The sequence below is a fragment of the Vanacampus margaritifer genome, chromosome 1 (assembly GCF_051991255.1).
Source record: "Vanacampus margaritifer isolate UIUO_Vmar chromosome 1, RoL_Vmar_1.0, whole genome shotgun sequence".
In the NCBI taxonomy this organism is placed as follows: domain Eukaryota; kingdom Metazoa; phylum Chordata; class Actinopteri; order Syngnathiformes; family Syngnathidae; genus Vanacampus; species Vanacampus margaritifer.
The window spans coordinates 14,399,413-14,525,139 of record NC_135432.1 but is presented as its reverse complement, the minus strand read 5'-3'; the positions used below and the strand labels follow the sequence as shown (position 1 = coordinate 14,525,139).

At 39.9% G+C, this 125,727-nt stretch overlaps 4 protein-coding genes and 1 long non-coding RNA gene across 9 annotated transcripts in view; 1 reads left to right on the top strand and 4 right to left on the bottom strand.

Annotated features, from left to right (window-relative positions):
* Positions 1-10,027: 10,027 nt before the first annotated feature.
* Positions 10,028-17,709, top strand: LOC144034272 (uncharacterized). The gene is made up of 2 exons (XR_013288192.1): positions 10,028-10,132; positions 16,482-17,709. It is a non-coding gene; the product is annotated as an uncharacterized LOC144034272 (long non-coding RNA).
* On the bottom strand, positions 11,499-40,605 carry nfatc2a (nuclear factor of activated T cells 2a). 3 transcript variants are annotated; one of them, XM_077542947.1, is made up of 10 exons: positions 40,461-40,605; positions 36,766-37,684; positions 36,524-36,692; positions 32,104-32,306; positions 31,721-31,893; positions 29,463-29,603; positions 28,029-28,084; positions 27,335-27,467; positions 25,396-26,070; positions 11,499-13,893 (listed from the first exon to the last, which is right to left on the bottom strand). In XM_077542947.1, exons 1-10 carry the CDS (start codon positions 40,516-40,518, stop codon positions 13,838-13,840), a joined length of 2,583 nt encoding a protein of 860 aa, XP_077399073.1. In that variant the 5' UTR covers positions 40,519-40,605; the 3' UTR covers positions 11,499-13,837. The 3 variants fall into 3 exon arrangements, with proteins under 3 accessions (XP_077399073.1, XP_077399056.1, XP_077399066.1); XM_077542930.1 differs by lacking the exon at positions 40,461-40,605 and adding an exon at positions 38,884-39,163; XM_077542940.1 differs by lacking the exon at positions 40,461-40,605 and adding an exon at positions 38,884-39,163 and having other exon boundaries at positions 25,402-26,070.
* A 5,472-nt stretch (positions 40,606-46,077) lies between these two features.
* On the bottom strand, positions 46,078-75,692 carry atp9a (ATPase phospholipid transporting 9A). The gene is made up of 28 exons (XM_077583862.1): positions 75,513-75,692; positions 73,513-73,657; positions 72,437-72,550; positions 72,212-72,320; positions 69,086-69,144; positions 68,417-68,468; positions 67,120-67,214; positions 66,781-66,861; positions 65,959-66,034; positions 65,741-65,817; positions 65,379-65,539; positions 65,108-65,250; positions 64,779-64,891; positions 63,698-63,907; positions 61,764-61,925; positions 61,328-61,420; positions 60,987-61,070; positions 58,499-58,669; positions 56,276-56,374; positions 55,038-55,127; positions 54,107-54,251; positions 52,337-52,401; positions 51,735-51,890; positions 50,427-50,491; positions 50,219-50,327; positions 50,073-50,130; positions 48,779-48,982; positions 46,078-47,102 (listed from the first exon to the last, which is right to left on the bottom strand). Exons 1-28 carry the CDS (start codon positions 75,578-75,580, stop codon positions 46,966-46,968), a joined length of 3,141 nt encoding a protein of 1,046 aa, XP_077439988.1. The 5' UTR covers positions 75,581-75,692; the 3' UTR covers positions 46,078-46,965.
* Positions 75,693-76,108: 416 nt separating this feature from the next.
* sall4 (spalt-like transcription factor 4) lies at positions 76,109-88,284 on the bottom strand. Of its 3 annotated transcripts, none has more exons than XM_077578180.1 (5): positions 86,991-88,284; positions 82,707-82,789; positions 78,583-81,003; positions 78,209-78,504; positions 76,109-77,897 (listed from the first exon to the last, which is right to left on the bottom strand). In XM_077578180.1, the coding sequence occupies exons 2-5, from the start codon at positions 82,771-82,773 to the stop codon at positions 77,460-77,462; spliced, it is 3,222 nt and encodes a 1,073-aa protein (XP_077434306.1). In that variant the 5' UTR covers positions 82,774-82,789; positions 86,991-88,284; the 3' UTR covers positions 76,109-77,459. The 3 variants fall into 3 exon arrangements, with proteins under 3 accessions (XP_077434306.1, XP_077434299.1, XP_077434313.1); XM_077578173.1 differs by lacking the exon at positions 86,991-88,284 and adding an exon at positions 82,861-82,888; XM_077578187.1 differs by lacking the exon at positions 82,707-82,789.
* A 33,793-nt stretch (positions 88,285-122,077) lies between these two features.
* The window catches only part of zfp64 (zinc finger protein 64 homolog (mouse)), a 7,784-nt gene continuing 4,134 nt past the window's right edge, over positions 122,078-125,727 (bottom strand). Inside the window, exon 6 of the mRNA XM_077578197.1 lies at positions 122,078-125,555. Within this exon, the coding sequence (XP_077434323.1) occupies positions 124,396-125,555 (1,160 nt within the window). The 3' untranslated portion in view covers positions 122,078-124,395. The remainder of the gene's footprint in view (positions 125,556-125,727) is intronic.

Genomic DNA, 125,727 nt, shown 5'->3' with positions numbered 1-125,727 from the left:
GTAGAAGAGTACATTTGACGCTCTGAATCCCACCTGTTTAAGTGATGAATTAGAGGCAGTTATTTGTCCAGAGATCTCTGACCTTTTTCTTAGATTAAATCATTTTTGCAAAGGTGTATTTTTCTTGCATTAAATCTATCTTCATTTTTGGAACACTCAAAGAGGACAAATTAATTTCATTCCTCTTCACTACTGACTGGTAGAACATCCCCAACATTTTGCTGCACACTTTGAAGGTTCTGAGCTTCCCCAGGAAATGCAGCCTGCTCGTTCCTTTCTTTAAACAGCATCCATGTTGGTGCTCCGTACCAGTTCAAGGGTGACAGCCCTAAAATGCTAGCTAAACTGCTAGCTAGCTAAAAGGCTAAATTGCCTGTACTGTTAGTAAAGGTTCCGCAATGGAACAGATTGTTTTCAATTTCGGACAAGAAATAAATAATTTCTTATCTAACATGTTACAGTTGTGTGTGTGTGTGTGTGACTGGCTGAACTAAATATATTTAGGTCAAAATTTGTGAAACTTTAACTCATGTTCCTGTTCATGTGACTGACGTGATGTCAAACCTAAAAAAAAAATGTTACACATTAATTGTTTGCGCAGTTAAAAAAAAAAAAGACAATTACTTGAAAATGTCATGCCCCAAATGATGTCTTAGTTGTATTAAAATGTTGTGGCCGGATCTGTGACACTCAACAATGTCCATCAGTTTTAATACTGCTTCCTGGAATGAGTGTGTTAACAGGCTAATTGCGCGCACTGTTTCCAGGAAATACTCCCACTCACAACTCACAAGCAATCTTCACCCAACTGCCTTCTTATTTATCATAATGAGCCTGTTTGCAAGCACTCTAAAAAAAAAAAAATACGGGCAAACGGTTAAATTGTGTAAATGTATTCATTTGCGTCATTAATAGCATGCTATTGTTCTTTGACATTTATGTACTGTACATTTAGTAGACCAAGCATGATAACAAAACACTTTGCCTCTATCACCGTGTTAGTGAGCATAAAGAGCCACAATGAGAACGACACGTAGGAGGCATTTCTTGAAAATAAACTTTCCACAGAGATGATAAAAAAAAAACACACACAACACATTATGATTCCATGAGTGAACATATGTTGTCGGCTTCTATTGTCCTCGCAGCGAGTAGAACTGAAGCCTTTGTAGAGTACGTTCAGCATTCGCAGCACACGTTAGACAAAGGATTTGAACTCTGCTGGCATTGCAAGTGTGGGAGGACGATGAGATCACCTCATGTTCTCATTTACAATCCTGTTGTGCAAGGAAAAAATACCTTGCTCTGTTGAAGGTAGTAGAGATTCCGATTAGTTATTCATCCATTTTCTCCCAAATACCTTGTTCAGGGTGACAGGTAAGCTGGAGGCAATGCCGTCTGACTAGGGAACAAAAATATGGAAGCACAATCAATAGGAATGAAAGTGAACTGTTGTTTTAGTAATATGTTGTGCATGTGATGTTATTGCAGTTTGATAGAGTGACAATCAATCACAATTTTGCATATTAAGTTTATTATAATTAGCCTATAACCTGATGCATTAACAATGATGTTTAAGGGTAATCCACTTACTCTAGGTTAAATACAAATTTGAATTGAAAGTCTCGTTTCATGATTCTGCCAGCTCACACTCAAATTGCGTATCCACTCAGAAGCATTGGAAGGTTGAAGGTTGGGTGCAAATTATACACCCTCCAATTCATTTCATTTAGTTGACGAAGCAGCATGTTTTGAATCAAAAAGATCGCTTTTGTTAAAGCCGGAGAAACAACTAAAAAAAACACTGCTCAAGCATCTCATCAGACTTCATCTCATATATTCGACGCTCCCATAAAGCTGCTGAGAATGATAAGTCTTTTTTTTTCTCAGGGACATAATGTGAATACACACAGCCTGACTCAAAACAAAGCAGGAGGGAGGAAATGCAGTTGGCATGGTAATCTCACTTCTGGTAGAGCCACAGCTTTGGCATCACACGTTCACATGTCGCAAGTTCACATGGCTCGAAAACAAAAATAGCTTAAGGTCTGAGCCCTGCTAGCGCTTTGTCAAAATAAAGCATCACGGTGGCTGTGTATTTACAACGCTGACTGTCATGTCCCTGGGAACTAAAGTCACTTTGGAAACACTTAGCACCTTGTTCTTGTCAAGCTCTCTCTCTATCTATCCATCTATCCATCTGTCCATCTATCTATCTGTCTATCTACATTTTTATTTATCTTCGATCCATTGTCGGCTTTTATTTTATTTATTTATTTATTTCTATTATTTATTTATTTATTTATTTATTTATTTTGGGTGAAGCTAAACCGGGCTTCTATGACAGTGGGCTAGGCAAGATAGATATGCCACCCGTCGCTTTTCTCCCAGAATTGTTCTCTTCTTTTTTCTTTTTTTTACCCAGCTATCCTGGGAAAATAAAAGTCACTCCCAGGACACAATTTGTCTTGTTTTTTTAGGAAGAAAGCCAAAAGCTAATTTGATTTCCTAAATTCTGTAATTTGAAAATGTCCCCTGTGAGGAACACTTTGTTGCCAAGCGTTCTGCTGGCGGCACATTTCTGTAGGTGCACTTTGGATTACCGTAATTTACTACCGTAATGCTTGTGCTATCTGAAAAATTCCAATGGGGTCTGAAAGCTAAGCCCTTGCACCTTACAGAAAAAGTACTGTCATTACGGTAATTTCAGTCCTCCTCTCATGGGAGCCAGGTAAGTGAGTCATGACGAAAGACTGCAGAGAGAAACAGCGGAATTTTCAAACATTTCTACATCAATTTGAACAAAAAATATTAACAAGAAGGTATGTATATCGACACTCGTATCACATGGTGGCTTTTTATAGAACCTACCAAGTCTCCAGAAAAAAAAATAAAAATAACCTACCAAGTTTGACTGTGACTAGTACGTAAGTAATTGTGGGTGACGTTTTTCTAGAATAGTTACACGTTGTCACGTCGTGTTTGTATCAATAGTTTTTTTAGAGTGTATGTCTTGTTTGTAGTGTACAGTGTGTGTGACTTGCCGAATAAGGAATATTCCACTCTCCCTCTCTCAGGAAAAAAATATTTCTTAGCTTTTATATACTTTTGAAAAAAAAGTGGCACATCCCAAATTATACATATCTTCCTCCTCAAAAATCAATAGAAAATAATTTATTGCTTATTACTCTGTCAAGAAGGCAAAGTTTGGTGGAGGACCCAGTCGCAGGGAAGCAGGGCAAGGAGGCAAAGTTGCTGTACAAAAAAGGACTTTAATTACTACAAAACAAAAGCGAACTCCAAATGGCAAGAGAAAACAAACCGTGGGGCGGACAACAACACAAAAACTGGTAGCATGACGGGAGGGGAAATGACAATGAACCGACACAGACAGAGGGGAGACAGGAGACTAAATACACACACGCTAATGACACAACAAGACACACCTGGGGCAAGACACAAGTGGCTGAGGGCACTGATTGGTTGACACAAGGAAGGGCAGGATAACACTTAACAAGACCAAGGGAGACACACAAGGAAAAACAGAACACAAACATGACATACTCCAAATAAAACGCACCCTGTAGTTGCTGATCAGCTTTTTGCATGACTCAGCTAAAATTTTTGCCCATTCATCTTTAACCATGAGCTCTTCTTCTCATCAACCTGATCTTTAGCCCCCTCAGATTTTCAACTGAATTCAAGATTTGACTGTCTGGGCCACTACAAAACGTTAATATTTTCCTGCGCAAACCATTTCTTAACCACTTCTGCTGTGTGTTTTGGGATTTTTGTCATGCTAAAATGTCCACTGTAACAATGTGTAACAAGTGTGGTACCGCGCCACATAGTGGCACCTCTTTGTTTTTGGTGTGCATGTGCAGCGCTTTTTCGTTTTGGCCATCAATGTTTTTGACGTCATGGATGCGTACGATTATTGTGACGTTTTTTTTTTTTTTTTTTTTTTTAATAAAGAGAACCTTTGAGTCCACTCAGCCACCTCGCGTTACACCACATATTCAAAATTTGCCGGGGGTATGAATAATTTTGCCCTTGACTGTTAGGTGCAAGTTTCAAAAAGTACCTAGGCTAACACATTATATGCTAGCACATATTAGCATTAGTTCACACTGTTACTAGCAATAGATTGATAATAATGTCATAATGTTCGACTAAGCTTTTGAGGTGATGGGGTGTAATTGTGTCATGGGTTATAATGACTCTTTATTTGCTGAATGCATTCATGGCCGGCCTAATTTGTCAGTGGACTAAACTTGGATCAGTTCTCTGACCTTCACAGCAGCTAGCCAATCAGTGTTTTATATTTAGCAAGCAAGAGAAGTAGTGCAATTGTGAACCGAGCATGGTCTGAATCCCTGAGATCTCAGCGGGACTCTGGCAGGAATGTTGAAGGCTGCTGGAATGAAGAGGAAGTCTTTCATGCACAGGATGTGTAACCCCATAATGCGGCATTATAGATTTGCAACGTACACATTTGCAATAGTATGACAGCTTATTTTTTACAGGAATCACACCTTATCTTTTTGATACGTGTCTCTCCGCTTTCACACAATTACACAATGCCTTCACACAACAATTAATAAAAGTTAGAAGCCCTTGTTAAGTGACAGACTGCAGTCTCGTTACAAAAAGAAGATATAAATATCCTTGGTCTTTAGTTTGATTCCGTCTCTATGATTACTGTGTGGTTGCTATGTCAAGATGATAGAGGACGAGTTCAGTCAGTTTATGTGCAGGTACAGTATGTGTGATGCATATAGGACAATATATTGGAATGAGTGTTTCCATGCGTAGTTGTGACTTTCAAGTCAATGGAGGGATTGAAGACTCGGCTTGAGGTGACCAGTGTTTGCCAGAGGGCTTAGATTGATTCAAAACCCAATTAGTGCTGGTTCATGCATTCACTCACGGGGCGCCAAGGTGCCGCTGAAACACTGTAATTAAACAGGAATAATAAAAATGGGATTACAGTTTTTTTCTGTCTTGCTTTTTGTTCTCTTTGTGACTTCCAATAAACGAAGATGTCAGCAGGACGACTGATTACAAAACGGCGGCTCGCTTCTCTGCAGTGTGTCTTTTAATGAGGTCCGCCTCCCTGTGACATGTGCGCGACGATTGTTATTATTAGAAATGCATCACTTGAACAATGTTCCCGGCTGCTATTATTAATGAAAATAGCTATTTCAAATTCCGGCATTCGCACCTCTGACTGCACGGGAAGCCTTCTCTGCTTGGTTTATTCAGTGTGGAAACGAGCAACCAGAAGCAGATTATTTGAATATATTATCATTCTCATCACCGTTTGTATCATTGGCAAGCACGAACATACACTTGGGAATGAAAATGCTTAAAAGATGTAAAAAAAAAAAAAGAAAAAGAAAAGAAAAAGAAAAAAGAAAGAGCTATTTGCTCACGTACAAGCTTACCGACACCAGTTGGCTGTTTGTTAATGTGCGGCCCCCCATTGGCACTGAAACAGAAAGCTTTGGTGACAGATGGTTCACACTTTCACACTTCTTTCTCAAAGACAATATGGAGATTTAACAAATGCTTTAATGAGGGCAGTTTGACAGGACCTTATTTTGTATTCATTTTTTACCATTGAAAACTACAATACGATATTCAGTCAAAGCTCTGAAGTAGGACGAAATCTACTCCGAAATTCTGGTATAATGGAAATAAGAATTTCAAATTGGCACATTATAAAATCATTATTAAACGTACATATTATATTCACTTATTAAATACACAGACTTAGTACTCTCTTTTCGCACCTACTTTAGAGCAAGTCTGGCACAAAGTATAGTGTACATCTGCACAGGGGCGGGCTAGACTCAATTTAGGTATTTTTGACAGACCGGTGCAAGCCGGCACAGCAAGGCACATTTCAAAAAGGACCCTTTTTACCGTTGTGGGCACGAACACTGACTTGCTTCATCTCCTTCTCTTTAAAGGAAATTAAATTTAAACAGTACCACTAATAGTCCTTGATATGGCGTAAGAAGACACTAATGGAACTGCAACCAGACCTTCACGGGCAGCCAATAAACAACTCCACACAGGAATGCCTGAGTCGAGATTTGAACCCAAAACCTCTAAACTGCAAAGCAGATGTACTGCCTCATGTGGTCGAATGCACAAATATAGTGAATGTAAAACTGTAGTTAGTTACTCCACCTACTGTAGTGGTGAAGTTGGGAAATTAGCCCGTTGACAAAAATGTGACAAGAGTGTAAGCATTGAAAAGGGGGATAATGTAAACACAAGATATGAACATATTCTACTAATGTATCAATTCAAGTGTTATCGTATGATTATTTTTACACCGTTTTTGTCTCAAGCTAATAGCTATGGACCAAATCTGGCTAACAAGCCTCTAGAAGAAATATAATGATGACAAAGAAAAAGGGCCGATCAGATAAGAAGTGCTCTTGGTGTGCCGAATGGATGAGAGTAGTGTGGAAATCTAATTTCGGACATGAAACCTCTGATGCCACTCGATTCGCTCCTCTGCAGTCGTCTCTGCAGCTGTCAAATGCAGCCAAGTAATTTGGTTTGCGTGAGCAGTGAAGGAAAACAGCCCACCTTTGACCTCAGTCACATCTAGCCTCTTTAAATTCAACTAAATTAACAACCTCAGTTTCTGCACGCTATCCTGAATGGAATATGAACTTATCAATTTATATATATATGTGTGTGTGTATATATATATATGTGTGTGTGTGTGTATATATATATATATGTGTGTGTGTATATATATATATATGTGTGTGTGTATATATATATATATATGTGTGTGTGTATATATATATATGTGTGTGTGTATATATATATATATATATATATATATATATATATAGGGAGTCCAACCCAAGACACGCTTAGGACCGCCCCCTCATTTGAATAACATTTCATCTTGGCAGTATGGACCAAAACTGCTAAAATTTTAAATGAATAAATGACTAAATACATAATGAAATAAATGACTAAAAGTGAAAATAAAAACGGATATAAAAATAATTAATTAAATACATATATATATATATATGTTTATTTTGGGGATAATTTTAATTTTTTAAATTTTTGAATTATATTTTTTTATGTTCATTTTTATTTTCACCTTTAGTCTTTTAGTTTATTTAGTCATTTTTTTATTTTGCATTTTGGCAGTTTTGGTTCTCCATAGGTGTGCGTGCGAGTACGTGCACTCGAATAAACTCTTTGTTTTTTCAGTTTTCTTGGAGTCTGAGCTTGAGTTTGGGCTGTTCTAAAAATTGCTAGCCAATGACGGGACATTGTGATTTCCTAGAATTCCCTAAAATGGGTGCAAAAAAAAAATCTGAGATTTCATTTGAGGGCTCTATCACCCAGCCCTAGTTTGAACAGCTGTGTATGCTCATGCAGCAGCTCCACATTGAACAAACAAAACTGCCCTCTAAATAAATCTGCACATTCACTCTCCTGTCAGTAGTAAACATATGCGAGTAGGAACAATTACGTAAATCCCAGAACTTTGACACCAGCGTTGGTGGGGGACCAGAGAAGTGTTACTTGTGGTGGGAGGCAGTTGTTTTTACTGCTAAATATTCATGTTTCTTCTCTTTATGAGATGCCACCACCAGCTGATGAACTGCCTTCATCAGTGATCTTGACACCAAGTGTGGGTTTTCACTTGGGATGGGTGAGTACCGATACCACATATGGGTTTTAAGGTCAATACCAGCCTTCTTTTAAGGTATGGGGTATTCGTGGAGGCTGCTGGTACCAGCCACCAAAACTATGGGCAAAAATAAATAAATAAAAATATATATATGTTATAACTGTTTTCAGCAGTTTACGATTAAAAGAAATCTTCACTTCAGTTTTTCCATTGTCAAATGTTAAGGTGACCAATATTTTTTGCTTTCTTTCTTTTCTTTCAACCATTACCAAAAGTGCACTTCAATTCAAGCGGTAGTCAATGACAGTGGGGTTGTTTGGCTAGTGCAACATTTACTGTAATTGATTTTAATGGGGTAAATAGCCTACTAAAATGGGACTCACAGAGTAAGATGTAGTACAGACGGTATGATCATATACTGTTTATTAAATTAAAGATGCGCTCCATACTAGACAGCGTCATAATTCTCCAATCAATGCTTCAGAAAAACAAAATGAATGGAGTGGGGAGTTCCATTGCTCACAAAAGTACACAATAACGTGATAAACAACAATATTGTAGGCGGGGGTTACTATGGCAAGAGGGGAGATTCAATTCTCAATATAATTGCAATTGCAAAACAGTGTAACACTAACAAACTCAGGTTGTTTGTTTAAATTATTACCCGAATAATAGTTAGTCTGTCACTCACTGTCCTGCAAACTGTACTGTGAGCATCTTTTATTTTGTGCTTACATAAAGGATCAGCGGCTTGTAACTCCCACATCCAATCGAAATCTTGTTTTGTTTTCGCTGACCATTAAGTTCTTAAACTCAACAGACCAAACCATTAACTTTATTTTAATTGATTTTTGTTTGAGCAAGGTTGGAAATTGCAAATCATACATTTTGCAAATACTACCTCAGATTTGACCTATTAAAGGGCTGTTATCAAATGACCCCCCCCCCCCCCCCCCAATGTGCTTCACTGACTTGAGTTGTGCACTTGCATCACACTTGTGAAACGTTTTTAGCAACCCTGATTCTTTCTGCTCAATTACCGTGTCCTGTGATTCCTCTCAAGGTCCATTACCTCCCCCTACAGTCAGAATTTACAACCAACACTGCTCTTTTATAGCTAGGCATCCATTTTCTACACCTCATAAACAGTAACTGGCTAAGCATTAGGCGGGAGGCAATGTGCACCCTGCGCTGCACTGGTTGCATATAGAACACTTACGTTCCCTTCCCACCTGTGAGTAATTTAGTCTTCAATTAACCTAACATGGGCTTTCATGTAGAATTATTATTATTTTTACTGATTTGTTTATTGAACATATAAACAAGTACAAGACAAAATAAAGATTTAAAAGAAGAGAGAGAGAGAGAGAGAGAGAGAGAGAGAGAGAGAGAGAGAAACCTTATAAAGCATCATTAGTCATTAGCACAGCACAGCTTACATGTTCAAAAATTTCCCAATACACTTCATTTGACCTTGTCTAAACTTTCATCTGTTCACTGTTTCAGGATTTTTTGTAGAGATGGGACGTTTGACACTGAGACTCCGGAGCATGTGTCAGCCGAGTGAGACAGACTGCTCGAAACAATGTATCAAAAGCCCCGATGAAACCTCCGTGATCACGTGCTGATTACTTATGCGGCTTTATGCGCGCTAATGAGATACCGGAAATTACGTAACTGATTCAAACCTTTTGGCGCGGTGTCAGCTGTGCGTTTATAAAAATCGAATGAGTAACAGGACATCACATTGAACCATAGTACTGGTACAGTGTCAAAATATTGCAACACTTCCATGTGTACCTGATGATCATTAGACAGACACAAATGTAAGACTGAATGTACTGGTGTTATGTTGGAATATAAATCAATCAGGCGAATCACTTTGACGATTATAGCTGCTATGACTCCAGCTGACCACCAGATGTCACCGGTACATCTATCTTATGGGGCTTTGAAACTTCGACTCTTTTTCCAAATCAATCAGCCGAAAGCCTCAAAAGCTTCACAAGGCTTCATTTTCCCATCTCAAATTTTTTGCTCAACAGCTATTTGAATTTTGAATACTTTACCAAAAAGCAACATTCCTCTTCAAGTGGCCACTGAGCTTAGCGTGTCATAGCATGTGTCCAAAGTCACAAGGCTGGATGCTCCGAATGCCGAATTTGTCGGCTATATGACGTCACTTCCGGCGCGACTCGACAGCACGCACGGATTTAGGACTGATTTACACATGAATGGATTGTCGGTCAATACGCTACCGACAAGCAGTATTGACAATCCATTTATGTATGAGTCTGTGCGTGCTGTCGTGTCGCGTCGGTAGTGACGTCATATAGCCGACAAATTTGGCCTTCGGAGGACCCAGCAGCATTGTGAATTTGGACACGACGATGAAGGCGCCCTTAGAAAAATATTGGCCAATTCATAGATTCAAGGACACTTTTTCAAAGAGTAAGATTTAATTTCATATTTGCTTACTAGGCATGGGCAACATTCTCTTATACTGTTATTATTCGTTTTATTAAATGGCTTTTTAGTAGCACACAATGACTTGTGTTTCTAACAGAATTGAAGTTCATAGCTATATTACAGGAAATGCAAAAATAAGTTAACCACCATGCATATTGACATTTAGCTTGAGTTGGGATTTTGTTTTTGACAACTACCAAAAGCTGGATGAATGAAACGACAGGCTTATTATGCATTTCATTCATGTGTGTTTTCTGCATGTGCCCCAGAGCCATTGAGGCATTGTGACTTTGTGAGCTGAAAGGCCACATGAGTCATGGTGGTACGCGTGCATGCGTGTGCATGTGTGCGTGCGAGTTGGTTGGAGACGAGACCCACGTGCCGTCTTTTCACTGGCGCTGACATCACAGACCAAAGACTTCCTGAACATAAAGTTCATTCACAAAGAAAGCGCCAAACAGGCTGTCTCCATGGCAACCGTTGCCCTCTGCCACACCCTCCCTTGCTGTCATTTCAGGCAGTGATAAAATGTGTAAAATGGCGGGTGAGCTGGAGCCTATCCCAGCTGACTTTGAGTGAGACGGGTTACACCCAGGACTGGTCTGACAATCACAGGACATATTTGGACAAACAACCATTCACACTAAACCTACGGATAATTTTGTCTGAAATGAACCCAACGTGCATACTGTATTTATGGAATGTGGGAAGAATCCCATGTAAGCAAACGAAGAACACACTCTCCACATTGGAAGGTTTAGATTTGAACCCGGAAATGCGAGACAGGCATGCGAACCACTACTTTAAATGTAATCGTTTTTTCATGCTTTTAGGAGCCTGCGCTCGTCTGCGGAATTAGAACTAACCTGCCACGTGCCACACGCCATGAGATTGATAAAAAGAGCCCTTGACGTTTTATAATTGCTGATTTTAAATTTAAATTGCCAGAAACATGAGTAAATGTCACAGTAATGGCATACATACATTTTAAAATATTATTTAAACAGTGAACGTAAAGTAGAATAAATGTAAACAGTGTGCGATATATTTTAAAGATAAAACATTTTCTATTACTGTATGTGTGTTTTTTTTAAGTTCATGATGGCTGTTTTATTGCAACTGCTCTGTATTATTTAATGACACGTACTCTATGTAATCCACTTTGATTGATTAATTATTCAGGTAACTTTACTGAAACTTAAAAACAAATCTGATTACCATTAGCAGTCTGTTTCCCGGTGAATCAGTCTGCGGTGTCCAATTACATTCAATTCAACTTCCAAATGCAGTGAAATGCAGTGAAAGAAAATGCAATTGCTATTTGTGTGTACAGATGAGACATTGCAGATTTTGTAAGGATATAGTTTATTACTACTTTTAAGAATACAAAAAATAGCAAGACTTTAACCCATTCACTGCCATCGACGGCTATAGACGTCAAAAATGAATTTGAATTATTTATATTAGTTTAACGTCCCCCACCCCACACACACACTTTTGTTAACAAGAGTATGAAAACCTAGAAAAAAAATATTGTACATTTAGAACAGATATAACATTTGTGATTAATCGTAACTTAACTATTGAAGTCATGCGATTAATTACATTTAAAAATTGTAATCGCCTGACGACCTAATTTTTAATAATCTTTTCTTTTTTTTTAAAGATTATTTAAAACAATTCTAGGTTTTCATACTCTTAACAAAAGTGGAAAAAAATGTTAAACTAATAATATAGTTAAAATGAATTTTTGACGCTTATAGGCATCAATGGCAGTGAATGAAATAAGTTCAACAGTAAATAAGACATCATTAAAAAGTCAGTGAAATTAAACAAGTGAAGAAAAGCACACGATTCCAGATACAAATGAGGCCTCATTCTCTTCAGTTTTCCATGTAAAAAACAAAATGAACAATATGGAGCGTGATATAAACATAAAAGACATTAGACAATATAACCGGCTACATATACTTCAGCATTAAATCACACTTTGAGGTTTTTTATTTACATACAAAAGAGGGAGAGATTACATTCAAAATAAGGCAACTTGCAATTGTGCTGTACTGGCTCAATCATCATCATTCATATCAATGCAATATCACAAAATAGAATAATCTGTTTTATAAAATAGGTCTGCCTCTGATTCTATCTTGCTATGTATTTATGCTTTGCAGCTTTTCATACAAAGTGTTTAATTTATTAACACAAGGAAAATAACAATCCGATTAAGTTGGAATTCATATTTAAAAAAAATCTTCATTTCCAGACACATTTTAGGATAGCTGTATATCCTTAGGTGTGTGCACATTAAAAAAGCAAGCAGAGTTCTGTTTACAAATGCCTGCAAGAATCTTGTGCATAGGCAATACTTTGGCAAACTCAATATACTGTATAAAAAAAAAAATCTGCTATATACACACAGGAAAATGTTTAGAGAAGTGCAAATAAAACACATGCACTTGTAATTGCAAAAGGCCACTTAAATTGTCTCAAAGTGCAGATTGCCACTGACTGAATTTAGAATCAGAACACAAACTACAATCATGAATGCAGCATCACAGGCACACGCACGCACGCACGCAAGCACGCACGCACACACACACACACATTTATAGTTTATTTGGTGAAGGCGTCCTTTATTCTTAACTCATTCACTGCCATAAATTCATTTAAAAAAAAAAATAATACAAATTTGGGGTGACAGGCAATTTTTTTTTTCATTGTAACTAATTAATCTCATGACTTAACTAGTTAACTAATGATTAATCACAAATTTTTATATCTGTTCTAAATGTACAATTAAAAAAATCTAGGTTTTCATACTCTCATACTCTAAAATTTTAATCGCCTGGCGCCTCAAATTTTTTATAATCTTTTCTTTCTTTTTTTTTTTAAATTGCGTCAGGCGATTGAATTTTTTAATTGTAATTAACTCTTTGACTGCCAGACATTTTCAGAAAAGGGATGCCGTGGGTGCCAGCCGATTTTAAACATTTTGACTGATCTTTCAAGGTCCATAGAAAATTATGTGTTTGGACTATGGAAACACACATACTGCCAAAACAAGATTGGACTCTCATCTTCCATCAGAAAAAAAAAGTTTGTTTCTACCTTATTCCGTTTTTGAGTAATCAACAATAGAAAATGGTTAGTTTCACCTGTTTTGAAAAAAAAAACGTATTTTAACGTCTTTGGCACTCCTCCATAGGATTTTACGAAACGTTATTTAACGTTTTTGGCAGTCAAAGAGTTAATCACATGACTTCAATAATTAACTCACGATTAATCACACATTTTATATCTCTTATAAATGTTTAATATATATATATATTTTTTAGGTTTTCATACTCTCATTAACAAAAATGGAAAAAAATGTTAAACTAATAGAAATAGTTCAAATGATTTTTTGACGTTTATAGCCGTCAATGGCAGTGAATGAGTTAATTACAAACTTTTGAGATGATCGACCGGTTAAGATAGGATATTCTTCATTTCTTCATTCACTAGTAAACAATCTCAGGCTACTCACCAAAATAAGGCACAGGTTGTTGTTTTTTGTGTGCAGCCTGCATAGGGGCATCTATGTGCGGGGGAATGGGGGGTGGCATTGGTGCACAAATCCCCGAATGTCCGACAGAGGGCCTGGTGCAGCACGTGTGACATCATTTTCTGCTTTGGAGCTTTCTTCTAGGATTGCCCTCCACTTTGAACACCAGTCAAGTCCTTGCAGATGATCTCATTCACTGCGAAGCAAAGAAAGAAATATAAATAAATAAATACAAACAACAGCAAGGGAGAACACACTCTGACAAGTCAGACTGATTTTCTAAATGATGATGATTATTACACTTGCCTTGGCTTGAATGCTTATGAATGATCAAATCCAAAACCTAGCTTTGATATACATTCATTAGCGTGCACTCATTTTTGCAACAATTTTTTGTGTGTGTACGCATTGCCAAATCTCATTTGCAATCAATTGTCCACATTTGTTTATTTTGTAGCGCACAGTATGATGCTATTAAAACTATTGATTGTAAAAGGGAACTTGTAGATGGCATATTTGCTTTACATAATCTGTGGATTTCTTTGACATATGTGATGTAGTATTAACCATCACACTCTCATCTCAATAATTTCTGATTGTTAAGAATTAAGTTAGGCAGCACGGTGGGCGAGTCATTAACACATCTGAATTAGAGTCGACATGTCTTGTGGGGGTCTGAATCTCGGCATGCTGGCCATCCTGTATGGACTTTTTGTTTTTTTACCGTTTTCGCCTACATTCCAAAAACCTCTGTCCTGACCTAACCCTTGAAGACGTAATAATTCTTATTTAATGTAATTAATTATGTAAAGAAACCGGCATTTGAACAGGGGTGTGTAGACTTTTGATACCCACTGAAGAATCAGCCAATCCAATTCAGCTTTGTAGACTTCGGCTCACCCGTGACCCAAATGAGGAAACGCGCCACAGAAAATGGATGAATGGAAGAATGAAGTCAGTAATGTTGAATGTGATCAATGGCTACAAAATAGCCTGCACTACTCAGTAGTAAACAGAAGAGTGCGCTGTTGTTTCAGTCTCAATTAGGTTACAGTGATAAGCAAATGAGCTTGACGCAAACAAGACAAAGTTAGCTGTGTTACGTTTTTTTAAACATTTAATTTATAGTTTAATAGTGGATATATAAAATATGCAACACAACAACTAGTCCAAACTTCAACTTTGGTATTTCTTTAAAACCCATCTATTGTAAATTGTTGGGGGGGAATTGAGGAATCTAGAATACTCTACTTCCTAGTTATAAATGTCATCAAATCATGCAACATGGAAAAAATTCTCAATGTCTGGTTCCCCTAATTTTTTTGGATGACTTTGTCATGATTTTAATAAAAAAAAAAAAAAAAAAAGTCATTTCTTATATCACCTAAGTTCAATAACTGTACATTTGGCAGCATGGATTAAAAGACAGAAGGTGTGTTCATGTTGAGTCGCGCCATATAATCACTTCCTGCTGATGACATGACAAGCATGGGCGTTGAAATGGAAACTTTGTTCACACCTTGGTTAAAAATAAAAAATAGAACTACAACGCATGGCAGGAGTGCAAAAAACGTTTTGACGGGGTGCTTACAAAATAAAACATTTGAAATCAGGATTCAATGAGAAAGATTCCTTGCACGCTCCACAGCGAACACAAAATAGAGATCGGCACGATATTGCAGGGCATTTAGCGGTGAAGATGTTGCATGTGAGGGCGGCTAAAACCTCCGGCATTGAATACGGCATGTGGAAAATCTGTGGTGTAAAGATGGAATTATACTGCATGCTGCAAGTTACACAAGTCAAAACTGTGACCCAGTTTTGTTTTGCTGCCAAATTACACAATTGAGATATGTATCATTGCAGTGTACGGTACAGTAAATATATCTTTACATTGGAGATACGGATAAAAATCAAACACATTGGATATCTGCCAATGTGAGTGCAGTGTAAACGTTGCGCTCAATGCGAGTTTGATGTCATAGAAATACACCGATCAGCAATTTATACACATTCGTGTCTGCCCAAGAAATATAAATAAACACATGAAAGCAGCAGTGAATATGAACTATAGCAAAAGTGCGCACTCTTAAAAATGGTTGAAATGTGCTACATTAGAGGCATGTCAAGCATGAACTCATTCACTGCCATTGACGGCTATAGACGTCAAAAATTCATTTCAACTACTTCTATTAGTTTTCCACTTTTGTTAATAAGAGTATGAAAACCTAAAAAAATATATATTGTACATTTACAACAGATATAAAATTTGTGATTAATCATGAGTTAATTGTTTAAGTCGTGATTAATTCCAATGAAAAATTGCATTCACCTGACACGATTTAAAAAAAAAAGAAAGAAAGAAAAGATTATAAAAAATTTGGGACGTCAGGCGATTAAAATTTTAATTGTAATTAATCGCACGACTTCACTAGTTAACTTACGATTAATCAAAAATTTTATATCTGTTTTAAATGTACAATAAACACATTATTGTTAACAAAAGTGGAACAAAAATGTTTAACTAATAGAAATAGTTCAAATGAATTTTTGACGTCTATAGCCGTCAATGGCAGTGAATGAGTTAATAAGCAAATTAATGAGGATACTCTTTCAAGGATACAATTTCAAATCAACCTTAGACTAACTATTATGTAACATTTAATATTTGTAGTCTGTAGTTTTTACTTTTGCTTATTTTTGCTGCGCAGTACTGATTTTTATGGAGTTTGTGCCTTTTCTATATCACAATTTTTAAACTACCATTTTTTTTTTTTTTTACAGGTTTCTACAGTATACTGACTTATGTAACGCCCTCGCAATTGAGAAAGGAGAGCCACACTTGCTGCTGCACAACGTTGGGAGAACAGTACAACACAAAAGCTGCTGTCGGCCACAGCTCTCACACGCAGACTCGCCAATGTTTTGCGCTACCCCACAAGACCCCGCCTCCTCAAGGCATATGTACTTTCAATGCACTTTTTGCTATGTCTTCATCAATTACAAATATGTTTTAACAAATTCATGCGGGAGGAGTAAAATGTTTTGAAAAAGTTTTTATACGGTCTCTCCATACTTGGAGCGGTATAAAAACAAAACAACATTTGGCTCATTGTTAGCTTAATGCTAAACTACAAAGGCCAGCATGTAGTTGTGATGTTGGCTCGGAAGTACGGGAGACCACCAGCCAAATTGGCTGTCAAAACAAACAGCTAACGTAATCGCTGGTCAAGCGTGTGTGCGTGTGTACATTGGCGCTTAGCGACGTTCCGGGCCGCCACTGTGTCACTTGCGACTCATTAGGTCCGATGACTAACGCGAGCTTTTCGAAGTGGGCCAAAAAAGCTCTTTGCTTGCTATTCAGGCCATTACGTAGCATGTTGTGTCTGTGCCTCTTGTAACCATGGTGACGCACAGCTCTGCGAATGTTATCTGAAATCAGTGAAATACAGTACGCATTCCTCTGCTCCTCGGAGGTAGACCCGTTTTTTTCCCCAAGCGATATTTCCATTGGGAAAAATTCACAGCAAAGTCTCAAAAAGTGATGATCTTGTGCGAGTTTACTCAGAAATGTACTTTGAAATCGGGGGCCAGTTTAATTGAACACAAAGCTGAGCGTTGCATGAATGCCAACAGGTGGACACACGGGTTCATTTTACTTTCTGTCAGATAACTGAAGCTCATTTAAATGTTCTGCTGGGTCAAATTACGTCACTAGCATATATAGATGAACAAAGATATGCTTGTAATTAAAAATACATTTCTGAGAAAGTGAAATTATATAATTTCCTTTGACATTCTTGATTATCTTTAACGGAAATCTAGTTGGAAAGACTGTTCTGGAGTTGTTGTTTTTTTAAGGAATGTGCCTTTTTATCAATCAACAAATTTAGCTGTGCAATCGATCAATCTTTCTGTCTAAGGTCAAATGAATGAAACTGCAATAAATTGTCAGTTCCATTCAAAGAAGTTGATATTTGAAATGTCCGAAATAAAGAACAGCAAGTGTAAACTCGAGGGTAACAAAATCACATCTTTGAAAATGCCAACTGGAGACCTTTTGTGGATCTTTACTAATTCACTGCCATTGACGACTATAGACGTCAAAAGTTCATTTTAACTATTTTTATTAGTTTAACATTTTTAAAGAGTATGAGTATCAAGAGTATGAAAACCTAGAATTGTTTTATTGTACATTTAGAACAGATATAAAACGTGTAATTAATTGTGAGTTAACTAGTGAAGTCATGCGATTAATTATGATTGCAAATTTTAATCGCCTGACGCCCCAAATTTGTAATAATGTTTTCTTTCTTTTTTTTATTTATTCATTCATTGCCATTAACGGCTATAAACGTCGAAAATTCATTTAAACTATTTCTATTAGTTTAACTTTTTTTTCCCACTTTTGTTGACAATAGTATGAAAACCTAGAATTTTTTTATTGTACATTTAGAACAGATATAAAATTTTTGATTAATCGTGAGTTAACTAGTGAAGTCATGCGATTAGTTACAATTAAAAAATTTAATCGCCTGTTGCCCCTAATTTTTAATAATCTTTTTTTTTTTTTTTTTATGAATTTATGGCAGTGAATGAGTTTTAAAAAGCTGCCATGTTTCGGTAAAATAAGACATCTATTCTATAAACAGCCATCAATGCATAAGGAGTGAATCATCATTTATGCTTATGGCATCTATTTTAATGCACACTTCAAAACAAATAAATATTATATGTGGGAGGAGCATTTTACAAACATGCCAAGAACAAGGGACACACATGTTCCATATTTTGAAGAGTAGTGGAGAGGCTCCATTTGTGCTCCATTTAAAACATAGCGGTGAGTCAATGGGTGTAACTAAAAATACAAACAAACACCTCCATAACAGCTCACTATATAAATAGCAATTAATTGCAAAATAAGAAAAACCTCAAGGGGACTTATTATGGAAATGTGACTGTTAAATGACTTGTATATAAATAGCAAGGTCTCTGTCGTGCCTGCTCACCCATCAAGTGTGACATTAAACAACCAAGTAAGAATCTGCAAGATCCAGTGCCACTTTCGAGTGACAGCCCGAGACAGTCTTAGCTTCTGATGAGCGTCCCCTACGGGTACGGGTGTGTTCAATGATGTGTCCATGTTGCCACATACACACAGTGACCTGCTGCATCCGCAAGTAGAAGCAAGCAGTCGGTGAGATCCAGCCAAAGTTCAGACTCCGTCCTCCCGTTGTCATGGTAACTAAAGCCAAATGGCTCAGCATGAGACAGCACCGTAAACCGACTGATTTCAGCGAGACAAGAAATAGGTGTGTGTTATAATTCAAAGCGCATCACAGACATGCTATTAAGACAATTCTTTGAAAAAACATCTCTCCTTTTACTCCCAAAATGTATAAATATGTTCTATTGTAAATGTTTTAAATGTACCAAAGACATATTTATACGTTTTTTAAATGTTTTTTTTATGCTAGAGCAGAGGTGGGCAATCTCGGTCCCCGAGGGCCGGAGTCCTGCAGGTTTTGTAGGTTTCTCACTTCCAACAGGATCGTTATCAGGCTTATGCAGAGCTTGCTGATGAGCTGATCATATATCAGCTGTGTTGGAGAAGGGAAACACGCAAAACCTGCAGGACTGCGGCCCTCGATGCCCACCTCTGTGCTAGAGCATACAGAATGCTTTGATGTTGCCTCTAAACTGAAGGAAAGCTTGAAGCAATGGTAGTTAATACAAAAACGGCTAGCAGGTGGCAGCAGAGTATAAGAGATCAAGCAGGGCCATGTTAAAAAAAAAGCTAATTTACTCACAATTCTAAATATATTTGTAAATAATGGTAGAATTTAGCTATATTCCAATGCTAATTGCTGCTTTTTTTTCCCCCGATAAAAGAAGAGACTCTCTTTCTTTTGGTAGGTTCCATGTTTTTATAGCAATAGAACACGATATTCTGTGGGTCTTGCAAAATCAGTCAAAATCCAGTAAAACAGCCGGGAGCGAAGGGGATTGCTTCAGTGAAAATCGCTGGAAGTGAATGAGTTAATGAGCATTGAATTTAAAATTGTATTGTGTAATAATTTCAAGTGGATAAATGAACATAAAAAATTAAAGTTGTACATTAATCAAAAGTTGTTTCCTCACCTTATAAAAGGTCAACTAAGTGAAATCTAAGCACATTTTTTAGGGTGAGCTTTACAAGTAGCCAAACTGGATTCTCTGCTGTCGTCATCACATCAGCCGCCATGTTTATTTTAAGCCAGTAGTGGAATTTGCTCAGACACCTCATGCCTTGCAGGCACTTTCATCTCCCCGCCGTAGCCGCAATACTTGTTTTTTCCGCACCAGAGCGTGAAACACGTTTAAAGACGCGGCGACACAAAGTGGCGCTTTAACTCGATCTAATGAAGGCTTGGCACACCGGCCGCTCTCTTCAATAGGAGAGTGTCTGGCTCCCGAGACCGGCGCCAGTGGGCGGAGACACAAGCGGCCTGCACAGTAGCCGAGTCAGGCGGCAGCAAACGCCTGCTGAGAAGCTGGAATTGACGTGTTTGTGCATCCTCATGCATGCACGGCGGAGGTGTGAAGCACCTGGGAAGAGGTTCAAGTGACTGAAAAGTGAATGGCAGCTAACTGGGTCTGTGTCAAAACTTTACCCCAGATGACTTTGGACAACAGGCGGGGCACACTAGGGACTGGTCGCCAACTAATTGCAGGGTACATATAGACAAACCACCGTACATGTTGATGGACTATTTAAAGCAGGGATGTCAAAACTTTTTCCAAGGGGCCAAATACAGAAAAATGGACGCCGGGGTGTGTGTGTGGGCGGGGCTCTTATGTTTTCAAACATGTTAAATCAGGGGTGGGCAAACTCGTTCCTCAAGGGCCGGAGTCCTGCAGGTTTTGGATGTTTCCCTTCTCCAACACAGCTGAGATATATGATCACCTCATCAGCAAGCTCTGCATAAGCCTGATAACGATCCTGTTGATTGGAATCAGACTGTGTTGGAAGAGGGAAACCTCCAAAACCTGCAGGACTCCGGCTCTCGAGGACAGAGTTTGCCCACCCCTGTGTTAAATGGTGCTTCATTTATATAGCGCTTTTCCACCTTCCAAGGCTCTCAAAGCGCTTTACATTCAACTACTCATTGACCTACTGATGACACAGCATCAGGAGCAACTGGGGGTTCAGTATCTTGCTCAAGGATACTTCGACATGGTCACAATGGCATGGGATCAAACCCACAACCTCTGAGTTGGACTTTAGAGACAACCACTGAGCCACGCCGCCCATAATACAACACACTGTTGGTCAACATATTACCAAGTTGAACATAAAGAAAACAAGCTCAGCTAGGTGTCATCAGTGCAAAGCTAAACACGATTGTGTGAAAAAAGTCTAGCTTTTGTTACATTTTAATCTTTTTCTTATCTTGGTTAAATTTCACAACTGAAATATATAATTTTTGCTAGTTTGCTGGCACAGCAACAAAGATGAAAAGAAGTTTTCTCTTTGGTAAATTGGGGTAGAGAGCTCAGCTGACATTCAGCAACCAAAAGTCAAAACAAACAGTTGAGGAAGAGTTGGCAGGAAATACTTCAATTAACACAGTAGGCTATATACTAGACATGCATACATCTCAAGGCTCGAAATATATTCTTTCTTTGCGGAGCAATTTTGCAAATCAAGTTACTTCATTTAACTCATTCACTGCCATTGACGGCTATAGACGTCAAAAATTCATTTGAACTATTTCTATTAGTTTAACATTCTTTTCCACTTTTGTTGACAAGAGTATGAAAACCTAGAATTTTTTCATTGTACATTTAGAACAGATATAAAATTTGTGATTAATCATGAGTTAACTAGTGAAGTCATGCGATTAGTTACAATTCAAAAATTGAATCACCTGTCGCCCCAAATTTTTAATAATCACTTTTTTTTTTTTAAATGAATTTATGGCAGTGAATGAGTTAGGTAGCAACTTTCTAATTTTGTGGAACAATTTGTTTTGGCAGTTTAATCTCAGGGACCATAAAGCTTGTATGACAATATACCAAATTAACAATTGGTTGTCTTTTTATATAGCCTAATCAATATTTTTTATTTCTTAAATTCACATTGTGCAACAGAGAAGCAAACTGCATTTTGTTGCAATTTAGCAAAGCTAAATTAATATTTAAAAAACAGTATGATCTACTGTAATGCAATGTTGACAATGTTGTTGTGCAGACCTCAAAAATCCAAATTAAAACTCAGGATTTTATTCTGAAAACAAATAACATTACTGATATTGTAAATATTTCATATTATATTAATATACATTTAACCTTATAGGCCACTCCCCCTGGCTGACATACCATAATTCATGTCCGGTTAAAATTTTATTAAGCAAGTAGATTTTCTCTCCAGACTCCAGACACTTATTAATTTGCCTTCAATTTTGCTGTTTAAATGTCAATGTTCTCCACTTTAAAGTGGTTCCAGACAGATGTCTGTGACAACTGGACTTGATTACCCAAACATTTAAGACCAGTGTCAAACACGCTAGGCACTAGCCTTGTCAATCGTTGACTAGCTTAGCAATTAGCATGGCTTCTTCCAAGCTTGTTGCTAGCAAGCTGATGCAGCTTAATTAGCACCGAATTGTTCCTCTTTTTGGGACGTCTCCGTGGTTGATTCTCACTTTTGCTATTCAATGTTTTATTGAGACAAAAAAATGCAAATTTTGTCTCGCAAACTCACAAAACGACTTATTTTAAGCCTTGTTTATTAAGGCCAAACCATGACCTTTTGTTTTATGCTAGGCAAAAGTAGCAATCCTTTCAAACAGGCCCTACAGGTGTAATAAGGCCTCAGGTCTACTCCGTGTGCTAAGACTAATGTGTGTCTGAGCTGTCACGGTGTGCTTTATCTCCCTCAACAGGCCGTTTCACCTGCTCCACTGCTTCTGACCATTTTTTTCCACACCCACCCACTACGACTGTGGAAGTCGAGCCACCTTTCCTGCTTTTCCTTTCTGAACGAACACACTGACGAAGGTAGACAGCGCTTTGTCAAGTTTGAACATGAGCATGCAGCATGGGAAGGCGTGTGTGGGCTGACAACAGAAGCGCTCTGTAGGAAGAAGAAACATACCAGGTTTGTGTGCCTCGAGAGGAAAAACCTGACTTTCATTTAACGCTGCCAGTTGAGATACCGCAGACAAATGACAGTTAACGCCACGCAACGTTTACTTACAGTATACCAGGATGTGGCCTCCCACGTCAAAAATGACAACACGTGCGTGACTGCTGACGGCAATCTTGCAAATACGGGGAATGCCCCCTACTTTTTCCTCGTTTTCAAGTGTATAACAAAAAGCACATCATGGTGTATTCAACTCATCTATGTGGCGGTGTTATAATAATCTAAGCAGCAGATACTTGAACACAAAGGGTAGCAACGCATGTAGACAGACGATGAAAGTATTCCCAGGAATTTTTATCCACTGCAAAAAATGACTAATGTTACTGCAGTGTGCTGTGTCACCAACTGTAGTTTTGAAACTCTTCTTCATTTGTGTCTGCATGATTATATTATACTGCCCCCTGTGGCCAAGTCGCAAACACCAGAAAGAGGTGCAATGAATGAATTAGGCATGAGGTGGTACAAAATGACTTTTTCTTATAGGTCTGCATACAATGTTTGGTTTGCATGCCTTTGAGTAATTCAGCATAATGGCAAGCTTGCAAAAAGACAACAGCGCACTGTCACTAAGTTAGCCACTTCTTCAAAGATCATGTTAATTATACCTGAATTTCCACTCAGTCTATTTTTAACTTTCCCGTGACAATTAAATTATGCCTGCAGTTCACGTATCATCTTCTTTTGATTACCACCTGACACACTCACACGTGAGGTTTCCATCCACTTGTTTTAAATTTTGTAAGCGAATTTACTGAAAATGTGCAAAACGGACGACTTATGCCCGTTTCCATTTGTTCTTCTTTTGCGAATATTGAGAGGGGACTCCGCCGCTGTAGGTGGCGGTATACACCATAGAGATGTGATCCACCAGTAATTTAAATGAAGACGAAGAAGAAGAGGAAGCGACTGCGCCGTGCGACGTCATATGAGTTTGCTTTTCTTGATAAACCGTAGCGTTTCTTTGTGGTTTTCCATCAAAAATTGCATTAATATTTGCTTCTTTAATTAATTCCAAAAATATTTCGGTTACATCCCCCCCCCACCCCCAAAACATATTTTACTTTATCGTTTGCTATTGCTATGTGACTACAAACATACATGTGACTTAATATCCGTTCAAAAAGTGCGACGTGTATCCGGTCTTGTCAGCGTTTATTCGCAAAACCTGTTTCCATAGCCAAATTTAGCATTTTCCTTTTTTCCCAACACTGGTAATAATACAGATCATGCAAATTTTTTTCATTATAAATGTTATACAAAAACGTTTGTTTCATCTCTATTAGCAAGTCTGCCAAACTCGGCGGACTAAATGACCTAATAAGCAAAAAAGTATTCAAGTATCAAGGACACATCCCCAAAAAAATTGCAAAAGTTGATATCTGACACTCAATATTAGCATACAGTAACTCATATTAACGACTGCTCTTTCTGAAGTCTTGCTGACTCAGCTAGACTGCTTGCAAAGGTTCGACAATACAATAAACAAATCAAATGCTATCTTTTCAGCACAAATGTAGTGTCATGACAGTAACAGCAGAAAATATGTAAAAGGCAAAGCTGAACAAACACTCAGAGGCACGCTTGGCTGTCACCTGCTCCAGAGGACGGGAGTCAAACAGTATCACTGTTCTCCCCAATGTACATTTAACAAGTCACAAGCCTGTTGCTGTTTACTGCGGAGGGAAACCTGGTGAGCTCCATCCAAAAAACACAAATTCCATTGCTGGTTTAATTTTTTCCATTGAATCCACACAACCCTTTCCTTTTTCCTAAAAATGACCCTCCGCCCTGGGTTGTATTTCGCACACATCGTGCCGGATTGCTGGAGTACAGCAGCTGCAAAAAGGAATTTCGAGAGCCAGATTGGCAGAATCCTGCGGTTGGGAAAAAGTGAATCCTCTGGTGGGTTCCCCCGCAGGATCTGGAGGGGGCGTGAGGGGGATATGAGGCCAAGGAGAAGCCCCGGCCAACTACAACAAACAAAGAGGCTTTCCCCGGCTCTCCCAGGCAGACCGTTCCACTCTTTGACAATGGTTGCCATGGAAGTTGTTTTCACATCATAACAGTATCAAAAGTGTCGGTGGTCCGGGGCGATGCTTTATTCCTTTCGCTTTAAAAACGAAAAAAAAGTGTGCTAGATAAACCCATCTCACCTGACTACAAGAGGAGATTCCCAGCAAAGTTTGGAAAAACTTTTGCTTGAAAATAAGGAAGTTGCACATCCCGCCCGCTGCCGCTGCACATTAATTCTGTCGAGGGGTAATGGGGTGGACGGGCCCAAGCACAAACACATGAGTCATAATCAAGTTATTTCCACCCTGAGTGGAGTGTCACTACACCTCGTGTTTGAAAAGAATGAGCCGTTTGATCACACCGACTCCAACAAGGAGACGACCATGATATTGTAAATATCCTTCAATTGTTTGAGAGGGGGTTAAAATCGCCATCTGTGTCTTGGCTGATAAACGCTATCACACACACTCAGAGTAAGAAAAAACATGAACTTACACTCACCATCATCTAGGTAGACCTGGTCCAGATTCTCCTCCTTGACCGTCACTCTCCTCGCTCTGTCGGCTGGCGTCCCCTCGGGAGCTACTCTGGCTTTCTGCTGCCCTTTGTCAGCGTACGTCTGCTGCTGGATGACGGTTGGGTATTGCTGAGGGGGATTCCCGGACATCGGAGGGGGTGGGGACGGGTGGGACCCCTGTGGGGAGTAGCCTTCGCAGTAAACGACGGGCTGGTTGTCAGGCTGGGCTTGGTCTCCGGGCCGAAGCAGGTGGTGGTTGGTGGGGGAGAATTGGATGATGGGAGGGTGCGGGCCCGCACCCATCGGAGCGGCAGGTGGCGCCTGAGAGCCCGTGTGGACCAGGACGGAACGGTGGGGGTCGGGAATCATGGGCCCAGTCTGCTCGTAGGTGCCCGGGCTGCTGCTCAGGCCTTTCTCTGCACGAGAGAAGACAATGGCCGGGCTCTGGTTCGGGAAGCGGGATTCTTGGCCCGGGAGGTTGGAGCCAAGGCGCTGGCACGAGGCCATGCTGGAAACGAGGCCGTGCTCGGGGTGGAGGACGCCGTGTGGGTGGTGATAGTAGGAATGTGGGAGGATGCCCATGATGGGGGGAACGGCGAAACTCATGTGGTCCGAGTCGTACTCGTCTAGGGGCTCGGTCTTGATGGATGGAGCTGAACATAAACAGATAGGCGGGCTTGTGAGAGAATGCAGCAGAATTGTCAACAATGTCTTTGTATTGCATAAAAAAAAATACTTGTTCGGTTAATTGGACTTTTAGAATAAATGTAGCATATAGTGTTCCTTCACTTTTCGCGGGTGACACGTTCCATGCACACCTGTGATAGATCATTAAAAAAATCATTAAAAAAAAATACAGCGTGCGGGCAGCGTGAAGGAATGAGACACACCCATTGTGTACTACTAGTACTGGTAACTGAGAGCTGTTCTAAAAATAGCTCACCACTGATGGGACACTGACTTGCTATAAGAAGAAAAAGAAGTAAAATGTCAACAACAAAAAATAAACTATTATATTTTGTTTAAGAGTGTAATAGATTGTGTTGAACAAAAGAAAGTGCCGTTTATATTTATAAAAATATTTTTAAAAAATGACAAAAAGAGCAGCATAAATACAGTAAAGAAATATTTTATGGGGTACTCAATATTGAAAAGTGGGGGGATAAAAATCCGCAATAAGTGAACCGCGAAGTAGCGAGGGACCTCAGTACATAGTTAGACAAAAAAATGTAAAAATGCTAGAAAATTCCTCCAAGTGATCTGAAGGTAATCTGGACAGTCTCAAGTTTGACTTCTGAAGTTTCAAAATTTACACTATGCTCTCTGTTTCAGGCCACCTTGGACTAGAGCTGAACCATTTTGAAAAATAATCTAATTGCATTTTTTTTAATTCTCAGTATTGTGATTTAATTATTATTTTTTCAAGATCCTCTTATATATTCTTTTTTTTTATAAACAATTAAAAAACTCATCTGTAATACAATAAAAAATATCAACAGATTTATTATACATAAATGTTTTGTCTTATAGGTTAGTCTTAAAATAAAACAAAGGCAAATGAACTATGAATTACCTTGAAAGACAGTATTTATCTACCGGTACTTCAATTAGATTTGTTAACCCACTCAACACTAAGGGCTCGTTGTGGAATTGAATGCAGCCAACTCCCGGCCAATCGAAGCGGCTCCCCTCATTCCTTTTTAAAACCAGAGCAGTTGAAGTGCACACATGCTTGACATTGCAGGAGCAGAAATGGACTCGCTGGAGTTCTGAGCGTGATTTTGGCGCGTGCAGTGCTTATATAGGTAAAATGCAAGATGTCCTCTTGGAGGAGGCCGCCTTCCAACCCCGATCGTGCATGGTAGTGGACTCCTACATTACATGTAAAAAATACTGAGTGTCGTGTACTGATCTTACATGGCAGTGGTGTGTAGGTGAAGTACTGGGGCTGACTCCGTTTCCTCTTCCCGTTGACCACGCAGAAGGTCACTTTGACAGGATGGCAGACGGACGAGTCGCGGTAGGTTGGCACCTCCACAAACAGCATGCTCTTTAAGACAACAGCAATAATTAGAACTACTCCACTCTTAACTCACTCACTGCCATTGACGGCTATTGACATCAAAAATTCATTTAAACTATTTTTATTAGTTTAACATTTTTTTCCACTTTTGTTAACAAGAGTATGAAAACCTAGAATTTTTTAAAATTGTACATTTAGAACAGATATAAAATTTGTGATTAATTGTGAGTTAACTCATGAAGTCATGAAATGAATTGCGATTAAAAAATTTAATCGCCTGACACTCCTAATTTTTAATAATCTTTTCTTTTTTTTTAAATCGTGTCAGGCGATTTAATTTTTTTAATTGTAATTAATCGCATGACTTCAATAGTTAACTCACGATTAATCATAAATTTTAGATCTGTTCAAAATGTACAATAAAAAAATTTCTAGGTTTTCATACTCTTGTTAACAAAAGTGAAAAAAATGTTAAACTAATAAAAATAGTTCAAATAAATTTTTGACGTCAATAGCCGTCAAAGGCAGTGAATGAGTTTTAATGGACTTACTTGCTCCACCACATCATAAATGTGATGTCATACTTACTGGCTGGCTCTTATCTTTGTCCACGGTCGCTTCCATTTCCCAAATTTGCATCCCATCTGAGAGGTGAAATCAGGAGTTGGTTACAAGTCCATCCAGCCTAAATGCATTTTTAACTCCTCTGAAGTCTGAAGTGAGCAAAATTTCAATGGAGTGCCGACCTCTACCAGGGCCAAACTGCTAATAGAAGAGGACATTTAAATGGAATGCTGCATTTGTTTTTCTTTGTTTGACTTTGAAGGCTACTTCCTGATTTATAGAGGAAGGTGTAAATCGACATTATACATAATAGACAGCTCCATCCACTCTACTCTATGATGTAGAAAAACTCCAGTGGAAAGTGGTGAATATGAATTGCTTAATGGGAGTAATGTTATTTGTATGTTTTTTTGCCTCCATAAGTAAAATTCTTGATCCTTGGCTTATTTGTGTCAACATGTTATCAAGCTACCTGGCAACTGTATTAAATCCGGGAACGAAAAGCGTAGCCTAGCATAGACGCGGCTCCGGAAGACTGGGAATTACACTCGGCATCAACGATCATTTAAAGTTTCATTTGAGATCACATTTGGGCTGCCACGTAAGCGTCATCAGAGAAAAAAAGACGAACGTAAACGTGAAAGCCTGACATGTGGTGCTCCGAAAATGATTCCGAATGTTCCTGTAGCTGGGAAACCCTTTTGTCAGCATGCTAATTAAAAACGCACGGCTTAAATGAGTCAGATGGGGAGAAATGAGGAGGGAGTTGTTGGGGATTCCACGCACGTCGCCAACTTCGTTCAAACATCAACTCCACTTTCTCTCTCGCTATGACTTCTCTCTTGGCACTTGAGTTTGTTTGCACTGTGTTGTAACTCCACTAAGGGAGACCCCGACATTTGTTCGCCCCTCTGGACGTGATTATGTGAGGAAGTGGAAATCAGAAAGGCGGGTGGGGGTTGGTCCCGGCATCGCACACGCCGGCAGAGCTCCAGACAGACGCAGCTGTCTCCAATTCGGAGGGATTCCGCAGTTGTACCCGGCCACAATTTTAGGTCATACACAAAATTCTCCACAACACCGGCAATCCCTTTCCGAAAGATTTCCTTTTCCATGTCTGCATGTCGTAACACACGGTAGGGAAAGCCGTTGTGGAAAAAAGGTCATTTTAGTTGAGGGAGCTGGTGCAGTGCGAACCACAACGAGCAGGATTCGAACCCTAATGACACTTGTTGACAATTGTGTAAACTGCTTTCTTATGATTTCTGATTTCTTGCTAATGCATCTATAAAAGGCATATTGATTGTGAAGACATCATCCAAAGCCAAAGCCAGCGTCACACAGATAAAGTGAAAATGTGAGGCTAATAGCGACTTTCCGAGTCAGCAATCCCTCTCTTGTTGCAACTAGCGAGCGAATACGGGAAATGACTTGAGAATGTGAAATGATGCCACTCACCCTGCGTTTTCTCCATGAAAACCACTTTGGAATCGGCGCTGAAGTTCTGCCCGCTCAGGATCATCTGCTGGCCTCCCAGAACCGAGCAGCTGTCCGAATCCTGCTTCTCCACGATGGGAAGTTCATGCGCTGAACGTTGGGCTGCAAGGGAGGCACGTCTCTTATGAAAATCATTTACCAGCTATAATTCATGAAATTAAAAAGTGCCAAAAAGTCATTTGCGCAACAACATAAGATACTTTAGTTTTTTTTTTTAAATATATATATTAATGGATTTTGTAACTATTTGGAACGCTTCTCAAGTCCCTCCACCTTGTCTAAGGCTCCAGTTCCAGATGTAGAAAAACAGCCCCAAACATGATGGTGCTAACAACCGAGTTTGTTGTAGGTCAGCATGTGCACCGAATGACCCCCCAGTGGTGCTCCAGCACCAGCCGCTTTGCCCTGGATGAGAAAGGTGCCATTTGCCTGGAAGCCATTTTTTTTTCTTCATTCATCAATATTTAAAAATAAATAAATAAAAACCTCTCTGTCATCAATTTCCCCCAAAAAAGGTTCAGATAGGTATTTTGAGTTCTTATATATGAAGTCTAGCTTCACTTTACTTCCTTTAAAATTGTGTTGATTGTTTACAGGCATTACTACCTTACTTTAAGTTAAATACGTCTACTGTTTTTCTTTGTATGAATAATTTTGGCAGGACATGTCCCCCATAAATGTCTGTGGACGTGGTTGATGTTCTGTTGGTAACGAGTGTTTGCAGCAAACATACGTTTTGGAGTTATGGCCAAAAAGTTTAACCCTGGCTCCATTGGACCATAACAAAATCTGTGGGGGAAAGTGTTATGGTCATTTAGCATAAGTTTGAATGTGGTTAAGACTGTCACCCAGTTATAGTTGTGAATACTTGAGCAGGCAGATTGTTTTTGTTGATTAATTTCCCCAATTATAATCTTTTTGAAAAAATTTTTTTGTCACATCAATGACGGGAAAAATTTCGAAATTATTTATCATGGTTGCATTTTCATTAGGGATGTAGCGACATCCAAATATCACGATACGATATTATCACGGTATGAAGCTCACGATACGATAATTATCGCGATATTGTGGGGAGGTTGGTGATACAAAAAAAGTCACAATATTGTACAAAAATGAGCTCAAACTAAAAAAAAAAACACACACACACAATATTGTGCTTTTGTACATAACAGCAATGAAAAATATTATAAATATTATATATAGAAAATATATAAATATAATATATATATATATATCGAGGCACACATTGAGTTTCTCTTCATTGGACCATTAGCGTGGATTTTAAACATAAAAGGGCCAAAACATGCCTTGTAAAAATTAAACTGCACTAAAAACTAGCCACCAGAAGTTGCTGGAACTGCACAAATGGAAATCAATCCGACTTTTTTAACAGATGTGCTGCTTTTAATATCGTGACATGACGACGACGATATATTGTGGCAGTTTTAATATCACAAAAACCTGCCATTTGAACAGGGGTGTGTAGACTTTTTAAAATTATGACAGTAAAGTGTACAAACTTATGTACTAATTCAAGCTACGTATAAACGTAACTCTAACGCCTTAAATCAAGGATCACCGGTACACTAATAAAGGCCGCTTGATGTTACTATGGCAACAATAGATGTGCACTTTTGCTTATCACAAGATGGCGTATCATACAATAATGTCGCTTCAATGTTAAAGAAGCAAAACTACTGCTGTAATGTGCCCCTTCCTCTTCCTGCACTTCTTCAACATGCAACTAAAACAAAATTTGCAAACTGCACTTGACAACAAACAACCCCCGCAACCTTTGAACCCTCGTGCACCCAGGAGGATAACGATGACGCCCACCCCGACAGATGTCTTGCGTGCAGACAGGTAGGGACGCCATTTTCCCGGCTAGAAAACAGACAGGAAATGACGCCTCGTAAATGTGAATTTTTTGTTGCCCCAATTTGCTCTAACAGGAATGTTGTGTTCCTAGCAAAGCTGGATAAAAAAAGAAGCTCTTGTTTGAGTTTTGATTACACCCGTCGCTTTAATAAGGCTGTGTAAACATACTTGGATGTAGCCAAGCTGCACTCACACAGTCGAGCAAACACACAGTAAATCACGCCGCCGCGCCAGCATAAAGACATCTTTGATTGCTGGACGGCGCTCCAAACTCATTTGAATGTGGCAGTTGGTCGATCAAAAATATATGGCAGAGACAGAAAGTCCATTTTGCTTACAGCACTCAATGGGATGCGAGGCCACTTGTAGAGAGACGTGCTGTCCTCCGGGTTGAGGTATGTGCACGCGGAACACCAGGCGGACGCGCGTGTTCTTTCGCCCGATGTCCGTTTCGCCCTTCCTCAGCTCGATGTCGGCATTCCGCAGCTTCAGGATACCAGCACAGTCGATTCTGTGTGACGGAATGAATAAGCGCAGTGTTGGTTCAATGTCGGCGTGTTGGGATGCTAATGTTACAAGTAGATGTCAAGCTAGTAATGAATCATTACGCTTACAGTCTTTTTTTTTACAAAGAAGGTGAAAGAGAGATCTAATTCTAACCACCTTGTGCAACCTTTGGATTTAATTCAGTCTTTAATTTGAGAAATGATGATATTCTCACATTGCTCTCATGTTGTTCTTTGGTTCCAGGGGCATCTCCAGGACTTTGGTTCCATTGACAATCTTCTCAAAACTGTTTGTCGTCACCGTCTTGCCGGTGATGCGGTGCACTTGGTAGAAGGCGTGCGGCTTGAGAATGCGCTCGTCCGCCGTGCCGATGAAAATCTGCAGGCCGAGCGCCTCTTTGCCTTTGTAGCCGCGCAACTGCGGGAAGACAGCAAAGAGGGTTTTTGAGTTGCACAACCATCGACAACTAATTGCCGCATGGCAAGCGAGTGTATGCAAAACGTTAAACCGGTTGTGTGCCTGTCATTGTTTGCTTTTTATAAAAGGGAAACTGTCTTGCAAAATGACAAATCTGATGACAGGCCAAAAGAAAGTTCAAATCTGACAGTAGGTCAGTCCACAACTAAAACCGCAGTATTTTTTTGTTGTGGCACTACAGCATTTTCACTTTGGTTACTTTATGTTGTTTCCACTTGTTTATCACCTGTTTTTTTTCTACTATATTTATGTTAGTTCAGTAGATAGCTAACCCAGATGCAAAGTGTTCTTTCTTCAAGCTGCTTTGTCATAAATGTTGATTAAAAGTGCAGTGGAACCCAAGATCACAAAAGCACCGATTCAGAAATAATTTTGGTTTACAAACAAGAATATTCGGCCCAGGTCTTGGCATGGACACGGAAGGCTCAGTTGTGCCATCACTAGCTCCGTTCTTTGCCATTAGCATGACTCCAAAGACACTGAAAACTGATAGCGACAGTGTTATTAGAAAGCTATACTACAATCATTGTAATAATAATAATTAGTATTATATTCAGATAATGGATGGATGGATTGAATATATATTATTATTATTATATATGACGAACAGTAAAGTAACTAGCTAAACATGAGAATGGTGTTTGTGATCTACCATCTACCGTATACTATTTTAATAATAATAATAATAATAATACATTTGAATCACACTTTATTTCAACACTCAAACGAAGCTAGTCAGCTAGCTTAGCGCGCTTGCTAACTAGCCGTCTCAAGAAGGACGCAGCATTCTCAACCAGCGAGGGCTAACCAGTGAGCACACAGAGAAAGGTAAAATGTTTGGCAAACGACTCTTGTTGTGTGATCACAACTCTTGCCATGCAAAAAGGTAAACATAACTTCTTGGCTAGAACAGATTCATTTCAATGGGAAATATTTCTTCAGTTCATGAAGTAAGATTTCTACTTTTAAACAACATCACTGAATGGAATCTATATCTAACAGGAAGAACAAATAGGTGAGTTCAGCAAACCTCAAGGGTTCAGTTCTACAGAAACAAACTAGCCTTCCTTCTAGCTAGCTAGCTAAAAGGAAGGGGTCAGAGTGCGTGACAGTCAGCTGACGTTGCTTTGTAGCTTCTGGTTTTGCTGCCACATTAATTCAAATGTTCTACTTTTTTAAGGTATGTAAACTGATTGGGAGAATTTAATTTCAATACCTTTTTGTATATATTTTTTTTATAGCCAACTAGAATATGTGCACAAAGTATGCAAACAATAGAAAGTCAATTGCAAATCAAGAACACTTCTTAGAATGACACTCCCTATTATGAGTTATATATGTCTGCTTAAAAGACAGGAGAATGTACTTTTTGGTCCCGGGAGAATGACATTTCACATCTTTGTAACATCTTTGACGACGGCCAGTAACTATGGCAACCGCAGGGAGTGGACAGAGGAGAAACTGAGCGCAAACATGAGCAGTGGGGCGGTTGTCACGGCGACATGCAGGAGCAGTGAGTCATGACTGAGCACGGGGTAGGAAAAGTAAAGCACGGGGTTGGTCACATGGAGGGAAGGGTGCAAGGACGACAGGAGGAAGGAGTGACAACGTGGAGGAGTGCAGCCGTGTCCAGCCAGGCAGAACCCACCTGAGGCCTTTGGCCAGTGTGGAAAAGATGCAAGAACAACATAAACAGAATACGAGAATGGGACTCAGTCAAAGGCCCAACAGTCCAAATTTTAATCAAAGTTTCAAAATAAAATCATCCCCCCCGTCTATTTCCTGTCCTGGTTCTCCTGTTCAATGCGGCCAGTAGCTGGAGCCTATCCCAGACGACTTTGAGCGAAAGCGGATTACACCCTGGATTGGTCGCCGGTTATCACAGGCCATGCTGAGTTAGACAAACATTCACACCAGTACTGTGTGGGAAGTTTTGAAACTGAACTCATGCTGCCTGCACAGAAGTCGTCAGTGACGCAAATCAAATCACCTGTAAGCCATTCATTTTAAAAGGTAACAATTTCAAAATGAGTTTAAAATGATTTTTTTTATTATTTTTATTTTTTTTAACTTTTGGAATAATAGTGGTGAAGCTACGGTTTCAAGTACAGTGGAACCTCGGGGTTTGAACGTCTCGGAACTCGTACAAATCAAGACTTCAACCAGGACTTCAAATCAGGACTTCAACCCAAAAATCTGAGTAAAAAATACCTCAGGGTTTGAACTCATTTTCGGAGTTCGAACACCCAAGCAAAGCAAGCTAAGCCGAACGTACCATACTCCCGGAGGTGCTCCATACTCGCGAGGGCATTTTGATCTTTCCACGACAATTTTCTTCTCCATGGGCTCAAAGAAAGACAACAGTGCCAGTGGCAGCAAAAAAAACAAAAAAGAACATACAGTGCTACGAACCACAGTGGATTTAGGAAGGAGATTATCGCGCCGTTGTAACTACCGTGACTACTTCTGTAAATATTGGCACGAGGACCGCTTCGTCGTCTAACAATATGCCCAATGTAAAATACACAAACTCAGCACTGAACTAAAGCTAGCATTAACATAGCATTTATCATCCACTGATACTATCACACCGCAACAGGTAAGGTAAGGTAGTTTTATTGTTTAAATACTGTACTGTAAACGTAAAAAACATAAATAGAAATTAAAATAGGAATTTTCAGCTTTTGGAGCTTGGGAACGGATTAATTGCATTCACATTATTTCCTATGAGGAAAAAAAGTTTCGGAGGTTGAACCATTCGGACTTTGAACACTTCGCAGGAACAAATTATGTTCAAACTCCGAGGTCTAACATGGACAATTTTAGGACTGTTTTTACTATTTACGGCAGAGCTCGGTCTTGCACTGTAATCAATCAATACTGTAGCACACAATCCACTGAGTTTTTAACAATCAATTAATTATGAACCATGCCAAGTGGAACCAAAAAAAAATCTATTTTGACCAATTCACAGCCTAAACCTGAGCTAAAAAGTAGAGTTGAAACTGTAAGGCCCGCTATCAATATCTCTTGACATATCAAAAGAAATGTGACCCAAAAAGCAGTGGCACAGGAAGTCAGCTCATTTGTGTGGTTCAGCCACTTGAAAGCTGCGTGGCGGATATATATATTTAAAAAAAAAAAAAAAGAAGAGAATAAGTGCATTTGAAGTTGCTTGGGCAGCCGAGAAAATGCTTCTGAGAAGAGTGTGATGAACTCGTGGGGGCTAAACTAGTAGCACTGCGTAACCAGGCAAGAAATGCACGTACGTGCACGTAACCCTAAAGCAAGCCGAACACAGTGATGGATTCGGTGAAGGATTTCACCTGGTACCTAGCAAGCCAACTTTTGTTGTGCAAGATACATGTGATGCAACATGTCATAGAAATCTGTCGTCAGAGAGAAATGTTTGGATGGCTCACGTTTACGTGACAAGTGTACGTGCGTGAAAGCTACGTAGTGATACATGCATTCAGCGGACGTCCGGAAGTAGTTGTGTATAGTAACATGTGGCCAGCTAATAGTCATTAAAGACTAAATATGCAATGTAAGCATGTATTGCTGCAATCCTCGCAACAAACAAAAAGGAGTTTGCAAACTTGGACGTTGGACCGGAGGGATGAACTAGCTTAGCGCTAGCTAGGACGAGACTAGTAAAACACAACGGAGATGAAAAAACAACAACATTATGGCTTCTGCCAGTGGCCAGGGGATGGTGCAGAATCCTGGGGATTAAGATAAATTATTTTAAACTAAAAAAAGGAAAGCACTTTCCATGGGTTGTTAATGAATACGCCGGCTGGTATAGGCTACACACCGATACGTTTGATTGAGACGATAAAAATAAAGCGCAATATAAGAGCACTCCATTCACCGTTTGGATAAAATTGTACTTGATGTGTGTTTTTTTTGGAACAGCGCAACATGCTAACTGATCGAACCGTCATTCGCTGATGTTAAAATGAACGACGAACGGAGATTTGGGTGCTAGTCTGAGCTCTACTAGCGAGTATTTAAATAGGATGTTTCTACGGATTTCACTTATTGCGGGGGGTGGTCTTCATGGTAACCCCCGTGATGGAGGAGAGATTTGTGTATTTGCGATTCATATAATCCGCTTTATGTGAAAGCAGATTTCAAGGGACTTGCGGCGGTACCTGCACCACGGGGTGTCCTCCCGTGTGGGCCTTGACGGCGCCTCTACTTCCCTCCGTCTCGTAGTGAGCTCTGTGGTGCGGCTTTGGCTGCACCTCAATATGGAGCTCATAGTGGTCTGTGCGGCTGGGCATGGGCCATTCCAGAGGGGGGAGGGACGCCAACGGGATACTACGGGACACAAAGGGCACGGGTCAGAACATTGGACTTACACATACCATTCCAGGCATTTTCTCAAATTAACCTGCAGATGCTGGAGACTAGCGGCTTAGACCAGATGGGAGGGATGACAAAGAATGGTTCCGGAGCAGGTTTGCTTTTTAAGTCCTGGTCACAGGACACCAAGTAGTTCCCATCGGCGTGATGCTCCGGATACAAAGTGTAGACCTGGTTGGAAGTCTTGACTAGTTTAGAGGGCAAACTGAAACCGTTCATGGCTTCTGGCAAGGTGCCGTGTGAATAGTGGGCCCCCATGTTGTGATCCACATGGCCACCTTGCGGGGAGGGGCTGCGGGAGCGGATGCCGGGCACCAACGCGGGATTCCTGTACATGTCGTAGGTGCGTTTGCCCTGCGGAGAGGCGGAGCGGGAGCCGGGGCGCGGGGAGGGCGAGCAGGTTCCCAGGTAGCCGTCCTCAGTTAGGCCGGCGCTCGGCGATGTGCCCGGGGAGGTGCGCGGCGAGCCAGTGTGGATGTTCTGTAATCGGGGGCACAGGTCTCCAGGGTTGTGCCCGCTACTGGGGGACACGCAGGGGGACGCCCAGGGGGAGTAGCTCTCCGAGTGCCAGCTGGCGGACGAGTTGCTGCTGGCAGGGCTCAGGCACTGGGGCTCGCGGTAGGAGAGGTTGTCATGTCCGGGCACGGTCAGGGTGGGTCGGGGGCTGTTGATGCTTGTGTGGTGGTTTTGCAGGGAGTCGCGAGAATGGCTGTAGTGCTCCCGGGATGGCGTGATTTCGATGCGCGGACTCAAGGCCAAGCCGGGGGGCCGCGTACTGTCCAGGTAGTTCCGAGCTTCCTGGGAATCATATCCTGTCAGAACCTCGGTCTGGTGTTCAATGTAGGAGCGACTGCAGGACTTGATCGCATACGGGGAAACCTCCTCCAGGGGGAAGGCTTGCTCCGAATTGGGACTGAGGACTTTGTGAGACGCAAGATTTGGGTCCTCTGCACAAGAAGGGAAGACAAATATCACAATTTATATTTCCAATATTACAATCATGAATCATTTCTTACGTTCATTCTCTGCCAGACTGGCAACAATCCATTGTCTGGCTGCAGGATATGTTGACTAGCAACAAATGTATTGTTTGTCTAGATCAAGGTTCACCAATTCCAGTCCTCGAGGTCCAGAGTCCTGCAGGTTTTAGATGTTTCATTCATATAGTCCTGATCTTTAGTATCAGATGTGTTGGTAGACCGGAAACATCTCAAACCTGCAGGACTCCAGACCTCGAGGACCGCAATTGGTGAACCCCGGTCTAGATGTACCTTGTGATTGGCTAGAGACCAAATACATAGTAGCAAAATTTCGTGGGTCTGGTGACCAATCTATTGTTTGGCTCTATGTGCCCTGTAAATGACTAGTAACTCCAATAAGTAAATCCAATGCTTGACTAGATGTATCCTGTGATTTGACTAGCAACCAAAGCAATGCCTGGCTAAACAGCCATGAGGCAGACATGGCAACCAAGCCATTGGTGATGTAATTCACGGGTAACAAAACCATTGTTTATGTAAACCATTCTGCCCGTGGGCGGCATGGCTCAGTGGTAGAGCAGTCGTCTCCAAACCCGCAGGTTGTGGGTTCAATCGCTGGCACTTGTGACCTTGTTGAAGTGCCATTGAGGATGATACCGAACCACAAGTTGCTCCTGAATTTGGAGATGTTTTCTATGCGTAGCGATTCTCCAAGTGTGATTGGTGGCCTCTCTCTAATGGAGTGTCTGGTATGTGGTGAAATTCTTAGCAATGACTGCGTGAAAACATTGCATCTTACAAGCAAACATATGAAAATTCATGACACGTAACACTCAGTTTTTAACTTTTAAGAGCAACACATTTGCATTTAAGAAATGTTTGGTTTTGGAACATTTAGTTCATTCATTGTTATTTTTATTTGGTGCTGTATTTTTGGATTCACTGTCCTGTGCTATTATTTGTTTGACAAGGAAATGCACGCTTGACATGATTATTATTATTATTATTTTTTTTTTTTTGCGTCTGAGTGTCCCTTTAGCTCCAACAACCTCTTACAAACTACCGCCCCGCACATTGGGGCCCATAAACCCCCAAGTGATGGTGTGGTGGAGAAGGGGTGGGGGGTGGGGGGTTTCTTGTAATGGCGCCAAAATCTGCTCACAAACCTTGACGTCCTCCCTCAGCCTCGCTGCTGCAAGGTGCTTCATATTCAAACAAGTACTCAAAGTCCAGGTCCTCGTCGGGGCAGTTGACCCGGCTCAGTTCCTCCTCCAAGCGGTTCTGGTCGTACAAAGAACTCATCTGTCTAACGTCTACTCCGGGTTCGGGACGAAAAGGGTGGGTGGGGGTGCGAGCAAGTAGAGCGCGCGCTCTGGAGTCCAAAAATAAAAAAAAGTAAGAGTTTCACCAGGGAGGTGGCGTGCGCATGTTTCCTGTCTCGCTTGTTTGCTGGTGACCGCGGAACTATTGTCACATCATGCACAAGGCCCGCCCTCCCCCGCCCCTCTAGTGTTTTGGAACCTCCGCCAAGGTTTACATAACATACGCCATATAGTGGCGTGTAATATATTTTGGCATGTGCCATAGGGTACTGAAAAAAAACGAAGGGGCGTGATATTTACTTGAAAAAGCCTAGTAAAGGTTGATGCACTGTTGTCATTTTACAAGGAGGTTAACGAGAATTTCTGATGGACGTAAAAAAACTAAATATCAACCCCCATTTTTTTTTTTTGCCAGTACCGACACACATTTGCTTTAGTTTCTTTGTATTCATGTGGGTATTATAGCTAGATTAAGACAAAAACAAGTAGGCTATTTAACATTATATTTAATATCATAACTAATTATAATACAAATATGTATTTAAATAATAGACAGTACTCATATTTTATTACATTCATTACATTTAACAACAATCTCACCTTTCCACAATGACAGTGACGACCATTTTGGGGCATTTATTGTATGTGCTATAATAATGATAATAATAATAGTTATTATTATTATTATTAAAAAGCCATTTTTAAAAATCCCAATGTTTTGGATTCTGGCCAAAATATTGGTTGGAATATATAAAAACTATGGCTACATCAAATGCACACATAAATAAAGCCATGCTCATATAAACAATATTGGTAGAGGTTTTAAATATAATAATAATAATAATAATTTAAAATCATTTTGCAACGTGACAGCCCTGGCTTCTTTTTGATATTGGAAACATTACATTGTGTTGCTGCATTCTGGTGTCTGACATGATGCGTTGACACAAACTGGCAACATAGCAACATACAGTACTATAATTTCTACAATTTAAAATAAAAGTGCATTCGGGATTAACCCCCACGTCCCAGTCAAACAGACCCTCGGGTTTCTTGGGAATAAATGGATCAGGACTGTCCTGTCAGAGGACTGCTTTCAAACTAGATCCATCATGTGCTGTACATAAAATGGGGAAACTAAGTGACAAAAATAAATAAATACAAAATATATGTTATTAACCATATACTAACATATAGTATCAACATTTAAAATTTGTACATTTATATCACTCTAACATGACAAATTTCCTAAAGTATTTGGCTGTGGCTCAAAAAATGAACATGTATAGAAACGTTTCCGCTAATAACTTTCACTAGTGAACTGTTAGTCAAAGCATTACAGACTTGCATTGATTCAGCAACATGTGAATAAATAATCAAAATGTTTTGATTACCATAGAATCACAACACTTGAGCAGTACCTTGATCCATGGACCTCATGGTGTGGTACTGGGCCAGCCTCCAAGTTCCTCTAAACATCGGGAGACCAAAAAAAAAAAAAGAAGTAAGAAATAAAAAGAAATGTTGAAAAAAAGAAAAAAAAGTCACTCAGGTCTAACAAGCATGGCAAACTAGTTTCTCAGTTAAAAAATTCTGAAAGGGAAGGCAAACAAGGCAAAGAAAAAATCCAAGTTGTAAAAAGTCGGGTCCGTGTCGGGAGGAAGGAGCGTCGATGGCGTTTCAGCCGGCCAGTTGTTCTTTGGAGTAGCGAGAGCGACTTCCCTGCCCCGCTCTGAGTGTTTATAATGGTGCAATGCTGTAAAATAACGGGATTCCCTCAGTGTTTCCTCCTGTTTGGGCGCCCTCGCCATGGAAACCTGGAGCCGCTCCATGTTGGGAGACTCAGGGCTTTTCCTGCAAAGACCCACACTCAGGAATCCATGACGTCTCCCGTTCCCGAGCCAAAGCATTTCTGTGGCTTTCTCTCAGACAGTAGCGCACAAGAACCTCATTGTGGGACCCCAGGACTCTGCGAAGGATCACCACCAGTGAGTGACAAAAGTGGGACGCTCCGGTTATGCGCTTTGATTACTAGATACTCATCATGGAATTGTCTATCTAGTCTTTGGATGTTAGAGTTACTTTTCAACAGAAAGATACACGAGGCACTGCTTGAACTCACCAGCCTCGTCCAAATAGATTATGTTCATATTGTATTTGTCATTTTATGTTGCTCACAGTTAGTCCCATTCAGGCATTGGTAGTCAAGTCTAGTCAGTGCTAGTTCCTATGTGCTAACCACTGCACCTAATTTAGTTCCAAATCAAACTTAGTTAGTACACACTTTGCTCATTAGTTTATCCAACTATATGACGATAGTCAGACCCATTTCGTCCTAAACCAACCCTATTCAGGAAGCTAGTTAGTTGCTAGTTTCGTCTCTAGTTTGTTCTCATTTGTGACGGCCGGACCAATTTAGATCACATATAGTCCAACTCAAGTCTATCATTCTACTTCTAATTCTAGTATCTGCTAGTTGACATGTTATAGCCTGTAGGGGTGGTAATCTTTGAATGTCTCACGATTCGATTCAGATTTTTTGGGTCTGCGATTCGATTCAGAATCGATTTTCGGTTCAAAATGATTTGATTGACAATAATTTTTTGCTTTAACCTATAAATGTACAAAGAATTGTAATGATCTACTCCAGTCTGACTTGCTAATGCTAATTAGCGGCACTTTTATCACTCAAAAGAACGACCCCACGCTGAAAAAAAAAACAACTTTTATTGGAATAACTTGATCGTGACTTTTTCCTTCTACTCTCTAATGTGGCTACAACTTAACAGTGTATCAGACCGTGTGAAACCACACTGCCCCTCAGTGGCCAAACCGGGTACAACATGAACAGCGTTCCAAAGAAAGGCACACACAGACAAAGGCAAGACAATATAAAATCGATTTTGGGACATTTAAAATCGATTTTGAATCGTACTAAATGAAAATCGCGATTCTTATGAGAATCAATTTTTTGCCACACCCCTATTAGCCAGTCCGGCGAGACTTGTTTGGTGGGAGTTAGTTTCAAGTTTGCCCAAGAGTTAGATCCTCTCTACTCCTCGTCTAGTCCTAGTCTGATCTTCTCAGAGCAATTCAGGTGCAATTGCTGCTTCTGGTCAGAATGATTTCATTAGCTAGTAATTATTCATATGCGCTAATCAGACCTATCTAGTAAAGGATGCCAGTTAGGCCACATGTGCATGCTGCTTGAGTACTGGTTTGGTCGAGTCACTTTTTAGCCAGCCCTAGTTACATTCATTCAGCCTGATGCTGCAGTCTAGTTTGTTTTAGTTACTCATGGAACGTGTTGGTCAGTCATATAGTCTAAATTAGCCAGATCACTTCTAGCTACTTACATCTTCGTCAGGCTTACTCAATCTTATCCAGTGTCAGGTTAACTTGCCTCATCTTAGATGGTCCTTGTCTGTGCGAGACAGTCCCATGCATACACAGCCATTTACAATCCTTTAGTATTGCCTTCACTAAAAAGAAAAATGAGTCACAGTAACTTCCTCTAACTGTTTTAAATCCAAAAGGCCAGACTTGACCTCGAGAAATGAGCTGACTTCTTGACCAAACAAGCATCCAAATGAACTCGCCCTGCACGGTTATACAACTCACACTATGAATGACTAAATGAATATGGCACACGCTTACGAGAGGAAAACCTGCTGGTGTCCAGACGGCCCAGTTTGCACGTCCGTTTCTCCCCCCTCGGTTTTCTTAAACTCTGTCTCAAAGAACTCCGTCTGATGTGGCACTTTCCGTCACTGTAAAACTCACTCAAACTGAGGTCGACTTGTCTGGGTTACGGCATTGCCCTTTTTGACTTTTCCAAGTGTAACATGTGGACCTCCGCTCTTAAATCCAATCAGGGAGAAAAGGATATGGAAATCATGTCGAATGGAATATTTGGGAGGAAATACATGCGGAAAAAAGAAGCCATGCGCCCCCATTTGGGTTATTTGACATGCCATGCACATGATACATGGGACAGTCTATGTAGGGAAAAAGCTCATCAATATAATAGGACCCCTCAGTCTCATATTCTAATGCTTTTATTTCATATGAAAAATTGGTGGGTTATCAGATCCAGATGTAAATGCCTGGAAAATAAAAAATTTTTCACGATGAACCAAATGTTTGCAGCCCAAAGGAATCACACTTTTTGGAGCGGAGCGTTTCCATCGACAAAGAATATTGAAAATACCTTGCAGTTGTAGTGTTCTTTCTTGACACTTTTCTCTTTAGTGATATCGTCAACTACAGGCTTGGCAGGCATGTAACAGTGTTTTGGGATTTGTGAACAGGGATTGCTTTTCAAAAATGAAAGAGAAAAACTTCAGGTTTGTACTTGATTGTCATGTTAACATAACATAAATCGCTTAAGTTGCAAGCAATACCGGTAGTCTTTGTTCAGTGGTCATGTTCAAAAAATCCATCCCGAGCTTGTTGCGCTGGCATGTCCTGGTACAAGAAGGAATCTAATTTCCTTCCTGCCACAACTTGAGATCCTCTGAGAACATTTTTCTTCTTTTTTTTTTTATTTCCAAAGTGTGTGAGGTCAGATGTTCCATCAACATGGAAACTCCATGCATCCTGATGGAACTCGTTTGCTTATGTAACTGGATTCTGATCGATCCTCACACGTCGGCGAAAAGAATTCAAGTGTCCGAGCTTCCAGTGGAAAAGTGGCTGGCTCGTTTGCGGATTTTCCTTCTTTGGAGGACAATTTCCCTCCACTATTCCTCCTCCCCCTTTAAGAGGCTTGCTCCAGGTTTCCACCTCCATCCACAACTATTTCATAACTTTGACACGTTATCTTGGTAAAGGAAGCAAAAAGGTATTAATGCTTACACTCACACACACAAACGGAGGTCTTTTGTTCACTTGCACTCCTTTGGGAACTGGAAACCAAACACATCTGGAGGTCTTCCTCAATGGTCGCGGCCGTTAAAGTGCGGAGTTATAAAAAGGAAGTGGAGGGTGTGTTCTGACGTTCAATCCTAACGTTGTAAGCATAAACTGTTTATAGCAAAATAGCACAAGTAATAGACCTATATATTTTTTTCCTTTCTTTTTTTTCCCCTGGAGAGCTCAGGATTGTTAATTCATCATGTCATCATCATTGCTCTCTGTCTTTTTTTTATTTTTATTTTGTATGTGGGTGAGTATGTGTATGTGCATGTGTGTGTGGGCGTGTGCGTGTATTCATTAGTTCACCTAAAACCTATTAAAAAATCCCATACTGTTCACCTAAACAGAACACTTCAGAACCCAGCCAGAGCCGTGAGGCCGTCAGGAGACCCGAGGAAGGACCAAAGAAAGGAAAGGAAAGTGAAATCCAGCACCGACCAGACACCACCCACCAATGGACCTATATTAATAGTTAGCTATATCACAAACGATGACCCGCAAAAGTATTTGATCATTTTAAACTCATTTTACGTTACCCTTAACTCATTCACTGCCATTGACGACTATAGACGTCAAACATTCATGTGAACTATTTCTATTAGTTTGACATTTTTTTTATTTCATTACATTTTTTAGGAAAACCTAGAATTTTTTTTATTGTACATTTAGAACAGATATAAAATTATCATGCCATTAATTACGATTCAACGCCCCTTCTTTTTATTTATTTTTTTCTTGGAGAGCTCAGTATTGTTCATTCGGTAATTTTACCGATTTGACATGTCATCATCATTGCTTTTTTTTTTTTTTTTTTAATATATATATATATATATATATATATATTTTTTTTTTTTTGTATGTGGGTGATTATGTGTATGTGCTTGCAAGTGTGTGTGCATTCATTAGTTCACCTAAAACCTATTAAAAAAGCCTTATTTTTAATTAAAAAAAATTATTAGGCCCGTCAGGCGGTAATTTTTTAAAATTGTAATCAATCACATGACTTCACTAATTAACTAACGATAAATCACAAATTTTATATCTGTTCTAAATTTACAATATTTTTTTCCCGAGGTTTTCACACTCTTGTTAACAAAAGTGGGGGAAAAAAAAGTTAAACTAATAAGAGTTTAAATGAATTTTTGACATCTATAGCCGTCAATGGCAGTGAATGAGAGTCTTGCTCAAGGACACTTCAACACGGTCACCTGGGGTGAGGATTGAACCCACAACCTCACGAATGGGAGATGACCACTCTACCACCGAGCCACGCCACCCATCGAAGATCTAACTCGAAGAAGCCAATGACTTCCTAGTACTGCTTTGTTTAACGCTTCCGCAGCTAAAAGAGCCAATTGAATGCAATTTGAATGTAAACATTTGGCATCAGGTGCAAATCCAACATGGTTCCATGCCGTCATCCGTAGGAACTCCAATCACGACCACGGCGCAGTTTGCGGTGCGTCGGCTTGTTCTCTTCCACTGGGAACGCAATTCTGTTTCCGAGCCGGATGGAAAACTCGCTCGTCTTGACTTGAGGCCCCACAGATCAAACGGACCAACCTGCTTTATTTGACTGGATGTTACATAATAAGCTCCTCGTGCGAGTCCACCCTTCGTCCACATCATGGACAAAGTGTCCTCCATGTGCTGCTGGAGGAGTTTCCACTCCCCGGGGAAGACTTTCTGCATGATTTTGGAGTTTGTGTTTGGGAATTTCTAACCATTTGTGACATCAGAGGTGACTGATGATGATGACTGGGGGGGTTGCTAGCTGCTAGCTACTTGGGCTAACATGGGAAATAATAAAAATATGTAACTACAGCAATTACATTAATCTTTTGGTAATGATAAAAGTAACATTTTGATGCTCTTAATATTTTATTTAAATGTTAAAACTAAAACAAAATGACTCACCCTTTGATATCATACGTGGACTCCTAATTGCTGAAGGTCTGGGATGTGTCAGAGGAAGAAGAAGAAAAAAAAAAGTGTTAATGGGCAAGATGTTAAATTTTCAAACCGATAGACTGCACACTCACCATCAACTTTGAGGACCGCTTGTGCTTGGTGTCGGAGGTACTTTTGTAATACACAAATTAGCACGGGAGTCAAAAATGGTCCCAGGATAACAAAGCAGAAAATTTATTAACCATCAACACAATGACGACACATTTTTGTTCGGCTTGTCCCTTTCCGAGTACCGGTAAAAAAACTAAAACTAAAAAAACAAGAAAGGTTAATACATTACAATGAAAATGAAATTATTTACAAGCACCCCAATCATGCTCTCCACTTTAATGGCAACATAATAAATAAATACATATTTTTAATAATTTCATAAAACACAGTAGGTCAGAGACACAAGAAAATTCACTGCATCACTGGGAGAAAGTAGGCAAATAAAAATATTGACAATATTAACAACATATTTAATGTAGTTATCCCTTCTTGCTGAAGCCAGTAAAAGGACTCCCAGGTATTCTTTTTTTTTATGGCTTTAGGTCACTACCACATAAAAGGTGGCAAGGGGCCCAAAATAACCATCGCTCCTGGGGGTGCGGGGGCATTATAGAAAGACGCGAGGACCAATTTAGCCACAGACGCTGCGGGCCCGCTGACATCGGCCGCCTCCGCTGCCTGACGCATACACAAACGTGACTTTTATGACCGCTCAACTGGTTCCCAAGTGTATAATTCTGGAACTCCTTTTTAGAAATCACAGTTTGCGGAGTGTGATTCAAATCCCAAGGCCAGCAATAAAATTGCTACTGCTACTAGCGGTGAAGAATGCATTGAAAGGCCATTGACTTCACTGGGTTAACTTTTTTTTTTTTTTTTTTTAAACAAATGTCATGTGCATAAATTAATTAGCAAGATGTGTGGTATTTATTACATACAGGCAAAACACCCACAATTGTTTTGAACTTTTTGACATTGGTGTTAAATGTGTCCATGTCACATCTGCACTGGTCTGGATGACGGCAGGCACCCGTCAGGCGGCGCCCCCTAGGAGGTGAGCTTGGAGTAGCTGGGCGGGGAGAAGCGCCGACGCAGGTACTTGAGGATGTAGAGGGGCAGGCAGCTGACCAGCGTGATGGACGTCACCTTCCACAGGAACGACGGCGTGGCGATGAAGTACACGTCTGGACAAACAGGGAAGAATGATGAGGAGGGGGGGGAGGGGGATTGCATCAACAAAAAAAAAACATCAGGGTGTCATGCTGAGCTTCTGCAGTAGAGATGAAATGCGATGGATCGTGATAAAAGGATCAAATGCATTATCAGAATATTACAGAAAAATATGTAAATACAAAATGACAGATACATCCTTTAAAAACAGTCACCTGCAACGCAATGTGCTTATTGCTGATTTTAAAAGCGGCCGATTAAATCCTGGTTTTATCCGTCTCAGTGGAACTATTTCTGTTAGTGGAGTGTTGAAGTCAGGGATACCCGCACTTCATTTTCCTTCAGGATACAAGAGGAATGAGTGGATACACACTCTGGTCGCCATTTTCTCCATGGATTCACTTTCTTTGTTGTTTACGTGCAACATTTGATGTTACACACACACACACACACACACGGTTGCCCTAGTGCAGATTGCTCCTTCCCTCACTCACCTTTTCTCTCGCTCGACCTTAAAGGGACAGAAAAATGCACATTGCACTAAATCTGGTATTAACTCATTCACTGCCATAAATTCATTTGTGTAACAAGAGTAAGAAAACCTAGAATTTTTTTATTGTACATTTAGAACAGATATAAAATTTGTGATTAATCGTGAGTTAACTAGTGAAGTCATGTGATTAATTACAATTAAAGATTGTAATCACCTGACGCCCCTAATTTTATCTTTTATTCTTAAAAAAAAAAAGATTAAAGAAAATAAAAGATGATTAAAAATGAGGGGCCTAATTAATCGCATGACTTCACTAGTTAACTCACGATTAATCGCAAATTTTATATCTGTTCGAAATGTACAATATTTTTTTCCTAGGTTTTCATACTTTGTTAACAAAAGTAAAAAAACAAAAACAAACTAATAGAAATAGTTAAAATGATTTTTTTTTTTTTTACGTCTATAGCCGTCAATGGCAGTGAATGAGTAAACAATAATTAGAAATGGGAATACCATAATGCATTTCATCTCTTTTGTGCAATAAAGTGTTAAATAAAGCCAGACTTTCCATCGTGGAATACATGACGTACAATAGATATAAAAAGCTGTCAAAATGTTTAGCCTTTTTTTAGCCTAATCCATCCAACAATGAAGAAAACCCAAACCTCCTCGTGTCGAGTTGAAACAGCGCGTGAAGGCTAACCTTTAAAATCTATTCTTGTGCGCTTCAACGAAGAAAAGCATCCAAAAAGGGTACACTTGACCACATGCCAGTCATGACTTGCAGTGGTCGAGATTGCAGGCTGAAAATGCGACTTCCACAGCCCACATAAATCCCAAAATAAAGGCTAGTAACGTTTTGGGTGTTACTGGTCAATACGATCCAGCGTGTCAACTCATCAGGAAGCAACTATTGTGCTCGTTTGTTTGAAACTCCTTGGTAACGTTACTGCACGGACAGCACACCCTCTTCCATATATTCATATCAATAAAATAACGATCATGGACAACTAGAATGCCACTAAATTTACTCTCATGGTATCAATGTGCTTTCTAAAAAGCGTGCTTTTTCTTTATGTCCGTATAGATTTCAGTCATCCAGGCCATAGTGATTTACAAAAGTTGTATCAAGGCAAGTTGACTCTTCTTGTTAGTAGAACGTGCTTTTCAATGTGTTGCCCACTGAGGGCGTCTCACCAATGAAGTCATGCAGGAAGACGAGTGACGCCACGTAACAGGCCAAGCTGAGGAGCTCGGCGACCATCATGAGCCAGTGCCACGTCTGGATGGTCAGCGCCACCATGAGCAGCTCGGTGAGGATCAGCGACGTGAAGGAGATGGCCACGATGTGGACAAACTCCGATTCGAAAAGAAGCAGCGCCCCGTACATGATGATGCTGCCTGCGTTACAGTCGTGTTTACAAAGGTTACAAATGTCTTGCGAGTTTGCACGGTGGCGTTAATAGACATCATATACAAGAAGGCATCATCAGTTACAGCCATATTTACTGCTTTCCATTTTAAAGTTTTACACAGTATTTATTTATGGCCCGGAAGCAGCAGCTTCTTTTTTTTTTTTTTTTTTTTTAAAATGCTACTGCACTAGCTAGGGCTGGGCAATATCAAATTAATTCGAATAATCATTTTGAAAATCAAATCGTTTTCAAATTTTGTCTTCTGGATTATTAAAAGCTGTTGCTCTTATGTTCTGTTCCATCCAGATGTTATTGTGAGCTGCAATTTTCCACAAGTGGCAGAATGCTGAATGGGTGGTTTGCAAGACATGTTTACAATAGCTACCAACTGCTTAACTCATTCACTACCAGCCATTTTCACTGAAGCAACCCCCGGCTGTTTTACTAGATTTTGACCGATTTTGCAAGGCCTACAGAATATTGTGTTCAATTGCTATAAAAACACAGAACGATTAGAGTCTGTTCTTTCATCAGGAAAAAAAAAGTATGTTTCTATCAGTTTCCGTTTTGCAGCAATTAGCATTAGAAAATAGCTAAGTTTCACCATTATTCACAAATCTGTTTAAAACACAGGGGGTAAGAGCTTGTTGCAACATGGCCCTGATTGATCTCTTATACTCCGCTGCTACCTGCTGGCCGTTTTTGTAATAACTCCCATTGCTTCAACCATTCTCTTCAGTTCAGAGGTTGCATCAAAGCCTTCTGTATGTATGCTCTAGCATAAAACAACATTTAAAACGTATAAATACGTCTTTGGGAGCATGGTAACATTAAAATAGATCATATTTATACATTTTGGGGAATTAATTGTGGCAATTAAGCACAAACTATGAATATTAAGTTTATGTTAAAATTGATTTAGAATCAGTATACATTATTGTTGTCTGAACATTTTGCATCTCTCCAACAAGAACATTCACTATTTATTAAGATGTGCCTCATCATGTGGCAAAAGAGACTGAAAGTCAAACTGGTACACAAATTAATATAATGACATTGGCGTTGTGAGAACTTACCTTGATAAATACTTATTAAAACCCATATTAGAAATGTCTTGAAGGACAGAGGTCTACCCTGTAAAAGGAAATCATGGAAAAAATATTTACACGTTGGTTTTGGTATTATTATAAATATCACATTTGTGCAAACATTCGTTAAATACCTTCAACAGGTCTTTGTATAACTCCGGATACAACATGGCCACCTCAGACTTGACATCTTTGTCCAACACCAGGGAGAAGACGGGGAACATTGTGTAGATGGAGGAGTAGCTGAAACATGCACAACATGTTCATTAGGTGCGTGGGCAGGTCCATTCGGGCATGTGGCAACTCCGGCAGAAGAAACTTGGCGGCCACAAGTGCACTCACCCAATAATGAGGAATCCTTGGTAGAGCGGCACCGAAGCAAAATAGAAGACAGATGAGAAGACGGCCTGTGTAATAGAAGAGAGAAGTTCTTGTTAAGAGCAGAAATGTGTGTGTTATTCAAGTTATGACATTTAGTAACAATCACTTCCGTTCTATACATTTTCCATCGTTGCCTTTGAGGCATGTTAGGTCGATTGAAAGCTCTTAATTGTCCATAGATGTGAATGTGACTGGTTGTTAGTTTATATGTGCCCTGTGATTGGCTGGCGACCAGTCCAGGCTCTCTCCTAACATCATCTGGGATAGCTGCAGTATCCCTAATCCAAACCACAAGGTACATGACAAAACCAAAAACAGCAGCGTGCGAGGCAAGGTATGAAAGAACACAAATCTTGAAAAGTGATCGAGAAGCTAAATCTTCCACGTGAACGTTCTTGGCTGAAACGCGGCACTCTGACCGCCAAGCCCCTGCAACTAATTTCGGCGTGCGGGGTTGGCATGGCTGATGCAGCATTGAGCTGTCAAGCGCCACGCAGGGCTGCTCCCAGCTGTGGTTGTGGTCGTCCAGACATGTGGAGGAGCCCCCCCCCCCCAACTCCCCCTTGAGGCGGTGAGTCATGGGCTCGCCCTCCGCGGCGGCCCCAAGGTTGGACTAGGACACAGTAGCGGTGGTGTGGGGGTGCTCTGACTCATGACCACGCCTTCTTACCCCACATCGGATGTTTACTCTTGTGTATGCACGCGTTATTTTGTCTGACAAATAAAAGTAATTAACTCATTCACTGCCATTGACGGCTATAGACGTCAAAAATTCAAAAGTTTTCCACTTTTTTTAATAAGAGTATGAAAACCTAAAAAAAACAAACAAACATGTATTGTACATTTAGAACAGATATAAAATTTGTGATTAATCGTGAGTTAATTATTGAAGTCATGTGATTAATTACAATGAAAAATTTTATTCACCTGACGCGATTTTAAAAAAAAAGATTATAAAAAATTAGGGGTGTCAGGCGATTAAAATGTTAATTGTAATTAATCGCATGACTTCACTAGTTAACTCACGATTAATCACAATTTTTATATATTTTCTAAATATACAATAAAAAAAATTCTAGGTTTTCACACTCTTGTTAACAAAAGTGAAAAAAAAAAGTGAAACTAATAGAAATAGTTCAAATGAATTTTTGACGTCTATAGCCGTCAATGGCAGTGAATAAGTTAAGCAAACACACTTGAGCAGTGGTTGCTCCAAAATGGACGAATGGATGCATTCAAAGGTGAAATTCTTTCAGAGTGCATCGATACCTGCATGGTGCTGATGCAAAGGCTCCTATGGATGACAAACTGGCTGAGGGCTGCAGACCTCTTGTAGCTGTTCCGTCCATGAACCATCAGGAGACGACCCAAATGTTTGAACTGGGTCACAGAGAAGTCTGCGGCCAGCGAGGCCTGTTTGCCTTCCTGTCACACACAAGCAGGCCAGTGAGGATTCGGTCCACCTCAGGCGCCGCCAAGTGGATCATACACCAAAACAATCACCCTTTTTGTGTCATTGAAAAACACCCGCAAAAAACAAACATCTGACTTGCTGCAGATAAGAAACATCACATGAAAGAGTGACACCTACAAATTCTGTGGATAAAAATCACGGGCAATTCATAAGACTGCCGTTAAAAGAGATTTTTTATTTTTTTTTTAACAGAAAATAAAATCATGAGACAACAGGACTACTGTAGTGTTCCTAGCATCTCGTCTGCCACTATTTTTTCCAATGTCAAATACCTCTTACGCGCAAACAACGAAAACGGACTCATGCGTGCGCACATGACTCCATATTATGTGAACGCGCGAGGGGTTTTGACAGGAAAGGCGAGCTGTGAGAGAGGTTTGATTGGTAAGCGTCTTACTTTTCCTTCCACTCCCACGCCACAGTCGGCTTCCTGGATCATGCTGACATCGTTTCCTCCGTCTCCTAAGAGAAAACAAAAGCCATAGAGGTGTCAGGATTCACATCGACGGTGCTCCAACACGGCGGCTGCTTCTCATGACACGCCCTTAAATTTGAGATCAGAACCCCGGCCGTGGCGAGTACGATGGACTGTGTGATTACTTTAAGCCTAATCAAAGAAGACGAAGATCCGTATTATTTTATATATATATATATATATATATATATATATATATATATATATATATATATATATATATATATATATATATATATATATATATATATATATATATATATACACATATACACATGTATTTCACCAAATTAATACAAACAAAGCACTTTGCATCAAACCTTGTTGTGATATTTTAATCTGTTTATATTGACGGTATTTTGTCTTTCTGGAATTGTCCATTCTGTATCTACCAATCAACAACCTTCACTGTGTCAAATTAGGCCGGTTTATCTTAGCACTATGGTAGCCCTGATGGAAGCATGGCCATAAATTGGATGTGGATCATTTAGTCTGGTAGCCTCAATCAAAATTCACAAAGTATGAAGAGGGGGGAAAAAAAAGCATAAAATACATTTTAGCACTGTAAAATTCAGCTTTAGAGATGCCACATCTGTGTCTGGTCATTGTAAAGTAAATGGCAGCTTTCTTTTCTTGGTGGGAATAACAAACAATTTGACCACAAAGGGTGCTCAAAAGTGGGATGGCAGTAATCGGTTAAGTTTGTGTGACTTTGAATATGAAAAAGAAGAAAAAACAGCATCGCTTCACTACAGATGCTTTATGAGCAGTCCGTCACCAGACTGGCACAGAAAATTGTTACTGACCCGACTCACATTCTGCATCATGAGTTCCAGCTACTGCCTTCCGGCAGGAGATTTAGGGCCCCCAGAACCAGGCTGAACCGCTACAAGAACTCATTCCTGCCGACATCCATCAAATTACTTAATAACCGACATTAACTAAGTTGTGCAATATATATATATATATATATATATATATATATATATATATATATATATATATATATATATAGGAGTGTGTGTGTATTATTTATTTTAATTATCTCTCTCTATTCTGTTGTTTTTCTCACTGTAAACTACTGCTGCACTTCTTATTTAATTTTGATTTGATCTCTTTCTATTCTGTTGTTTTTTCCTTACTGTAAACTGCAGCTGGACGGAGTCCAGGAAAAAGTTCCCCACGGGGAAAATAAAAGTATATCGTATCGTATCGTATACTGCAGTACAACAAACAACTGAGTAAAAAATTGGTATTACCTCACCGAAGAGGTTGTTGCCATTTGTTGTTTTAATAGTGTATGACTTATTATAATACTTAAATAATTAGTGGAAGGGTGTAGCACTCTGAAATTTTGGTGCATTACAATTGGCACAGGCATCTTTCAAATATATGCTTTATTTCTTTGTGAAATGTATTAATCAAGTGGCTGGTATCTATAGTGCTCCACTTAAAAAATATATATAATAGTGAGAGACAGTTGTAGAATTGTGGGGGAAAGAAATGGGTCATTTTGGAATAACGTTGCAACATATCAAAATGTGGAACAATTCTAGCTCTGTGAATACTTTCCAGATGCTCAGTATGAAATGTCAAATTTGGTTTTGTGATTGTTAGTTTCAAAAGTTTTGTCAGAGCCCAAAGTGAGATCAATCATGTCAGCTTGTCGAGTTCTGTTTGCGACATACATACCTACAGCACAGGTGAGCTTGCCCGTCCGCTCCTGCAGCAGCCGGATAATCTGGGCCTTCTGGGTGGGGGCGCAGCGGCAGCATACCACAGCAGGACACTGACATGCCAGCTCCATGAACTCGTATTCGTAGTATTTAAGACAAACCTGCAGTGCAGCGGAGAGTCGGAAAGTGTTGCATAGGTTTGTCATACATGTTACCTTGATACCATCACAATAAGCGTTGCTTTAGATCAACAGAATACTGTAGTGGAGCTGCCCCTTTAACTTAACTTACTACTTAAGACATTTAACTGCTTTTGTTGTTCTAACATGCATGCACAGGAGAAGAATCAAATTGGCCAAGGTTTTTCAAAAAAAAAAAAAAAAAATCAGTGCCAGATAGCACTAATGCATGCCCTAACTTTAGGGGTAAAGTGCTGTTAACTCATTTGCTCCAAAAAACGTATAAATATGTTCTATTTTAAATGTTTTAAGTGGCCCAAAGACATATTTATATGTTTTTTATGTTTGTTTTTTTATGCTAGAGCATACAGAAGGCTTTGATTCAGCCTCTGAACTGAAGAGAATGGGTGAAGCAATGGTAGTAATTACAAAAACGGCCAGCAGGTGGCAGCAGAGTACAAAAGATCAATCAGGGCCATGTTGCAAACAAGCTCATTTACCGACAGTTCTAAACAGATATGTGAATAATGATGAAACTTAGCTTTATTCTAATGCTAATTGCTGCAAAACGGAAACCGATACAAAAAAAAAACCCTGATGAAAGAAGAGACTCTAATCTTTCTTTTGGTAGGTTCCAAGTTTTTATAGCAATAGAACACAATATTGGGGCCTTGCAAAATCTGTCAAAATCTAGCAAAACAGCCGGGAGCGAAGGGGGTTGCTTCAGTGAAAATGGCTGGCAGTGAATGAGTTAAGAAATTAGATTACCTCGAGCGAGTCCCCTGATATCACCAGGGCACAGTCGTGCTTCCTCCTGAAGGCATTAAGTTCCAAATGGGCCTCTCCTCGTGTGGTTACCTGTAATCATGGCAACCATATTAAAGGGAAAATTAACTCATTGAGCCAATTTCAGCAGTAAAAAGTTAATATTTTGTCCAGAATTAATTTGATACCTTCATTATTTTTCATGTACAATTAATACCTTTAAAATCAAAATGTTCCACTTACGGTCGACTGAAGATGGCATCACCTGTGCTGAGGAAGTAGGTAACGGCCAATCATGGCTCATCTGTTTTCTGGGTTTCGTCAACAAATTGAGCCATGAATGGTCATTTGCTACTTCCACAGCACAGGTGATGTCATCTTCAGTCGACAGCAAGTGGAAAAACACGCACGCGCACACACACACGTTAGAACATGCTGCCGAATTTTAACAGGTAATAGATTTTAAAATGATAAAATAAGGATTCTGATATTTGGACTTTGCAGAAAACAACACAAAAAAAGAAGTCATGTTGCATAAGCCCTGTAAACAAACACATTCTCTGGACTTCATTCCACCTTAAAATTTACGGCTTCAAAACTTGGACTTTGGCCAGTTTGACTGAGGAAACTGTGTCAGCTTCCAATTGAGACAGAAAAAGAGCAAAGATTCATCCCTGACAGCGCGTAGAGTTAATCTGTCATGAAGCTTTACGCTCAGGCCAGAACATCCGCCAGCCGCTGACTCCTCAGACGTCAGCGCGCATCAGGACTTTGGTGGCGACCAGGAAACTAATCCAGATGTGCGTGTCACAGGCCCAGTCAGCACTCCCACAGTGTCCACTGGGAGTCAGGTTTTCAAGGCGTGCCAACCATTGTTATTTTCTCTTCCAGTAAGCACGGTTGTACGCAAACGGTAACCTTAAGTGGCCAGCCTGCTGCCTGAGGTGGCCCGGCGCCAGGCATAGCGCTGCATAGGGACCATCAAAGCCCAAAAGCTGAAAAACAAATTAGGAAACGAGGCCTCAGCATGTTCCCAGCGGGCGTGCTTTGCTCGTTTTCTCCTTCAATTTGCTCTCCCTGACAGTGCCTTGGATGCGTTCAGCGGTGGGGAGTGATTGATGCTTTGTGGATGCTGGCTGGGCCTGCGCAAGCAGCCGAGCGCTCGCTAACGGGCCTTGGAGGGGGCCGTGTGTTGACGTCTGACCCAGGATGACCTGAGCTAGCGGAATCTGCACACTTACTGGTCTGAAGATGTGGATGTCTTGGTTGCGGGTGATCAGATGGGCATTCTTGGCGGTACACGTGGCCGTTTCCAGCTTGTCTCCTGTCAGCATCCAAACCTTTGCAGGAGGCAAATGATAGCATGTAGCACATATCATATCATCATAGTCATATTTCTTGCATTATGTCATTTATTGACATACAAACCAAGCCCTTGCTACCAAGTAGCTTCAAAGAAGGTAAAAGTTGAGACCCAGTTTAAAGCCAATACAATTGCGACATAAAATATTGGTCATTTCCACAATACAGTACACACTACTTGAAGGCAACTGTAAAGCTGACGTATGATAAGGGGTAGGGATGCACCGAAATGAAATTTTTTGGGCCGAAACCGAAAATGAGAAAGGCTTTGTCGAAAACCGAAAATGCCGGGAAAAAAAGAGCCAATTTTTAAAATATTATTGCATTTATTATAATTAATTAAAATTAGAATATTACTATAAAATATATAAGCCTATTTAGCACTATTTAGCAATTTAGTAAAGCACAATATAAATGGAAATGCGTCCACACCACAGACATCAGAGATATGTTGGCGAGCATTTTATGGCGGTGCAATTGCACTTTATAGTCGATGTACGTGCGAATGACGCATTTGTAGGCTATTTGGCGTGGGACACGTTGCGTTCACATATTCACCAAAGTTTAAAAATAAATACATTTCTTCGCACCAGCCGATCGGCTTTGGGAATGGACTGCAAAGTCACACACAACGTCCTGTACAGATCTGTAGTCAGTAAGTAAGTGTTTACGTGTTTAAAACTGTTGATAGTGCTAACAAAGTATTTAGCACGGCCACCAGAATGCAAGTGAACAAGTGGAAGCGCTCGAGGGGCACTCATCAAAGAAAGAGTGGCTCGCCTGTAGAGCAGTAGGACTCGGCAGCGCTCTCTTTTTTTGACATAGTTTACCAAGCGACGACCCTGTCCTTCTCCGGTGTGCACAATGAAGTTGCCGGTACTCACAAACGCCAGCGCGCAGCAAGGCGGACACTCAACTCCCGTGTTTGGAGTTTAATTCAAACAGACACTTGCTTGCAGCACAACATCCTCTTTCGGCTTGAATTTTATTTCGGCCGAATGCCGAAAATGCATATTTTTGCCATTTTCGGCCGCAAATTTTCTATGTCCGAATATTCGGTGCATCACTAATAGTTTAAAGAGAACGTACTGCTGTATGCAAAACAAATTCTGAACATTTCGAAATTAACTGAATTAGAGGCGGGGAAAAACAACAACAAAGTTATCATGTCCTTGCTGGTACTGGAGAAGGAGCATTAGCGATGAGTTTGACAATCTATTAGTTGGGCATGGTCCCATTACCTGTTTGACATTTAACTGTGGTTTTAAAAAGTTAAAGTTTAAATAACCGCTAATACTGGCTGTCACAGGTAATGAGCTCTTCTTTTTTTTCTCTCTCTTACCCTACAATTTTTTTAGTTGTCTTTTGACTTTGAAAAAGTACCGAAAAGTATCGAGAAGTATCCAACTACATGCTGGTACTGGAACCGATACCGTGACAGGAACTGATGGCGCAGGATACTGGAGCATAAAGTCAGTTATCTGAAAAACCTTTCTGTGCGCGTGTGCGGTACCGTTAGTGTGCTGCATCAGTGGCCATTGTAGGCTTCGACAACTCAATAAGTTTAAACGAGACAAGCCAATACGTCAGGCTTAGTAAACATATGATGAAGATAAAGTGCTATTTAATTGCATTCATATTTTGATCAAATTGGATTTTTCATATGTTGGACTATGAAGTGATTTTCAGGAAAAGTGCAATAAGTAAGTGATTCGAGTTTATTCAGGGCTGATGCTAATCGCGATTGTTAATCGTTTAGCATAGGCTAATTTTGTTGGTGTTTGTGTAATACTGTATGTGCATATGTGTGCAGAAGATAAGCAACAATGAGCATTTATAGCCACTAAATTCAACTCACATTCAACCTTAGTGGACTTTAAAAAATATATATATATTATAATAATAATTAATAATAATAAAAAGAAGGGATTTTTTTTGGGGGGGGGGGGGGGTTATAGTCAATCTATGGAATAATAGATAGGTGACTCGATTTATTTTTTTTAAGTCGCTAGTGACAGCACTAGTTGAGTACTCAAAGGCCTCCGGCCACTCTTTTTGTTGTGTTGGTGATGTTTTGTAGTTCATGTGAAAAGGGCGTCCACCTTGATGCCTGCATTGCGAAGGATCTCCAACGTGGGCCTGACGTCAGCCTGCAGCTGGTCTTCCACGCCAGTCAAACACAGGAGTTCCATCTCCATTTCCAGACTTTCAATCACAGTGGCAACCTTAAGGGAGCGATCGTGCACGCTGAGCTTGGCCTGGACGTAGCGTGCCTGGAGGGAGTGAAGGGACAGACAGAGTCGGGTTGAGTCTTTTTTTGGGGGTGGGGGTGCAGGAGCAGATGAGATGCAATAAAAGCACATTAAGGCACTAGGCTGAACTAAGAAAACATTCAACATATTTCAGTTATAATTATTAAATCAACGACAAGCTTGTTCTTTCAAGCAGCCTCCAAAACTACTTCAATGAGTGTGTTGTGTGCCGGCTTTTGACCACTGCGGCTCCGGGGTCGCTCGCCAATGAGATAACGCAAAAACAATCCGCCGGTGACTCATACAGGAAACACAAAGTCCGTGTGTGTGTGTGTGTGTGTTTGTGACTCACTGCTGCCCACCAGCTCAAACACACAATTATACAGTTCAGCAAGTGAAGCCTGCGGGGGAGGGACCCCGCCCTTCTCAAACAATGAGCGGGGTGTGGGGGGTCACAAGAGGGTTCAAAGGTTAATCTAATCACCCAGCAGCAATCGTGTTTATTAGGACTGAACATCCCAAGACAAAAATGTGACACTTGTATTTTGAGCTGCAGTTCACATGGCAACCATTTCAAAAGAAAACTACAGTATTCATCTTTGTTGTTGTTGTACCTCACATTTTGGGACCATAAACTTTTGAAAAGCAGGTTTCGGAGTGTAAATTTACAAAAGCACATTATGTACACACTACACAGCCCCATAGCTTTGTATGAGTAGAACAAAAAAGGCAGGTTAGTAATCTTGCGCTAATGGCAAGCACTATTGATGTTTAGCCGCGTACACTCAACACCTGTTTGCCACTTTGCTACGGCGTCATAAGCAGGCAACTGTGTCGTCACAACATTACAGCTGCAACTAGTTGCTTGATATTCACACTATAGCCTCATTGTACTTTATGGATACGGATCATATTTACGTTGCTTCAATGGGAGAAATTTACATATGCTAATGGTCAGGGTTTTTCCTGGCTCAAATTGAGGCAGAGGTGGTATCACCCTAAATATAATGGGTGACTACCAATACCAGGTATTGTATCGGTGCCAATACCAGTCCTATTTTAAGGTATAAGTACTCATGGCGGTGACCGATACCATTATGGGCCGCCCTCCTGCAGCCATTTTATGATCAGGGACTAGAAATTAGAAATTATGAGTACAATGGTGCCATTAATGTTTGCCTTTTTTTTTTAACTACAATCATTAAAAATTCATCCCCTAGTAAAATGTTAAATTGTTAATATAGTTTAACACTATTATGTTGATTGAATATACTCTGCCTCTCAACCAGGAAATGGGCGTGTACAGCGGTTGCTTCTTGATCTGTTTCTTCTTCGGTACATTAAAGTTTAAAAAGAAAAAGAAAAAAAAGAAAGCCGTTTCTTTTTCAGTTGTTGTTTCAGGTCTTTCCGGTGCACTGCTGTTGATATAGCGCCTCCATAATGGCGCAACACTGCAACTGCGGTTAAAATGCGTTCCTGCCGAGCTCAATCAACACAGCTGGAGCGCTCTGTTGAGCGATATCAGTGGCTCAGGCTGGAGGTGGCGAGCAAATTAGGTGGAGGTGGCCGCCTCTGAATTTTGTACACCGGAAAAACCCTGGTTATGGAAAGAGAACTTAAAAAAAAAAAGTCTTGTAATTAAGGACCTAAAATGGTAGAGGCAGCCACGCTCCGCCCATTACTAGGAGCTGATAGGCTTAACTGGCAATATGCTTTAATACAGGAATGGGCACACTCGGTCCTCAAGCAGGTTTTGGAGGTTTCCCTCTTCCAACACAAGCTGATTCCAATCAACAGGATCGTTATCAGGCTTATGCAGAGCTTGCTGATGAGCTGATCATATATCAGCTGTGTTGCAGAAGGGAAACTTCAAAAACCTGCAGGACTCCGGCCCTCGAGGACCGAGTGTGCCCACCCCTGCTTTAATAGTAGCTTGGGTGAAAATAAAGTTTTGTTTAAAATAAAAAAAATATGCACTGCAACTTTAAAACGAAAACAATACCCTGCATTTTAAAATGTTTGTGTTTTCAAGGTCCAAAATTCCTTTGCAAGGTCAACAAACAGTACAAATTACACTGTGTTTTCCAATGTAAAGGCGTCTGATATTTAAAAATAAAAAAAATAAAAAATGGGGACTACAGCTGTAAACTAGCATTGTGCTAAATCTGGTGCAGCCATCTTCCTAATGTTATTACTGCACACTGTCTTTATAATAAACTCAAACTCAAAAGTAGGCTTGAGTAGCAGAATAATGCAACTTTGAGGCTAGCTTTGGAACAAAAACACAAGACCAAACAGTTAACTGCAGTGAGTCCGTGTTTCACACTCACAAATCTACCTCAAAATCCTGATACTGTTCCTCAGTCAGGGACTTTTTGGAAACAACCAGAACGCGCAGACCTTCTCTCGCCATGTTCCCACACTGAAAAACATTCAGAAGGGTTCAGAGTCAGACACTATTTTCCAACATCCATTCAACTACCAACACACACACACACACATTATATAAAAAAGTAGATGCCAGCCAATACAAGAACTAAGATCAAGGGGGCTGATGTAAGATGGTAAATTCAAATCATATCTACATTTAAAGAGATGGTAGTACAGTAGGAACAACTCTGTAAACTGGCTAATTGTTGAGGAATAAATGAATGGCAAAAGAAACAAAAAAGTGACTACCTCTTCTTCCAGCCAATCATTATACTGGACGATACCGGCCATCACCACATCAGCACCCTTCATGTAGAACGTGATCTCTCCAGTTGATTCATCCTGAAATGAAATCAATATGTTTAACTTAACATGAGTACCCACTAAAAATTTGTTTTGCAGTCATGGAGAGTACAATATTGTTTGAAACTTATCATGGACTGCCAAATGCATGTGCGTCCTGTGTTTAAGCCAATTAGTCATCTGACCTATATGGAAATTATAAATTCCCCAACTGTCCCTTTGTCACCATATATGGACTCATATTAATCTGTCATTTATTTTCCTCTATAGCCAACCCAAATGGATCTCCTAGCAGCCCAAACTGACACTAAAACTTTCATCGGTTTCTGAACTTGCATTCAGGAAACATTCATGGAACAACAACAAGTATATTGGCACTCACTCGCACGATGATGCCCATCCTCTTGCTCTCATACGTGAAGGGGAAAATTTGGAGGATGCTGAAGTTCATTATTTGGCCAGTAGGGGTCCTGAGTTGCATGGAGGATTGGTCTCTCCCCACCAGCGTCAGGCCAACACTCTCAGTCCACTGCACCAGCGACACCTGCAGGTAGCGAGTGGAAGAGACCCTGAAAGAGCTTGGACTGACAGAAGACTATTGATCTAAATGCCATTGTGTCACATCAATGCTTGAATTACGAAGGGAACGGGAGCTGTAGCCTGAATAGGCTCGCTGAGATTTCAGTCACATTCAGTATTAATCAATGTCTGAAGCATTTGGAGCACTCAACATTATTGATTGATAAACTTCAGGGAAGTCTCTAAGATGAATATATTGTTCAACAGTGAATCAAGGATAGAGGTGGCCAATCACTTCCATTACTGAAGAGCATTATGGGGAGAAAAATGGGGGAGATGAATTCAACAATAACTTGCAGACCAGAGGTTACATCAAAAAACTAATCCACCAGTCATTCGATGACAGGCCTAATGGTAGAGAAGCCAAATACATACGATGGCCGAAAACAACAGATTACAATTAAAAAATTTAAGCACATTGAGACTGACAGTTTTATATAGAGGCTATAAAATTGAACATTTCCTACATTAATTAACAGTGAGGAACATCTATTGAACATTCTACCCCAAACTTTAATCCATGATAAAACAAGGTTGGACAATTAAACAAAATGTAATTGTGAATTCAATTCTAGCTTCAAAATTATAATCAAAGAAAAATGGTTTATGTGCTGAACTGCGCAAGAGTGTGACGTATGACGAAAATACGTAACCGGTAAACATTTTTAAAATGCCAGCCATTTTTGTAGGATTTTAAGCCTGATCAGCGCAGGCTTAAAATGCATTGTAATGAATGTAAAACAAAATCCTTCAGCATTATTAAGATTTTTGCGCAGAGAACAACGTATAACAGATAGTGATTAAGTTAATGTTCTCATTATCATAATACCAATTTTTTTTATTATTATTAGTATTATTGTTACTAGCTGGAATTGTGCTCATGAAAGAAAAATAAATCTTAAATTCTTGCTCACGAGGTGACCTTAATAGTGAAACCACATGGCTGGAATGTGACATCATCGACCTTTATCTATCGGGTGAGCGGGACCAAACCATGCGAGTTAAAATGTACATTCAACAGTCAATGACGTGAATCGGCACTATATTAAGACTTCCCTCTGGCAGGGGAGAAAGTGAAGGCAGTCTAACTTGTCGAGTTCTGGAATGTGCATCGTGCAACAAATTCCTCATTAGCGTCACATACAAAGAGACACGAGCAGTCATTTCCTGCAAACAACAAATGTAGGTGGCTTTTTCAATGACAAAAGCAGTGACCCGTGAAACATGTGCTCAGAGGAAACCCAAAAGGGGATAAGTGCAAGAGGCTGGGGAGCACATAAAGGAAATCCGTATTTACGCTGCAGGATGTGGATCACGTTGAATTCAGCAGACCTCTTCCTGGTGTTCAAAGAATGCGTACCATCGAGGACGTAAATGTGAGATGACTTTTGGCTTGTGACACTTCAAGGAGGAAAGCGGCCGAGTGAAAGACCCGCAGTGACAAACACAGAACGGTCCATGTCGGGATGGTCTGATGGCGTTATAAAATTAATGAGGGGAAACATGCAAGCAAATCAGTCATCACGGCTGGATGTGTGACAACATCCAACTCCAAGAGTTGGAGGTAGAAGGTTCAACTCGTGTGCTTTTCTTTCCTAAGGTACACAATGACAAAGTGGAACCTCAACTCTGGGAACGCCTTAGAAGTCATAAAATTTGGAGTGAATGACACGACATGACAGCGAGACTGATGAGACCGAGAACATATGGAATAGTTCTCTGATGGAGTGTGAGTACCTCATCGGGACTGGCGGCCTGGTACACCCTGCAGGTATCTTCGTAGTGCTGCTCTGCCTCAGCCTGGTCCGTCACGCCGTTGGACTCGTATGTCGGCGTCACATTGTGCACTAACGCGATGGCTTTCACCGCCTCGTGAACTCTACTGCTGATGGTCTTGCGAACCTTCGTGGCTGCTGGGGTCCTGGAGGCCGGAAGGTCATGAGTGGGCTGAGGAGCACACACAGGCCACAGATGAGGACAGATGGGTAAGGAAGAGATTTTCATGTGAACATTTATATTGTATAACCTGGAGATGGGCATGATTTTTTTTTTTTTGACTGATTGATTGTGAAGAGGCAATTTAGTGGCTCTGTGGTTCATAACAATGATGTCACAGTATGTTGAATCTGTGATTTGAAGCAGTGAAAGGCATAATAGATGATGCCACAATTTAACAGCAAACAGCCAGGTGACTAAATTGAACTATAGAAGTTGCAAGAAATTATTAGCACAATAAATTCACAAAATGTTGGTATATTGCAAGCATTTGATTTTATCTGGACGACTGTTTCATACGTTGATGTACTCATATTGTTGCAGATGGCTGGTACATATCACTGAATATGCAGCCTCAAACTCCACTATCTGTAGCCCATTTGAGCAAAACAATCAATCGTTTGACTCATTCTATCACTAAGGTCACCAGACATCTCCAAAACTCAAACCATAATCATTGGAGTCAGAGCGTTACACAAGAACAACCATATGTTTTCAACTAGAAATGAATAATTTTGAACTGAGGCCTTTCTAATAATAGGCATCCGCACGTTGCAGAGGTTAATGGCAAAGTCATTAAACATGTAGGGGCAGCGCCTGGCTTTTGGGTTAATCCTGTTTCCTGCTTCGCTAACCTATGGTGTCAAGGGGGACAAAGCCTATGATCAAAGGTCAGGAAGAATTGAGGGAAGCAATCACAAATTGATGTTATGGTGGTTGTTGTTTTTAAACATTGAGGCTGCTTTTTCTTCTTCGTTTTACAGCATTCAGTTTGTTCCTGAAATGTGAGTGATAATGTTCTGCCCCTTGTTATGTTTTGTACCTGTGTGTAGGCACTGAACACATGGCTCTGCACTTCATCCATAGAGTCCATCCCGTACGCCACAGTTCCAAGGTGGAGGCGCCGGAACACCATCTCATTTTGGGTAAGAGTTCCTGGCATTCAAATAGTGTTACAGCATACTTATAGTACAATTCTGCTAAATGTGTCACATTTGAATAAGTGAATAAAGCATGAAACGTGTAAGGGCACAATGAACGCAAATACATAAAAAAATATTTAAAAAATCACTAAGGTTTTTTGCTTTGCTACTTTTAGCTGATGTTGATCTGATTTGAATGTTTGTGTTGTTTTATCTTTTGCAGTCAAACCTGTTTTGTCAGTCAGCAGGTAGGAGATGCGGCCCAGCTGTTCGGGTATGGTGCTGGCTCTCACCACCGTGCCCGGAATCTTGGAGTCCTTCTTGATCATCCAACTGAAAACCATCTTTCCCATATCCAGATTGACACGCAGGCTAGATCAAATAAATGAGAGGACTCAGAGAGTGCACACAATCTTAAAGACTAAAAGCAAAAAAAAATAAAATAAAAATACATAAAGCCACGAGGCTGGCATGACCGCAGGGAGCATTTTATGTCCCACCTGATAGGCACAATGTTAGAAAATAGCAGCAAGAAGCGCAGGATCTGCAGGTACCAGCGTCCCGCAAAGTGCTGCAGGGCCACCATGACCAGCGACACTACCACCAATGCCCCAAACAGGATCTTAGTCAAGCAGTTTACCTCCAGGTCAAACAAGCCCACCTGACATAAACACAACAAATTAATATTGGTATTGAAATTTGCAAAACATGGTTGGACTGTATATGGCCATTGGATATCATGATCAATGTTTAATTAACCTGGCATTGTTAAACACATACAATAAGAACTTTGTCAGAACGACGCTTGTCCACAAGGTCCCGAAAACACTGTAATATCCATGCCTGGTTTCAGCCATCGTACCTTGTGCCTTGGGTTGGAGGTGTTCATGACGCTGCGCAGCTCCTTGCCAGTATAAATCACCAGCCCCACTACCGTGCCTATGATAAGAGAAACACATTTAAACACAACTATCCCAACACACCATGTAAAACAATGCATACCAACAACCAATGTTAAAATAAAGATCAGCATTCCAAACACAACCGTCGAGTACCTTGACCAACGTGTTATGTACTCACCTGAGGCGACCACCGTGCTGGCCCACAGTGTATTCTCAATGCTAAGGCTTTCGTTGATGGGAGGGTCGCCATCCTCCTGTGAAAGACAACAGAGAAGTAGCCAACCCTTTTGCACACATTTCCTTTATTTAATACAATTTCCCCATAGCATTATGTATGTAACCACTCACTCACTACAATGTGTAAGTTATAATCATAGAAAAATCAACCCTTTTTACATCAATTTTATTGTCCAGCAAAAGTTATTTGATAGAACAAGTATTTTATGATGTGTATTCTTGTTCCTGAAATTGCTGACCACAGTGAAATTGGGTCGCTGTCTCTCTAGAAAAAAAAAAAAAAACCTCTTGAAATTTTTACTACCAGAATTATGTCTTTATTTGGTGGATGCCGGTATTGGCTGGTTGCATATTTACACTTATATTTCATAATTTTCCTAATATTATATGTGCATTTGGATGTTATCAAGCTTGACACGTGAATTGATTAAAACACTTTTCACAAATTCAGAATATATTCGCACTACAGTCGGCCTGCTAGCTAAATCAATGTTATTCATGTGCTCTTAAATTGCTAACATTTGCCAACCTGCCTACAGTCAAATAAACTCATCAGAAAGTTAGCCATGTTTTTGTTTACATCTGAGTGGAACACATTTGCTCCAGGATATATCCTACTACACTTCCAAAGCAACCTACATTATTTGAGTTGTTTTATCACCCATCATAATATTAAGGGTTATTTCGTAAACATAATATTTCCTTGAAGAGGTAAGAAGTCATGAGTTAACACAAATCCAATACAAAAATGAGACACACTCACCCTGGTGAAAGTTCCTATAAAGTTATGGATGTCGATGTTTGGCTCTTCTGCGTATACATAGGATCGAATCTGTAGAAGGTCCTAAGAGACATCAACAAAATTACTTAGAACTTGTTCTTGAGTTAGAAGAATGAACTTCAAACAACATTCATTTTAAGGCTACAGTTCACTTTCTACAAGATTTTGGAATGAGTCAATTTTTGTCCATCTCCATTGAAGTTCATCCCAAAGTTACTTGCTTTGCTGTGAATTTGGGCTTTAGTCCATTCTGATTGACCAATTGATTGAAGACGTGTACCTATAGGCCTATTGTATACCACATCCCCGTCATGTACTCACTGCAGCAGTCGGCAGCCTCTGTGTGCAGGCCACCGGGAGGCGCAGTTTCCAGTCTGTCTCCCCGTCCAGCTGGTCAGTGCGCAGGAAACAAGAGCCTGAGCAGAAGACAAAAGCTTATTCCACATATACTTACACCACCAGGGGGTGACAACAGGCAAGCTCCACGTGTCAATAAGTGACATCTCTATTCTGTGAACCTATGCACGCGACAAAAATGTGTTGTTGTTTTTTTAAACATTATAGGAAGTCTTGGTAACTTGGTTTAGCCACATTAACCAGTGGGACAGAAACCTGACCCTACTCCCACGAAATTTAACTTTAGCCTACATGAGTCATGTGGCCCCAAAAAAATATCCCAGTCTCGGCTCAGGCTCTTCATAATTGACCTAATGGCCTCCACATGGAATGGAGATAACCATACACTATTTCCAGTAAAACAACGCTGCTGTGTTCTTTCCCTTGGGCATGAAGTAGTCACAACAACAACATACATGCTCAAACATAGTTAAACATTTATGTTGTAGATACCCCATATGCAATTATAAAGCAATGCAGCTGTTGCATTAGTGAAACTTAATCCCCACGTGATCAATCATGTGAGACGCCTTTGTATAGTGGAACCTCTAAAGTTTACGTAGACAGAAAGATAGAGATTGCCTCAACAATGGTGCCCCAATTCGGTTCGATAGCTAAATGTAGATGAGTTTGCTTTATCTTTGGCTTTCTTGTGGCAACTATTCCAAAACGGCTAGCAACAATGGGTGTTCATAGATAAAGGTTAGAAGAGAACCACCAGCATCAGAAAAAATAATTCAGAATTTTGGAATGTTTACATTTTAATATTAACCACCAATGCTAAAATTGCTTGTGTAGTTAGTGTGTATGAGGCTAGTTTGATCATGGAACAGCTATTTAGCCATTACATTATTGGAAAACACAGCTAATTCTGAATAATTACGGTCAACTGGGGTCCTAGAATGTAGTTCAATTGCTTGTGAATTATAACTTTTATTGTGTTGTACTTGCACAATTTCATCTGCAAAACTAGCATGAGGAAGAGAGGTCAATGTTTGGTCTACATTGTGTGTATGTATAACTGGAAGCAGCAACGCAGCAAACACTCCCCTCCCCTCCAACCACAGCAGCTTTGACTGATAGTATAGTACTGGACCCAATTACAATTCAGACATTATAGGACTTCCTGTCCAGGCTCAGGGCTAATCCCTGCACCTCAGCGCCTTTTTTAAACAAGTCATTTCCCCAGCCAGATCTGGATGAATGACCAGCAGATGTTTACCATTTCTCTCTGAGGTCCTTAAAAAGATCATGTCAGCAGGAACACGCTGGTTCTACAAAGAAAGACAGAAAGAAAAACATCACTTCAGCATCACTTCCTGCTCCTGCACCCCACCCTCCTCCTGCTCTTAAAATGTTTGACTTATCGCATTGCGTGTGGCACATTAGTAACACTCATTGAAAAATAAAAAATAAAATATATATAAAAAAAATTTTTTAAGAGTAGGCCCCTCCTATCCATCGCAGGTGACCCCACTTGACTCAGCATAACCCTAAAATCCCAACATAGTTCTTCTGGATCGCAGAAGGATACTTTCAGCGACCTAATATTTCCAGACAGCTCACAATCAGTCAGAGATGTTGATGAGATGTGGCGGCCGACATGTGTGACCTTTCCTTCGGCCGTGCTGCGACCAGTGATTCAGAAAGACGCCTGCCATTGGAAACTGAAGACAGGAGTGGGCTTCTCATATTTCATGTGCAAAGACCTCAATGGATCTGCGACAGGAACAACCACACATCTAATTCCACTGAAAATCCACTCCAACTTAAGATATACTAACCCTACCCAAAAATGAGGTTGAAATGCACATCAAGTGGCGAATATTTGATTGTAGGCATTATGTGAGAATGTGACCATTATTGCCATGTGGAAGTATTTTTAACAAACCTTTTCCACTATTATAAGATCTCCCACTTGAATGTTGCTGCTTTTGATCTTTGCTGTGCCTAACGGGAAAAAGAAAAATAGAGAAGACATTAAACGGTTAAAACGTATAAACCACAAACATATCTTGGAAATCAAATAGTAGTAGTGCCAGCTGCTTTCCCGCATGCTTCACCGGTCACCACACTGAAGTTTGGGGGAAGTAATTTTCCATGCAGATCTGAAGGAATGCTGGGGGAGTTGAGCCTTTCTCTCTCATTCCATTTGGAATTAACAGGCAAATTTGTTTGGAGGAGATCACTGACCCCTGACCTCTGCCGTGACCTCTGGCCAATGCATATGCAAGACATTAAGGCACATATAATATCACTATGCGTCGGGGTTCATGGGAATTCACATTTCTTCTTTGTCCCATTGTGACAACAGAGTTATGCTAAGACGTGCAAACAATTGCATTAAATCAGAAATTAAAATAATTCAGATTATCAGCAAAGGTTTGATGGCAGTGTGTCATGCGTACTTTGGAGAATGGCGCAAAACAAGTGTGCACAGGAACCACTATGGTGGAGGCGGGCGGTCATTGTGTTTATGGCTAAAACAAGCTGCCACATCAAAGTGGCCAAGTGATGGAAACCGCAAGAGGTCTTCTGCTTTTTTTATTGTTGCTCGCACTTTATACCGTGGCCTTGTATGCTCACTTTTATGTCCCTGCTTTGAATTACACACCGTTTCCCTCAGCCCCAATAAGCTTTAACAGGGCTGCCACTCTACAGTTAATAGATGCTGAAAAGTAGGAAAGGTGGCAGCATGGATGCAAAAATGAGCATTATTACAGTCCGTTATATAAGGCAACTTTCCTGTAGAACCATCTTCCAGACCTGCACTTTCTGTATGAGAGCAGACTTTAAACACTCCATTTTGATAAAGATTCCAAGGGTCGAGATTGGTTTGTTTTTACATCCGAAAAGCCTTATTTTCAGTTTTACACAGTATGTTTTAGTACACATCCCATTGTGTTTATATTGTCAAGGATTCCAAAATAGTATATGAGCCAAAATGTATACAGACGCTCCCCTACTTACGAACATTCGAGTTACGAACAACGGTACATACGAACATGTCTGCGCGCATGTCAAAAAATGTTCGGAAAGAGATGCTGTAAGTTAGATTTTGTATTGCGCACCTTTTTCCGAGTACTGTAGTGCTTCTTTCCGCCGCTAATACCGACGCTTGGCGCTGTGAGAGCTCACCCAGCATTGGAGGCTCAGCAACGTGTCGAGGAGGAGGAAGAAGAAGAAACGCCTGTCGCTCATAGATAAAGCCATCGCACTCTTCGAGCAGCAAGACCCAAATATTGAACGTTGCACAAAGGTTGCAAATCAATTGAATGATGCCATACAGTGCTACCGCATCATTTATGATGAAAAAAGAAGAAAACTGTGCAATCGTCGTTAGATCGCTTCTTTCGGCCAGTTTCTAGTAAATCCTCCAAGGAAGATACTCATCAACCCTCATCTTCTTCTCCTCGACCCTCAACTTCTTCCTACATTGAAGTTACGGAGGAGGAAGTAACTTTTGAAGCCCATTCCAGCGACGACGAAGAATCTCTCATGATATAAAATCCTCCTCTTCCTCCTCCTCCTCCATCAAATCCTTAAGCATCGAGTACATCTTCCAAAAGTAAGTTAAACTTCATTTTATTTATCTTATTACGTACATGTACATACTGTGTGTGTCTCTCGCTCTCTCTCTCTCTAACATACGTAGTACAGTACTGTACGTATTCTCTTTAAACATAAATTATAATACAAAATATAGCACCGAAGCAACTTACGAGCAAATTCACCTTACGAACGATCGCTCGGAACGTAACTCGTTCGTAAGTTGGGGATCGTCTGTATTTTTATTAAAATTACACATGTATACTTCTGTGAAGACTTCTGGGAAGTCTTCTACTTATTGCTGCACTTCTTATTTATTTAATTTTAATTTTATCTCTTCTATTCTGTTGTTTTCTCTTTACTGTAAACTGCAGCTGGACGGAGTCCAGGAAAAAGTTCCCCACGGGGAAAATAAAAGTATATCGTATCGTATCGTATAAAATGTCAAAATCTTAAGTGTGACTTAGTGAGTCTCCGCATTAGTAAGCTTTCGGCTATCCTGCGATTGGCCAATATGCAATTATCAGCAATCTACTGTGTTACAATGGAAGGAATCTAATGCCAAAAAACATTTAAGTGGAATGGTTAATAAAATAAAAAATTAAAATTATGCTTGCGTGTAAGAAAAGTGCTGTTGCGCAAGATAATTATATGAGTTTGTTAAAACTTCTCCAGCAAACATTGCTACACTGCTGCTACTATGATCAAGCAGATGCTTTACGGTTTGGAGTAGACAAAAAGAACTACCGTAAAAAGGACAAGCTGTCGCTTTGCATGTGTGTCACAAACAACTGCGCTGGCATGCATATTTTAGTGTTTTCATTATATATTGTATTTTGATTTTCACCAAATCGTTGTCATGTAAATGGACCCTTGATAGGCCTGACTCAGGCCCTTAAGTGCCGTTCTAATGGGCCAAACATTGACATTTGTTTTGTAGTTCTGAACTTGAAAATTGTGTCTGCAGAAAAAAACCCTAAACAGATTCAATAGAAATTTTATGGTCGCTTTCTGATGGTTTTCAGCAGATTTTCGGGTCAGACGTTACCCATGCATACATACATAGTGATACATTACAGTTTTTGCCATGAATAAATGGGTAGATTGACTCAGTGACTGCCTTCCACTGACTTGTTACATGGAAAACTATGTGAAAACAGTTCATGTTGTTTGTTTCTTAGTGGGAATTAGACTAGTCACTTTTTGAAAAATAGTCGCTGGATGGCTCGAAAAAGTCAATGAATGTAGCAACCAAATCGCTAATATAAGTTGGCAACAATGACTGTGCTTTTGTGAAACAGTGCATGTCAGCAGGGACATACTTTCAACTATGGAAGCCGCTTGAAAAAAAAAAAAAAAAAAAAAAAAAACAATTAAATAAAAGTCTTGACAAATAAATTTGACAATTGATTAATTTGTCAACACAAGTGCTATTACGGCTCGAGCTGAATTGGAATTTCATGCCCACCTCTTGTTGACAGCTTGCTGTAGATCTGAGAGTTCACTTCTTTGTCTCGAATATAGCATCTTATTTCATCAACGGCCTCTCGAATGATGGTGATGGTCAAGACCAGACCCTGAAATAAAAAAAATCACACTTCAACGACAACTCATGGACGTCAACTGTTGTAGAATCGTCACATAAGTCACAAAAGTGACTTATTGACCAAGAGAGTTTACGAAAAACGCATACCAAAGGGACCCAGTAGGTGTAGAGGTCACCCAAGCGTAGCTCCTCCACAAACTGAGAGCAGGCCAGCAGCAAGAAATACAAGTTGAAGAAGTACTTGAACTGATTGAAAAGCACCTGTTGTGAAGAAGAAACACACATGCTATATTTTCCAAATCCTGATGAAGGGCTGTATACCATAATCAGACAATCAAGTGGGGTGGCTTTCACTTTTACTATCCAAACTGCAAATCTTCATGTGAATATTGAACTGGGATTTCCACCTGCTTCTACAGAGGTTCAACTTACATAAATTGCAGAAATGACCAGAGTAGACTACTAAAAATGTGTCTCCCTATCTAGGAACTAGAGCTTCCACCAATATCACACTCGCATTTAACACTCAAGTTAGAACCTCACTCAGTTCCATTGCCACCAATGTGAGAGATTACTAGCATGACAAAGTCGGTATGTTCAATAGAGATCTGAGCGCAGGCAAAGAGGCCAAATGCTAAAACACAGAAAACAATAACAAACTAAAGAAAAGAAAAAAACACCATTTTGCATTGCAAAAACAATTTGCTTTTGTCTTTTTCTTTGGCAAACAAACAATAGCGACTTTGACCATCTTAACTAACGATCCTATGACAACTGAGCAAATCTAGAAAGCAAATGTTTATGCAAAACACACAAACAAATCATAAGAACAAACAGCACAGCAACCCCCATCCTGAGTTTTACATGCGAGAAAAATGCAGACAAATGAGATTCAACACATTTGGGTAGTCATTATTATTAGTGTACCTTATAATAACACCCTAGTTTAAAATGTAGACAATTGTCAACATGAAAATTAAAAAAAAATCATGTACAGTATATATTTTTAGATTGTCAGAGATTTGCAAGATAAATCAAGTGTCCCTACTTTCACCCCTTCTCCTCATGCACATCGGTTTTTGACTCTAGTAAGACACAAGGTGCCCTCCTGAGCTGGTTTGTTGTTGTAATACAGTATTTGTGCCACTTCTGAATCATATGGAAGGAAATATAAGTGGTTGTTGGGAGGTGGAATAGTGTGGTGATCGTTGAGTGAAACTAACCCCAGGCAGGAAGGTGAAGAAGTTGTACTTCTGGTTGTTAATGACATTCCGGGGGTACCTCTGCTCTCGCTTTTCTGGATGGCCGAGCCACACTGTGCGGGGACGGAAGTCACACATGCCACAACATTTGGACCATGGGCAGCACCTGAGACGAAGGGGCAAGTTAATAACTTTCGTGTCCACAATTCAACTGACTCAATATGTCAAATTTCAAACAGCTATAAATAAAATTGATTTTTATGCATTTAAGATACTACAAACATGTATTTAGAATGATAACCACTGCAAAGAGTTGTAATGCATCTTTACAGCAAATACACAAACCCAGACACACCAAATACAGTAGAATGATAACTCAAATTTTAAATGATTATTAACCGTCTTAATCACAGATTAAGGGTAAACTGTTTTATTTATTTCAAAATACTTTTGGAAATATTTTAGAAAAACGCTCTAATTGAATGGTACATGGTTCAACTTGTAATGAATTCACAGTCACACCTTGAGTTAATGTGTTGCCACAAACAGAAACAACACAGAGGATTCAACTGCATGTCCATAAAGTGAAAAAACAAAACAAAACTGTGATTTCATCAGGAAATGGGTGACCACTCCTAAAGTTCAAGCCAGGCCAACATTCCACATGAATGAACCCAGTGACCTCAAGATTAATTAATAACTACACTGTGAGTTATAAACCTGGAAAAATACAGTGTAACCAGATTTAGAATTTGAACAAAATGTTTAGGAAATATAGGCTGTTAAACAGCACAAAACCCTGTAGGTCGTGTGAGCCATCATGTACATATGTCATGTAAGACATCAAGTGTGTAGTACTCAATCATGGGTTGATTAAAGATTTGACTGTTTACCTTGGGTTTAAAAAGCAAAAGTTTCACATTTTTCAATAAGCGCCGAACAAACGCGCCAATATTGGCTGTCACTGGTAAGGGTGAGAGGACTTCTAAGCAGGGACAATATGATTGGCTGAACGCAAATTGGCTGCAAAATGGTGCCAGTGGGTACTAGTTAGCCCCAAGGACAACATCAGTAGTCCATGGGACTGTACTAAAAAGAGCTCACCAGTAATGGGACATTGTGACTCACTAAGAAACAAAACAAGAAGAATGTTAACATTTTGATGGGGAAAATTGATCAGATATACAAATAAATAAAGTAATTAATTAATTAGCGAATGAACAACACTGAGCTTTCTCTCTGTCTCTTTAAAAAAGAAAGAAAAAGATTAACAAATGCATTGAGTTCTGCGCATGGTAGCCAAACAAGTTAAACTCACAAAGCAAGACAATCCAATTTAGTTTAGCCATGTACGTGTATCATTGTTTTAGAAGTGGTATATATTAAAAACGGATAGAAATAACCTCTAATTGTAAATCAAATTTAATTGTAGCCATCTGGATTGTATCAGTATCGGAAGTCATTAAATCGTTCAATGTCATGATCTGTGTGTGGTGTGTACAATTGTCAGCTGCATTAAATTCCATCACTGATAGTCAAACGACATTTCAAAAGCCTCTCCGTCAATCTGAATAAGGCCTGGCCCCCTTTTTTAACACAGCTAGCGTAAAAATCCTCATTCTTAGGCCGATTTTATTTCTTTGAATAATAGTAATAAGATTGCTCGAGGGCGGCATGTCGCTGCGTTTGTACTGCGACATGAGTACGAACAGGCAAATATTGACGTAGTCTTCTAGTGCACTTGCTGCACGCTCTCCCCGGAACAAGGATGTAAGCTAAAGCTAAAGCTAGCTGCTGAACAGTCACATTAGAGCAACACTCCTTTTTGAATTAGAAAAATAAATAAAACAAACACAGAGTACTGTATATGACTAATCGTTTATCCAGCCAGAGTGTGGACATTCTCCCTCCCCGCTGACGTTTCAAAACAAAGCAGCCGTTTGTGGAATGAAGATGGCTGAAGAGCGAAAGCGTCAGGGCTGCTAAAATGAATGAGTGCCCCTCATTTCTACCAGCCTTACCCATGTCTGTGTTTGCTGTTGTTTCTTTTGGGCCGCCGGACGGGCTGCAGGGGGATGTTGTCGGTCATTCCGGAGAAAAGCCGCCACGGGCACGCAGCCTGGTTGGGGCGGTTCTGAGGTTCTGGGCGGAGGCTGTCACTTCGCACCGCGCCGCTGACAGAGAGCCGGGTGGGACACACTAAAGAGAAAATGGGGTGGGGGTGCTCCCTCGAAGTTGACAGATGCGGTGCTGTTGCTTCTTTACTTTTTCGAACAGTAATTGCTAATCACTGCAAATGATCCAGTTTCACCAAATTCACTACAAATATAATGTACTTTTGTTGATGTAGCTGTGCCATTGTCACAGTGGTGTACTTTCAGATTTTTCGTGTGTAAATTATATGCCTTGAGCTCATTCAATATTAGAAACTCAATCAAGAAAAAATCAAAATCAAGCCCAAGATTTAACTCATGCATCTCGATTTTCTTTTTTAAATATGAACTGAAAAGTGTACTTTACAGTAGATTTAACAGGTGACATTAAAGCACTACCGCTACAGACAGGGACTTCAAAATCGGTGTATTTGCAATCATTAGTGAATTAATGACAATGCTCGTCTGAAAAAAGTGAGGACTTTATTGTTCAAAACCAGCAAACACAGTTGAAGGAAACATTTGGGGGGGACAAAACAATGTGCACCTGTAAACAAGCCACACTGGCTCAACATTGAATTGTATTGTAGAAACATCTTTGAAAAGCAGTTTTGACAAGGTTCGTTAACAAAAAAGGCACAACTTGGCAAATGCATATTTACTAAGGAATGTACAGCAGGGGGCTTCAAAGGAACTCTGAGCGTTCTGACTTGTGTAAAGTGTCCTGTGATACATTCATTGGAGTTCAACACAGCAGATTTAGAGTAGAAAATAATATATATGTACTCGAGAATGTATTGGGAGAGAAATGTACAGTTAACTTTGAGAAAAAGGAGGTGTAGCAAACTAAAATCTAAATGAGGTAGATCTTACCCCCAAAACTCAAGCCTTGTGTAAATAAATTAAAATGCTACAATTTGAAGATCATTCAAATCTGAGCGCTGGCAAACCTCTGAGACAAAATTGTAATTTTGCCCTTTGTCCAACTAAGACAGCATTAAGCAGTGAGACTGAGATGCAACAATAAATGTAACCGTATAAACCTCAAATAAAGTGCAGGCTGGACAATATTCTGCATTTGGAGCTCAGCCAACAATATTATGACACCGCTTTACAAGAAAACACAAAGGCAGCAGACAGAGTTCTGGATGTAAATCTGATACACAAGCAATGCTACATGGTACAAATAATAATTAATTCTACCAGAACCTTTAAATTAACCCTCTGGTGTATTGAAAGACAACAGCAACACACGCAATTCAAGTTAGGCACTTGGCAGGTAGAACCATTAGTCCTTTCCATTACTTACATTGTTCAAAACTAATACGTATGCAACCTGCAGGGCACTAGAGTAACCAGTCCAAATGCCCCTTCAATGTGAAATACTACACTACAAAAACAGACCATTTCATAAAATAACTGGCACACAATAGGAAGGAAAGTAGTCATTCTGGACCAATACGGTTAACAATGCCAAAGTTATGAGCGCTGAGAAACTGACCTGAAAAGTCAAGCCCTTAAAGTCCAAATCCTTCAAAAAGTATATTAAAAAAAAAAAGACATTGAAATTAAAGCAGTTTCAAGTAAAGTTTTACATTCAAACTTTTGAGTAGGCGGGGGGGGAAAAGTTCACAGAAAAAAATACCCGTATATATTCATATAAAATACAACTACAGTAGTTTACATTAAATCAACTAAAACGCAATACTATAGAATCAATTGAATGAGTGATGTGATTACGGGGAAAATACCTATGCTGAATTCCACGACTGTACCTCATTTGCGAGAAGACATTCAGGGTCAGAGTTCAGGTGATTAATTGACTGCAATTTTCCCCTCCTCCATGAAATGTGGAAACTGGGATTTTGGTACACTGTCAGAGCTGTTTTTCTCAATTTCGGCCATGGAGGCCGGCAAGCCTGAGTGGGATCCGTCCATCTTCATGAGGCCTCCGGTGGATCCAATCAGCGGGGCGCCGCCCGCAGGGCTCCCGGGGAGGGGGATACCTCCCCCCTGGATGACCGAGATCTCGTTGGTCTTCATGGTCAGACCGCCACTAAAGGCCGGAGTGTACTGGGTCCACATAGATGGGTCAAAGTTCATAGGTGGAGCAGCGAGTTCTTTGGGGGCTTGCAACATTTCTGGTAACATCTTCGGCTCAGAGCTCATTGCCATAAGAGCCATGGGATTATCCAGGGATAGACGCTGACCACGTCTCGAGGAGTTGTTCCACATGTGGGTGCCAATATGTACCTGAAGGGGATACAAAACTCCGTAAATACAAACCCATCCATGTAGTACATTATGTGAGTATTTGATGATAAACAACCAAATGAAAACAAAATGTTTTAAAATGACCGCCAGAGCAATCGTTATGTTCACTGAAGACTAAAGTGTCGTCGGTGTTCTTTAACACATAAAGTACCTAAGATCAAAGACAATTTTCAGTTTTCGGGGTTAAGATAAACATATAGATAGGTTTGACTAGAAATACAAAGTTGTTATCAGAGAGTGACATCAGGTATTTAGAAGTTGGCAATATTGACACTCATGGCAAAATATACCTTTAGATTTCCCTTGGTGGTGAATGCCCGGCCGCAGATGTTACAGGCGAAAGGCTTCTCCCCAGTGTGGGTGCGCTCGTGAATCTGCAAGGCGCTGGCAGATGAGAAGTTCTTCCCGCACGCGTTACAAACATGCTGTCTGGAGGAGCGACGCGGTGCCGTCGGGACTGGCGAGGGTATGACTGTCCCCGGGGGCATTTGAGATGTAAACAAACCATGGGTGCCTAGTGGGTTCTCTTGAGGAATCTTCATCTCCAGACTTGATGGGATCCTCATGAAAGACATATTACTTGCAACTGTTGATACAAAAACGGGAATTAGAGTCATTAAAAAAATCAAAACAACTACAATATTTCCTCGATTGAGTAGCTCACCGTATTCTCCACTTGTGAATGGCACACTAGGTTCTTCTTTGATAGCTTTTGGGATAAAGCTGCTTGAAGCTGTGAGGTCAAGAGCTCCACTTGATTCACTTCCATCTTGAGTTGGTCCTTCGAGGTCCGGTTTGTACCCGTTACGAGCAAACTCTTCTGCAGCAGATTCCGGAGACTTGAGGGTACTGGTGTTGTTGATAGGAGAGGTGCAATGAAACGACATGGCAGAGTCAGAAACGGGTCCGGGACCATTCTGATATTCCTGCTCTCTGGGAACAGACGGGGATTCTTTGGGTGTCCCCTCGCTGTCAGACGGAGTGCTACCCTGTCCTTTTAGTGCAAGAGTAGAAGTGAGATTCTTCAAGACATCAAGGCTGGAAAACATGGCGGGGCCGGCATGCTTCTGGTCGTCTGCGGCAGACGTGAGAGAGTCGGAGTTCTCGTTTGGCTTCAGAGCGCTCACCTTGGGTTCTGGAGCTTCCATGTTTGCTTCAAAACCATTGAGGTCCAAAGTTTTTTCTTTTGATGGGGAGGACTCTATTGTGTCATTGGCCTCAAAGTGGTTTTCCGGCACTGGGGTGTTGGGGATTTGGCCGCCCATGTGCATGCGAATGTGCTGCTGCAGAACCACAGCATTAGTAAACTTCTTCTGGCAAATGGGGCAGGAGTGCTGCATTTTAAGAGGAGTGTTGGCCCTGTGCACCCCGTAATGGGCCTTCAGGTTGCCTTTGGTGGAGAAGGCACGACCGCAGATCTTACATTTGTATGGCCTCTCCCCGGTGTGTGTGCGGTAATGCATCTTAAGCGAGCTCTGGCAGCTGAGAATTCTGTGGCAGATGACACACTCGTTGGGATCGTTTGTCTTCTTTTCCAAGCAGTCCACCATCTGCTGAAGCTTTGCAGTGCCAGAGCTTTGCTCCGAAGACATGGCATTCCCATTCATGTGATGCAGTGTTCCCAGGAGCTCCTTAGCATCCTTCTGGGTGTTCATACCTGTCTCGTGGCCAAAGACGTTCGAGGAAACAGATGGGGATCCATCACTTGTTGATGGCGAGGGTCTCTGGGAAAATGGGTCCCCAGCGCCAAAGCCATCAAATGTCTTGAATCCAGAGAGCGATGAAGAATGGAACCCAGCAGCAGCAGCAGCAGGATGACCAAGTATTGGCTTAATTTCATTCGACTCTTCCATGGGCACCGACATACCAAATGGAATACCGCTGCTGGTGGGAATGCTGTCAAGGTGTTCGGGCACCGGATGAGGATTCATGGTGATGTTGGGATACTTGTCTTTGTGCCTTTGGAAATGCACTTTGAGGTTCCCTTTGGTTGTGAAGCGGTTTCCGCATATGTTGCATTTGAAGGGCCTTTCTCCAGTGTGCGAACGCAGGTGAATCTGAAGAGCGCTGTCATTGCCAAAGGTCTTTCCACAGTACTTACACTTGTGCTTGTACAACAATTCTCCAGTCTTTACCTCTACCGGAAGATTCAACAGCTTTCCCTTTGCTTTTTTCGAATCAATCCCTGCTTGGATGCCGCTGAAGGTGCCCGGGAAACCTGCGACGGCTGGCGTCTCTGGAAGTAGTGCTGGTAAACGGCCAGCCAGATCCGGAATGCCCTTCAAAATGTCAATTTTAGAGGTCATTGCACTCAGTCCCGCAGGCACAGAGGTTGGCATGCCACCGGGTAGAGGCAGTTTACCTTGCTTCAATGCCTCCATTGACAGATTCTGACTACCAGTCCTTTTTCCTATCAATGCTGCAGCAGCAGAAAGCTGCTGGGAGAGATGCGCGCCAAGGGCTTTCAGGGGATCCACGGCTGCCCCCACAGATGACCGGAGACCCTGTGGAGTCATCATAGCCACTTGGATTCTGATCTGTTCTGTGATCTGGATTTGCTGTAGCTGCTGCTGCTGGAGGCACACCAACTGTTCCAAGATCATGGGGATGACCTGGAGGGCGTCCTGCGACGACAGAGCTGTTGTATTTGAAGAAGTGTGGGAGACGGAAACGTGAGTGTCAGTAGTTGTGGGTTCAAAAGTGTTTGGATCCTGCATCTCTGGGGAATGTTGGAAGTGTGTGTCAGACATATATTCTTGGTCCTCTATGTGCATGTTAGACTCATCTTCAGGTATTTCTATTTGATCAGCGTTGGCAGCAGCTAGGGAATGGCTGCTGGACCGGCTATCGTCATGGTCACTGGTGGGGCCTTCGGGAGAACCTTGTGAATATTCCTCCGTCACCTCACTGCCATCAGCATCTCTCATGATGAGCACTTGCTGGCTTTTAGTACAGTTCTTTTCGTGCTCCCAAAATTCTACTTCGTCAAAGAATTCGGCACAGCACTTGTTGCAGATCCGAGTCTGGTCCATTCTTAACCTTTTCACTTCGTCGGTCTCCTGGGCTGGATCATCTCGTAGAAGGCCTGGTGGGGGTTGGAAGATATAAGTCTTTAAATAATAGTTTCTTCTGAACATAGCAATGTACCAATCAACAAGTTTTTGTTTTGTTTTTTTTAACAGTGAGGCCTGTACAAATCCACTGAACCCATTTTCAATTTTAAATTAAAAAAAAATTGTATTGTCATATTATTGTAAAAAAAAATTTTTTTAACTACATAAATAGCAAACTCCTAACAATAGCACTTAACACTGTAAAATGTGTGTCCATCTAAACTATTTTCTACTGTTAAGAGCCCTTGAGCAATTTTGAATTGACCTTTTGTCCACAAGGCCAGCAGGGGGCAACCAACTACTTTTAACATGAATCTGAACAATGTGCAAGAGCATAAGGAAGCATTGGTATTTAAAATAAATCACGCTGCTATAGAACAAACACATGACAACAATAAGCAGTTAGCAGGAATGCAGTGGAACCACTGTCAGAAAAAGTGTACGTTTTATTTTTTCCCGGTAGCTAAACTAACTAAAAACAAACGGGAGCAGTGTGAATTGCTCAAGGACCGACAAATGTGCATTTTAATTTGTCTCCATTTCACAACAACTGGGTGTATTGTTAAATGCTAATGCCTTGCGAGTAGGGGAAAGGGGGCAGACCACCTGTTTGCATTTGCCCAAAGAAACTGTTGGACTTGATAATTGCTCTGCAGGAGGTACTGGAACGGTGTCACAGCACAAATACACACACACATGCACTAGATGCATTACCATACTCATCCCAGGGGGAAACTGCGAACATTTGCGCACAATACGACGCATGAGCTCTTATCTCAAATACATCACAGTGCTAGTTCCCGCCCCTAATGGCTGCAGAACCTAAACTGAGGCAGTAGATTATCCGCCTACTCTTGTCCTTTTTGATGGACTAAAACTGCGCAACGACAGAGTCCAATATAGCTTTTTCAAGTTTTTCATTCACAGAAAACGGTGAGCTCTCCTCTATTGGAGGGGGGGGGGGGGGGGGGGGTAACAGAGAGAGAGAGAGCGCCCCCCCCCCCGCCCCCCCCCCCCACACACACACACACACACACACACCCTTCCCACCCAACAGGCTCCACTAAAAGGGCCACTGCTCCATCCCCCACCCCCCACATACGTACCAAAGGAAACAGTCATGCATTAAACTGGGGGATTTATTGCCTTGGGTCAGTTTACTCCGAGTGCCATTTCATACATTTTTTTTTTGTTATTGTTAAGGTGGTAGTTACATTTGTTAAGAAGTTGGAACGTTTGCAAGTGAATGTGAAAAATCTTCTTCTTTTTTAACTGCAATTTTCATTGTAATGGGTAAGATTAAATAAACCAAATGAAAACACGATTTATGATTCGGGAGAGCAGATTCGTCACGAAGAGGCGACATTAAACAAACTTTCATTAATAAAAAAATAATAATACTTATTTTACGGATGAACCGGCTTCTAAGTGTTAAAAGTTTCATTTCACGTCCGGGTAACTTAATTCAACACCACCCCCTCCAAAGGTGGAAGAAAAAGCAACAGGTATTTTGAATGAAATAAGTTTGAGTGGCTTAACGATCGACTTCGAGTTACCTCATATTTAGACCCACAACTGAGTAACATTTGTAGAGTTTCGATCAGATCAGCACAGTCAAATAGGTCAAAGGGCGCGAGCGGAACCATTAAAACAATTAATTCCATGTAAAACTCACCATTTTGTGCAGACGTGGGCTCGTCCGAGTTGATGTGCTGCGGTTTGGCTTGCTTACGCCTCGACATGCTGCAACCATCTGGGCTACAAAGAGTTCCGCACAATTATCCTCCTCTTCTTCTACAAATTCTTTTGGCCTTAAAAAAAATACTCACCCCCACCCCCGCTCTCCTACCTCCTCAAATGCGCATGTCAACGTAATTATTATTATCAATAATGCATTGCGAGTTATCGTGGTGCCCCGACAGCTGATTGGCTCCGGTCCAAGTAGTCTCACATTATTCAAATGAGCAAGCCCACTACCTCATCGATGAAGGGGGCGGGAGGAGGTCTGCCAGTGGCCCGGCCCGCCGCACGGAGGCCGGCTTAATGACGCCCAACTCATTGGCCTGCTTCTGCATCATAGGAAAGTGAAACCCAAATACAGTAGTCCACAAAATTCCAAATATATCAACCCAAATCCTTTTTTTCCTCATACAATGAAGCCCAAATCATATTAACCAGAATACCAAATTAGTTGACCCTATTCAATTTTGCCACACACTTTATTTATAAATAATAACAAAACATTATTTAATAAAATAACAAAAAATACACATATTCAACTTTTTAAATTAAACAATGGGTTGATTGATTATAATTAAATGTTTTAAACAATAAAAATGCATTATTCTCAGATGAGCAAATACTGTACTGTTTTGTCTGTTTTGGATTAACTTTAAGGGATGACTTCATACATACAGCAAGGCACTTTGAGGAGTTTTTTGGAATATACTGCAGGAATCTAAATCCGTTTTCTTGCCAAGGATGTGTGTGAACACAACACTAGTTGATTGATTGTTTTTCTCATGAAATCTTTAGACGACTAGTACTACTGGTTTCCAAGAATAGTGAGAAATATTTCGACATGCAGTAGAAACTGTTCTGGTTTGGTTGTGTCGTATTACCTATTCATGAAAAGTAACTTTAGAATATAAAATCACTTGACATACAGTATTGTGCAAATATCAGTTTAATAACATTTGGTGACCTATTTCACAGCAGTTATGTTGAAATAGTAAAACAGTTTAAACACAAATATGAAGCCACACAATTTTTCTGTTCCCTTAACAGTTTGGCCTTGGCGGAAAGATTCGCTCTACTGAGTGTCATTCTAGTTTTCTATGGTCGCCACAATAAATGTAGAATGAATTCCCTCACTTGAACAGGATATAAATTACAAACTAAAACAAAAAGTATGACCGTTCCAATAACGTACAATAAATACACAAAGCTGGAATTGAGCTAATATGCTGCTAATGCATCTCATTAGCATTCACCTTGTAGGCATAGACAACCATCCACCAAAAGAAAAGAAAAGAAAAAGAGCTCCCAGAAATTTACCACACAGCACCGGAGAGAAGGGAACAAACTTTATATTAGTTCCTCAAAAAGAAATGTTATCCAGACCCAGTGGTGCACAACAATCACCTATAGCACAAACAGTCCATTTAATATGAAACTGTTGAATTCAATTGACTACTTGTAATAAGCGCACTGCCCATCTGAAAAATCGGTGACACACAAAATGACTTGTTCTTTACAATTGTATCAAACACTAACTTTTTCATTTACGGTCTCCAAGTCTGCCCACGCACACAGACAGGAATTTATTTTTGGCATACCAGTGACATTCCATGCCGGGTCCAAACTCTACTGCGCAGACACTCGAGGGGTCAGCTGAGATCAAACGCGTTGCGTGGGAACTTTTGGGGGAACGGCCATTGTTTTAGGATGAGCTGCAGGAGAGGGAGAAGATTCCTCAGGACCTACAGTATGGTGTTGGCAACGTTTCAATGGGAATGACTCCTGTGGTTTGTGTCAGAATATGGTCACAGTGAGCAATTTGGAACAGTTTGTTTTTATTTTTGCAGTTCTGATAGTGTATGCTTTAAAAAAAAAAAAACATGCAAAAATTACATTTAACATACAAGGACTCGAATGTGAGTCTTATAAGTGTTACATAATGACCCTGCAGACAAAGAGTGGCCCAAACACTTGGACGACCAAATGCTCTTTGAGGGTCTCGGCTGAAGGTGAAAAAAAAAGGGAGTGCTGTCTAGACGCTTTATGGCCCCAATAAGAAAGTATGCTTGAATACGCTGTTTTGTTTCTTCTTCTGCGTCTGTGTGCGTACAACCATGCCCCCTTACCACCCATAGGGAATACTTAACGTCAACAGCACCAATATGGTCTAGTGAAAAGTTGAGTATAGTAAAATGCAAATCATTTTCATCCAGATACTATAAATCACAGATGTATTTACAAATCTACCAATTGTGCAAACACTTTTGAGCATCAGAAAATGGAGGTCATTCCTAAATGATACAAAAAAACATTTTTGTGAAACCTATTCAAAAGGTCAAATAAAGTTCACCTGTAACGGTTATAGTGCATTTTATGTTCATCCTAAAATTTCACCCGAACCTTTTAGTAAGTAATATATTGCAGGCAACATATTCAACTTTGTCAGTTCCCAAACACTTCTTGATCTACATTTATAAACAGTGGAACATAAAGTGGAATGCTCCCTGTAGTGCAGAATTGAATTTTTTTTGTTTTTTTTTTGCTTTTCTGTGAAAAGTTACCTTTCACTTAAGTTGCCCAAACCTTTGAAAGCTTAAACTGCTGTCTTGTATGGCATCATGGACTGCCTCAGCTCAGTGAGCGACAAATAATTAACTTTCTGCATGTTTTACTTTGTGTCTTTTTCCCCCCCAACACTTACAGTTTTCCAAAAGAAGGAATGGCCTCACAAGGCTAAGAACATTAGAAGAAGAACATACACAGTAAGTTATTTGTAGACTCCAGTGTCATCACTTATCAATTTTGTGTTATTTTACTTTGTACAATTACAAGTGGTTAACTTATTTTCAAGCTTGTGGCAGTGATGCATATCAACCCTCAAACTACATCTTTGATGTTCAAGTTAAGACCTATTTTCGTGCCCAGCACAAATTGAGCGCAAATTGTAGTCTAACCATGTGCATGGGTAGAGTTTTCTCTCTTTTTGTATTTTTGTAGACGGTCGCAGTTCGAAATGTTAATTTGCGCCGTTGTGGGAGCCGACTTCACGGCCAATCGAAGCGGCTCCTCTTAATATCTTTAAATTCAGTGCAGGTGAAGCGTGAGGCGTGCGGCTTACATTGCAGAAACAGAACCAGACCTGCAAGTCCATGGAGGAGATCAGCATGCGTAAAGTATGTTTATAAGGAACTGCATGAAGATCTGCACTAGCAGATGATATCAAGTTGGCCGCTGGAAAGTAGACACTTGGAGACCGCCTTCCCACCCTGGCGTGCATCTCTTTGTGGCAACCCACCCCTTTTTACACACAGGCTCACGCAACAGTTGTGACGAAAATGAAGATGCGGCAGTTTTTACGCTGAGCACGTGCTCCTGCCTATGAAAATAGAGTCCAAAGGGTTCTATTTTTGTGACCGGCGCAAGTCTGACACGGTGAGTAGCATAAATCTGCGAGGGGGCGGGTTAGACCGAGTGTTGGTAGTTTTGTAGATGCATGCAAGCGAACAGTAACAGCTTGATCCAAGTGCCTTCTACTTTAAAATTTGACAGTTATTCACGTTCCACAAACACAATAATAGTCAAAATGCAGTTTAGACTAATAGAGGTGTGTACATATTATAACATATACTAAAAAAAGAAGAAGCCTTTTTTAACTTGACTGCCCCTTTAACTCATTCACTGCCATTGGCGACTGAAAACGTCAAAAATTAATTTGAACGATTTCTATTAGTTTAACATTTTTTTCCCTCTTTTGTTAATTGTTAATATGAAAAGCTAGAATTTTTTATTGTACATTTAGAACAGATATAAAATGTGTGGTTAATTGTGAGTTAACTAGTGAAGTCATGCGATTAATTATGGTTCAAATTTTAATCACCTGACACCCCAAATTTTTAATAATCTTTTCTTTTTTTTAATTCATTCACTGCCATTGACGGCTATAAACGTTGAAAATTCATTATAACTAATTCTGTTAGTTAATTTTTTTTCCCACTTTTGTTAACAAGAGTATGAAAACCTAGAATTTGTTTTCATTGTACATTTAGAACAGATATAAAATTTGCGATTAATCGTGAGTTGACTAGTGAAGTCATATGATTAATTACAATAAAAAATGTTAATTGCCTGTCGTACCTAATTTTTAATAATCTTTTCTTAAATGAATTTATGGTATTGAATGAGTTAAAGGGGTAGGTAATCATCAACCATCACGGCTCACCTGTTTTCTAGGTTTGGTCATGTGATGTTTCCAAGCTGGGATGTCATTTTCAGTCGACAGCAAGTGGCAAAATGGCCGCTCCCTGAGATGGATAAAAAAAAGGTGGATTTTGCTGCTTAATTCATATTACATAAACCCAACATTAAAGCAATACTCAAGAACTATCAGTCTTTGTTGAATATAGTGGCACCATATGAACAAAAGCGGTAGTGTTTTGCCAGAAAGAAGACCACATTTCCCAAGAGGACCAGCGCATAGCATCGTGAAATGGATGGAACTGTAAATGATCAAGATGATGGCTATTTATTACTACCAAGCTAATTTCCAATAGCTAACATTAGCATTAGCATTCCGATTTGAGCATTGGAAGCTACTTACTAGTCCAGCAGGAACAAAGCCAAGGCAGCGTTGGTTGGAAATCCCTCCTTGTCTATAAGTTCACGCCAGCGAGTGAAAGCTTCCTTTTTTCTTTTTATTTTACCCTGAAGAACATTAAAATGTTTTAAAATGGTTAATAAAGGTTTTAAGATGGTAAGAGTTTGACCCTGCTGCAGGTTCATTCCCTTGCCATTATTTCCTAAGGGAATAGAAGAGTTGTGAAACAAATCAGAGGTCGACAAGCATCCTGAAATAGAGCAGGGGTGGCCAAAGAAGAGCCGGGGGCCACATATGGCTCACTCCGTTCTTTCATCTGACATGAAAAATTTACATCATCAAGAGTCGCTGTAAATAATTTGTCAATGGTTTATTGGAAATCACTAAATAAAATGGTACAATCAATTTTGGCCTTTTTATTGGTTTTTGATTAAAATCCAGATTCCAGATAAAGAACAATATTTGTGTAATGTAGAGTAATCAGGGATTACTGGGATTTAAATTTGTTATGGGAATATTTGTCAATGGGGGTATGGGCGTGCGCAAACAGCATCCGACATGGGGGCAACCTATTCGGCGGACGGTGGCCAACATGCGGCAAAACATATCCGTTGTGACAATTTCTGCCTGGAATGGACAGTCTGTTTGGGAAACTCCCGAATTTCCCAATGGCCACTACGCCCCAGAAAGTAATTGCTTTTGTTTTGATGGTTATGATGTACTAATAATGCCTTTAAGCTTAATTTTGAAAATAAATAAATAAATCAGGAAGTAAATCAGATTCGCAGTATTTGTAAGAAAAAACAGAATTCAACCTTTTCCTGAAATCGTTCAGCCCTAATTTAGATCAACATTTTACAATTATTTTATCAAATATTTAAATAATTATGATTCAATTATGAGTAATGCAATTGCATAAACAGAACTGAACTAGACTCATTAAATTCAACAACATTACATATTTTAAAATATGATATGTAAAAATATAAATATGTGCAGTGTATAATACATTTTTAAAATAAAAAAATAGTTTTGTTTTTTTTAACTCTCTCTCCACACAATCTCCCTGTTTTAATGACCAAATGTGGCCCTTGAGCAAAAAAAGCTTTTGCCCCCACACCCACCACTGCCGCCTTGGAGCAAAATTCGTAGTCCCCCACTGGATTTGTTATTTTAGCAATGCTGTAATAGAATGTCACTCAGCCATGCAGACCTCCGCCCAGACAGGACTGTTAAACAAGTGTTTGTTTGTCCATCTGGTTGTTAGAAATACATTCCTGTATATCCAGTTCATCACCAAAATATAATGGATTCTTGCTTAAGCCATGACTCCTAAAAAGAATTACTACCAAATGCCGTTAACAGACAACAAATACAGTGACAGAGATGAAAACTTGTGCTTGAGGTATCAAGCAATAACCATAAAGATCCTTGGCTCTTCACCTGCCTTTTGTCACCAATAGGAGCTATTTTGTAACAACATATTACAGGAAAAAAACAAGAACAACACTGCTGAGAAAGAAACAGAGTCCTTGACAAGGTCACCCATCCTACAATGGTCAATTCGCATTGACGGAGATGAAAGATTGGACAACAACATTGGCTTAAAAAAAACCCAATGACAGTCATCCACTTGTGGAGGTAACATGTTTTTTTTTCAAGACCGTAAAAGATGAAAGGATGAACAACTTCACGTTGACGTGAGAAGTCGCCAAATATAAGAATTTAGGTCCTGCATGTGCAATGTATTTATTTGTTAAACACTTGCGTAACCTGTTTTTTTTTCTTTTGCTGTTTAAACGGTACAACTGCAGAAAGAATCCACAAATTTCAAGTATTTATTTTTACTACATTTGTTAAGAAAGCAAGATTTTATGATTGTATTTGTTGTTCAGCATGGATCTTAATGACATAAAGCATTCTAGGTGTCCAATTGGTCATCATTTGGTCATCAACATAACAACCTAATTTTTGAGTTTTCGTACCTATAAACAGTTTGTACAAGTTCGGGGTTAGACAGTATAATGATTGTCCATGCAGCTCGTTGACTTGTTGTTTTTCTTTTGAGGGGGTTTGAACATCGAAAGCTATTTTCCGGCAAAATAAGCGGCTCGGAAAATAGATGGATGGACAACAATATGGTCAGATTGCTATGGCGATTGATCGGTGAGCTGCCTTTTTTCAAATGTTCCGCTTTTCACGAGCTTGTGCTTTTGTTCGCTCACTAGAATGCAGCGAGAGGGCATCGCGCATGTGGGGGAAGCTGTTGGATGTTTGTGCACATCCCTTTTGAAAACACTCACATAACTGCCACATGTGAACAGTCAATATCTAGTATGCAGCCTAATGAATACATATAATGTATACAGTGCTTGTGTCAAAAAGCCACCATTACTTTTGTTGTTTTAATCCTAAGCCTGAACCATGAAATATATGAGAAAAAAGTCTGATTCTTTGTAAAGAGAGTATTTATTGATCATTTTGAACAAAAACAAAAAAAACTTCCACATATGACTTTTGATATGTGTCATTTTTGATACAGCCGGCCGGTCACAATGCTTTAAATTTGACCATTTTACATTTATAACTGTCAAAATATAATAATAAAAAGACATATCAATCATATTAGTATTATCCAAAAATCAGAAAGAAGTCAAAGAACATTTCTGACTATTAATAAGTATAGGTGTCTCTCTTTTCTCAATTGGGGCGATCTTGCAAGGTCGCTGGAAAAGCCATCAGCCAGAGCCGAATATAGAGAGAGTCTGGGTCAACTGAAAACACGGACGCCATGTTGTTACCCACAGGAGGGGGCGTGCGCTCAAGCGTGTATCCCATGCGCATGCTTATTGTTTTGCATGCAAAACACTAGATAATTTTCTTTCACAAACTATAGGTGTACAGTTTCTTTTATATTTTCCCCTTGTTTTATTTTTTAGCGTTTGAGGTATTTGACAAGCGGATAATATAAGGAATAATGTACACTGCATGTATGATACAGGCTATTACTAGTACATGGCATATTTTTATTGTACATGGATTTTGATTTTCAATGTTGTGAATGCTGGAAATGTATCAGTGTGTTTATAAAATGTTCAAATAAGAGCTCTGATTACATGTAATTACTTTATCTCCTGTCTTTGGATCCTGATATAACAAGCAAGATATTTGATAATAAAGCCAATTTTTCATGGTACTAATGAATGTATCATTATGTATTGGGGCGGCATGGCTCAGTGGGTGAGTGGTCGTCTCCCATCCGCGAGGTTGTGGGTTAGATCCTCACCCCTGGTGACCATGTCAAAGTGTCCTTGAGCAAGACACTGAACCCCGATTTGCTCCCAGTGGACCTGCCAGCGCCGTTGTAAGCAACGCCATGCTAAGCAACAAGGCATGATTGGAACATGAAAGTATCGCAAAACACTATGAGAAAGCAGCAGCAGGGTAACAATATGGCGTCCATATGTCATGTGACCAGCAGTTGACCAATCACAGCATAGTAGTTGGCCAAACTCTCTCAATCTACGGCTGTGCCATCAGATGGGTGATACTGCCCTCTAATGGATTATCCGTGCAATGCATGTGTCAGATCATATACATCGGGGTTTTAATGGGGAAAAAAACATTATACTCGTGAAATAGAGGGCTCAAAATGTCTTGTATTTAATCTGATCCGTTTGGCATTATAGGGTTAAAGACATTTTAACAGCTTCTTGACAAAGACTAAATTTACATGCAGTCAATAACCCTTTCAAAACACAAATACTGGCAATATTGGGGTTTTAAACATGCACAAAACCCCCAAAATGCTCTTATTTTTAAAAATCCCGAATAAGACCCCTGGGTTACCCCTTTTCTAACCCGAATACTTAATCAAATAAATGCAACTGGGGTACCTCGTTTGTCTTTCACAATGAATCTGGGTCTAAACTACTCGTATGTGCGGCGGCCATCTTAGGTTTCCACTCGCTAAACAAGCCTCACTTGACTATAATAATTTCTCCATGCCGTTTTCACACTAGTATTTTGTGTCTCTATGGCGAACATACCACAGCGTGTGTATACTTTCTATATATAATACATGCACATTTATGCCTGACAGCCTCCGTGTGTCTGGTGCACAACCCACTGGAAATACACGAAAAGATGTAAACAAAAATGGTGAAATATGGCGACGCAGGGTAGAACCAGAAGGAAACCGACTATTTTATTAGTGTGGTGAGTGACATGAATATAATAATGTCTTTCATTGACCAAAGAAAGTTAAAAGCGGAAATGAACCTTGGTTAATGTGTGCAGCGTGTTATATTGCCTATGCTCTTTAAAACACTTACAAATGTTAAAATGGTGGCCTAATACTTTTTACGCAGTCCCGTATTCATTCAATGTATGCAGCTGAAGAATTTGCATGGCTGAAATGCTGCTCACACTTAGTTTGAAACAGGAAGTATGAAATGTGCGCGTCTTTACACCAGATCTGAGTCCTCCCAGATAACAAGATGACCGCTTATTTGTCTCACACCGTTAACTGAGAGCCTTGGTGGGGGACAGTGGGGGGTTGGGACGTGTGGAAGTGATGTGCTGAGGCATTCCACAACGTAACGTTTACTGCGCTCCTCTTATTGATACACTGCTCCAAGCTCTTGCATTGCTGTAACGCAGGGCAGGAAGTCCTGAAGATTTACAGCAGCCAAACTAAGGGTCGAGGCCCAAATTGTTCTGTGGTCGTGTAAAAATTCTATTATCAATTTCATTGATTATCATTGAGGTCTTTTTCCACTTTTGAATTCATGGACATGTCTCGTGTTTTCTACCATTCTAATAAAAGTTTCAAATCTTTGATGTTCTGTCACTCCTTATCAAAATATCCCATTTATATGTACATTTATATAAAATGTCATTTTTTTTGACTGATTTGTGTACATGTCAACATTATGGCAATATATGATCTATTTCATGAAATGTGGGTCGGGGGAGGAGCCACAAATCTAATCTGGGACTTCAGCTGAAAAAGTCTGTGTCACTGGTGGAGGTTTTGTGCGGGCGGGTGAGGGGCGGGTGAGACATCAGCGGGCCACACATGGCTGTAATTTAATGGAGAATTGCCGAGTGGTTCCTGTGCAGAGGTAAACACACCAATAGTCAGGCTTTTGTTATTGCAGGACTATGACAACTGCCTCCATCAATAAACAATAGAGTGTTGTGTTGTGGGGGCAAGGGCACAAAGAGTCACTGTATGAAGAGAAGTCACCTGTGTCCGCCTCTCGCTTTCACTTATGGTCACACTCACATTCTACATTGTTTCAAAATTCAACAAGCGCCTCCAATCTGCTGCTTTTAATGAGCGCTATTCCGCCAAGTTTATGTGGCTGTTGAGCACAGCATTATCATTCCTAAGATACCGTGCGGAAAAAAAAAAGTATGGCCGTGATTGGTGGGAACCGTGAAGTCATGTTAAAGTGTTATGATTGAACAAATGCTTTAAAAGTAATGAAAATTAATGATTAAAATGAATAAATAACAGGTGGCCTAACCAAAGTGAGACGGAAACACAGTTTGTTTGATGTGAGTTAAATGAGCTGTTTATTCATAGGTCAAGTATGCTTCTCATTAGCGACGGGCCACTATTGCACATATAGCACTACTTTCAGAACGAGTACACATTCTTAAATTGGATCATTCACCCATACCGGGTGCTGATACATTACGTCTTGCAATTAATTGTTTCATTAAAAAAAAAAAAAAGTTCATACCATGTTCTTAGAAATGGTATAAGTTTTACTGAAATGTAACACTTTTTACAGTAACGTGTCATTACTGACATTTTAACATCCAACTTTTTCTAACAGTCTTGTCACACATCTGACTTAATTAAATTGAAATCCCAATTTTGTTGTATACCTGCTGTTATATAATGTCAATAAAAGGCCTCCTATTCTATTCTATTCAAACAGAACACTAATGGATTTCATACAGTGAGTAAATAGATGAATAAGAAAGAAGAGACGAAGAAGGTTGTGTGTTAAAGTAAGTAAAAAGAAATCCAAGACTGCTTCTTGAAAATACCAAAGGTTTTGAAATAAAACTGTGACTGAACAACTGAAGCGGAACTTTATCATATCATCGTTGACTTTTCTTTACCTGACGTGCCACGCTGCAGCATCTTCGTGACGGGAGCGCGGCTGGGCTCAACCGGAGCGCAGCGGTCTGGAGAAAGAACCGGCAACTGGGCTCAAAACAACTTGCAGCGTTAAGGCCGCCTGGGAGGAGTTTGTCCGTTTTGCAATTCATAATTTGCGGTCAGCTAACAGTGATGTCATTCATGCTTACCTTAAAGTATCAGTGTTGTGGTATCAGAGCTTTTTTCTTTCTTCCAAGTCAGTGTACTAGTAAAGACGTAGAGCATCAGTATGAGCATTTGTATCGGTGCATCCCCACTTCGCATTTTGTGGTTTCGTATACCTATCTAGAATTTTCAACATGCATGTTTTTGGAACGTGGGAAGAAGTACCATTACAATGATGAACAATAAAAGTAATGATAATATAATATTACACATTTTTGACACACAACAAGCTCGAGTCATGGGGATATTATTAAGGCTACGTTTTAGAATACACACGCAACAAAAATAAGTAGTGGTTTCGAGAGCGGTGGAACTGGCAGAATTGGAGAGCCAATACAAAGAGATAGAAAGAACTGGGCCGTCCCTGTCAAACTGTGAGTCAGCAGGGGGGCAATCCCTCCATCCAGAGATGCAATCTGCTGCTGGGTCATAAACATTTACAGGGTGGGAAATGCTGGGGAGACAACACAGTTCTCTCCTTCTAATTAGCTCACCAGAATGCACAATGGACGCTGTTAGATGGGTTCTTTACATTTTTTTTTCATTTCAACTGAAGACGCCAAAAAGTAGATGCAGTAGACCTCCACAATATACTCTTTTTTTTTTTTTTTTTTAGAGCCGACCCCAGTTTTTACAGAAAACACTTAATTTACTTCTTGTTATTTATTTTATTTTTTGAGGGAGTGGGCAGAGGCAAAAAAAAAAGAAAAAAAAGAATTGAAAAGGCACTTTTTTTTTTTTAAATACTGTAAGTATTGAATGTCATATCTTTCCTGAAAGTTAGGGCAGGGCTAGAAATATGATATCAGAAAGTTTGCACAAGATATTGAGTGATAAAGAGATCCATTTACAAATATACTATTAATGATTAGTATAATAAATGAACCATAATAAAAATAGATAATGACAATGAAATTAACAATAACAAAGCGTAGTGATAATGGGGGAAATAATTTAAAAGGTGAGCATCAACAAAAAGGCTCTCCTCCAATTGGAGATGCTTGATTAAACATTAAAAAAAAAAAAACAATTTAAAACATCTGAATACAAAATGACTGTGTAATTAAACATTATCATAATGACAGGACTTAATAGAAAATACAGAAGTAAAATGATTGCAACAGATAGTTGGCAAAAATGGGGGTCGGGGGTTCATTTTAGTGGCAAGCATGAGCAAAAAGCTGCGCTCCAATTTTATTGTCAGCTGGAGTGTGTCGGGGGTGAACCTGCCTGCCATACAAAAGATACACAAAGCAACATAAAGCACTTGGCCCTCAATGTGCTTAAAAAAAAGACACCTGGTGGGTTTTCAGCCTCTTCAATGCTTTACAGCAGCCACCATTGAGAACCTCCTGAAAGCAAGTCTTAATCCCCGCCACTGTAGTTCAGATCATTCAAGACCATCTCCACATGCTTTAAAATGAAAAAAAAAACCATCCTTAAAATGTTGTGAATCATGTTGGGGCAACAAAAGTGACCAAATAATCTTTCTGCCCCCCCTCAAGTTCAAAGAGTCAATGTGAGCGGGAGTGATTCAGCCACATGGATGAGTGTATTGTGGTTGTCATGGCAACCACAGAAATGGCTTCAAAGTGGAACAATAGTTAGGACTGGGGGGGAGACAAAACACCCACCCACCAAAAACCAACATCTGCTAACCGCCCCCCCCCCAAACACCTGGACTTATAGAGATGTTCTGCCAATTACTTTTCCTGTCCCGCATTCCCTTTTTAAGAGCTGACAAGATGGTAGAGGCAAATAGGATGAAGCACTTTCCTTTTATTATTTTGCTTTTCACTTTGAATATTTTGCGCTAGAATTTCATTCTGTCATTCAGAAAAAAGAAAAAGTAAAGCATTAAGCTAAAAGGTAACCTTCAGCTAAAGTTCAACTTAAACTTTGCTACTTTTTACACATCTCATTAAAATTTGAGGCCGTTTGAGCTAGAATGGGCTGCTATGAGACTACCAAGTTGTGTAAAGTTAATTTTAAAAAAAGAGTTCTTCAGTAACCTAATATTAATCTTTTATTTATTTATTTTTTAATGTGGGAGAGAACCAGAGTACAGAAATTGAGGCAGACGTGCTAACCACTATACCGTGCTGCTTGACAATTTATTGAACAATGGTGGCAAAAGTACTCACACTGTATAGAAATACAAATACAGATCTTGTGTTTCAAAAAATGATGTGTTACAAGTTGAAGTAATCATAAGAATGTCTTGTACTTAAAGGGACAATAACGTGAAAAATCAACCTTTTGAGTTTCTGGCCATGTGAAAATCGAATTCCTGCCGAAGTGGTGTTTTCCTCGTCTATGAGAAATTCTAGGTCATTCTCCTCTCCAAGCACCAGCCCCTCCCAACCTGAGAGAACGAGCGGGTGCTCACTTTGTGACGTCATTGCGTGCGGCCCCACCCCCGCAGCGCTTCTGCGGACTAAACGCACGCCCACTTTCTCTGAGACCTCCCTCCATGCGATAGTGACAAAAGTTAGCCTTTATTAATAAACATTCTGTCCCAACGAATTCAAAGCAATGAATTATCCTTCACATTTGCAATGCCAAAGTGCACTGACAATTTTCTGGCTGACACTGTAAACTATAATTAAAACCTCTGCGCTACTGAACCTAACTGTATGAATTATGTAGTGGTTAACGTGCTTGCCCTGTAAGCAGAAGATCCCCGGTTTGCGACCCGCTCAGTTTTTTTCTCCCTTTCCTTGTTCTATTCTCCCTATAAATTTAAGATTTAATTATTACTATATAACTATATATGTATAGTTACCTGTGGAAGGGCTTAAAATACCGCAATCTAATCCCTTTAAGTACGAAAGCAAAAATTTACTGTCAATAGTTGACAATACCAATTGCATAGCTTGGCACAGCAAAAACCTTCTTACACACAAACAGTTTCCCTCTCTTACTAACTTATTGCTCGTACTCAGAAAAATAAATAAAACATGTTACATGTAGCATGTTTAAGAACAAGCTAGCGTTGGCTTGACTATTACAGTCAAAACAACGTGTTGACTTGCTAGCCTTGCTAACATGAACTAAAATAGCTAATGATAACTGAAAAAATCTGCAACTTACTTGTATGTGTTTTTTTTCAGATTAGACACATCAGACACTTGTGGTTTTTAGGCTGGTGTATGCTTATGCTACAAATCATTCTCAAAGCTGACAACAAAACATTTCTCGTACTGGTAAATAAGGCCATGGGAAATACCTATTTTCATTATTTTTTTATTTTTTTCTCTGGAGAGCTCAGTATTGTTCATTCGGTAATTTTACCGATTTGACATGTCATCATCATTGCTCTCCTTTTTTATTTATTTTTTGTATGTGGGTGATCATGTGTGTGTGCGTGTGTGCGTGTGTGCGTGCGTGCGAGTGTGTGTGTATTCATTAGTTCACCTAAAACCTATTTAAAAAAATCCCTGGGAAATAACTATTTTCAAATGAAGGGAGTAAAGGCAACAAGTCCTCCTCCTGGACTGAGTGGCGTCATAAAGAACATGTCTTTGTCCTTCCCTTTGTGTCTGAACCTGTGTGACTTGTTTGAATGGCTGATCAATAACCGTCATTGCTGTCAGCTCTGAGGACCAAACAGTGAGCATTCATGTGCACGCGGGCCACTGACTTGACGGAGGAAGGGGTATCCTCACCCCCCACATCTATTTTGATTAAACAAATTTGCCACAAATCATTTTACAAATGCCCGGCGGGGGGCTATAGAGGCCGGGGGAAACAGTCCATTCATGACACCCCCCCCCACCACCACCAGCACCATACAGGCCTGAGCTCTGACTCTTGGCTCGTTTAAGCGTGCTGACAGCCTCTGATCCCGCCACCCATCTTCGTGGTGGCCTTTGTGCTTGCATCTTTAGCGCCGTTTTCAGTAGCGGACGCACACAAAAACCCCTTCTCTATGTTTTGTTCATTTATAGATCTTCTGTGCTTCTGTGATAACACTACCACAGCTACTAATAATGAACAAGATGGTGTCATTAAAAGATGTACACATCATTATAAAGTAATAGACAAAGTAACCAAACAATAATAAATACCCCACATAGTCAATAAAACACTCAATAATCCATCAGCAATTCATTTTCTATGGGTTGGAGCCCAGGGGCGTAGCCAGAAAATTTTCATTGGGGTGGCCAGGGTGAAACCATGACTCATATAGGGGTGGCCATAAGTTCATACCTAAAATGTCTAAATAAGTGGTTCTTAACCGTGTAGCCATACCGTTCGCATGCCAACCTTGGGCTGCGAGCGCTGACTAGTGGGCTACATAAAATAATATGTTATGAATTCAATGCATTGAGCTGTTCAAATTGTCAATGTGTTGCTAAGTTACAATAGATTTCTGCCACTTGGCGGCAATAAGGCAAATGTCAGTTACTGACCCGTACGCAATAAGTAGAAAAGGAAACCGAACAGAAATTCACGACTAAGTATTACAAACAAAAAACTATGTTGATGCCTTACCTCACCAAAAATCGACTTTTTTCCCATTGTTTTTCCTGTGGTAAAATCTATTAGCTGTAGTTTTTTTTGTTGGTGTGTTAGTAAACAGAACTTTGGCATCTTGTTGGATGTCAAAGTTCACACATTAATAAATGTCTTTTTGATGATCACATTGTTTCATGTTATTTGATATGTGATTTGAGTCCAGGAAAAAGTTCCCCACGGGGAAAATAAAAGTATATCATATCGTATCGTATCGTATTGTTGCAGCTTTTTATAACTGTATTTGATATCATAATTGAATGCAATCGTAATATCTGAATGGACCATTTCGTACAAGAAATACAGGTTAAAAAGAACCCTTTGTTTGTTTTTATTGTATTGTTTTCTGTAGTTCTTATTTATTAATTTTAATTTTAAAATGTCAGCTTGTTCCTACTGTACAAGATTGATACATCAAATTTCTTCTTTTTGTGTCTACTTTTACACACATTTATTTGTCCAAAACACTGAACATTAAACATACAAATAAATAACAACAATTTGTAAATGACCGGTATGCCTTCTCATGGACTAACATAGCACTAACATGACATTAACGTAGGCAAAAAAAATTATAAAAAAAAAAAATTATATCAAAAAAATAATTATAAAAAAAAATAATTATAAAAAAATAAATAAAAAAAATATATTAAAGGCTTATAATAATGTGAACGCCACATGTGTAAGCTCTGAAATGTTTTTGGAATTATGTTTCTATCTGCTTCAGGGGCTGAGAAATCCAATATTTAGTAGGCATTAACAAAATTGTTGAATATCCAGGATCCAGGGGGTGGCCAGGGGGGTGGCCGGGGTGGAGCCTACCACAGCTGACTTGCAGGACTTATTTAGAAAAACAACGCTTCACACTTAAATTCTCACCGCTGGACAATTTAGTCTTCGATAACATAACATGTGTTTGGAATGTGGAAAGGGAAAACGCAAACTCCGCACAGGAAGGTCAGAGCTGAGATTTGAACCCAGAACCTGTAGTAGGACAGACATGCTAAAAATGTGTCCTGTGAAACACCTTGTGACAGCCGTTCCCTTGTACAACTTAAATAACAAAGTGGCTACACATTGTGCACAGCTTCTTATAACTGTTGAATGGCGCACACCTGCTCCATTTTGAGTGCCTCTGATTAAATACAGCTCTTCTAGTGGCCTTTTCCTGACATTTTCATAATCACATCTCACAGAACAGAGAGTTTCCCCGGGGTCACGGGACTCTCGTTGTTTTAGATATCAAGATCAGTCAGGAGAAGTCTATAAAAGAATTTCCAAGGAAAACAATTCAAATGGTCATCATCAAGTGGAAAAAAACATAGCACACCATTGCCATCCCTTCAAAATTTGATTAGACAAGAAAAAAACTGGTCAGGTTTGCCACCACTGAATGCATGGACATAACATATGGTAAAAACGGAGGGCAAGCTCATTGATCGCAATGTTGAGTTGGAAAACACCCCTCTACCTCCAATACCACAATAAAGTTATATTGCTCTCCTGCAGGCTTGGAGAAAAGGCATGATGGACGGACGGGCTCAATGGGAGTTGATGAAAAGAATAAATGGGTAATGGTTGCAGCAGCTGTCTGTGTGTGTAATAAAAAAAAACACATCACCAGGTTCCAGGTTGAAGTTTATCACCCTTGGTGAGTTTACCAAGTGATGTTCTGCTCGTATCAGGACCCTGAACAGCGCACCAGAAACTCAATTCAAGCGAGCAGGCCGTTGCTCATAAAGAAGCCACGCCAGCGAGTTACGGCGACCCTGTGACACACTATTTTTTCCCCCTTCTTCCCCAAATGCTCTGACACCATCACTTGCACTCATCAGTGAGGCCTGTCAGTCTTTTCAGGACAAAGTGCCACTGTCCCGTAGTTAACTCATTCACTGCCATTGACGCCTATTGACGTCAAAAATTCATTTGAACGATTTCTATTAGTTTAACATTTTCCCCACTTTTGTCAACAAGAGTATGAAAACCTAGATTTTTATTATTATTATTGTACATTTAGAACAGATATAAAATGTGTGATTAATCGTGAGTTAACTAGTGAAGTCATGCTATTAATTATAATAAAAAATTTTAATCGCCTGACGCCCCTAATTTTTAATAATCTTTTCTTAAAAAAAAAAAAAAAACTTAAAAATAATCAAATTAAAATTATTTTTTTACTAAAAAAGATTATTAAAAATTGGGATTTTTTACACAATTAATCTCATGACTTCACTAGTTAACTCACGATTAATCACAAATTTTATATCTGTTCTAAATGTACAATAATTCTTTTTTTCTCTAGGTTTTCATACTCTAGATCAGTGGTCCCCAACCACCGGGCCGCGGCCTGGTACCGGGCCGTGGGTCATTTGGTACCGAATGAAAAAAAATTGCATTATTTTTATTTTTTTCGAAAATGATTTTTTATTTTTGAAAAGTGGCCGGATTCTGTCTGTTACATCCGTCTCACTTGACAACTCTGTTGTTGGTGCGACGTTACGGACACCGTTAATAAAGTTGCACATGATTACACAGTAGATTTACGTTCATTATTATTATAGAGAAAATACTACAGTTTTTTTCTTGTTATTTTATTGGGCCGTGAAAATATTGTCAGACATTAAACCGGTCCGTGGTACAGAAAAGGTTGGGGACCACTGCTCTAGATGTCTATAGCCGTCAATGGCAGTGAATGAGTTAATTATCCAGTTGCTTGTTTACTGCTGCACTTAATATTACCGAACACTGAAAGAATGGTTTTGTCAGAAGCTTCTCACTTGTGCTGGATTTCATTTTCTACGCTATCCGGGGAAAAGCACAAAAATATATATCTTTTATTTTTAAATCTTGTGGCTAAAAAGAGGAAAAGAAATCAACAATTTTATAGTCTTCAATGAACCTATCGAAACCCCGAATCTCAGAACTGCGAGGCAGAGGTGCTAGCCATTTGTCCTTCGTGTTGGCACATTCATTAATATCACCCGAAATCTTTGAGAAGACGCCAAGATCGCGGTGTCTTGTAGCATCAGAGCATCCAACCTACAGTACTTAACTCCATTGGATATGTGTTGAAGCATTAGTGTGACTTGTGGTTAGCAACGGGAAATCCAGCTTCCTACCCCCCCCCCCCCCAAAAAAAACCAGCATGTTAGGGTCATTGGAACGGTTTAAATTATCCATAGGTATGAATGTATCTGAGAAAGGCTTGCGATCAAGGATGGGCTCCAGATCACCTAGAGTGCCCCCTAGTGAGGACAAGCGCTAAAGATTTATAATTTGTCATTGTCGAACTTATTGACATAATGTGAAAAAAAAAGGCATGCCTTTTCCCCCATGGTTTAAACTGAATTAACTCATAAAAGGACAAAATTTAAATCCAGTGTAAAATGACTTTCATGTTCCTTAACAGTTGGACCGCCTGATTAATAAGTTTTTTTTTTTTTTTAAAGCAACCTTAAATGTTTTGAGGTTAGCGGTGGAAGAGGTTGAAAGTGTTTGCAAACAGCACATTTGTGTGTTTGGTTGGTTCCCTAAAATCAACTATACCGTGTAAAAAAATAAAAATGAAATAAAAATCACAATCAAGTATTTCTGTATTTCTCTAATTAAGGAAATTTTGGTGGGGTGGATGGGATGGGGGGGACTGACTAACTTTCTCTTAATACTGGTTGGAAGTACCAGAGGACCCGTGCCCCCCCACCCCCACCCCAGCCTCCTCTCACACTTACACAAACCAATTCCGCCCACGCACACAATAAGATAAATATACTACTCTCTTGCCTGCAGATTTTTCTCATAAAAAAAGCCTTTGATAGTTTAGCCATCTGGCCTAACTGCAAAAAAGGTCCTCATAAAAGAGTCCCAAATAAGGTCAGGGGTCACTCCCGCCCTAGGTCAGGGGCCTTGGAAGATTGTTCTAGTGGACTTTACTAAAGTTGTCAGCTCAGATCCTTTTTGGCAAATTAAAGCACATTCTTGTCTTTCAACAAGTATTTCCTTACAGTGAGGGTAAAACATGCAAAGTGCAAGTTTCCACCCATAAACCATCCACACTCCTTTTTAACAATGCAGATCAATATATTCAAATTCATCGAAAACGATGAAGTAATGTCTTAACTTAACGTGTATTATTTTAGTAAGCACTTGATTTTTTTATTTTTCACAATTTTGAAGAGGAATTATTATTTTATATTTGTTATTTCACGGGGCTTATTCAGAAACGAATGACGTGTAACAAAAAAAACTGAATTCACATCAATAAAGTAAAAAAAACAAACAATTACATTTGTTAAAATCTCCATCAAAATCTTTCTGAAATTATAAAATTATAAAATAAATTTACTTAATCATCCGATAGCTGATATCTTATTACTATTATCAACAATGAATCTCAATTTCCAAACCGCTGTAAATGTCATCCCTGTTTTGTTTTTGGCAGGACGCATCATATGCGGCTCAACCAATCAGTGTTCAGGCAGCAAACAATCCAACAACGTGGCACCCTAAACAGAGACAGGTTTGCTTTCCCCCTTCACACTTCGCTTCCCACTACAAACATCTTTCAATTATGGAGATTTTGGATAAGCTTTATTGATCTCCAAAGTGGAAAATCAAAGAGAAAATGATATTGCAAACAGGTGACAACCCGGACCCAATTTGAAAATACAGTTCAGTGAAAACGTATTTGCTCATTTTCTAAAAAATTTTTTTTCATACTTTGATATTTAATATGATCTAACCTAAGTAAAAATAAAATGCCGTTTTAATGGTGATATTATTTATTAAGGGGAAAAAAATACTATTCGAAGCAATAGTACTTGCCCCTCTTGTCAAATTATGAATTAACTATGGCTAATTACATTAGAAAGCTGACTTTGGTTGGTGGCCTGGTGGGTGGTGTCTGGTCGGTGCTGGATTTCACTTTCCTTTCTTTGGTCCTTCCTCGGGTCTCCTGACGGCCTCACGACTCTGGCTGGAAGTGTTCGGTTTAGGTGAACGGTGTGGGATTTTTTAATAGGTTTTAGGTGAACTATTGAATACACACACACACACACACATACACATACTCACCCACATACAAAAAAAGAAGAAGAACGAGAGCAATGATGATGACATGTCAAATCGGTAAAATTACCGAATGAACAATACTGAGCGCTCCAGGAAAAAAAAAAAAAAAAAGAAAGCTGACTTTTTCACGCATATGATTGTCTCCGGACTTGTTCACTTAAATAGAAGTTGGCCAAAAGATAACAAAAAGCTGCAACAAAATGCCACGATCCACAGAAATGTCAAAAACAAATGAGAAATAAAGTCGATATTTAGAAAGGGTCCAAAAACTTTAGCCAATCACGTTGAGAGCTACTGTATTATCCGCAAATAAGAGATGGAGAACCTTCCCAGGAATGACCTGCCTAAAGAAGTGACCTCAAGAGAAGAGCAACAACACAGTCCAGCTTTTTAGAAGGTGCGTGTCTTGTTTCATCTGGAACAAATATACACAGCATTTCACAAAATGAATATCATACAACTGTGATGGTCATAAACTTCCCCATAAATGACCCAACATGGTTCCTTGCAATGAAGCGCTCCATGTTAGTTTGACTTCATTTTTTTTTCTTTGAAACAAATGCAACAAAGAGCATTTAGTTAACACATAGTACATTAAAGGTTAATTGACAGCCTGTCATTAACCCTGACCCGTCTTTGTCCCGGGCCCAATGTCCACAAGATGAAAGGCTACTGCCCATCTTATCTCAAAGACTCCAATCCTACATGCTAACACGATACAGACAGTGTGACGTTCCCACTAAGATGAAAAGGCTCGTAATGGAGCAAAGAAAAAATATCCCTCACACTCAAAAGTGAAATCTTAACTCTCAAACACCGGAACATTTTGCAACATTGGATCTTGCTTGGAGCCGTGTTGAGGACTTCAAAAGAATAAGCTATATTTAATAGGATCATCTTTTGGCATTACATCTAGAAAAAGGGGTGAACCGGGTGTCTGCCTCTCAATCAATTCGGACTTTTATTTGTTTGAGGCTTTGTCACTTTTTCAATTTTTTTTGTTAAAGCGTTAATAATTTAGATGCTCAATTCTTTTAAAAACTGTACTCTTTTGTGTTTTGTGTCGGATCCGTAATCGTGTCTTCTGACAAAAACTTCTGGAAGTACTCCAGGGGTGTAGAGAAGGGAAACGGGCCGGCATGAGTCTTGGTACCAGGGCAAGAAAAATCAGTATTGGGAATGACAAATAGGGATAGACCGATTATCGGCCGGGCCGATTATTGGTGCAGATATTTGGCATTTTGACAAATATCGGCATCGGCCTTTTTACAAATCTGCGAAGATGTTTTAAAACCTTTTACAAACCCAAATTAGCTACATTCGCATGCATTTGTTGCTCAGTGAGATACAGGGGATTTTTGATTTATGGATTTATTCCGCTTTATAAAAATGATGCTGAAACTGGGAACTCCTTACACTTTTTATTTTGAAAAATTAGAAAAAAATAAAATAAAAATTAAGAAATGATGTAGAAATTTTAGACAGCTTTATTTATAGCAGAAAACGTTATCTTATTTTTTTAATAATAATAATAATAATATAATAAATAATCATTTTATATTTTTCTAAATTTATCTTAACAAATGCTGATGACCCTGGAAGCTCCCTGCAGTTTTTGCCATATTTTTTTAAACGACGCTGTCAATTCTTTATATGTTTAAAGTTCTCTTTTATTTTTTTAACGCTAATATTTTCTCTTTTACTGCAAATGAATATCGGTTTGAAATATCGGTTATCGGTCTCCTTGACAACTAATAATCGGTAATGGCTGTGAAAAATCCATATTGATCTATCAGAGTGGTATGTTTGGTCATTTGTGGGTCAGTCGGTGGTAGATATTTTTTTTGGGAACTTGAAGGGCATCAAGACCTGACTCCTCATCACTCAAATCAATGTCTGAGTCTATCTCAAACCAAACCCCCTTTTCAAGCAAACTGAACAAATATCTAACTCTCTATTTTTTTTTATAGGTAATAACATGATGAGGCAATAATAATAATAATGGTCCTCTAAAAGAATCCATAACTACACTGCAGCCCACAATGTAATGTGTATGACTCTTAAGTCAGGGTCACCTATAGTGGACGCATGCAAACAAGCAGTCAAATGAATTGTTCTAGTCAAGGCTTTAGTGGACGAAAGAGTGCAAAAAACACACAATAGCAGAATCCTCCGTCAAAGGTCAACTTTCAACACGCATGAGTCTCTTTGGTTCCGGCACACTTGCATTCAAAGAAGCATTTAAATGCCGGTGGGTATATGACGGCCTCGAAGAGACAAAGCCGAGTGTTTGGCACAACACGGATGCAAATCTGTCTTGCAACCATTGTGTGACCTTTGACAAGACACATTAATAGTCTTGCTCCATGCTCCACTCGCTTCCCAGAAAAGATTCTGCTGGATGATACATGGACACCAGTGTCCAATTTCAGGGAAAACCACTGAGACGATAGTTGGGAGACAATAAGCTCCATTAAACACGGCTCAACAGGTCGAGCCAGCGATGGGCCATCAATACTGAATATGCCGCAATCAGAAGTTTCATGACAATCAATCAATCAAAATACAGGACAATATATTTCATATGAAATCTTCACAGAAGTCATTTGGGTCCGTGTAGTCTTCTCAAGTCTTAACCTTCAAGTCTCAAGCAGTCTACAATCATTTGACATGGTCAAGTCAAGTCATAGGTTATCTAAAGTCAAGTCCTCTTCACAATGCAGTCTGTGGTCTTCTTTGTCTGACCAATAAGGTCAGTTAATGATATTGGACAATTTATCTATCCAATATGTAACGCAAGACCACTTCATAACACAACTATAGAAGTGTTAGAAAAAAACGATTTGGCAATATATCGCGATATTACAGAATTCTCGAATTGATTCGATATGCGGCCGAATCGATTTTTAAACATCCATTTTTTATGGGAATATGCAACATCTTATTTAGGGTTAGGATTCACACATTAAGCATGGAAGAATGTTATATTAATGGAACATTAAGCCTTAATATTTGATTTCAGGGCTGTTCAAACATGAAACCGACGGCAACCTGTTTGTTTAATGCAGTGGCTCAGTTATAAGCCTGAAGTTTCAGATAAATATTTTTTTTTATACAAATCTTACAGTGTACATGTACAAGTTTATTGATTAGTATTTTCTAAATTTGAATTTAAAAAAAAATCGCAATAATCAATTTATAGATTTGCATCGGGATTAATCGGTATCGAATCGAATTGTGACCTATGAATCGTGATACGAATCAAATGTGTCAATCAAATCAAAACTTGTTTTGCACTGCAAACAACCATATTTGTATTTGGTTGAGAATCCATGCCTGAATATCAGCAATGCTTTGCATCACATCAAGCTAATGTTAGCAAGTTACTGCACTATCCCGCGTTTAAGAGCAGGCTAACAAATTCATGTTTATTGACCGCTGTCAGTAGTCACGAGCTTTTATCTCCCAAGTCAAACTTCAGTCTTTTAGTTATCGTCCAATCGTGTCATATGTCATCGAAACATTGACTCGAGTCGACAACTACAAATACACAAATTGATCTACTATGGATCCAATACATCACAGCAGGAGAGAATCATCAGGTGTAAGCTCATTTACATTGAACAATACAGTTCAGGTTGATCCCATTTTATTTAGATCGCTTAATTATTTATTTTATTTGATTTGATTTTTTTTAAATTCTGGAGAGCTCAGTATTGTTCATTCGATAATTTTACCGATTTGGCATGTCATCTTCATTGCTCTCTCTTTTTTTTTATACATATATATTTTTATGAATTTTGATTTTGTATGTGGGTGAGAATGTGTATGTGCCTGTGTGTGTGTGTGTGTGTGTGTGTGTGTGTGTGTATTCATTAGTTCACCTAAAAATTTTTTTTGAAAAATCCCATACCGTTCACCTAAACCGAAGACTTCAGAGCCCAGCCAGAGTCGTGAGGCCGTCAAGAGACCCAAGGAAGGACCAAAGAAAAGAAAGGAAAGTGAAATCCAGCACCGACCAGACACCGGGCCACCAACCAGTCCTTCACCAACCCCAGAAACATCCAAGATTGCTTAATTATGACGAGTGTGGCACGGTGGATGACTGGTTAGCACGTCCGCCTCCCAGTGCAGAGGACGTGAGATCGAGTCCGGGCTTCGGCCTTCCTGGGTGGAGTTTGCATGTTCTCCCCGTGCTTGCGTGGGTTTTCTTCGGGTACTCCGGTTTCCTCCCACATTCCAAAGACATGCATGGCAGGTTAATTGAACACTCCAAATTGTCCATAGGTGTGATCGTGAGTATGATTGTTCGTCTCTGTGTGCCCTGCGATTGGCTGGCAACCAGTTCAGGGTCTACCCCGCCTACTGCCCGAAGCCAGCTGGGATAGGCTCCAGCAACCCTTGTGAGGACTAAGCAGTCAATAAAATGGATGGATGGAATTATGACAAGGTTACACAGATATAAAAATGTCTTCGGAACACCCTGTTGCTTTCAACTTTCATAGCAAGGGCATTTGCTAATGTATCAAACGACACCGCGTCATTCAAAAAGGTGCACTTTAAGCACGTGCATAAAAACTGTTCTTGCTCATTCGGATGCCAAAAAGAATGTAAGTTCTCTAATGACTTATAATCAGCATGACTATAAAAGGTGAAAACAAACAGAGTTGTGCCCGAGGCTCTGCATGAGGGAGGGGCTTCATCTCAGCACACTGTTATTAATCTCCGCTAATTGCGGCCTTTTCTATTCAGACGTCCTGCAGCTGTACTTACGCTCGCTAAGCCCGCGTTTATACTGCCAGGAACTTCAACCCCGATCATCACAAAAGCCTTGCGGTTCCCACCGAGTATGAATGTGACATGTCTATCTGGAATAAGCAAAAACCCTTGTGGATTTGTCTTAGGCCAACAACACCTGCTCTGCCTGGCAGGAAGTGACGAGAAGAAGGTCGCCGGGTTGCGTTGCGCGGGCTGAGCCCGACGGCTCAGTGATGGCATCCTCTTTGGGAGAAGGAATGCATCATGGGAGAATAATTGCTCTCTCACTCCTCTCCGGCCACTTAGTTAAAAGGGACTCAGATGCTTTGGGATCACTCTGTGCACGCACCCCTCCTCCCATGGGGCAAGAGAACATGAGAATAGGGGGGATGGGGGTTTGTTTGACTTGGGAGGGCTGAATTTGTGAGTTGCTGGAAGCATTTACATACAGAGGTCACACTGCACGTGCTTATCTATTTTCATTAAAACACATTATTTCGCCTATCTAGAAGCTATATATATATATATATATATATTAATCAGATTAATCACATTTTAGAATTTTGATTAATCATAATTAATCACTTATAGTTATAGTTATCGCTTTATATAAATAAATAAAAATCCCGCCAGATTTGAAGAGTATCGGTTATGTGTTAATTTTTTCTACTTTTAATGTTATGAGTTTTTTTTTGATCCACTGCACACTCTCATCCTCCTCTTTTTCTAATCAGTTAATTACTTGCATAATTTTAAACTATAGAATATATTTCATACAAAACATTCACATAAGTCATATTTGGGTCCATATCGAATCTTCTTATTATGTAACACACAAAATGCAGATGGGGTCCCACACCATCGGGCCGCGAAACGGTTTTCGGACCGCAGTCCATTTGGTACCAGACAGAAAGAACAGACTTCTTCCCCCATCCCACTCTTTTTATTATTATTATTATTTTTTTTTTAGAGAAGAGTTGGAGACTAGGCTTGAGAAAGCTCATCACCGCAACTTGTGGTCACCCGGGAAGGGGCGTACCCCAGTGGCTGAGTGCGGAAGGGCCACCAATGAGGCGCAGAATAGACTTTAGAGACTACTGGGTTTCTTATGGACAAAATGTAGCAGCCATCATAATTTTTTTTTTTAAAAAGACAAAAATAAACTATCAATAGACAGTTGGATAAATAAAAAGATGAATGAAAAAATGTCCTTTGATTAATGATCATGTGCTGTCATGCTGTTGTGATAGTGATCTATCCTTCTGGATGTTTGCAGTCACGCCTATGCCAGCAGGGGTCATTTCAACAATTTCAAGCACAGCAGTGGAGGATGAAGACAACGGTGGGGTGGGGTGGGGTGGGGGGACGTGACTTTGGGAGCGGGTCGGGGGAGTTGGTTATTATATCAAAACAAGCAGCAGGGCAACAAGAGCACACAAGTGGAGGATTAGTGCGCCTTCAGGAGGCGCACTAGGATGAGTCAGCACTCTCACATGCTAGTGTGAGCAGGACAAAAGCTAGCAAATGTAATGCTAGTAAATTGTGAGAAGGGGGGGGGGGTGCTAAGCACTGCCATAAATTTGCGGTGACTAATAAAACATTAAGATGAGTACCTGTCTTATAGGTATTTCTTTGCATTTTGGGTAACTATATATTCTAGTTATTAGCGGCTAATTTTTTAGCAACATGCCAAGATTCACACGAAGAACCACTAACAGACATCCTAACCACAAGGCCAACATGTTGCCCAAGCTCAGTTTAGTATGCGTCCAATGATTAACTTTGGCTGATTTGCTTTTTGTGTGTGCGACAGAGCAAAAATAATTCCACAGTAGCCACAACAAATGGTAGAAGGGAAGAGAAGCCACCAGGGGTCATATTTGTACGCCATCTCGAGTGTGACAATGTTGAATTACTTTTTTCTATCTGCATTTATACTCAGCTACAACCAATCTTAGCATGGATTCTCTCGTATAAAAATGGTATTTAAAAAAAAAAATCAGACAGACCCATTCTTTTTCCCAGAAGTGGGAAATCTACTGGAATTGACCCTAAAAGCACCTTCCTGATGAAATGAGTTGACTCACATCCTCCAAGAGGCTCACATGTTGAGTCACACCTCCTTATTTCCAGAATGCGGTCGGCTGTTGCGGACCAACTGGAATTATCCTGAGCAGACGTGTCGACAGTGAATGTCTCATCCCGGCTCTTAGGGTTGTGCTCTTATCTCCAAGGCCAGACCAGATTTATCTTCCCGGGAGGAACTGTATGTGAGCAGAAACAATTGGCCTGATTGAAAACATTCCCTGAAAGGAGTCAGGTTACTCGGGGTGCAATTAATAGATGAAATCTGTCTGCAATGTGATCATTGACACTTGAGAAATAAGATAATAATAATAATATATACATGAAGTCATTAATGATCTAGAGTGGAGATGTGACAACATGAAGTGATCCCAGGCTGAGCGTTGTGGGTCAAATCCTTTTTTTATTTTATTTTATTTATTTATTTATTTTTGTTCCTTTTTTTTCTTTCTTTTCTGGAGAGCTCAGTATTGTTCATTCGATAATTTTGGGTTCAAATCCTGACAAAAGATGATTTATTCCCCCCCCCTGCGAATAATCACATTTAACCCCCCACCTTTAACCTCCCCTCAAAAATCCCTCATTTCCATTTGAAGCCTCCCACCAAAAAAAATGAATGTACAGCCATACACAGATCACCTCCCCCACAAGGATGCAATTAGCCTAACAAAGACGATGCTAATCCCGCAGCCAGTATGAGTGCATGGGTGGGATGCATGTGTAATGAAAGCCTCTCACATTCATACTGGCCAGATTCACAAACGTCACACCTATGAAAGACGGCTTCCTGCGCCTGTAGACCCCGCCGGCCAGCCCCACCTTGCACCCGCTGGCCTGTGTGAAAATATGATTAGGAGCCATTCATCAAGTTTGCAAATAGATGCAATCTGAGGCCCATTATCAGACCACCAGCAGATTCATAGCTGGGGGTGGAAACACAAATGCTAATAAAAGAGATGTCTGCAACACATTCCAGGCAGCCTTGAAAAACAAGTACCACCCTCTGACCCTCGGCTCTCACCCCCAAGCTCCAGTCCGGATTTAACCATCATACAAGTACTAGGACAGGCACACTGTATTACAGTAGCAAAATCATCAAAATGACATACTGTATTTTTTTTCATGGATGGTTGCAGCAGACCACAATGGATCACATCAGACATCTGCCATACTGTATATACATTAAAAATAGGGGTGCACCGATCACCCATGATCCTGATATATTTTCATAACAAGTAGCATACACCTTCAGTGTTCCAATTTTGATTTATTGTAAAACATTGAACAATCTATGTGAAACAATACAAATGGGTTGTTGTAACTGCACATGTTCTCTCAAATAGAAAATGGAAAGCCTATTAGTCATCTCCGTAGAAGTTCAAAAACTTTAACATCAGAAATGGGTTATTAAGAAAGCTTAGAAAACAACATCCAGAAACTTTATGTAACCAAGTGGTGCAGATATCCATGCAAAAATAAGGCACACTCCCATCTAAAGATGAAAGTGTAAAATAAATAAATACATAAATGAAATTATTGTGCAGTTGAATGCAATTTTATCAAAGGTAGTCAAATCACATACACGCAAAGTACAAATTATAATGATGACAAATATTTAAAAAATTGTCCAACAACTAACCAAAAAATCTTCAAAAACAAACATGCAATGAACAAAGCATACAACAATTAATATTAATACCAACAACAGCAGTACTCAATAAAAAAGGAAATGAAAAAGAAACTGTTTTTTAAAATTAAAAATATTGAGAGAAAAAAAAACCCCATCCATATCTCAACCTGAGAAGCTCCACAAAATTGATGACTCACTCAGTCCACCACTTCTGTGAGCCTCTCATGGATCACATCGGTGACATTATATCTTACTATCACGGCACACTGGTCTGTGGAGGTAATATCTTGTGTGGTGTCAATCTGCACCCAAAACATTCCTGCCTGCCTTACTTTTTTAGAAATTGATTATTTTATTAATCTGCTGATTACGTCAATGACTTTGTTGACATATGTCTTGGAGAACCACGTAACAAGTGATCCTCCGCCTTTAGTCCAGGCCTCATGTTGGCTTTTGCTTTTCTGTATGCATTCATTAACAAGAGCTGCTTTTCCGCCAACAAGTCCAGGATCTCTGAGTTCTGGGTAAAGGAAGTTCTTGGTTGTAAAAGTTCTACAGGGAATTTAAAATGTGTGTTTCCACAGCGTCTTAGAGTTCTCTGTAATTCATTTAAATGAGTTTTATGATGTATGAGTTTGATGAGCCCAGCCGATGTAAAAAACATTAATATATATATATATATATATATTTATATATATATATCCATAAATAAAAGTACAAATAAATACAAACATTAAAACCAAGATTCAAAAAATGAATATAAAAATAGGATTAAATATCAATCAATAAATCACATTTCATCCTGACAGAGCGTCTGCAGCATGAAATAAATAAATGTGAGAGCAGATTTATTTATTGATTGATTGATATTTAATTATATTTGTATGTTTATTTTTGTATTTATTTTGACATTTATTTATTAATTTATTTTATTTATTTCGGAAAAAAATACATATTTATTTTTTGAATCTCGTTTTTTTGGTATTATTTTTACTTTTATTAAAAAAAAAATTGTATCCGTTTTTATTTTCACTTTTATTCACTTATTTATTGAGTTAGTTATTTATTTTTAATAAATGGCTCAGCAAGACCATGCGACTGAGATAGTACTCGGTGTCCCCTGGGGAATTAATTACCCCGGAAATTTTTGTTGGTGGAAAAACGCGCAAACTGAATTTTACCAAAGTAAATTGAAAAGTTCTCCAAAAGTTCCGGCGGTAGAAAAGCCCCTATGCTCTTTGAGAGTCACATCAAATTTGGCTTCTTGGCTTAGAGCTGTCACTGAAAGCAAAAACATTGTATTAACAATCAATCAATGATGCTCCATAATGAAATAACTTGCATTAAATGTATGGACTACTTGGTCTAATATTGAGCCATATTAAATGTGCGGCAATCCGACGAAGGATAAACAGTTGGTCACGCATTGCTCTGAGTTTGTTTGAAGCTGACTTTGGCGAGTCACTCAGCCAGACGCCCAGCCGTGTGTGTGTCCTCCCCGCAGGTGGCGGCCGGAGAGCGCAGCGCGGCTGCGGGGCCGTTTGGGGCTTGGCTGTCTTTACAGCATCTCGGCGAGTCGGTCTGTATTTATAAAATAGTGGGCTCGCTGTACATATACAGTATTTCCTTAAAACGATCCATATGTGTATTGTAAAACACAAGGGCCGCATAATAATAATAATAATAATAATAATAATAATAATAATAAATGGCAGTTCAAATCGGCCGTGGCCCAAATCCCAAATGGTCAGTCCGCCCCTGCTCACGCCACTAGTGCCCATCCATGCGTTGTTCCTATTTGTTTTTATTATTATTTTCTTTTCTTTTTTCGGTGGACCGGCGGCCCACCGGGGAAATCCCCGGTACCCCCGTGGATCAGTCCGCTCCTGTTCCTAGTTAAAAATCCAGGGGAAAAAAAATATGAGGAAAAATGCTGGAGGCTTTATTTTTAATCTCTTATAGTTTTAAAAAAGTGGGTTTTTTCTACGGATGACAAAGTTAAAGCACTACCTTTTGAGATAAATCCAAATTAGTTTTTTTTTAAATTTTTTAATCTAATTTAACAAAATTTTATTTACTTCCCGTAGCTGCCTCAAACCTCTTCTCACATGTGCAATCAAACTTTGAGGAGTCACTGGCATAAAGATGGACAAAAACGGACTATTATGTAGTTTTACTTTCAGTTTTACTAGCCTGATGCTTGTTGGAGAAATCTACAGTAATTTGCACACTTTGTAAAGTCAACTCAAATACCACATCAGTCTTTGCTGTATCATCTCAGAGCAAAATCCCCTGCTCACATTACCTCCATGGGCCATGCAAATCAATGCTGTTGTGGAGTGGAATGCTCGTGGTCAGACCGAAAATTGTCACAAGAAGTTTCGAGAACTGTTTCTAAAGAATATGAGAAGGACGCCTGTAAAGTTGAACCAATGTTGATCTTTTTTTCCCCAACAGTTTTTTATTTTACAGGAGAAGAATTGTATTCAAGGATCAAAGAAAGCTATTAAAACGATCTATATTTGATGATTTTACATGAATTCTAAGGTTTTACTTGACAGGAAGCACTATTAAAAATAAATTTTAAAAAAATCACCACATTTTTTCCTAATAAACTTGCTTCTTGTTTTGTATTCAGTACTTCTAAAGTAGCCGATTACAGCTAAAAACAAACCAAACAAAAAACTTTGATGATTACGTTCCGAAGAAATGTATTCACTACCATAAAATATCAACACATTGTATAAAGTATTTTTGTTTTATGGCCCAATCCTTCATGACTGTTCATATTAAAAAGGTCCACTGTTTTTGTAATAAATAATGATTTATTAATTTTTCCATCTTTTTACTCACAAAAATTTAAGATCAATTGTAAAAACGGAATTTGATCGTCACATCATGCTGTATGGTCACAAGCTCGTTATCCCTTGAAAAAATATTGTCAGTATATAACATCCAAAAAACAGAGCAGCAATTGCATCCCGTCCAACCAGAACGCTCCCCTCATTTTAGGAAGTGTATTTGACCAAGGTGTGGTCCTTATTGGAAACTTTCCACTAAACTTGAAGTTTCGGGTGTCGCTGTCTGTCTGTCTGACCAACTGACTAACTGTGGCTGGAGTCGCACGGAATTCGTCAGCCATTGTTTCCCGAGCGCAGGCATTTTATGGTGTCACTGCAAACATAAGCTTTGTCCTCCGATGAAGGATCAGCCGGTGCCCTGCTGGGGTCAAACAAACAGCAAATATGACTCGGCTAAGCGCAGGGGGGTTGGGTAGATGTGGGGCCACATTGAAGGCATTTGTGGAAGAAAAGTTTGGCCCACATGAGGACTGTTAAGAAAACATGTAAATGTCATGTATGTTGGTCTATCAACTTACGAATGCATAGCAGTCACTGGATTTTTTTTCTTTCAATTTTTTTTCTTTGCTATTGCGAGACAAACAATAGGGTGCCACTATACATCTTTTGCTGCTGTCCGTTTTTATAAATGTGTCTGTAAGGAAGCCATTCATAATGGATCAAAATTGTGATGTCACAAGTTGACTAATTTACATAAAACTGCCCCCTTAGAGAGTGTTTTTGTTTGTGATTTGGCAGCTCGGCTGGGCAAAGATCCGCCGTTTTTCAAGCAACTCAAAGATGACACGATCCACAATCATGTCAAACCCAATACACTAATTGAGAGGTGTAATTTGGTGGTTTGAAGTGATGCCTTCATAAGTGAAAATACAATGGATTTTTCATGGATGCTCTTTTTTCCCCCCACTATTAGTGGCCCTTAGCCCCAGTCGTCATGGTAACAAAACATACTCAACATTGGCAGCCAGGATAACAAGCACAACACTGACTGAACTTAATGTAGAAGCTTGAGCATCGTCTCAAAAATCCTGTTGATGTTTTGTTGCTTTGCCATAAGGACGGCAAAATATTTGTTGTGACTGTGGTACTCTGCAGCAAATAATGAAATGTCACATTTTTAGCTTTCTGACCTGTTAAGAGGAGACACAAAAAATCTAATCTCTACCCCCAACCACTTCCCCATTGCAGTCCCATTCCTGAAAACGAGCCTATCACAATGAAAACAAGGATGTTTCCTTGCGTCTTGACGCAGAAGGCCCACTAACAACCGAGCATGACAACAGGCTGCAACTCTAACAAGCTATCGAAAGTACCAGAAAGTTCAGCCACATTTAACCCAGCTTTATCCCTTCAAACTAAAACAAAGAAGCATCTTACGTGATGACTTTCCTGAACATGAGCAGCTTTTCTAAAACTCACCAAACTGTCACTTTAGAATAAACGTGGCAATAACAAATACAGTGGGTATAAAAAGTCTACACACCCCAGTTAACATAGTTTTTTGTGATATGAAAAATGAGATCAAGATCAATCATTTCAAGAGCATTAATCATTATTAATCTGATCTATAACCTGCCCCCCCTCCCCCCAATCCTTTTCAAGACGGGAAGTAAAAATAAACAAGACTGAGATAAAGTCACTGCACACCATCGTATAAATGGTGTTCTTTTGGTAATGAGCGGTGTGCAAAATGTCCAACCTTATTTTGATCTGTCCATTGAATGCTTACCATGGACCGATGAAACCAAGGCCAAATAGTTACAAAGAGTCCATTCAGCTCTGACGTCATCCCTACTACTCACAGTCACAAGAAGGCAAATAAGTATCGTGTCATGCATTCAATTCCTTATTTTGTTTTTCAGCATCCATCATTTCTCACATGCAATTTACGAGGCTTTGGAGTTGGTACGATCAAACTGCATAAGCAATAAGACTTTGACAATAAAAGAATGGAAATGACAGCTTCTGTGTGATCGAAACACTTTGAAAGAAGACACGGCAAATACCAGCTAAAGTGCGTACTCGTGCATCTCGCTCACGCGCACGCACACACACAATGGCTTGCATGTGTAAAGATCAGATTTCCATCATGTTTGTTTTCTTAGGATAAGGCATGTGTGAACAAAGACAATATTTTTACTTGCTAATAGCCATCTGTTGAAACCAGAGGAATTCCAAGCATTGTTTTAGTAAAGAAGCGTTTTTGTTGGCCAGGTTTACCACAAATAAGATTGACATACAATATGTTAATTTAAAGCAATACATTGTTCAGCTCCGTTCAGCGAGAACCAAAGGATTACTTGTCCAAGTTTAGTTATCTTTTTGGATTTGCATGACCCTTATTAAAAAAAAAAAATAGCAGCAGAAAAATGTGAGAAGAATACATGTTTGTATATTTCCTGCTTGTAGATTTTATTTTAACAGTGCTTTTACACTTTTAAGACAATTATGAAAACAGATCTACATCAGATGTATCTATCCATCCATCCAGCCAAGTTAATGAGAACAGGATTTTTTTTTCAAAGAGGAAAGATCAAGTGAACAGAGAGGTGGGGGTGTTGGAGGCGTTGGGTGTGGGGGGGAAGGGGGTGGGGTCAATTGTCCTGCAAATGTAGGCACAGGAAACACACAGCAACATGCTGACAAGCGACAATGACACAACTAGGTGACACCTGATGCCGCAACACTCCACTTGTGTCCCTCCAAAAATATGAACTCAAACTTCACGACACATCGTCTGTTAGTGAAGCACAAAACCTGATATATTTGTATTGAATGTTTCCAAAATGGTGGGAGCCTGTGTGTGTCATTACCATCATAGAGTGCACTGGTGTGCGCACACACCAGATACCGTAGCATTCCTTTGTCCATTAAAGGACTTTTATGGGCTTTTTTGTTGTTGTTGTTCTCACCACAGCACTGCCTATTGGCTCAACATTATACTTATTTTTCTGCCCACCCCTCGGACTTTTCCAACTGTTGTTTTTAGTCTTAAAGCAGAAACAATAACAAGACAGCTTGTCAGGATAATGCTTCCTGACAAGCTGGCTGAGATAAAAAAGACAAAAGACAACACCTTCAAAACAGGCTTTACCAAACTTTTTCTGCTTAAGACCCCAAATTAGAAATGTGGTGTGTGAGCATTGTGGTTGCTAAAAAATCTCAACTTATATTGTAGTTTAATAACATAGCCAAATCTCGCTCAAAGGATCTCAAATTTAAAAAAAAAAAAATTGAAAAAACAATTTAGTCCTATAACTCCAAACGCATCATATTAAATACAAGACTTTTTGAGCCCTCTATTTCACGAGTATATATTTTTTCCTATTAAAACCCTGACGTATATGATCGGACACATGCATTGCACGGTTGAGCCATTAGAGGGCAGTGTGACCCAGCTGATGGCTTTTCCAACGACCTTGCAAGATCGCCACAATTGAAAAAGGAAACGTTCTTTTCAGATTTTTGGAAATGGTAATATGCTTGATATGCCTGTTTATTATAATATTTTTGACTGTTATGAAAGTACAAATTTGAAACATTGTGACCGGATGTATCCAATATGACACAAATCAAAAAGTCATACGTGGAAATAGATTTTTTATTTTTTTTTTTTGCTCAAAAGGAACAATAAATTATTTACAACGAATCAGAATTTTCTCTCATATAGTTCATGGCTCAGGCTTTATAGGGTTATTAATTGTCAACCTATGTGTTAATTAAAAGGCATTTTGCATTAAATGAAACTCAATCGCATTCAACAGGAGTCTGCATTTTTGAGGAAATTAAGTGGAGAGCAGATTTGGACATTCAATTGGTTTTAAGAGAAAGGCAAAAACTGTGGCACACCCACTGCACATATTTGTGTAGCTTTGTGAAATGACATGTACACATCGTAAAAGTCGCACTACAACATGGGCTAGGAAGGTGGGACATATCTGTCATGGCTGCTCAGTACACAGAGGATGAAGCGACAATGGACTCTGCAATACAAGGTCGGCTATGTTTTGTGGAAAGACTGACCTCACAATGTATGTCACAATTCAATAATTATAAGTATTACTATGGTAGCACAATGACCTAGTGGTAAGCACGTCTGCCTCACAACTCTCAGGTTCAGGGTTTGAATCTTGGCTGGGGCCTTCCGGTGTCCTGAGTTTAAACGCTCTCCAAGTGTTTGTGTGACGTGTATTTCTAATTCAAATCACCTTGACATTTACACTTTTGTCATTGAAGTTAACATTGAGTGCTTTATTGTTTATGAGTTTTAATGTGAACTTTCTCTTTGAATTTCTTGGCAGCAAATGGTGGAAAGCTGTGGCCATGATGTACATTTAGTCCAGGGTTTGTAGCGAGCAGGGTTAAAATTCTTTCAAGACTTTTATGACAGTTCCAAACATTAACATGTTATGAACTATTACTGTAGAGTTAATAAAATGTTTTATGACGATGAGAATTGAACCCTTGAATGGTTTAATCCTATGCAGGAGGGAGACCAGCAGCCCAAAACAGATTGTGTTCAACATGAGAGATTCCACTGTATTTGTTGCAAACAAACAAAATGATAGTGAATTTGACCCGTGTTTGTCATGTTTTTATCATTTAACTCATACACTGCCATCAACGGCTAGACGTCAAAAATTCATTTGAACTATTTATTTTAGTTTAACATTTTTCCCACTTATGTTAAGAAGAGTATGAATACCTAGATTTTTTTTATTGTATTCAAACAGATATAAAATTTGTGATTAATCGGGAGTTAACTAGTGCAGTCATGCGATTAATTACAATTAAAAATTGTAATCTCCTGATGCCCCTAATTTTTAATAATATTTTCTTAAAAAAAAAAAAAAAGATTACAAAAAAAATAATAATAAAGAAAAGATTATAAAAAATTAGGGGCATCAGGTGATTAAAATTTGTAATCGTAATTAATTGCATGACTTCACTAGTTAACTCAAAATTCATCCCAAATTTTATATCTGTTCTAAATGTACAAAAAAAAATTCTAGGCTTTCATACTCTTGTTAACAAAAATGGATTTTTTTTTTAAACTGATTCAGTTCAAATTAATTTTTGACATCTATTGCTGTCAATGGCAGTGAATGAGTTAAGATAAAGATACAAAATAATATACAACTATGTTAAAAATATGTTCAACATACTGTCGAGTGGCATTTGAATTTTATTGCTCAATGGCCACATTTCATTTTTAAAACTGACAGACCATTCATAGATGAGGTAAAAAAGTATTCAAATACAACTGAACAATATTTATAGTAAATTAAATATTTTTGTGTAGATAACACAAAACAAAAGAAATACATTTACAACAAAACGAAAATGAATGCAACAAATATACAACTTACAAGTGTACATATTTTGCGTGCTGTATTAAAAAAAAAAAAACGGAGCAGGTTGTATGTGGCCCTCGGGCCATACCTTGCCAACCTGACTGTCAACAATCAGTTCATTTCATTAGTGGCTGGATGGTGCATTGCATGCATACAAAACAAAGGTCACAATGGTGGAATTAAAGCTGACACGTCATCATTCAGTATGAAGACATGTTGATGCTTTGTTCTTTATGTCCAGGAAGAATGCATCTCGCAAAACTTACGATTTCTTTAAGCAGCTGGTGAGTGGAAATGGCTTTTTTTTTGGTAGGGGGTGGAATTTATGACCCCACTCAAACACAGGAAGGAAGGAAGTGAAGACGTGCCAAAACAATATCAAACTGCACCCTCCAAGAGGAACACACACGCGCACACACATACATGCACACGCAGGATCTTTCTAGATTCATCCGGAATAGACACTCACAATCAAATGAGATTAAAAAAAATATATATTTTTTTAAATTAATTAAAATTCTAATATATGTTGTTTGTTGTACTACTTCATCATTCAAATGTGTTATTTGATCTTAAAAAATGAGAATGATTACTTAAGCAAAACCTAAATATGACTTACGGATGTTAAAGATTTGATGGATACACATTTCTTGTTAGCGCTCAAGCTTTATGTTACATCTTACAGTGTAACAAATTAAACTGTATAGGTCAAAATTCCTCCCACTGGTTTGGAGGAATAACCATCACAAGATGGCAAAAGTAATAAATATGTTAAAGCTGGACGCACCAAACTTTTTTTCTTTTCTTTTTTTTTTTTTAAACAGAGCAACTTCTTAAGTATTAATTCAAGTTTAGGGCTACCTATATGTAAAAAAGAAAAAAATCTCAAAGGAACTGCAAGTGTGTGTGATTGTTAATAATCATAATATTCATCTAATACGAAGACACTGATTACATGCTAATGATTTCCAACAATCAACAATTTAACAAGGTAGGAAACAACAGATAAATGTCAATAGGCAACACTTCTAGAAATCTCTGCCAGTTTCTAGGAAATCACAATGCCTCATCACTGGTGGGCTACTTTTAGAACATCAAGACTTGCAACCCGGTGCTTGGATGTTGGTGAGCTTTTTGCTAAAGCATTAACATCTGCTTCTTGTCACATCTTTATTGGTTATTATGCATCCATTTACTGCAGCACTTGTTTGTGCTCATGGTTGCAGGTGACTTTGGGTGAGAGGCGGAGTCAACTCTAGACTGCTCACCAGTCAAGCGCAGGGCACATGCAGTATAGTCAACGGGTGTGCAAATGTTTGTGCTCAAGGCCACATTTGTTTGAAAAGTGTTTGTAAAAAAAATAAAAATATGTAGATATGATGATATTGATATGAAATCAAACCAATGTCATAAAAATAACAGACATTAAATATGTAATAAAGTGAATGTAACGGATTACTATTTATTTTATTTACTCAACTCAACAAACCAGTTATCTAATAATAATAAAAATAAATAAATAAAATAATTAAAAAATGAATGGGAAAATTGTTGAATCAACCAAAAAAATACTACAGTACTCTTTAAAATGTAAATATCAGTAGCCCGGATTACGATACGGCCTACTCTGCATAAGCTTGATTTTGTTTTCAGTTATGAACCGGCACAGTTAAGGGAGGCCGCACAAACATGGGGAAAACTTGCACATGCATCTTCACACAGAACGGCCAGAGCAGAGTCTCAAACCCAGACCGCACAGAAATCTGAGGCAGACGTGCGAACCATTGTGGCACCGTGCTGCAGTGGTCATTCTGTATTTCCAAAACTGTTGCCATCATAAGCCTTTAACCGTACACACATTGTTTTATGTAACAATTTAACATTAATTAATATCATACAAGTGTAGTTTGGTTGCTCATTATTTTGCTTGCTCACAGGTTCCTGATGCCCATCCACTAGAACTACAGGCTTTAGACTAAGAGGTTTATTAAAAATAAAATAAAAATCAATGGTCAAATGTTCAAGTGCAACCTTCATTTTTTTTTTAAAACAACTAATTGCTGAAGTCAAGAGAGGAACAAGAGGCTGCAAGATAAAGGCTTGAAGAACAGCATTTTATTGAAAAATCAATCCGTGGAAAGAGACAGAGCTTTTAAGAAAGTCAGACCTTGATGTGCATTATTAGATTTTCTCTTTCCAACAACCCCGATGAAAAGGACCTGAATGGATTCATCTGAAGGTTAAAAGAAAGAAAAAAAATGAGTCGATATTGAAAGCCTGTATTGAATGACTGCATTAAATAGCGTGAACACTAGCCTGTATTCTATCTATCTGCTGCCTTCTTGTGGACCATTTAAGGAACTGCAATCCAGTTGCTTCAGTCACCTTTTTGGAAACTCATTGGGCAGGCACTCTGAGGTCAACACTGAATGTATGGAAGGGGGCAAAAAAGCAATTTTTGAGCATTTGTGATTGGGATGAGGATCAGCACCTCCAAATCCCAGACTATGGACCTCAGTCGGAAAAGGGTGGCGTGCTCTCTCCGGGTCGGGGAGGAGAGCCTGCCCCAAATGGAGGAGTTCAAATATCTTGGGGGTCTTGTTCACTAGGGTAGGAGGGAGCGGGAGATCGACAGGCGGATCGGTGCAGCGTCTGCAGTGATGCGGACTCTGTATCGGTCCGTTGTGGTAAAGAAGGAGCTGAGCCGAAAGGCAAAGTTCTCGATTTACCGGTCGATCTACGTTCCTACCCTCACCTATGGCCACGAGCTGTGGGTTGAGAAAGAAAAGAACAAGATCCCGGAAACAAGCGGCCGAAATGAGTTTCCTCCGCAGGTTGTCCGACCTCTCCCTTAGAGAAAGGGTGAGAAGCTCGGTCATCCGGGAGGGAATCAAGGTCGAGCCGCTGCTACTCCGCGTGGAGAGGAGCCAGTTGAAGTGGCTTGGGCATCTGGTTCGGATGCCTCCTGGACGCCTCCCTGGAGAGGTGTTCCAGGCATGTCCCACTGGTGGGAGGCCCCGGGGACGACCCAGGACACGCTGGAGAGACTAAGTCTCTCGGCTGGCCTAGGAACGCCTTGGGATCCCGTCGGAGGAGCTGGCTGAAGTGGCTGGGGAGAGGGAAGTCTGGGCCTCCCTCCTAAAGCTGCTTCCCCCGCGACCCGACCCCGGATAAGCTGTAGTAAATGGATGGATGGATGGATATTAAGACGTGACATTATTATATTAAATTTGGTAAGTGTGTGCTCATGTAAACGGAAGGAAGTTGGAAGGGTTACCACGGTTGCAGCATTACAAAAAGGATGCAGGTTTATGTGCATCACTATTTTAATACTGCATCGTTACAGGCTTAGTATTAGTAGGACACCTACATAATAGAGTAAAACTGTGCAGTACTGAACAATGACTAGTATACATCTAATTAGGGATGCACGATAATGCCATTTTCGACCGATATTGATAAACCAATCATTTAAAAAGTGCCGATGTCGGTAACCGATAAGTATGCTGATAATTGTTTGCAAAATTAACTTGAATACAAATATACTTTCAAGTCCTACTATAAGTCTAACATGTACATTGAAACATTGTGTGAACAACCGGTAACTCATTTTGAGTTTGCCAAAAGTCACGTTTTAAAAATGCAACAAAAAAACTGAGGGCAACATTTTGGGAACCACAGTTAAGAAAGCCCACACTGGCTTCTGCCATGATGCATCTTCTGTGAACACGAGGTCGCGCGCATTATGACATCACAAAACTGCGACACTGCCATAGGAGAGGGGAGGGTTTAAGGAGTTGGGCACAACTTGAGCCACAACCACAAGAGATGGACCAACGTGGCTATCGGCTGTTTTCTTGATCTGATTTATCTGTATGACGTCAAATTGGTTGATAATTGCCGATCATTATCGGCCACCGATATTATCGTGCATCCCTACATCTGATGCTTCACCAAATAGTACACCATGTTGTACAGATGAACAGAACATTGTACAGACTAGTTTAGTCTCATTAGTAACATGTAGTTGTCCTACTAACGTGCAGAAATATACATTGACTTAGTGAGGACAAACATAATACTAAGAATTGGACCTTCAGATGGATAAAGAATACAGTAAATGTTTAAATGGCTTTCTATACCTACAGCCCTTAAGTGGCCCACAAGCTGCATGTTCACGTCTGATTATGCGAGTACATGAGTCCAAGTTCTATTGGTACAGCACCACCCACATCAATTATATATTCTAAATTCAAAAAAGAAAATATATATTTTTTTAAATCTAACATCATTGCAAGTACATGACTGACTAAAGTGAACACAAGACCCCCAAAAAGTTATTTCCAGGGAAACACGTAGCTTATGTTGCAGTAAGTATCCATTTAAAAAGTTCCGCTTGGGTCGGAGCCGCTCACATGCTAAGGCACTGCCCTCGACCCTCACCCGGACCTAAAGTGGATTCTGTGGTCGGTTCGGTCGGACTCTTCGAGGTCACCGTGGCGGCATTCCCTTCCGTCACAACCGTTACCTCGGCTCCGCCCTCTTGGACCAAGGCGCTCAAGTCCTCCAGTTCGCTGCAGGTGGTGATGAAAGTTTGAGGGACGACGCTAGACTCCGGAGCACCCATTGCCGAGTGGACCAGCGTTTGGTGCAGGGAGCCGTTGGTGTCGTCGGCGGAGAGTAGCGGTGTCAAAAGGACCGTCTGGGGTACAAATGTGGCCTCTGTGCTTTGGGACAACCCGGGTGGCTGCACGGGTGCCAGCAGATTGACCTGCTGGATCATGGAGTTCACCACCATGTCCTGGTGTTCTGGACTCAACAGAACCATCTTGTTGGGACTCTCCGCAGAAGACAGGATAATTTTGAGCTGTGTGCTATTGTAAGGGGTCAATGAGTCCACCTGAACGGGGACTTCGAGTTGGGTGCTGTCGTGTGGTGACGGGGTGGCCACTTGGCCCTGCAGTGGATTCTGGGTCTCTCGGTGCTGCTTCCTGTGACTCCTCAACGAGTCTTCCCTCACAAACGAAGCGTTGCACGTGTCGCAGCTGTAGGCCCGAGTGGCGTCCAGCTTGGCTCGGTAACGAGAGCTGATGGGTTTGGGGTGGTCGTCGCCCGCCCTTTTCCCGCCGCCCTTTTCGGGTGTGTCCGAGTGGAACCTCTTCTTGTGGATGACCAGGTTGCTGCGCTGCTTGGAGGCGTAGTTACACGAGTCGCATTTAAAGGGACGCTCCTCAGAGTGGATCCTCTCGTGGACTTTGAGTGCCCCGCGACTGGCGCAGGAGTACGTGCACTTTGGGCACTGAATGGGTTGAACTGGTCGGTGCTGGCGCGAGTGCTGCCGCAGCGCCATCTTGTTGGCGCACGTGAACTCGCAATGGGCGCAGTGGAAGGCGTTCTCGGTGCTGTGTTTGATCTGAACGTGAGACTTGAGGTTACCTTTCATGGCGCAGCGGTACTCGCACAGGTCACACTTGTAAGGTTTCTCTCCCGAGTGGACCCGAATGTGTCTCTTTAAGTCGGAGTTGATCTTGAACTTGGCATCGCACTGCTGGCACTGGAAAGGCGCATCTCCTTGGGGAACACAAAACACAAGGTGAGGAAAAGGCGCTCGTGTAGTTCGAATCACGATTATGTTTTCTCAAACCATGTGACATCGGTCTCTTCTCTTATTGGTCACAAAAACGTCAACATTGTCATGTGCAGTGATTCCAACCACTATGCTGCCATGACAGATCATCTTTTG

Excerpts from the sequence above, each read along its gene's own strand:
- atp9a (XM_077583862.1), bottom strand. The coding sequence starts at position 75,580 with ATGACCGACAACATCCCCCTGCAGCCCGTCCGGCGGCCCAAAAGAAAC. Across the intron at positions 65,818-65,958 it reads CAGCACGGTGGTCGCCTCAG|GCACGGTAGTGGGGCTGGTG; the intron begins GTGAGTACATAA and ends CTCTTATCATAG. Across the intron at positions 61,071-61,327 it reads ATGATTGGCTGGAAGAAGAG|TGTGGGAACATGGCGAGAGA; the intron begins GTAGTCACTTTT and ends AATGTTTTTCAG.
- nfatc2a (XM_077542930.1), bottom strand. The coding sequence starts at position 39,019 with ATGAGTTCTTTGTACGACCAGAACCGCTTGGAGGAGGAACTGAGCCGG. Across the intron at positions 36,693-36,765 it reads CTAGTCTCCAGCATCTGCAG|TATCCCGTTGGCGTCCCTCC; the intron begins GTTAATTTGAGA and ends TGTGTCCCGTAG. Across the intron at positions 32,307-36,523 it reads GAGGACACCCCGTGGTGCAG|TTGCGCGGCTACAAAGGCAA; the intron begins GTACCGCCGCAA and ends GTCTTCCCGCAG.
- sall4 (XM_077578180.1), bottom strand. The coding sequence starts at position 82,773 with ATGTCGAGGCGTAAGCAAGCCAAACCGCAGCACATCAACTCGGACGAG. Across the intron at positions 78,505-78,582 it reads ATTCACAAGTGGAGAATACG|TTGCAAGTAATATGTCTTTC; the intron begins GTGAGCTACTCA and ends TTGTATCAACAG. Across the intron at positions 77,898-78,208 it reads CCACCAAGGGAAATCTAAAG|GTACATATTGGCACCCACAT; the intron begins GTATATTTTGCC and ends TATCCCCTTCAG.